The sequence below is a fragment of the Neolamprologus multifasciatus genome, chromosome 4 (assembly GCF_963576455.1).
Source record: "Neolamprologus multifasciatus chromosome 4, fNeoMul1.2, whole genome shotgun sequence".
Taxonomy (NCBI): domain Eukaryota; kingdom Metazoa; phylum Chordata; class Actinopteri; order Cichliformes; family Cichlidae; genus Neolamprologus; species Neolamprologus multifasciatus.
The window spans coordinates 5,411,611-5,531,045 of NC_140442.1; the positions used below are offsets into that span (position 1 = coordinate 5,411,611).

At 40.8% G+C, this 119,435-nt stretch overlaps 10 protein-coding genes across 16 annotated transcripts in view; 4 read left to right on the forward strand and 6 right to left on the reverse strand.

Annotated features, from left to right (window-relative positions):
* The window catches only part of slc1a9 (solute carrier family 1 member 9), a 26,919-nt gene extending 8,005 nt beyond the window's left edge, over positions 1 to 18,914 (forward strand). For both annotated transcript variants that reach the window (XM_085155770.1, XM_085155771.1), the window contains exons 3-11: positions 589 to 741; positions 3,232 to 3,488; positions 6,241 to 6,346; positions 6,457 to 6,583; positions 9,430 to 9,663; positions 10,423 to 10,617; positions 15,023 to 15,157; positions 15,296 to 15,740; positions 16,680 to 18,914. In XM_085155770.1, coding sequence (XP_085011896.1) covers positions 589 to 741; positions 3,232 to 3,488; positions 6,241 to 6,346; positions 6,457 to 6,583; positions 9,430 to 9,663; positions 10,423 to 10,617; positions 15,023 to 15,157; positions 15,296 to 15,740; positions 16,680 to 16,886 — 1,859 coding nt within the window. In that variant the 3' untranslated portion in view covers positions 16,887 to 18,914. The remainder of the gene's footprint in view (positions 1 to 588; positions 742 to 3,231; positions 3,489 to 6,240; positions 6,347 to 6,456; positions 6,584 to 9,429; positions 9,664 to 10,422; positions 10,618 to 15,022; positions 15,158 to 15,295; positions 15,741 to 16,679) is intronic.
* A 9,033-nt stretch (positions 18,915 to 27,947) lies between these two features.
* kcna7 (potassium voltage-gated channel, shaker-related subfamily, member 7) lies at positions 27,948 to 35,801 on the reverse strand. Its single transcript, XM_085155773.1, has 3 exons — positions 35,001 to 35,801; positions 33,844 to 34,594; positions 27,948 to 29,994 (listed from the first exon to the last, which is right to left on the reverse strand). The coding sequence occupies exons 2-3, from the start codon at positions 34,525 to 34,527 to the stop codon at positions 29,056 to 29,058; spliced, it is 1,623 nt and encodes a 540-aa protein (XP_085011899.1). The 5' UTR covers positions 34,528 to 34,594; positions 35,001 to 35,801; the 3' UTR covers positions 27,948 to 29,055.
* A 1,488-nt stretch (positions 35,802 to 37,289) lies between these two features.
* hsd17b14 (hydroxysteroid (17-beta) dehydrogenase 14) lies at positions 37,290 to 42,068 on the forward strand. Of its 2 annotated transcripts, none has more exons than XM_085157546.1 (9): positions 37,290 to 37,544; positions 37,646 to 37,684; positions 37,811 to 37,908; positions 38,059 to 38,146; positions 38,241 to 38,332; positions 38,734 to 38,838; positions 38,917 to 38,984; positions 40,000 to 40,096; positions 41,567 to 42,068. In XM_085157546.1, exons 1-9 carry the CDS (start codon positions 37,463 to 37,465, stop codon positions 41,711 to 41,713), a joined length of 816 nt encoding a protein of 271 aa, XP_085013672.1. In that variant the 5' UTR covers positions 37,290 to 37,462; the 3' UTR covers positions 41,714 to 42,068. The 2 variants fall into 2 exon arrangements, with proteins under 2 accessions (XP_085013672.1, XP_085013673.1); XM_085157547.1 differs by having other exon boundaries at positions 37,302 to 37,544; positions 38,059 to 38,125.
* Positions 42,069 to 42,205: 137 nt separating this feature from the next.
* bcat2 (branched chain amino-acid transaminase 2, mitochondrial) lies at positions 42,206 to 54,332 on the forward strand. 3 transcript variants are annotated; one of them, XM_085157545.1, is made up of 11 exons: positions 42,206 to 42,366; positions 44,306 to 44,377; positions 44,595 to 45,004; positions 45,312 to 45,422; positions 47,673 to 47,792; positions 47,922 to 48,085; positions 50,959 to 51,101; positions 51,206 to 51,291; positions 51,680 to 51,820; positions 52,059 to 52,133; positions 53,055 to 54,332. In XM_085157545.1, exons 3-11 carry the CDS (start codon positions 44,894 to 44,896, stop codon positions 53,094 to 53,096), a joined length of 993 nt encoding a protein of 330 aa, XP_085013671.1. In that variant the 5' UTR covers positions 42,206 to 42,366; positions 44,306 to 44,377; positions 44,595 to 44,893; the 3' UTR covers positions 53,097 to 54,332. The 3 variants fall into 3 exon arrangements, with proteins under 3 accessions (XP_085013671.1, XP_085013669.1, XP_085013670.1); XM_085157543.1 differs by having other exon boundaries at positions 44,804 to 45,004; XM_085157544.1 differs by lacking the exon at positions 42,206 to 42,366 and having other exon boundaries at positions 43,695 to 44,377.
* A 4,035-nt stretch (positions 54,333 to 58,367) lies between these two features.
* LOC146519584 (spindle and centriole-associated protein 1-like) lies at positions 58,368 to 64,970 on the reverse strand. Its single transcript, XM_085157558.1, has 4 exons — positions 64,869 to 64,970; positions 59,172 to 59,399; positions 58,601 to 58,732; positions 58,368 to 58,526 (listed from the first exon to the last, which is right to left on the reverse strand). The coding sequence occupies exons 1-4, from the start codon at positions 64,968 to 64,970 to the stop codon at positions 58,413 to 58,415; spliced, it is 576 nt and encodes a 191-aa protein (XP_085013684.1). The 3' UTR covers positions 58,368 to 58,412.
* Positions 64,971 to 70,179: 5,209 nt separating this feature from the next.
* On the reverse strand, positions 70,180 to 75,848 carry ifi35 (interferon-induced protein 35). Its single transcript, XM_085157189.1, has 10 exons — positions 75,597 to 75,848; positions 75,246 to 75,272; positions 74,989 to 75,063; positions 73,772 to 73,930; positions 73,179 to 73,295; positions 72,949 to 73,093; positions 71,602 to 71,711; positions 71,340 to 71,523; positions 71,053 to 71,159; positions 70,180 to 70,926 (listed from the first exon to the last, which is right to left on the reverse strand). The coding sequence occupies exons 2-10, from the start codon at positions 75,258 to 75,260 to the stop codon at positions 70,714 to 70,716; spliced, it is 1,125 nt and encodes a 374-aa protein (XP_085013315.1). The 5' UTR covers positions 75,261 to 75,272; positions 75,597 to 75,848; the 3' UTR covers positions 70,180 to 70,713.
* Positions 75,849 to 77,080: 1,232 nt separating this feature from the next.
* On the reverse strand, positions 77,081 to 80,701 carry rpl27 (ribosomal protein L27). Its single transcript, XM_085157190.1, has 5 exons — positions 80,602 to 80,701; positions 80,013 to 80,095; positions 78,984 to 79,153; positions 77,489 to 77,599; positions 77,081 to 77,166 (listed from the first exon to the last, which is right to left on the reverse strand). The coding sequence occupies exons 2-5, from the start codon at positions 80,091 to 80,093 to the stop codon at positions 77,118 to 77,120; spliced, it is 411 nt and encodes a 136-aa protein (XP_085013316.1). The 5' UTR covers positions 80,094 to 80,095; positions 80,602 to 80,701; the 3' UTR covers positions 77,081 to 77,117.
* Positions 80,702 to 83,153: 2,452 nt separating this feature from the next.
* Positions 83,154 to 90,464, reverse strand: rundc1 (RUN domain containing 1). The gene is made up of 5 exons (XM_085157188.1): positions 89,890 to 90,464; positions 88,840 to 88,998; positions 86,356 to 86,554; positions 86,173 to 86,265; positions 83,154 to 86,030 (listed from the first exon to the last, which is right to left on the reverse strand). The coding sequence occupies exons 1-5, from the start codon at positions 90,283 to 90,285 to the stop codon at positions 85,168 to 85,170; spliced, it is 1,710 nt and encodes a 569-aa protein (XP_085013314.1). The 5' UTR covers positions 90,286 to 90,464; the 3' UTR covers positions 83,154 to 85,167.
* Positions 90,465 to 91,440: 976 nt separating this feature from the next.
* Positions 91,441 to 108,127, reverse strand: grna (granulin a). The gene is made up of 19 exons (XM_085157191.1): positions 108,009 to 108,127; positions 107,234 to 107,374; positions 106,267 to 106,404; positions 106,036 to 106,164; positions 103,964 to 104,045; positions 103,765 to 103,871; positions 103,480 to 103,633; positions 103,287 to 103,370; positions 100,601 to 100,698; positions 100,111 to 100,347; positions 99,675 to 99,911; positions 98,261 to 98,497; positions 97,772 to 98,008; positions 97,348 to 97,584; positions 96,912 to 97,148; positions 95,821 to 96,126; positions 93,517 to 93,753; positions 93,156 to 93,413; positions 91,441 to 92,190 (listed from the first exon to the last, which is right to left on the reverse strand). The coding sequence occupies exons 2-19, from the start codon at positions 107,372 to 107,374 to the stop codon at positions 92,047 to 92,049; spliced, it is 3,300 nt and encodes a 1,099-aa protein (XP_085013317.1). The 5' UTR covers positions 108,009 to 108,127; the 3' UTR covers positions 91,441 to 92,046.
* Positions 108,128 to 109,484: 1,357 nt separating this feature from the next.
* On the forward strand, positions 109,485 to 119,061 carry slc25a39 (solute carrier family 25 member 39). Of its 3 annotated transcripts, XM_085155780.1 has the most exons (13): positions 109,487 to 109,711; positions 110,291 to 110,317; positions 112,029 to 112,134; positions 112,249 to 112,308; positions 112,438 to 112,488; positions 113,862 to 113,971; positions 114,069 to 114,136; positions 114,570 to 114,694; positions 114,791 to 114,964; positions 116,722 to 116,831; positions 117,512 to 117,593; positions 117,676 to 117,756; positions 117,837 to 119,061. In XM_085155780.1, the coding sequence occupies exons 3-13, from the start codon at positions 112,038 to 112,040 to the stop codon at positions 117,953 to 117,955; spliced, it is 1,077 nt and encodes a 358-aa protein (XP_085011906.1). In that variant the 5' UTR covers positions 109,487 to 109,711; positions 110,291 to 110,317; positions 112,029 to 112,037; the 3' UTR covers positions 117,956 to 119,061. The 3 variants fall into 3 exon arrangements, with proteins under 3 accessions (XP_085011908.1, XP_085011906.1, XP_085011907.1); XM_085155782.1 differs by lacking the exon at positions 112,438 to 112,488 and having other exon boundaries at positions 109,485 to 109,711; XM_085155781.1 differs by lacking the exons at positions 109,487 to 109,711; positions 110,291 to 110,317 and adding an exon at positions 110,324 to 110,882.
* Positions 119,062 to 119,435: the final 374 nt, after the last annotated feature.

Sequence of the window (119,435 nt, forward strand, 5' to 3'; positions counted from 1 at the left end):
TTTTCCCATGAGATGTCTTAGGCTTGTTGTTGTCTTTGCTCTGCCACTGTAAACACTTTGGTATGTTTCTCCACAGCTGTGTGTTTTGTCAAAAAAAAAGGCCTGCAGAGTCAAGGAGTGTGTTATTTTTGTCTGCAATTTGTCACTTAGATTTAAACCTTGATATGAACTTGTTTACATTACAGTAGATGGCTCTCATTAGTCAGCGATCTCTTGCATCTCCAACGTTAAACACAGCGTTAGGGGCCCTCACAAAAAAGGCTAATGAGTCCGCCGAAAGGTTATAAACTGAGGGTGATTTCTGACACGGTTAATATTACTACTGAGTTTTACATATTTGTGACATTTGGAACTCATTTTTTAAACCAATATTCATTATATTCTTAGCTAAATGTGCACATAAGGTAGTGTTTAGGCATGCGTTTCGACTTACAAACAATAGCCTGTGCTATTACGGGACTTTTTGAGGCATGGAAACATAGTACGCCTTTTTAATGGTTTGGGAAATGAATGCAGACATGATTGGCTAAACAACTGCTGCACAAAAACAAAACTCTGTAATTAGCTTGTTTTTTTTCCACTCCTCAGGCGTCGTCATGGGAGCCGTTTTTGGGATGATGCTGCGGTACATGCAGGTGACAGACAGCGCCGCCCTCACAATGGTTTCCTTTCCTGGAGAAATCCTTATGAGGATGCTGAAGATGCTCATCCTGCCTCTTATCATCTCCAGCCTTATCACAGGTGTGGCCGTTAGAGACAGCATCATGCTGGTTTTAATGAGTTAAAAAGTAACCAATACTGTGTTAACACTGTAACGGATGATTGTCCAGTGTGTGCATAATTTAGGGCACACTCATTGTCCCCAGTGATTACTAACCTAAACTACAACCTCATGCTCCTGAACTTTAACCATAATAAACTAAACTAAACATGTTAATATGTTAACTGTAGAAAAATTTTAATTCTGACATTAGTAGAACTAATGGACTATTGCATGTACATGTAGTCTACAGGACAGAAGTTACCATATTTGGACAAAAGGGTGGATTTCTGTTATAAGCTAACTCAAGCAAATTAACTCTACCAAGTTTGGTTAGGATGGTGCATCTAAGACTGTATGGGAGCGTCACACAGACATACACAATCTAAGTAAAAGTATTGAGCCACTCCTCTTATGGTGTGTTCCATCTGAAGCTGGAAATTGGACTTTCCTAGTTGGATTTTTCAACTGGAACATTCCCCTCAAGTCGCACTTCCAAATCAGAAAACAACCCCACCGACCTTGACTTAACCATCCAAGTTGGTGGCAGCCCATGTAAATATTAATGAAACTGTAAAACTCGTACTCTGCCACTGCACTGCCACTGTTGTGTTGATAAATAGGTCACAAATACACAGTTAATAAAAATCTGCGATCTACAATAAGAAGCGCCCAGTTCTGCTCAATATCAATTTTATCGCCTTAAAATCTCTCCAAATCAAATCACTTTTATTGTCACATCACATGTGCAGGTACGCTGGTACAGTACATGCGAGTGAAATTCTTGTGTGCGAGCTTCACAAGCAACAGAGTTGTGCAAAAATACAATAACATAAAACAAGCAAAATATAAGAATGGCTAAATCTGAGACTAATAAACATATGTACAATATATAATAGTATATGCATTACTGGATGTGTATACTAAATGTGTTTTTCTACGTGTGTGTGTATACATATTTTACAAATTAAATAGAGTAAGCAATCAAATAAAATATATAAAAATATACAGAGGTTGGCAGTTGGACTTGTGCAAAACAGTGGCATTAATGTACAGTATGGAGTGCATCCTTAAAAGAGTCACAGTTTTGAAGGTGGAGCCTTTGGAAATTAATCGCAATCTCTTCAGCTAGACTCTATTTGTGAATATGCTGCATGTTTATAAGCACAAAAAAATAAAGAACCATTCCACTGTATTGCTAGTGATATATGAATGACTCTACCTTGCTAAGAAGCAAAAATAAATCCAGTATTTAATGGATTGGATTTATATAGCGCTTTTCAAGGCACCCAAAGCGCTTTACAATGCCACTATTCATTCACTCACTCACTGGTGGAGGCAGCTACGGTTGTAGCCACAGCTGCCCTGGAGCAGACTGACAGAAGCGAGGCTGCCATATCGCGCCATCGGCCCTTCTGGCATCACCAGTAGGCGGTAGGGTGAAGTGTCTTGCCCAAGGACACAACGACCAGGACAGAGAGCCCGGGGATCGAACCGGCGACCTTCCGGTTACAGATACGCTTCCCAACCCCCTGAGCCACAGTCGCCCCATTTCATAGCTTTTCTGACTTTGCTTCTGGAACACAGTGAATTCAGGACTGATAGCTCCAGCCTCCAAAGCAAAAGCAATGCTGCATTCATTTTTGAATTCAAGTGTTTTCAGTCCCATCGTCACAGGTGTATAAAATCAAGTACCTGCCCATGCAGTCTGCCTTTGCAAACACTTGTGAAAAAATAGGTTTTTTCTAAAAAGCTCCCTGAATCTGCTTGTTGTCCTGTAACAGGATTCCACCTTTGCAACAAGTTGGTTTGTGAAATTTCTTGCATCGTAGATATTCCACAAGCATCTGTAAGTGGCATTATTGCAAAGTGAAAACATTCAGTAATCACAGCAGCTCAGTCATGAAGCCGCAGACCTGTAAAGTAACAGAAACAGGGTCAACAAGTGCAAAAGTCTTAATATCTGCAGAGTTCCAAACCTCCTCCAACATTAACATCAGCACAAAATCTGTATGCTGGGAGCTTCACGGTATGGGTTTCCATGGCTGAACAGCTCCTGCACGTGTTGAGTGTTAAGGATTTAAGTAAGTAACGTGCAATTTAAATGCTCGAATTAAGGAGGAAAACAGACGTGTGATATCAGTTATGTATGCTCTAATATTTCTCATGTAATTGGATAAAAATACTCCAGAAATCATCAAACTCACAACCAGTTTAGTGACTGAAATTAGAAAACCTAGCAGGTAGCTAGCCAGCTAGAGCCACCTGAGTTGATTCATGAATTAGCATGTGAAAAGCTAAAAACTAAAAAGCCAGCGGTTTATCCAAAAGACATGTATCAAACTTTAAACACTCTACAGGAAGTATTTGTAGTTTAAAGTACTAGGAAACTCGAGCTTCGAGGTAAAGACGCTGTTATTGACTCTGTGGACGTGGACACACGTTTTAAATCTGTTGTCTGTCTCTTGTAGGGCTTGCTGGTCTAGACGCGCGCTCCAGTGGAAGGATGGGTAGCCGAGCCATGGTGTACTACATGTCCACCACTGTAATCGCTGCCGTCCTCGGGGTCATCCTGGTGTTGGGGATCCACCCAGGGAACCCTAAACTGAGGGGAGACAACTCATCATCCACATCCACGAAAAACCAGGAAGTCAGCAGTCTGGACGCTTTCCTTGACCTGATTCGAAACCTCTTCCCAGAAAACCTGGTGCAAGCCTGCTTCCAGCAGGTACCCTCCACATTAACCATCTACTGCCTCATTATCTTGGCTCATCTTGAACCATACGCTTTCAAGCAAACTGAAAATGTTAATATAAACATAGCAAAGAAAGATTCTTGACTAATACGTTTCCTTTTAATAAAACGCGAGTGTTTCCCAGTATTGCTTTGCTGGGACTTTCAGCATCAAAGCTTTTGGTAAGGCTCTACATTCCTTATATGAAATTTTCATCATTCAGCTTTAAGGTGATGATAATCAAACTACACTGAATAGAGAAAAAAATTGGTAAATAAATAATATCTGTTTTTCAAGATAAATTTCCTCTTTAATTTGAATGAATGTTCACAGACATCGCTTCATGTGCTTCATGTTAATAGTTGCAAATAGGGATGCAACGATACCAATTTTTTCAAACCGATACGATACCGATACTTGGATCTGAGTACTTGCCGATACTGAGTACAAAAACCGATACTTCTACCACACACACACACAAATGCAATGAATTGGAAGACAGGTTTTATTTTATTCTCTGCCGATAAAAAATAAAATCTTAATAAAAATTTCAAGTGAAAAATAAGCACTTCTGTTAAATTATTGCAGAGTCTCCACATTGTAATTTAACAAAAAAAATACCAACTATTGGCACTGTCTCGAGCTTTCAGAATAATAAATAAACACTTCTGTTTGGAATAAAATAAATACAAATTAGGTTTGAGAATAAAATTAACTTTTAAATTATTGCAGAGTGTCCATGTTGTAAACAAACAAACAAAATAACAAAAGTATTTGGCATTGACGAACGAACTCCCCATCTGCCCGTGGATCATCAGTCCACTGTGCCGTTAAACTGAGGACTGACATCGCGCACACACTGCTTGTCTTTACCTCTTTAGAAAGTTTTGGCACCATTATCTCCCTGATGTGTGGGCAGTTGGGAATTTCGTATCGCGGCTCGAGTATGCTGAGAAGACGGTGCAATCCTATGTTTTCCACGACCGGCATTGGCTGGTCATCCAGAGAAATAAAATGAGTCAGAGCCTCTGTTATTTTAACTGCCTGTGGATTTTCTCTTGACATTTTTCATCGCTTTTCAAAAACCTGAGTTAAAGTTGGCTGTTCCAGTCCACACTGCTGACATTTTGTTTAGCCTAGCTACAGCAGCCTCCAGTTTCTCTTTTTTATCTGGAGCCGCCAGTCTCACTCGCCTAACCCTGTGCCTGTTTAGCGCGGGATGTCCCCCTAGTGGCCCCCTAAAAAACTACAACAGAAATAAGTTAGTATCGGTTCATGGTATCGGTTAACTTTTACGAGTATGAGTACACACACATTTTACAGTATCGGCCCTGATACCCGATACCAGTATCGGTATCGGTGCATCCCTAGTTGCAAACTACAGATTTAAGTTTCTAAAACAGCTACCACTTGGATCCTGAATTGTGATTGTTTTCTCAGCGATTGTCAACAATTATTATTGCTAATAATTATTATCCAAAGTGTATCATATTGGAAAGTCTTGCTTGTGCCCCAGGCCACATTTGGGGAGATGAGCTTTTCTGGATAAGGGATTACTGAGCAGTTTGAGAGAATGAAGGACTCGGACAGAGTTCTTAAAAACGTATGGTTCTCCAGAGACGTTAGCTGTTCTCCAAACTTCATACGTAACATTTTTTACATATGTTGTCTGGACTGATTCAAAGGCTTCATTTGGCTAGAAAGAGGCTAAGAGGCCACGCAACTCTTTGGACTGTTGGAGGAAGCCAGGGTACTCGCGAGAGACCTCACGCGGGTGTGGGGAGAGTATGCAAACTCCACACAGAAAGATCACAGGAGTCAAAGCCAAACCCATCCCCAGCAGGGGTGGGCAACTCATTTTCTAAAGGGGCAACATGAAAAACTGGGACTGGTGTGGATTGCTGCAGTAATAAACTTATAAAATTATAATTATAATTATATTAAGCAGAAATGAGTTCAGATCATTGGTGCAGATCTCCACAACAGTTCTGGGAGAGCTTGTTGCCCACCCAGGGCCCAGAGTGTAATAATCTAGTTTAAAACAAATACTAATATAAAACTTATCAAATGAACCACTGAAAACACATCTTACATACTAAAAGAAGATAAATCAGTGCCATTGTAATTCATCAAGTCATTTATAAAATAGATCTAGGGTTGCTTTTTTCCATTCTTTGTAATGTATTGTGAGTTAGTGCTAACGGTGCCGTCGAAGAGGGACAATTCAAGAAGCGGCTTGTGTTTTCGTGATGCTGCAGTTGCCTTCTTCTGTCCAATCCTGTTTTTTTCTGTCATGCGTGTTCGTCTGAATGATTAGAAGTAGTTATCTGTGTTTGACTGGGCGATGGTCAGCCGTCCTGCAGCTACCGCTAATCTCTTTACAGCTGCAAAGCCACATACTTATTTAGTGCAGTAAGGCATCTGCTGGTGAACCGAGAGCTTTATTTCTGTCCGCATCTTTATTTCAAACCGCGTCTTTGTTCATATTCATCAGGAATTCAGTAAATTCATATAAGTCACTGCTTTAGCAGCAGGGAATTGTCCTCCCCCTTTCAGCCTTTTCGTCTCCTTTTTCTTTCCCTTTATTGTATTTATGTTTCTCTTTTGCCTTTTCTTTAAACAGAAATCAGAGCACGTCATGCCGCTGCCAAAACCTTGTTTGTTCACACACAATGGGAGTTACAAAATCTAAGCACCCCAGCACAAACCACAAAATAATCTGAATGTCGCCCCGTGTTTCCTTCAGGTTCAGACGGTGCTGAAAAAGGTGCCGGTCGCACCACCGAACCAAACTGAGCCCATATTAGTGAACAGAAAAAAGCTGGAATACAAATGGGGCATGAACGTCCTCGGTGAGTTGATAACAGAGTTCGTATTGCGAGACGCTCGCGTTTTCCAGGTCTCTTTTTGGTTATTTGTTCACATTTTTCCACTTACTCGCTTGCTTTGTGTTTTCGTCAAGGTTTAATTGGCTTCTTCATCACCTTTGGGATCTGCATGGGCCGGATGGGCGAGCGTGGGAAGGTCATGTGTGACTTCTTCAACATCCTCAATGAAATTATCATGACGATGGTGTCCATGATCATGTGGTCGGTGTCTTGTATTCCTTCATTCGTATTTGTGTGTCTGTGTTTAAAAAGTGCGTGCCTCTGTTTTTCCTCTTGGTGGCCAACGTTTGACATTTTGGCGATGACGCATACAACGGTCGGAGACAGTGATGGATAAGGCAAAGACTGTGTGCTTGAGGCAAATTGTGGGAACAAGCAGCAAGGTCAGATAGGGGAAAAAAAACAAAGAGGAAGAGGGAGAAAGTGTGTCAGTGAAGGACACAGACAGATGGAAAGAGGGAGAGGGTTTCCCTGGGACATGCTGGAGTCTGTGGTATGCTGGGGAGTAGCAGGAGCCGGGGCCTGGAACGGCGTTGTGGGCTCCCAGGGGAGCCGCGGTGGAAGATCTCCAGAATGTAATGGATCCATCGATGACAGAGGAGCTACTTGGTGGCAGAGCAGAAAGCAGATGCGGGCAGGAGGGACGTAAAAAGATGCATTCCTTCAGAGAGCAGCGCACGTCTTGAGGCTTCACAGAGCCCAGGCAAGTGGCGCAGAGAAAGTGTAGCGGTACTCGGAGCGGGGATGGGAAAGGAAAGGAGGAGTAGAGTAGGCGGTTGGACGAGAAACAGCAGGATGCTTGTCTCGCAGCTCCTCTAAGCCTCCTCTACATGTGCAGCTGGACACCAAAGGAACTGTATCATTGTCTGTATCACTCACTCAGTGTAAACAGATTACTCACGGGCTTATGGTGCGAGCCAAACACAGAATCCAGTGTATACAAAAAGCACGCATCATACAAGGGGCATATCTATCAAATCATATACATGGCATACCGCACCAAACAACTGTCACTGGATGCCAGCTGACCTGGGAGAATGCACCGTCTCGCGATGGGACAAGGAGTCGCTTTAATTCAAGCGTCCCAATAACTGCAGTCTGTATTCATGAACAGGGACAACTGCTCTCCAGAGCTGGAAACCAGAGATCCAAGCATGTGTCCTGTCCCCTCGCAGAGAAACGTGCTTCTTTGACTGTGACTAAAGATTTATGAGGTGGCGAAAACGTTGGCCTGACATTAAAAAAAAGTAACAGGGTGGCTACAGCTCCTTAAATATTCTTAAAATATCTTAAATTCACATCAATTTATAAAAGGCCTTGTAAAATTAATAGTCATGTCACCACATGGATTACTAGAACGCAGTGCCACCATTTCTGCGGCATTGTTTATTGTTCTGCTATCCCTTTTAAATGTGTTTTATATGTGTAAATATAGTTAATGGCAACAGGACGCTTATAGGCTAATTATTGGCTTATTTAATGGTTGTTGTGTCAGAAAACATCTTAAAATACTGAAATGTGATCCTGGCAGTAACATGCAGACATGGTGAGCAGTGTTGGTCAAGTTACTTGAAAAAAGTAATCAGTTACTAATTACTGATTACTTCCCCAAAAAAGTAATCTCATTACTTTACTGATTACTTATTTTCAAAAGTAATTAATTACTTAGTTACTTAGTTACTTTTTAAAAACACGATTTACAACCTGAATAGGTGATAAAACAATCGATCTTTTAGCCCAATTCTACTTTTTCTGCATAATCCATCATACAAAATGTAATCAAATGGAAAAGTCTCTTTTTAAAACTTGTTTTATTAGTTTTAACCTTTTAACTTTATGCATCAAGCAAAAATTTAATTATATGCAACATTCTCTGACTGGAAGAAATTTGTTTAACATTTAAACCTATTTTCTGCACATTCCAGCACATAATTTTTTTTTTTGTGTGTGTGTTTACACTCAGTCTTTCAAATAGATGCAAGTAAAACACAGCAGAAAATAAATAAAATCAAAGACTAGCGGTCCTTTTGCTCTATTTTCACCTGTAAAGCAGGAGTAGCTTAGGCGGAGGTTTACCCTGGTGCAGGTGTGCCGCGGTCAGTGGAAGAATCCGCGAGTTTCTCTGTGAGTTTCCCATTACGTCGTTGCGCACTCGGTGCTTGCTTGGAAGTTTAGGGGGGGGGGGTTCGCTGTAAAAAGAAGTTTTCTTCCCACGCACAACGGACACTAATGTTTTTGTCACTTTTTATGGAATAAACTCAAAGTAAGGTCAGTACTTCCACGCTTTACACGCTGCACGCTCATACTCTCTCCCGCACTCGATGTATTATCCATTGTTGATCTGCACACGGCTGTTGTCACGAATGTCGCACTTGCTTACGTCACTGTCATGAGACATTCTCGCAAAAAAATCACGGTTTTAGTAACGCAGTAACGCAGCGTTCCTACGGGAAAGTAACGGTAATCTAATTACCGTTTTTGCAATAGTAATCCCTTACTTTACTCGTTACTTGAAAAAAGTAATCGGATCACTCACCATCTCTGATCACTGACAAACAGCTATGGTGGTAACCACCAATAACTCTTAGTGGTTGAAGCCAGTTCATAGAAATATTTAATAGAACAATAACACTGCATGTGAAACGTTTTTTTAAATGTTTGGGACGATGACAATGATTATGTTGTTTTCACATTAACACACACTTGTGTTCCTAAACAAAGACATTTTTTGTCTTTTTTTCCATTGCAGGTTTGTTCTTAAATATTATTTTAAAGGATAGTAAAGTAGAAAGAGTAGCCTTCAAAAGACCTGTGGACACCTTGTTGTCCTTTGTTGTAATTCATCCATAATTAATAAATTAAGTCAGTCGATCAAATCAAACAATTTCTGCCTTTAAATGGCTTTGCTGCTTATTGGACAGTTTAAAAAAGCAGAAAGAAATATTCATGTGCATACACATATATAGTGTATACTAAATGGAGTTTAATGGAACATAAACCACAATCAGTCCCAATCTAATAATTTCTGCTGTGATGTCTTTGTCCAGGTACTCTCCTGTCGGCATTGCCTCTCTGATTGCGGGAAAGATCGCAGCTATCGGGGACCTGGAGGTGGTAGCCAGGCAGCTGGGCATGTACATGGTGACTGTCATTGTGGGTCTGGTGATCCACGGGGGCTTGATCCTACCCGCTATATTCTTTGCAATCACCAGAAAAAGCCCCTTTGCTTTCTACTCTGGGATCTTCCAGGCGTGGATCACAGCCTTGGGCACTGCTAGCAGGTATGACAGCTTGCAGGAAGTGCATATGTATGTTTGGAAGTCATCTGTTTGGGCATGTGTTCACACATGTGTGTCACATATTTCTTTTACAACACGTATTGCTCGGACAGCTGTTGTAGTTGCCGTGATTGATCGGCGTAGCCTGCTACTCGCTTTCAGCTATTTGGGTTAAATCTGAAAGGCCTGAAGGCAAAAATCTGTATTTATGCAGCTACACTGACAAATCAGGACAGCAGAGCCAAAGCGCAGGCTATCATAGACGAGTCCATGTCGGACAGATTCTGTGTTGTAAGTATCTAAGCCTTTGGATTAGTTGCCACCAGCCAAACTGGCCCCGCTGTATCCTGCCCGGCTTGGCTTGGCCCAGCCTGCCTGGGATTCAGCATTGCTGCTGAAACCAACTGTTATTTTGGCACATTACTGAGGCTTTAGTGAATATGGGTAATCCTATCAACGTTTTCTCTAATTATATTATGACCCGACCTCAGCGGGGCCGGGAATCAAATTCCTTTAATTCACATGTTGGAGGATTGAAACAGTGGCCTACCCCAGCTGTTAGGACGAGGCTGTCGGCCGACTCAAATTTCTCCCGCCTTTTTTAATTGTTGTCTCTTCCCTTCGTCCTCACCTCTGCACTTATGCCTTTCACCACCTGTCTGCCTATTTTATATCCCTCAGCAGACACTTTGCGCCCGCTCCGAGTACATCTGCACCTTTTTCCCCTCTAACTCGCCGTCTTGTGTGGCCTTCTTCTTTCAGCGCGGGGACATTGCCGGTCACCTTTCGCTGCCTTGAGGAAAATCTGAAGATTGATAAGCGCGTGACTCGCTTCGTGCTTCCCATAGGTGCCACCATTAACATGGACGGCACTGCCTTGTACGAAGCCGTGGCCGCCATCTTTATTGCCCAAATGAATGACATCACCCTGGACTCTGGGCAGATCGTTACTGTCAGGTAAACCACACGGTGACTTGACTCTCATGACTCAGGTTTCATTATCAGAAAGCAGCACCGCTGAGGCGCCGCTGCTCTTTCTCCCACATCAACAATAAGCCTTTAATAGTTTCCTTACTTGGCTGCTTCTGAAGATGCCTTACAGCATCTTTGCCAGCCAGCTATTCGTTTCCAAAACCAAGAGCAAAAAACATTTATCTTCTACTTAACCTACTCAGATTCCAAGCACTGCTTTTTCTTCTATTTACATTTTTCATAAAAGAAACAGAACAAACCAAAGTGGTTTTAATATCTATACACTGGACCTTAACCAGTCCACACAGCGGTACAGTGGTTAGCAATGTAGTTGCACACAAGAAAGTTCTGGATCTGCACCTCGAGGTCAGCTGGGGCCTTCCCGTGTGGAGTTTGCATGTTTTCCCTGTGCCTGCGTGGGTTTTCTCCAAGTGCTCCAACTTCCTTCCACTGTGCAAAGGCTTGCATTTTAGGTTGATTGGTGTCTCAGAATGGGCTCAGGGTGTGGATATGAGCAAGAATGGTTGTCTTGTCTATCTGGTTCGCAGCGCTGTGATGAACCGATGACCTTTGCAGGAACCAACATCCCTCGCTCAGTGTCATCTGGGAGAAGCTTGAGCTACCCTGCAATGCTAGCTAGGCGTGCAGTTTATAAAGAGGATGGACTGACTTTTGTAGAAAGTGTCCAGTATACAAACATTTGCATTGATTATTTCAACACACAGAATGTTTTAGTTACCAACAAAATCAGAACTGACACAACGTGAGATGCAAATAAATAATAAAACTTTATGCATATATTCTGATTCTACATATACATTTAAATATGTGCTGATATTGACGTGAAACGCTTCATAATGCTTAAGCGTGGATGCTGGAGCACTTTTGAGGCCCTTGTGACAAGCTGTTTGTTGTCTTTTTGTTGTTGTTTACACCATCAGCTGAGTAAACTAGCTGATAGAAGGTCATGTGTTTAGCCAGAGCAAAAAGCACCGGCACAATTTACTCACATGCTGTGGCCAAAAGCAGGATGGGACAGGAAATTGTGGGGGTGTGAATGTAAACATAAACCGCTGTGCACATTAGTATAAGTAGCCTCCATCACAGTCTCTGTCACCTGATCGCACCAGAACAGGTTCCTTTTTTGTCCTGCTCTCTGTTATTTTTCCTAAGAAGGATATTAACAAACAATATTCCCTGAATGCCGTGTCAGCCCGCCCTGCTCTAAGGTTTTTGTGTCAAAGTTCATTCTGATTCAAATATTAGTAAAAAGGGAAAAATATCAATTATGTTCTGACTCATCCTGAAGTCTCTCGTCCTGCGTCAAACATAGATGAATGGAAAGTGACGTTTGACTTGACTGTAAATAAAAGATGGACATGTTTTGGAACCAGAAGTGACTGCAGCTGGACAAGAGGAGCGCTAAGTTTCCAGCTAACACCTAAAGCTTGTTTAGCAATCTGCATCTGTAGCTTTTATGGCTGCACAAATACCAGCTGATTAGTGTTTGGCAACATTCGGATAAATTACAAAGAATTTCACTCATCAAATGTCTCGGTGCATCTTTATCGAGAAACCAGCAACACAAACACACTGGAACTCATTCATTCATTTTCTTTTCTGCGTTTACAGAAGTGTACAGTCTGCACGCTTTAGTTCGTTTTCAAACAACTTGCATCAAGTATGTTACGAGGTATAGAAATAAATATGGAAGGAAGTAAAGAAATATTCATCTCCCATTTCTGAGGTTTGAGCAGGAGATTGGATCCAGTCTGCTTGGATCAGATTCTGCTTGTTGTGACCGCGGGTTACAAATGACGCTCAGCACTTTGAAGTTGTTTATTGTGTGTCTTTCATCAACGGCTGTTTACCACGAAATCGAATTTTAAGAAAATGCTGTATGGTTTTTGTGTGATGAAACTGAAATAAAATCCATATGTACTACATAAACCTGCCCCACTTTATTTCCCCGTCACAGCGTGGTGATAATTGGCACTGCAGTTTGTCAGACACAATTGAGATGTAACTAATAACAGATGAAGAGCTTCAGGCAGTAAATATCACAGTTTAGAGCTGTATCCAAACTGGCTGGCCTGCAGGCCCCTGTGGTTACTGATAATTCTCTAACTGCAGACATGCCATGACAAGCAACATTTTTCAGAGTCTTTAAAGTTTTACTTTAGGAAACATCTTTTGTTGTGGACAGAGGAAATGAGTCCTTTCTATCCTCGTGTACTTTATACAAGCATTGCATTGATGAAATACACGTAAATGAGCTCACATAAATCCGAGACTTGTTGGTGTGTGATGTTGAGAAACAGAATACTGGACCGCTCCATGTGTAAATCTTAGTGGGTGGAGACAGATTAGGGTTTTTGATTTTTTAACTTTTAACTTTTAACTTTTTTTAAGTCTTTAACTTTAAGCTAATTGTGCTTTTGGCTGCCACATGACTGACTAAACATGTTGAATCAGCAGTGAAAGCATGAATTGGTGAGTTCCAATATTAAATGTGGTTTCGGTTCAGCCTTTTCTGGTGCTTCAGCAGTTTTTGAGCACAATGGTCTGGTTTTACAGTTGGGTTTAATTATTTTTTCAGATATTTTTTCCGTCACACATCACCTTTTGCATGTGGAATTAATTCACTTTTGCATTTTTCAGTCTACCATTTTTGTAAGTAGGTAAGTAGGTAAGTAAGTAGGTAAGTAAGTAGGTAAGTAAGTAAGTAAAGTTTATTTATTAAGCGCTTTTCATAGACAGGTAGTCACAAAGCGCTGCACACAGAGATTAAAATAAACAGTACGATAAATAGCAAAATGCACAATATAGAGTTTAAATGTAAATTAAAATATAAAAATGTAAAAAGCATTGGTCAACAGAAAGCTTGTTTAAACAGTAAAGTTTTTAACTGTTTTTTAAAGGATTCCACAGAGTCAACCAAACGTAGTTGTAGAGGTAGACTGTTCCACAGACTGAAAGGCTCCGCCCCCTTTCGTCTTCAGACGTGTTCTCAGTGTTGCCAACTCCTCAGTAAGGAAAATCGCTATTGGTTGTCCTAAAAGTCGCTAGAAGTCGCTAAATGACGTCATCACCTAATTTGCATAATTGGTCATGCTAATGTAATTGTAACCTACGCTGCTGGAGAGAGAAATAACATCGTGGACGAGACATAAAGTGAGCAAAAAACGTCCTAAATGCATTTAGAATTTATTTAGAACTGCAAATTAAATTTCTTTTAGCAATTATTGTTTTTTGTAATGTCTTTCACGTCTTTTTTTAGCGACTTTTTTTTAGAAAAAAAGTCGCTAGGGGGTCTGAAAACTTGCTAAATATAGCGACAAAGTCGCTAAGTTGGCAACACTGCGTGTTCTGGGAGCAACCAACAAACTCTGAGTCTGTGAGCGGAGACGGCGAGCAGTAGTGTATTTTGTGAGAAGCTTGGATAAATAATCTGCGGCTTGGCCATTTAGTGCTCTGTACGTTAAAACAATGATTTTAAAACGAATTCTAAAATCTATTTGGAGCCAATGTAAAGAACATAAAATAGGAGTGATGTGAGCTCGCTTGCTAGAGCGAGTTAGTAGTCTGGCTGCTGCGTTTTGTATAGCTCGGAGGCGAGAAAGAGATGATTTATCCAAGCTGGTAAACAGGGAATTACAATAATTTTGGCGAGTGTTCAGAAATCTATGAAAAAAGTCATGTCTGCATGCTTTGACTCTGTTTCTTGAAGCGCCTAAATTCAAGCGCTTTCCCAATATGCCAGCATGCCATTAGTTCAGGCAGGCTCAGTTAGCCTCAATTTCAGATCAGTTCATCTGATCTCATTGCCAGCCCACGTCACTCAGCGGATACAACTGCTATGTAATCAAAGAAAGGATATCTATTGGAAAAACTGATGGAGGCCATGCTATTTAATTTGCTTTAGCTTAGACCTGCATTACTAATTACAAATGAGTTACAAATTATGATATCAAATATTTGAACAGTATTCCAAGCTTGTTTATTTGACATAATTAGCAATTAGTGTAACAAACAATACAATTTATTTAAGTTAAAAAAAAAACTTTTACAAGGGAGGTAGTACTAGACACAGAATTTAAAGACACCCAGCGTGTCCTTTGATTTATGCAGATAGGAAAAAAAGGCAAAAAGAGGCAGCGCAGTAGTTACAGGGATGTCTGACACTTGACTCAAGCTGAATTATTAGGAAGTGATGACAGGGTTGCACTTGATTGATTGACTGATTGGAAAAGGCCACATGAGCATAACTGTGAAAATGGGAAAAAGCCAGAATCGTCACTAAAATCACTATTTGATTATTTCTGCCTGCCTACAGCACATTACTGCAAGCATGATTTAAATATACCTTTTTCCCATCTCTTCTCTCCAGTATGACCGCCACACTGGCCAGTGTTGGAGCCGCCAGTATTCCTAGCGCTGGACTGGTAACCATGCTGCTGATCCTGACAGCTGTCGGCCTGCCTACCCAGGACATCAGCCTGCTGATCGCTGTCGACTGGCTGCTGTGAGTCAGGTGTCTGATGAGCAGGCAATAACAAATCACTGCTCTGCAATCCACGTTAGGGTGCTGACACTTAGCGTAATGTTGGTATCACTAAACCGTAATTTCACTCACTGACACTGATGCCATTTGTCCACTCAGTGACCGAATGCGTACCTCCATCAATGTCGTCGGCGACTCATTCGGTGCCGGGATTGTGGATCACTTGTCAAAGACGGAGCTCGCCGAACTTGATGCGGCCGAAATGCAAGCGCTCTCGCAAGAGGGGGAGCTCGATTTCGTCCCTCCGCCGCCGATCCTGACGGAGATGGACATGGTCGACCCTCTCAAACCGCCCGAGCTGCCTCCTCGTTCCCCTCGCCCACCCAAACAAAACCACCACAGTCACATACTCTCCCAATCCCACTCCATCACTTACTCGCCATCCCGTTCTGTCCGGTCTCCGTCACCACGCTCCATCAGTTCTCCCTCTCCGCGTTCCGTCTGTTCCCACTCTCCCAGGCCTTTCCGTACTCATTCCCCACGCCTCCTGCGCAGGACAGAGGACAGGACAGGATATTGTGTCCTGCCCAGCCATGACAATCAGGTACGTACTTTCTACCTTATACTTTAAAGACAGATGGCAGTTAGTACTATATTAGAAATGTAAATCTTCTTGTTATCCTTGTTATTTAGCATAGAGTTTGTTGAATATTACAAATATGTGTCTATAGTTTTTTTTCTGATAAAAGAGCAGCAGCTGGCTTACATTCTGTCACATCTTCTAAACTCTAGCAGGATCCTAATAACTTATAATTGACCAAATGTCTGATGTTTTAATGTTTTAATGAGGTCATTTTACCAGTTCAGTATAAGTATACTAAAAGCTTAGCCTTGACACTACTCTAAAGGCTTTTTTTTTCAATTCTTAGCTCTGTATGACATCACAGAGAGTGCTTATCACTTATATGATACACTGAAGCACAGAAACCCCACTCACCTGCTGTTAAAACCTTCGGATGCATTAAGGGTTGTTGAACTCCAGGCCTCGAGGGCCGGTGTCCTGCAAGTTTTAGATCTCACCCTGGGTCATCACACCTGAATCAAATGAGTTCATTCAGGCCTCTGGAGAACTGCAAGACATGTTGAGGAGGTCATTTAGCCGTTTAAATCAGCTGTGTTGGATCAAGGACACATCTAAAACCGCAGGACACCGGCCCTCGAGGCCTGGAGTTCGACACCTGTGCATTAAGATAACTAAGGAGTATTTTGAACTGCAAATCATGTAAAGCTACTCTAATAGATTTTAAAAAAACAAAAAAAAAAACCTACAGAGAAATTAATATAATATGCCCACTTTATCATGTATATTAATAATGCATCAAAGATTTCTGGATGCAGATAAACTCAAACTCTTGAACCTAATAATATGACTATGATGACATCATCCTGGGAAAGACCTTTAACATTTAGCGTGTTAAATTTAAGTATGTTGGTCAGTCAGCGCAGGCTGCATGATCTCATTTCGGTCTCTTCACACTCTCAGATTCCCACACTGCCGCGCTCCTACAGGGAGAGAGAGCGAGACCGAGAGAGAGAAAGAGACAGGGAGCGGGAGCGACTGAGGCGAGAGAGTGAAACCGAGGAGGAAGAGGAGAGGGAGAGGGTTCTGGGCGAAGTAAGCGACGGTGAGGAGAGCGATGACACTGCTTACGATCGAAGGCACACCATCCCGCCGTGCGACCTGCCGTGATCAGATTTCACCACCAGTGTGTTTCACAGTCGATTTGTTTCCACTTTTACGACAGGTTTTAACCACTTTCAGCTTCACTCTTCAGTGGAGGTACAGAGTGGGTTTCTAGCTGGTTGCATTGCTAATTTTTCAATGCACGGATCTTAAAATGTCATGATGGCAATGCATTGTAATATTCCCAAGAAGGGCCCTTAAAAACCAGGCCTGAGACTTTTGCTCTGTGATTGGATGCTGAAAGAGTTTCTTTTCCTCCTTATCTTATCTACTCCAGTCTTGATTTATAATTTTTCTTCTGAAATCCACCCAAACCTAAAATGTTCCCAAACACATACACGTCCACGAATTCAACTGATGCCAGAGAATGTGAGTCTGCTCTTGATGAAAAGAGTCTGCTGGTGCTCTTACCAGCCTTGTAACGCACAAACAGGAAATCATTTTGCTCAGATTCCCTTTGCTTCCCTGGAAGTTTTAAAAAATTTACTTTTAAAAGAAAAGTTTGACATTTTGAGGACATTTGCAGTGAGGAAAAATGTATTCACAGTTAAAGACTAATATCATTAACTGTAAATATATGTAGAACTTCAGGTAGCTTTCAGTGGAAAACGACCAGCCTGGTTCTCTTTCAAGGTCATAAAACATTTACTAGCACCGTTAAATCTCATTAATTAACAGCTGATGTCTTTTTCTAACAAGTTTAAAAGCTGAATTTAAAATGTGCACTTTTGCTGGATGTTAAATTTTTCACTAGAGTGACAGTTTGATCCTTTCAAAGCCTTGCATTGCAGGTGGTCACCAGTACTGGTGGATTTACTTCACTTTGGAGATAGCCAGGATAGCTGATTCTTACTAGTGTTTTGGCCGAGAAAACTAGCAGGTAAACTGTAGCGTTATATTTAGTATACTGATAGAAAGTACTCGTTTTAATTCTGCTTTATCGATATAGTTCCAAATCAGAACAGTAGTCAACTCAAGGTGCTTTGAGTTGACTACGTTTGAGACCCTATCGTATTTTGGAGCGAAAAACTCCAGAATCAGATGATCCCCTTTGAACAAGCAGCAGGTGACAGTGGGAAGGAAAAACTCTCTTCTGACAGGAAGAAACCTCCAGCAGAGCCAGACTCGGGGAGGAAAGCCATCTGCCGTGACTGGCTGGGAGGTTAGGGAAAAGGATACAAAGGAGTAAAACGAGATGATGATTGCAGTCTGAGCCTATTGCAACTTAACTAACGGATGTTCCAGGGTCACCTTGTCGGAAATGAAAGTAGAGTTTTTCACACGTGAACTGACTGCAGCTATGAAGCTTTTCTAGCTGTTACCAAATGTAAATGTGAAAATATAAAAATGCATCTCAGTCATTTCATTTATTAGTCTATAACTTGCCAGCATGACAATACAGAAGGTAAGTGGTTTCCTCCTGCATGCAAAGGCGCCACTCGAATTCAAACCAAAGTGAGAACCAGACTAAAGCAGATTTTTTTCCTGTTTTGTGCTACACGTGAAAACTCATCATGTGCGATGAGTTTGTGCGTGAAAGCCGCGACACGAATAGATCTTCCTATTTAAGACAGCAAATATCTTTCAAAATGTTGAACTAGTCCTTTAAAAATACCAACTGATACTTTACATCTGGCAGGCCGTATTTTTATACAGTTCTCTTTACATGTTTCTCCTCAGTGCTCTTTTACCTCATTCCCTCTGACATCAGTCACCGTTGATGTTAATATTGTCTATATTATCTAGGGTTTGTATTTTCTTTGTTGTGGTCTGGTGTGTGAAATGATGAATTTTAGGCCAGAAGCTGTTTCAATTTTGTTGTTTGTTTAAATTTACTTGTTATTTTACTCTTACTTATTATTGAAATTTGTTAATTGCTGTAAAATATCATCTTCTGTCCCACTGAACTGCCTTTCATTTCAAATTGAACTTCATGAACTGCCTCCCTACATCCTCGAGTCTCAATGCAGAGTCACAGGTCCAGATTGTGTGTATACTGTATGTAATAAAATCTTAGAGATTTATTTAAAGTAACTGCACTTCTCTCGTGTTTCCTCTGCTGCTCAAGGAACTTGTGCAATCTGTGGGAGGATTTGCAGTCAAAGGGGGACACGCGTCAGTGTTTGGTGACTAAAGACAGTGGAAAAATCCTGCAGACAAAGATATTACTGAGTGGAAAAATTGCAACACACACATAAGCAGAATGCACACATTACACACGAGGCTGTAATGAGACAAAGACAGAGATACCAACACACTTAATCCTCTCAGTGAAGAGTTAGAGATGGGCGAGGCAGGGGAGAGCGATGGATGGGAGAGGAATCGGTAGGCGGCAGATGGCCAGAAAGACGTCAATCCTTTTCATTCTTCCCAGACAGCATAAGAGCTTTGTGGGTGATTGCAAACAAGGCTGACGTTAGCTCAGGGATACGTCAGAGAGGAAAGCTGAGCAGAAAGGTGACCCCCCCTCCCCAAAGAGCTCGGCAAAAACTGAAAATCGAAACTCTCATTTAGGTTCGTTAAAATTCGAGTTTGTCTCGTTCGACATTTGCGGCTGATGGAGTCCAAAGAAGAAAGCGCTAATCTGCCCTGTGGCCTGTGCCCCTTCAGCGCATGACGTGGGGATATCGTGTCGCACCATCTGAAGGGAAACGAGGGTCAGGAATTTAATCACTGCAGCTATCACTGTTCAGAGGAGTTTGTGCGTGAGTGTTGGGGGTTTGGAGGGTCAGAAGGAGCATCATCTGCTCCTTTCTATTATCTTCACTCCAGCTCTGTTTCAACATAACATCAGGACAAAACATTTAAGACCCAGAAGCCATTTTCACAAACTAGACGAGAAAAACTCTTTTTGCATTTAAAGCAGTCTGCGATGACTAATCAGTATTTAAAATTACAGGTGCTAAGAGGTATTCCTTATAGTATAAACAGAAATACAAAGAATTATATGATTACATTCATCAAAGTATGAATCTCGCAACTATTTTCATGGCTGACTGCTCTGAGAAATAATGATCTGATATATCATGTGGCCTGGAAGTTTTCCAGAGCTCAAGTTGAAGCCCACAGCGTCAAAGCCAATTTCTAAAAAGCTGCGTGTGAAAAAATTACAACTTTTTCTTTTAAATAAATACATAACAGGATAGAGAGACAGATTTTGTCTTGAACTCTAAACTAATTCTATCTTTCCCTCTTCACATTCTAAATTGTGGGGTTTTTTTGTTAACGTAGTATAAAAATAAAAGATTATTTATGCTCTGAGTTCGAGATGGTTTACGAACGTGATGATTTCAAGGTGGAACACGTTAATCTGAAGTCTTTCTGGCATATTCTAAATCAGACCCACGAGACGCAGGAGTGAGCCTGGCAGCCTGGTTTGGTTTTAAAACTCAGCCTGACATCTAGAGGCTGGATCGCTCGGCACATCAGCCTGCAGCTCTGACTCAGAACATTTCTGAGATTTCACAATTTTGTCAAAGAACCTGACTCACACTTTGTCCAGTACCATCTCCTCCTGTGCACGTGCCTCGTGATGCTTCTGTAAACATGTTTAGACTTGAGCACTCGTCATTACATTTTCCCACAGTCGCTGCACACGGAGTCACGCAGAAGGAATTCAAAAACGTGTGAGTGATAAAATGTGACCTTTGTTGAGTAAGGAAAGACGTATACATGATCATCTGCACTCAGAATACAAACAGGTAACACTATGCCCACATGCTCAAGATAACTTACAAATAGGGATGCAACGATACCAATTTTTTCAAACCGATACGATACCGATACTTGGATCTGAGTACTTGCCGATACAGAGTACAAAAACCGATACTTCTACCACACACACACACAAATGCAATTAATTGGAAGACAGGTTTTATTATATTCCCTGCCGATAAAAAATAAAATCATTAATAAAAATGACTCACAAAAAAATTTCAAGTGAAAAATAAGCACTTCTGTTAAATTATTGCAGAGTCTCCACATTGTAATTTTACAAAATATCACTGAACTATTGGCACTGTCTCGAGCTTTCAGAATAATAAATAAACACTTCTGTTTGGAATAAAATAAATACAAATTAGGTTTGCGAATAAATTAAACTTTTAAATTATTGCAGAGTCCATATTGTAAACAAACAAAATAATTATTATAAAATAAATAATAAATAAAATAATAATTGGCCCCCTAGTGGCCAATCTAAAAACTACAACAGAAATGACAAGCCACCCTCTGATTAATGAAATAAGTTAGTATCGGTTCTTGGTATCGGTTAACTTTTACGAGTATGAGTACACACACATTTTACAGTATCGGCCCCGATACCCGATACCAGTATCAGTATCGGTGCATCCCTACTTACAAAACCAGCTTTTAAAGTCTGAAATGATTCATGTTCCTTACTTGTTCTATTCAGCTAATACTCATTACAAAATCAAGGACCCATATCTCTCTTCTCTCACTGTAATCTTGGCATCTTGATATTTAAGATTGATGTTTAAGACGAAATATTTCTGAATATATGTTTTCCACATCGTTTGGCCAGAAGATAGTCTGAAATCTGTACGACTGTATATCATCACACGAGCACATGCCACAATAGATTACACCAAAAATACTTCTGAAGGAATTTTCTTTGTCTTACGCAGGATCACAGGGAGTCATTCTGAAGAGGGCACCCTCAGAGGTCGCTCACTGGTGCCTTACTGTAAGAATGTAACGACTTGGCGTCTGGAGACTCCTCCAGAGCTCCTCTTTACTCATTTTAGAGGAAAGACCTTGCATAGTTCACATGCCATGTCTTTTGTTTGAGATCTGCCACTTACGTAATGTCTTCTGAGATTGACGTATAGAAAGGAATGCCTTTGTCTGTGTAAATACTGCCTGTTATCACAAAGGTTTTCAGATTCGACGCCTTAAGTGTGTAGCAGCTGACCTTTTATGTCCTCTTTAAACTCATACGGGAGTACCTTTTTAAATTTGCTACATCTAAAATGTTCTAATCAGATCCTTATACCATACTTGGTTTAGGGAGGAAGCATTTCCTGAAACTGCACCTGCCTCTGAAAGTTGCCAACTCTTCATCCACTCAGTACTAAGAGGACAATACATTGTACAGATGTGGACAACCAGCCTGTCTGGTGTGGTTACTCAGTTGTGAAACCACATATGCCTCAATATTTAGGTGATTCCTGGTTTAGGTGTGTTAACCATGGTTCACTGCACATCATTGCAATGCACCGATTTGATTTGTAAAATTACAATAAAAGTCTATAAATATAAAGTCTATAATTAAAAAAAAAAACAGACATTTTTATGACTTTCGTATTGTATTATCCATCTTCTTCTGCTTATCTGGGGCTGGGTCGCGGGGGCAGCAGCAGAAAAGCCCAGACCTCTAACCAGACACCTCCTCCAGCTTGTCCGGCAGGCCAGCCGAGAGATATAATCCCTCCAGCGTGTCCTGAGCCTGCCCCGGGGCCTCCTCCTGGTGGGACATGCCCGAACACCCTCAACTGGCTCCTTTCAGTGTGGAGGAGCAGTGGCTCTACTCTGAGCCCCTCCCAGATGCCGAACTTCTCACCCTATCTCTAAAGCTGAGCATAACCTGTGCGATTTTTGGGCCATTTTGGGCGATTTTTCAGTTGTGCGACTGTTTTGGGGATCGGCCCGAGTTTCGCCTTAATCATGTGTTGTGCATCGTGTAGTATACGTGGGGTTTGAAATCCTGTCGCCCCTCGTCAGGATATCAATGCAACGTCTCACACTACGCATGCGCAAACACGGAAACGGAAGTGAAAAAGATGGAGTAGCATGGCAGCGCAGTGTTAGCACTTTGGCAAGCTCATCCGAGCCTTTTCGATGTGGCCTAACAAAATCATCTCGACCGCAACAACTGCGAAAAGAGTTGGATGGACACTGCTGCTCAACTGCAGCTGCCTGGTCAGTGTTTTTCATTAGCAATTTAGCAAAGTTGATGGTGGTGTGTGTGAGTGAAAGACAGAGAGGGAGAGCAAGGTGCAGATTTTGTGTTAAGCTTCATGTTATGGACGCACAGTGTGAACACTCAGGTCGCATCAGAGCATCAGGCCGTATAGTGTGAGACCCTGCATCGTGACTAGGGCTGGGTATCGTCACTGATTTCTAGAATCGATTCAATTCCGATTCACAAGGTCCCGAATCGATTCAATTCGAATTGAATCCGGGAAATTTTGACAGTCAGAAATATTATAATTCAGATCAGTACATTTACATATTTTTGTATCAATAAAAAGGAAGCTGACACTTCCCAGACTTTATCAAAGGTGTGAGCATCACAGCAGATGCCTTTGTGTCAAAGTAGCTGAAGATAAAACACAGAAACACATGAAGGTGATTTTCCTGGCCTGGGATTTTATAAAAATATTCTGCAGTGCATCAAAAACGAAAGAAAACCATTAATCAACACATGAACGTTACCTCTGAAGTTACAGCGGTTTTATTAGAGACACAGTGTTTTGCATTTTGCATAATTTTAAAAAGTTGAAATTTGTTCAATATTGAACGGCAGAAATTAGGTTTTCTTTTCGGAAGTATGTAAAACGAAAAAAAAAAAAACAGCGGCCACAGCGCTGTAAACAACGGTAGACTTGTGCGTAACAAGCAAGCGAATAATGCAGAAAACAGACAGACAGGGAGAGACAGAGAGAGAGAGAGAGAGAGAGCTGTGCATGAAGTGTGATTTTATTGTGTGGTGGAAGCAAAACAGCAAAAGTAAGAGGGAATTCATGACGATGTTTATGTGAAGCGTAGTTTGGATCTTCTTTTGCTGCTGGTTCGGTCAGTATTGAGAGAGCTAAAGCTAACAGCTTTATGATCAGCGCAAAAAGGGCGTAAACACACAGCGCGGACCCGCGGATCAGAATCAGCGAACTGTCGGCTTTCAGCCCCGACCGTCAGCTGAGAAAGGCGACATCTCACTGATTCTGATCCGTCGGCAGGTCCGCGCTGTGTGTTTACATCTTTGTGCAGAATCCGTGTTCCTGCTCTCATTTACTGTCTCAGCTGTTTGGTGGTTGTTGAAAGATTCTGGCATATCGGGCAAAATAAATTTATATTAAATTCATATTAAAAAATTGATTCAGGATTTTAATGAATTGATTTTACGTTATCCAAGCCAGAATCGATTTTAATCTATAAATCGATTATAAAAACCCACCCCTAATCGTGACTCATGAACTTCTAACCCCTGAGATTCAGTCGTACAGTTTGAGCAGGGGCTGAATAACGCAACTGAAAAAATCCTAGTGTTTGCCCAGCTCAAGAGAGAGGCCAGGCAGCCTTCGGAGGAAGCTCATTTCTGCTGCTTGTATCCGCGATCTTGCTCTTTCAGTCACTACCCACAGCTTGTGACCATAGGTGAGGGTAGGACTGGCGGATTGGCGGTGATAGGATCGACCGGTAAATTGAGAGCTTCGCTTTTACACTCAGCTCTCTCTTCACCCATACCTCATTGTATTATTTTTATTTTTAGTTACTTTCTATTATTGCGATCCCAAGGTTATGTTAAAAGAATAAACTGAAAAATACAGACAAGGAAAAGAATCTAAAACCTAAAAATACCATATAAATGATCTGACTGAGAGGGATCTCTTGTGACCCGAGCCCACGTGTCACAAGTGCTATACAATGAGTTTGTCCTTAATAATGAGCTGAAGCCGAGCAGCTATGGAAGACATAACCGGCCAAAATCATAAATAAAACATTATCCAGCTTCTGTATTCATGTAACTGTCGTAGGAAAAGTAGTAAAAGTTTGGGGAAAATAAAAAGATGGAACAATGCAAAACATAAATAAATAATTAATCAATAACATTTTGATAAATAAAGATAATTCTGTGAATTAATAAAAAAGGAAAAATACTTGAGAAGCAAGTTGAGGCAGAAATATAAACTTTGTAACATTTTATGACCTGATTGATGTTTCCATTATATTTTTATGTTATTTTGATCTTCTTTTGGTTGCAGTTAACATCCCAATCATTGGATTAGATTCTCTGTAAACAGTCTATGAATGATCACTGATTATTAAACAGCTGCCTCTTTGTTGCTTTCTGTACCCACGTCGTGCTTTTAGCTTTATTCCAGCCACCCTTCAGTCCCGAAGAGTGTTTGAGACAAAGAACAGATTTTAGATTTACTATAAAGACAAACTGACGTTGCGCAGCGCAGTATATCAAAGAAAATCGGTGACACAAGGATTATGTTGTGGTAACAACTTCATCCAGAACACCCCGTGACAGAGCTGTTCTGCCCCCAGCAAATACCATTTCTGCCATCCACCCCCTCTGCCCTGTATCGGTTACACATAACGCATAAACTGGCTCCGGACCAACTACATGAACTCTGTCTGCACCGCTGCCAGCCGATGAGCAAGCTCTTTGTTATCCTCGTAAGCATAAGATTGCAGCGCCACATTTCTGCCATAACTCTGACAAATGCAGGGCATCGACACCTTAAACACTCCCGCCACTTTTAGCTGCTCTATAATAGTTTTATCTTCATGGGATATCCAATTTACTCAGACAAATGTGCAGCAAATGGACATGCAGCAAGTGCTGCTGTTGCATCTATTCCTCTATTAAAAAGACAAATTAGTCTAACCTATAAGCAATTTAGAATCGCCAACTGACCCACAGTAACCCCACTAACTGCATGTTAGTGGGAGTTTAGGAGTTTAGATTGTGGGAGGATGTCAGAGTACCTGGAGAGATCCCATCCAGATACAGGGAGAACATGTAACTCCACGCAGAAAGGCTGCGCAAGCAAAATATGTGAGAAGATTTTAAAAATAATTTGGTGAAAAATAAATATTGTTATAGCTAACTTCATTATCTATGGGGCGATCGTGGCTCAAGAGTTGGGAGTTCGCCTTGTAATCGGAAGGTTGCCGGTTTGAGCCCCGGCTCGGACAGTCTCGGTCGTTGTGTCCTTGGGCAAGACACTTCACCCGTTGCCTACTGGTGGTGGCGCCAGTGTCCGGCAGCCTCGCCTCTGTCAGTGCGCCCCAGGGTGGCTGTGGCTACAATGTAGCTGCCATCACCAGTGTGTGAATGGGTGGATGACTGGATATGTAAAGCGCTATATAAATACAGGCCATTTACCATTATCTGCACATTTACTCAGCTGGTTCTTCCTGCTCTTGTGCAACCACTCTGTCCTCGCCTCCTTTGCACTGACAATCATACACAAACACTTTATATTCAGCTATAAATAACAATATAATGTGGTGATAATTATTGTAAGAGCAGGCTGGGAATCCATATTTGATATGAGTATAGCACACTGCTTGGTTATGTGAAATCATCGTCATGAATATGGGTAAAACAGAAACTCCCTTTATAATATACATGTCCACTCCTACCTGTTTATTTGTCTCTCTCTCTCTCTCTTTGCTGTCTTCATCCTGCTCTCTCCCTTTCTCGCCCACACTGTCATCCTCTCCCAGTAAACAAGCAACAGAACAGGAATAGAAATGTTTTAACAAACTAAAATAATAAAGTACATCGGCTCATTTGCTGGTAATACCAGCAGACTAGTGGCTCAGAAAGCTAAAATTAGCTAATAATCTCTAATGATTTAGGCTACGACACCTGTGAGTGAGCGCACTGTAACATCATGACATCAGCAATACTGCACAGTTTTCATTCTCTCCTGACTCCAAGTTGGCAAAATATAACATTAGAAGAATGGCAATGTCAGAAAATAATACTAACATACATTATCATTACTACTATTACTATAATATTATACTAATATATATATAGTAAAGGTGAAGGTCTATACTAGACCCCAGACCCACCCCTTTCCTGATGAGTGCCCCAAGTGCCCTTTTCTTGAGGCATTTTTAATTTTTTAATTTTTTTATTTAAAAAAATATTTTTTATTTTTTATTTTTTATTTTTTTAATTTTTAAAATAAAAAAAATTATTTTTATATAAATAAAAAATAATTTTTTTATTTATTTTTTTTGTAATTTGTGTGTGCGTGTGGAGTCCTGCCTTTGCCCCTCAACAGTATCATTTAACTAATAATCATAATTTTGCTAAATAAAAGGACCTGGCTTGCATCAGTCACATAACCACCATTTACCAATGCTCACCCTTGACAGCAGAGTGCGCTGGTTACGTCCGGAAACAAACTCAGAAAGAGCACGTGCATTTTTTTGCCACCTGGGCGGTGTGGAGCTGTAGGGGAAACACTAACTAATTAAGAGACACAGGCTGATGCAAAGGAAACCAGTAAATAGGGTGTACAGCCTTTACACTGTAGTCTGTACGACATAGGAGTAGTAGGTTATTATGTACACGTTGGTAAGTTGTGTTGTGGCAACTGACGAATTGAAACAAATGAGCGTGCTGTGTGTGCAACAATCATTACCTGTCCTTTTATTAGCTTTACAAGTAGTCTGGTCATTAGCTGCCAGCTAACTGGGTAAAGGTGTCATGGGTCTGTAGCTCTGTCACCGTTTTAGTGAACATATTTACCTTTAATTAAGTTACAGGGCTTTCCCTGCATTTCTGGAGGGCTTACATTTCACTAAAACTGATCTAACATGCATATCCACATAATTATGGATTTATATTTATATATGTCTTTTTTATTCTCATCACTTTATTATTATAGACTAGGAATAAATAATAAGAGAAGGATTCTGAATCAGCACCATGATGAAAACTTGTGGCCATAGTACTGTAACACAGTATTCTGGAGAAGGTATAAAATGTCACTGCATGTGTCTGTCCCTCACCAGATGGATTAAAAAGGGCACAGGTAACAATGACACATGTACCAGCTGTTGCATTGCAGAGGTATTCAAGTACAACAACTATAATAAACACAATTGCAATGTTTTGGTTCTATAACATTTTTCTATCATTACTTTGTCATGGACTAGGTGCAAGACTTGTTAAGTGTGGACAATTAAATAATAGAATAATGCAATAGCAAATTATGCCTAGTTCTCAGATGGACAGCAAGTAGAGAGTGATAGATGAGATGAGGAGATGGAAGGAGGAAGAGAGGCGAAGAGTGAGTCAGAGTGAGTTTATTTCCCACAGTTTTTTTTCTTCTTGCCTTATGATTTCAAGCACTGTCACCAATCTTTGCATTTTAATATTATCTCATAGCACTTGTTTAATCAGCTACCATCTCTCCTATGGACTTTTTAACATCTACAGTCTCAAAGCAATAGAGCCCTGCCTTCCAGCACTATCAGCAGCAGGAGCAGCAGCAACCCCTCGACAGCAACATTGTACCCATCAGGTAAAACATAGACTAAAATAGTCATCGTTTGTTATATATGGTGCATCCTTTCAGTTCATCTTCTGTACAGAATACTTTATTCTGATTGGCTGATTGCTTAATGTGTAACGTGTATATAGACTATATAGACAAAAGTACTGGGCCACCCCTGTTTGCCCATGAAAGCCCATTCCATGAAACTCCCAGCACACAGGTTTTGTGCTGATGTTAATGCTCTGATTCGGTGAACTCTTTAAAGCAACTCTTCCTTCCACAAACGCTTGTAAAAAACAAACTGCATGGCTAGTTGCTTGATTTTATACACCTGTGTCAATGGGATTGAATTCAGACAGCTGTCGAATACTGTTTCCATATAATTTAAGACAAGATATTGTGATATTATACACATGACAGCGTACATATTGACTGAAAAGCTGTACAAATGAAAGCAGAATTTAGTGTTAAAGTGTTAAATTATCTGGTTAAAGGAAATTCTAGGTGCATTCATTACAGTCATCCTACATTCATTCTTCCTGTGACCAAAACATGCAAGTAACTGTCATCTGTGTTTGGTTAAAGAACCAGAGGGGGTGGTTGTAATTTCAATCATTTTGCAGCTGGTGGAATATTTCTCATGTGAGATGCACAGAAAATGCTTTGAGGCATCTGGAAACATTTAACCTTTTTCTGTTTATTTATTGAGGAAAACGGATGCTTCGTGAGTAGCTGTGAGTCGAGTATAATCATGCAAAAGCTTCACATATAAAACTATGTTCACATGTCACTGCACTTCTTGGTTTTCATGTCTCTCTCTGTGTGTCCTTTCAGCAGTATCTTTTTATATCTTGGCTCTGTTTTCTTGATGTGTTGCCATGAGTTTAGCACTCTGCAGTCTGTCAGACCTGAGTGACGCGAGATTCCTTAAAGAGGAAGCTCATGCCTCTCTGATCTCCATCTACCTGTCCTGCACAAAGGCCTGTCAAAAGAGGCCCATTGATCGGAGGGCAAATAGCCCTGTTCTGCCCATACAGTGGTGCGTAATCCCTCATATATTCAGGCCACTCATCCATTCCATCCTCGTCCTCCTCGTCTTCATCATCATCATCTCCTTCCTTTTCCCAGAGCGATGTGGAGACATGCTGGTACACCCTGGTGTCCTCGCACTCCATCCCTCTGTGGTAAAAGTAGCTGAAGTTGGACACAATGACAGGCACGGGCAAAGAGATGGTGAGCACGCCAGCAATGGCGCACATGGAGCCCACCAGCTTTCCCCCAACTGTCCCTGGGCACATATCGCCGTACCCGACTGTAGTCATGGTCACGACTGCCCACCAGAAAGCCTCGGGGATGCTTTTGAAGTTTGTTCCAGAACTGTCCACCTCAGCGAAGTAGACGGCGCTAGAAAAGAGTATGACGCCGATGAAGAGGAAGAAGATGAGCAGCGCAAGCTCTCTCAGGCTGGCCTTCAGCGTCTGGCCCAGGATCTGGAGGCCCTTGGAGTGACGAGAGAGCTTGAAGATCCTGAAGACTCTCACTAACCTGATGATTCTGATGAGAGCCAGAGACACGGAGGGCTGCGTATCTTTGTCCTTTGCTAGCTCCGTGCCCACCGTGACAAAATAAGGCAGGATGGCGAAGAAATCTATGATGTTCATGATGTCTTTAAAGAAGTGCATCTTGTTGGGAGCGCTAATGAAGCGCATGATGAGTTCAAATGAGAACCAGCAGATGCAGATTGTCTCTACTATGAAGAATGGGTCCTGGAAGGCAGTGAATCCAGGTGAGACCAAGATGGTCTTGTTTGATATGTTGGGGTGAGGAGCGATGGAGTATTGCTGCAAGATAAAAAAGGAAGTAGAAGAGATTAAACTCAAACATTAGATTAAAAGAAAAATCAAAACATATAACCTGCACTGCCCATAAGATTCAACTTATTTTCACACGCTCGTTGGTTTGGAAGAAGAAATAGGAGAATAGAGAGAGAGGAAAGGTAGGGCAGTAGTAAACAGCTCCACGGAGATGATGTTTGCATGAATGTAAATGGAGAGAAATCAAGAAGGACAGAGTAAACATAAGAAGGAAAGTGAGAAGTAGTGATTATTATCAAGGTTTGTCCTCAGCACATTTGAAGTATGACATCTGTCACCAGGATCTTGTGAGATCTCTGATACGGTGCTAAATCCTCTCTCCTCTCCATTTTCGCTCTCTTAGTTTTAATGCTTTTTTTTCTCTCACAGACTTTTATAAACCAGTTTCTCTATATTTAAACATAAAACACCAAGTTCATGTGACTCAGGATTGTATTACAGCCACACTGACACTTTATTTAACCCAGCTGCTTTTTTTTTTTCTGGGAACAAGGTGCGAGTTTGGAATAACTGGACAGTAGTGTCTTTTAATAACTTATTTAAAGTTACTCTAAGCATTTGATGGCTTTGCAGTACATACTGTGCTCAACTCTATTTCCTATTTCCTGTTAATTAGATACACCTGGCTGAAAATGTCTGGTATAACAAGCCTGCAGTAAATCCTGCTTCCGTCAAGGTCACAATGTTCAGGCTTGGTTTTGATTCAGCTCTACTTTGTGGTGGGTTTGAACTGTATTCTGTTAGATGTTTGGTTATCCGCTAAAATAACCATTCAGCTCAACCAATGTCTCCCTAATTCCACATCAACCCAAACCAAACACTGTAACCTTCGCGAAGGGAGGATTTACTGCAGTCTGCTCGTCTTAAATTACATTATCTTTAGCTAGGTTGACCTAATAAACTGGAAACAGCATGTGTTTCTTGTGTCCTCGTGTTTGCTGCTTTATATATACTTTGAACTGCCTGTGACATTTGCAAAGCAAATTCTAAACAGACACTGCTCAGATTAAGGTGAAATATACTAATGGCAGGTTGAATGATGTTAGTGTCCATCACTTTGTTCCAGGCTCAAATGTCACATAAAACCAATAACATGCATGGATCGAGATATTTTTGTTTGTAAGATTTTCTATCTGGTGAGTGACTGATAACGTGGAGATGGCTGTGTATGTATGTTTATGTTGGCTTGCATTGTATCCGAGAGTATTGCAGGCTCTGATCACTTTAGTATGGAAGACAAATCTGCTGGTCAGTTAACCCTTTAAGACCTACCATAGAAGCAAGTCCGCCAGAGCTTATATTATATATTATTATGCCATTTTTGGGAGCATTTCAAGTTGCTATACATCAATACAACCATTATAGCCCAAGTTTTAATAATATGTATGCATTAAGTGCATAGTAATTACATAAATTGCAAAAAAGTGCAATAAACTACAAAAAAAATAGAAAATTTTTTTTTAACATATATTTCTAGTTAGAGAAATTTAAGAGGCTTATCCCTCAAAACTGTAAATACAAAAAAGTTGCACAAAATAGTTTCCCACCACAGGAAATTAATTTTGAGTGTCTTCATAGTTTTATTTTTGAAATACACCAATTTTTATATACTGCAGGAAAAACGAAAATAAATATTATAATGCAAATTTGCAAAAAAAGCAGCATATGCATCAAAATAAACTATTTCCAGCAGTGCAATATGAGTCTTAAGCATCCCAGAAACGACACAGAAAGTCATAAAGTCAAAGATAACTTTTAAAAACACCAGTATAGGCTCATGAGGCCCTGATGGTAAAAAACTACATTTCCGCGAAAATGACGTCACTACCTGTTTCGGGCAGGTCATGGCGGACATGCGAAAGTTCGCGCTGATGTCTATTCCAACGTAGGAAGTGTTACGAACAGCTGATCGGATCGGCAAAGCGTGTTTCTGGAATATTATGTTTTTGTTGCTGCAAGCGCTTTTTATGCAGTTTTTGCAAAGCTGTATGTGGAAGGAAACTGTGACCTAGGACAAGCTGATGGCGTAAGATGTAAGTACAACTCCTCCGGTTTCATATGCAAAAAAAAATATTGCGTTAGCTCACGTGGTTGCAGTGCTACCGGGATTTAAAAATAGTTACGCAAAACAGAGCGTGCCCGCTCCGACCGGCTTTAAAGGGTTAAGTAGCAGAGCAGGTTGTTAATCAGTTTCAGCTGCTTTGGTGATAATGGGATGAACAACAGGTGCACTAGAGGGGCAACAATGAGAGAACCCCCAAAACAAGAATGGTTTGGGAGTTGTGGTGGAGGCTACTGACAACTTTTCCACCTCTAATCTTTTCTGTTTCTTTTCACTAGTTTTGCATTTGGCTGTCTCCCAGAACAGTCTGAAGATCATGAAGGAGATTCCAGGAGACATGCAGTTACTTTTGGAGAGCTGGACAGGGCAAAACCATAACCCATAACCCATCAGTGGGACCAGTGTCTGCTCCTTTGTGCAAGGAGGAACAGGAGGAATGCTGCCAGAGCCCTACAAAGTAATCTCCAACAGGCCACTGGTATAAATGTCTCTGACCAAACAATCAGTAACAGACTTTGTGAGGATGGCCTGAGGGCCTGACATCTTCAAATGGGCCCTGTGCTACTTCCCCACCAGTGGAGCCTGATTAGCATTTGCCATAGAATACCAGACATAACAGACCCACCACTGGAGTCTGGACATAATCTGGGTCTGCAAACAGAATGGCTGAAAATATAAGAAACAAAATGTTACAATGGACCAGTCGAAGTCCAGATGTCAACCTAATTAAAAATCTTGCGGCGAGACCTTCAAAGAGCTGTGCATAAATGAATTCTTACGACCCGCAATGAAGTGAAGCAACTCTGTAAAGAAAAGGGCCCCAAATTCTTCAGAACTTTCATGGAATATTCATTTATTTTTCTATTTGTTAATTGTTTTGGCAGTTTTTGTCCTCCATACATCAACATATCTATCTCTGTTTACTGGAGTAACGAGGGAGCGGTGGTGGTGTTATGGAAGCATGCACGTCTGCTACCTGAACCTCCACAATCCATCTCGTCTCCAGGCTGCCGGAGCACATGTGAGACAAATTTAATTTTGCCGCCGTCATCAGAAAAACCGATCTGTCTCCATCTTTTCCATGCCGTTTTCAGTGTGTAGCCTATGAGTCACTGTGTTTATTAATACGGGCTTTGGTTTATGTGTTGATGGGCTCTTTGGGGTGTCCTTCCTCTATATATAGCACCTTTAGATCTCTGAGGAGTAACCTGAGACAAGCTCATCTCCTTTCCTGCTTTTCATGCTGGCTTCTCTTCGTCTAAGTCCTTCCACTCTCTAGTGTTTCTTCCTACTTTTAAAGCATCCACAAATTAATCAACTAATAAGTAAAACTCTCAAGCCGCTTTATCTGCTCTTTTATCCCTCATATTTTTCCACTGGTGGTTTAACTGCTCTCCTCATCTCGCACTTCTTTCCTCTCGGTCTAACTGGATCAGATTAAGTGGCAACTCCAAAAAATTTCAGCAGAAAGTCTCCTTTACTTTCTCTCTTTCCTCAGCCTTTGCTTTCCTCTCCATTTCTCACTCAGTGTTGCTTCAGGAGATAACAACATTTTCAGCTTGTGCTGCAAAGTGACATCTGTCCGCACTTCTTGTGCTTATTTGTTCACCTCATCACTTTCCTGCAGTGTTACGCTGTGTTCTCTAAGCACCCTGTCATCAGCCTACTCCCTCACTCATGCTGTTATTGCAACTGACATAACTTTCCTTGTGCAGCCCTGTGAATACCGGTTTTGTAGATATGAGCATCCTCACCTCCCTACGCTCCTTTTCATTTCTGAACTCGGGCAGGGTCTCCAGGCAGAAGATGAGAATGGAGACCACAATGACCATGACACTGATGATGGCGATGATCCGGGCTCCGCTGGAAGATTCCGGATACTCAAACAGCATCCAGATTTGCTGCTGCCACTTTTTTTCAGGTAGAGGTCTTTCCTCCTCTTTGGCGAAGCCTTCATCCTCTTTGAAGTGGTCGATGATCTCCTCTCCGAGCTCGTAGAACCGCAGCTCCTCCAAGAACATGTCCAGGGGGATGTTGGCGGGCCTCCGCAGCCTCCCACCTGACTGGTAGAAGTAGAGGATGGCGTCAAAGCATATGCGGTTTCTGTCCAAGAAGACTTCATTCCGAAGAGGGTCGAAGTAGCGAATTCGACGCTGGGGGTCACCCAACAGGGAGTCTGGGAACTGAGCGAGGGTGCGCAGCTGGGTCTCATAACGCATCCCTGACACGTTGATGGCCAGACGCTCCGTCAGAGCCCACTGACACCGCCGGCGGTTCTCCCTTCTGGGATGCGCTCTCGGCTCCTTGCTGCTCTCTTTCTCCAACTTGTTCTGCTTGTTTTTGGCCTGCTTATCTTCATCACTGACCTCCTCAGCTTTTTGTTTATCTTTCGTCTCGCCTCCACCTCTGTCTGTACCTCCCCCCTTATGATTGTCCATGTCTCAGCCTGGAATAGTTCCTTTTTAAAATATATATATATTTTTTAATTTTTGCTGTTTCTTTGTTCTGCAAGAAGAAAAATGTAAGTTACCCTGACAAGTTCACGTCCAACAACCTTTACAGTTAGTTACAACATCTTAATAACTGTATAAAAAGTGTATAAAAAATAAATTGTACATGAGTAAAAATTTATGAGTTGATTCTTTTACCAAATGTCTTCATTTTTACATATTTTTCTACTGTTAGACTTTAATGTAACACCAGAAAATGTTTCACCTGTACACCCTTCCCTGAACTGACTTCTAGGTTAAATCAAAATGGATTTTAAGATGATTTCATCCGTCTATAATCCATAGACCGAGAAACTGCTGTCAGCTCCACTTTTCTTAAAACATGCTATACAGTGTGTTTGTTTAGATTGATTTCATACTGCATGCACAAATTCCAAGACATGCTGTTAGTGTAAACCCACCTTAGTTGAACTCCTCCTTTCACCTGCCCTACTGGCAGCTAATGCTTCAGGCTAATGCTTCAAACTCCAGGCGAGTGACCATGACTCTCCTGCTGTTCCTTCACCTCCATGTGCCTTCTGGGCCAACCCATCATCACATCATCCAGGCAACCCCTCCTGATTCTCCCTTGAGTCACATTTAGGAGGGGAGGGGAGGAGATAGAGGGAGCTTCTTCAGGGGCTGCTCTGGTGTTAATCTGCCACCCTGGGTGAAGTTAAAATTGTTAAGCTTGTTTTTAGGTCACTCACTGTCTGCGCTTGCACCCGTACACTGTCTCTCGCTCTCAGCATGGGAAATGCTGTTAGGCGGAAATTCAATCTTGGACTTGCTCCTTTTCCAAGAGCACGCTGCCTATTCGCCCACTTTTTCTGACTCCAACAAGCCTCCTCACTCAACCTCTTACGACCCTCAGTCTGTCTTACACATGCTGTGCATTCTTACATACACTTGTAACCTGATCTGTACCTGAACTAAGAAGTTTAAAAAGGAGAATGAAAAATAAAATAAGGGAGCAGTGTTTGCACTGATGAACATGATTTACACTCTAGAATCATACCACAAACATTTGGTTGGTATTTATTTTTTCCCTCTTTTGCTGTTACAGCTTAGCTATAAATTAAAACTCGCAGGTTTCTGTGGTTTGTGCAGAATTATCCACCAATTGGATCAGAGCAGAGATAAATCTGTCATGAAATGTGCCCACACCATTACTCACTTTATGTTAAATATAAAACTTGTTTCTGTGGTTATTTTAGACACATCTTAAATTATACACCAAAATATCTCCGAGTCTCTGGGTCTGTTTGCAGGAAGACTTTTCTGAAATGTACTGTTGCCTTCAAATACTTCAAGTAATTTACAGCTTTTAAGTGTCTATTTTCACAGAGGGTTTGTAAAGTTTGCTCTTTGCATTCCAAATCTCCAAATCAAATTTTTATACTATGAATAAGAGTCGCTGGTGCAGAGGATTGTAGGTCTGAATGTGTGGGAAAACCTGCTGGCTTGTTTACTGCAAGCTGCAGCTGAAGGCGCTTAGAGATCCTGGTATTTTTGGCTCACTTTATTAAACTGTGTGAGATGTGCTGAATCCTTTACTGGCATAGTGAGGGGTATGGTAGCATGCAAGCTATGCTCTGTATAAAAAAACATAGATGTAGCTTCCAGGTCTGAAAAGTGAAGCAAATGTGAAGCAGTGTGCCTTAAACTGTATTCTTTGTAATGGCCAGCAGGGGGCTGACGCCACAGGTCGCAGAAAGAAGCCCAATTTAAAAATAATTTGTGAGTTGGTGAGTTTATGGCCTCAAATGTTAGTTTAACTTTTAAGTTAATAAAGCACTATGTTCCTTAAAATTATTATTATTATTATTATTATTGTATAATAATAATAATAATAATAATAATAATAATAATAATAATAATAATAATACAAACTGATGTCCAAAAATCTGAATCCCTGAAAAAATCGGGAAGTTTAATGATTTCCAAATGGGTTTTTTTTTAAACACAAAACGTTTTGCCATGTAAAATGAGGAAATTAGATTAAAGTTCATTTCAGCTTCTACCTTATCCACATGTTTTAAGTCACATGCCCTTTCTGAGCCAACTTCAAAGGTTTAGTGTCTCTGATTTTTACCTCCAGTCGACCCAGCACCCTTTCACATGAATATACCGAAGCCCTGCTGTGAAATACCGAAGAAATTAAATAATTACGTTTAATATTAAGTATACAAAAATGAATACTTTTAACAAAAGCTCAGGTCTCCTTGATCTTTAAGTTGAAGCAGCATTGAGATATTTAATGGCATCTGAGCATTGCAGAGTAAATCAGCTTCAGTAATGATTCAAAATGTTATAAAGATGGGCGATCTGCTTTATAACCGTTAGAATAATAGCATCAGCAAGTTTAGTGGAAAGCAGGTTCATTATACTGTTAGGTAAAGACACTACAGTATTGGAGAGAGATCCCAAACAATCAGACGATCCCATTCCTGCAAGTGCTTGATAACAGGGAGCAGGAAGAGCTTCCTTTCACTGAACGAAAGTAATCGTGTCCAGACTGATGGTTTCTAAGGAAGCTGACATCAGCTTAGGGCGGCTAAGTTAGTGGCACCCAAGCACAGATGTCCAGACACAGTTGAAGTAAAAAGGAAATTATTATAAAAGTTCAAGAACCCTCTCTAGAGCTAGTTTTCTTGTGAATGTATAGATTTCCTACTATCCCTGTCCACCTGAATGCAGCAAAGCAAACCGCATGATTTTGTGGCACTTTGAACTTTGCAAACAAACATGCTGACAGCGGCTGATCGTTTCTGCTGGCGGCGACGACACAGAGGAGTCCTGCTGTAAGAACTAACCGTTATTAGTCCGCTGTTTGACAGCAGCGCCGCTTTGCGTCACATTTATCATCATAACCGCAGACAAAATGTCCCTGCGCTACTACAACAAAGTGGCTGTTGTCACAGGAGGATCCAAAGGGATTGGCAGAGGGATTGTCAGAGTGTTTGGTATGAAAATGTCTTTATTTATGCTGGCAGTTTGCGCATGCAGCGAGGAGTGGCGCACTGAACATTTTTGCGTCTTTTTTGTTGTTGTTGTTCTTTTATAGTGGAAAACGGAGCCAAAGTGGCGTTTTGTGGAAGAGAAAGTTAGTAAGGCTGTTTTTATTCTGCTACTTTGTAAAACAGTTACACGATTTCACTTTTGGCAGCATTTATGAAAAGAAAAATAATAGGATGCAGTGTTTTGCGGCATGATCAGACGTGTCTCGTAGGTGCAGCAGGTGAAGCTTTAGAGGCGGAGCTTAACAAGACCGGACCAGGCTCGTGCAAGTTTGTCAGAAGTGACATCTCCAAGGAAGAAGACATAGAGGTGAAGTGCAGCTTTGTGGGTGTGTGGTCTGAAATGGAAAGAGTCACATGATCACATGATGATCACGTGATGACCTCACTGAACTCAGAGAGCGACTCCTGCATTCACTGCGGATCCATTTGTCATTTATGGTTCCTCTTGTCTCTGCAGAGGCTGATTGCAGTCACAGTGGACCAGTTTGGTCACATCGACTGCCTGGTCAACAACGCAGGCTGGCGTGAGTCACGCATGCTTTTGTGTGTGTGTTGTTTTTTGTTTTACTTCCAATGAGACATGACAACAAGGCTGTGTTGCTTACTTTCTGTTTTTGTGTTTGAAATCTTCCTCTTCAGACCCTCCTCATAAACCCACTGACGACACCACAGCAGGGGAGTTCAGAGACTTGTTGAATCTGAACCTCGTCAGCTACTTTTTGGCGTCTAAAGTACGTTTTCACAGCTTTGGGTGCAAATAAATTCTGTCTTCTGTGGTAACAAAGACAGTCCTTAAGGATTAAAGTGATACATTTAAACACTGATGAATGAATGAAATAAAAAATAACTTTATTTTAAAACGACAGGCGGGAAAACAATATAGGAAAAAATGTTTTCAGTGGTCTTTAAAGTACACAAGAATACCCCTAACATGGAATCTACCCTTTCGTTGTGTCTACAGACCACCTGTGAGTTTCCAGGATTTTTGCATAGATTTTAGCCAAAGCCAGTCTGACTAACTAATAACACATAAACCTTTCACACTTTTCATTTCTGTTTGAGCTCTTGGAGTAATCGAAACATTACGTATAGAGGATCTTTGCACAACCTGAAAGTCTCGCTCTCTCTGCAGTATGTGTTACCTTACCTACGAGAGCGCCAAGGAAACATCATCAATATTTCCAGTCTTGTGGGAACTATTGGTCAGAAAGATGCTGCACCGTATGTTGCCACAAAGGTGAGCTTCTTTCCTCGTTTCCTAAATTTCAGCCCCATAGTACTTCATAGTATTGTAATGTGATGTTTTCTCCACAAGGGGGCGATCATTTCCTTGACAAAGGCAATGGCAGTGGATGAGAGTCGCTACAATGTGAGAGTCAACTGGTGAGGCAAACTGGCGCCTGAAAAAAAATCACCAGGGAGAACATATATTTTCAATCTCCAGATTAAATTAATTGGATTTCAATTTAATCACAAGGATAAGATATAAAAAAGTGTTATGCTATTAATGAATCGCAGGGGACAGCTTTGACTAATATATTAAAATACAGTTACTTCTGTGTGCTTTATATAGAGCTAACTAGTCTCATCCAATGGTTCCCAAACTAAGGGTTGGCCACTTTAAATGGTCCCAGTATCAGTCTCAGGGGTCGTGAGATATGAGCAGAAGTCAGAAAAACGTAATCTGTATTTCTTATTTGGACTTCTCTTCAGTCACTGCTGTCTGTGATAACTGCCACAAACCATAAAGCCCAACTTTCTTATATCAGCTCCCCCCCCCCCCCCCTTTTTTTTTAACTTAATTTCGTAGCCATCGTAGGCTTTTCTACAGTAGACAGTTCAAAATTACACATTCTGTTCTCATAAATCCACAAGACTAAGATACCAAACAACTATAATTACGCAGTGAAATAAAAAATGTGATTCTGATAAATAAAAAGAAGAATTCCGGTGTGATATAGAAACTGTAGAGATTCTACAAGTATTTAAGATAAGATAAGATAAGAGATAAGATAAGATAAGACTTTATTGATCCCACAACGGGGAAATTTTTCCGTCACCTCAGCTCAGGTACAGATATCAGAAGGAAATACAATAAGTAGAATCAATGAAAAAGGTAAGATAATACACTATATACAATGGTAGCATACACAGTATGTGATTATGGATATGGTTGGAAATATGGAAGACATAAACTATATAGCTTGATATAGCTATTGTACCACTACTATTCTTGTTTATAGACATGTACACACTAAATATACATATGTATAGTTATACATACATATATACCTGCACATGTCCATACACATGGAAGGTCCATAATGCATGAATTTCATTTCCTTTAATCTAATAATGCCTTTCTTTTTCTGATCGGAGTGTCTGGCTTTTGTTGCAGCATTTCACCAGGTAACGTGATGACACCTCTGTGGGAGCAACTAGCAGCACAGACACCAGACGCAGCTGCCACCATTAAAATGGGGGAAAATGCTCAGGTACGTTCAGGAAGGTGTTCAGAAGCCGTGCAGATTATGGGGGCTGGTTAGTAGTGAAGAGTTGAGTTATGCAAAGTCATTAATGAAAAGTTATTAAAATGTAATAAAAATGATCCGTGCCATCATCAAATCACAAAGAATCTCCACATTGGATCAGGGCAGCGAACGCCTCCGGTGCTGTTGGTCAGCAGGCTGCTGGTGGAAACTGTGCTACTGTTGCCTGAAAACAATGGAAGAGGAGAGGAGGAAGGTGTGTTAGGAGGCAGCGTGAGCGAGGGAAAGGCAGGAGTGTGGAGGTCAGAGATAGGGGCTTAATGTGAGGAGCTAGCTGATATGAAGGAGAGAAGGAAGGCGGATATTTTTCAGAGCAAGTGTCTGACAGAGATGAGAGTCTGCAAGGTGGTGTCATGGGAGATTGTAGCTAGGCAGCATGAGATAGAGACGAGGATCAAATGGTGGAAGTTGAAGAAGGAAAAATGTAAAGAATTCAGAGAGGAATGTCGACAGCTCTGGCTGGTAGGGAGGAGTTACCAGATGATGGGGAAAGCTGAAGTGATGAGGGAATGAAAACAAGGACACTTGGGAGAGGAATGAGAAAGTATTGGAAAGTGTTCAAAGAGTTTGGCAAAGAAAAAGCGGGATAGTCAAGAAGATGAAGACAGCTGATAGGAGTACTTGGAGGCTAGGTGTACAGCAAACACAGGTGGCAAAGGAGGAAAAGGCTTTTAGTGAGTTGTATGTGAGGCAGGACACTAAGGAAGGAGACTTTTATCGGTTCGCTAGGCAGAAAGATTGAGCTTGAAAGCCGAAAGTGCAACAGGACAGAGAGTGGAAATTGCTAAGATTTTTCACCGGGAATTACCAGGATGGACAATATTAGAAATGAATACATCAGAGGGACAACTCAAAGTTTGAGAGGCAAGGCTGAGATGGTTTGGACATGCCCATAAGAGGAATACTGGATATACTGGAAAAAGCAAAACTAAACTGCCACACACTGGAATCTCTCTGTCAGGCAGTCAGCATCGACGCCTTCAGTCTTGGATTGCAGCTAAACGAGTTTGTGTAACAGGCTGTTACTAGCTGTTGTTAAATTAGGATCTGTCATTTTCACACTTTTATTACGCCTGTTATCTAAATAATGGAGGATAGGAGACCCTCTGTTAAGCCTCTGTTAAGCCTCTGTCGCATTAGGAAGTTTGTAGTTTTCCCTGTTCATAAGTTGAGAAAGCTGAAATTATGAAATCTCCAGTTTTTGTTTTTTTTTTGGGGGGGGGGGGGGGGTTGCATGGGAAGTCCTACTGGAGTTTTTTGAAAAGTTTCTCCTTCTTGGCAAATACTTGTGAGCTAGGCAGCAACAGTTGGAACAGCTGCAGGCCTGTAGAAGCACAAAAACAAAAGGAATTTACCCAGTGCACCCAGAAATATGCAGTCTAGGAATGAGAAGTGACACACTTTCTTCTCCAACAGCTCATGGGTCGAATGGGGACTGAGGCTGAGTGTGGACTGGCTGCTTTATATCTGGCTGCTGAGGCCACTTTCTGCACCGGGATTGACCTGCTGCTCAGTGGAGGAGCTGAACTGAACTACGGCTTCAAAAGTCAGATCCAGTCCTAACAATCCTGAGTGTCCTTGTGGCGGAGATATGTGCAAATGTGCTGGTTACATGACTAAAATGAATACTAAATAATTTTGGATATAAGGAAAGCAATTATATTAATTGATTTCAACTAGTTTGGTGCTTGAAGTTGAACATTTAAAGCTTAAAATTTTGGCATCCTAACTTTGTAACTGGACCTGAACCACTCCCCTATGATTAGCCAATCAGCACTAGCCTCTCTAACCTATAATAACCTGCTTTCGCTTACCCCAATCAGAGGTTTTTCTTTTTTTCTTTTTTTCTCTCCCCTGATGCTTCCAAGGACTTCCTGAATGAGACTGCTGACCAATAAAACCGGTTACTACAACTGCAGAGCTAATTATTACCTTGATTTGGGTTTTTTTTAAAACACACTAACATCGTTGTGTCATTATTCTGAGACGTGTAATTTTTCTGAATTATTAAACTGGTAGAAAGGTTGAATAGAAGATCCTGAATATTTCAAAGTCGACACACGCTGCTCGTGTCCTGACGCTTCTGGGTTCAGGGACAGCAAGAAGGTCTCGTATTTCAAAGCGGAACGCTAGCTGACGTGGAGCGTTTGTTTCCACACGGACTAACAAAGTTGTTTATTATCACTGGCGTAGCGGCGATGGCAGCCCTCCGGACGGTGAGTCGATTGAGTGTCTGTGTGCTGTTTATTACCAGGTTGCTGTGATGTTGTGGGTAAATGATTAATCTTAATGGGTGATAAGGTGGCCGGTAATCATTAAAGAAGATAAGAGGCCAGTAAACCATCCTGGCCCACTGCTACTGGAGAATTCCGCGCGAGCGCGGAGCGTGGCAAAATTGTACAGCATGGAAAAGACCCAACTTAATGCAGAAATGTGGAGATTTTATGTCTTCTGCTTATGGTCAAAATAAAAACACACCAAAAACACTAAAAATATGCAATTGTTAATCTTAAAGGTGGTTAACAAATTCGGCTCACTTAGAGACAAAAAAATTGTATGTTTTTTGGGATCATTTGTTTCTGCTTAGGAAATTTGAGGTTTTCATGCGTGACGTTATGTTTTTGGTCAGTCTGTCTTGTGCGTCGACTTAAATATTAAAGGGCTTTTAGTTGATGCACATTTACAGAAAATGCAAAGTGTCTGTGTACATTGCTACCACGTTATTACTCTTGTGTTTTACATGTAGAATGAATAGAATAAGTTACTTTCCTGCTGTATTAAATGCCACAATTGAATGCAAGAAACTAAATGTTGCTTTGGGAAATAGGGACATATTTCATTCACCAGGTTTGTGTGTGGCAAAAATCAAAAAAATATAGCTAAGCTCTCATTGTACAATAAAGACCAAATCTTGCATCATCTTTCCGCCAAAATGCTTCCCTGGGCTCCATTGTGCAGAAATTATGGACACGAGGTGATAATTATATTGTCTGTCTGTAATGTCAGTGGTTTAGCTCTTTGACCTTCAAACATGCCAGAACTGGCCTGTCAGGTGAGCTGCCCTGTGGCCCTTTATCAATGCCAGCTGTCATTTACCAAATATTGGATTTTGATTTTAAACTACTTTAAATGTTGTTTCTATTGTATGCATACAATTAATTAGTTACAAACTTATTAGTTTGGTAAAGTTAAAACCATTTAGAAGCACAACCTGGATGTTTTAGCCCTGTATCCATTCTGCTTTTTTTAAATATTTAACAACTTTTCTAAATGTTTCTACTGTTTAACATTGTTTTTATTGTTAGAAAGAATCTAGTTGTGTATATTAATTATTTACCCAATATTTAACTGAGATTTAATCATTTCAACACACTTGTTAACTTTAAACGCAATAATTTACTAACTGGTCAACTTTTTCCTAGTCGTGTTGTAGCAGTCAAATTGTAATTTGTTTTCTTTCTTCCCTGAACTTGTCAGGCTAATTATTTCCATTTAGTCACATGTCACATAATAAGTCACATAATTTCACATAAAATGTGAAATTTCAAGAGATTAATTAGAAGATTCCATAGTTTAATACTTCCATAAGTATTAAACTGCCAGGACAGTTGATCTTAATACGGGTTAAATAAGTAAAAGTATAATATCCCATCCTGTCTTACCCCAGGGCTGAATTACCTTTAGATTTCTCATGTTACCTTGCCTGAACTCAAAGTATGAATGCCAAGATCTACGAAGCCAGTTAAGGAGTGACATTGATAATTTATGTACCTAAACTAATGATATGTTTTTATGAAATAAGCTTTTATGGTTGGCTGTTTCTATCTTCTTATTTTGAAGCCCTTATAATAATAATATAATAATATAATTCTGCAGAGAGCACCCTGCACATGTGATCTGATTCTATTTACAGCTCTTACGACTGTCTCATTCTGTAATGTGCAGACAATATGATTGGTGCTGAGTCACACACACACCCCTCAGAAAAAAACCAGTATTGCACAGTCTTCCTGTGTGTTCCCAGACGTGGCTCAATGATTGTCACCTGGAAATCAGAGCTTAAACTGTTATCTGTTAACATTTTGAAACTTTTTGATGGGTATTTAAAGAAAGCTGCCACATCTCGCAAAGAGTTTCATCATGCTTTCCTTGCAGGCACTCCATGGACGACTTCTTCAGACTTTCCCCTTTTCCTTTGGCTCGCTGCGGTTCGCCAGCTCCTTTAAGGTAATGAGGAAAACATTAACATTTTCTTTTTTCACCAGGTGAGACCTTGAATTACAGTCTGGCGAGCCTGTGAATGGCTGGTTTGGTATGGAGACCATGATGGTAACAGAAAGAATAGGATTTGTCTCTTTAGCTTGGTCGAGTTGCTTTTTATTTACAGTTTCTTTCCTTTTCTGTGTTCCCCTCACTCTGTGTCTGTTGTAATTAATTAATTCAGTTTAATTTAACCGGTTTAATTGTGTCCAAATGATCTGTTAACCCTTACCTGACTATGTTTAACCACCACCAATTGTCCTTTTGAGCATGCCGTGTCAATAACAGCAATTTAAAAAAAACAATCACTGTTTTCGTCGCCTGCTCTGCTCTTGTCCGTCTCCTTCTTTTTTCTCCACCCGTGTCCGGCTCGCCTGTCCATCTCCATCTCAGGCAGCAGGTCTCACCATTGAACGCAACACAGAATGCAAGCCGAAGCCCGAGCCCTCCACGCTGCTCTTCGGCAAACAATTCTCCGACCACATGTTGACTATCAACTGGTCGGAGAAGGGCGGCTGGGAATCTCCTCAGATCAAACCTTTCCAGAATCTGTCGCTGCATCCAGCTAGCTCTGCCCTGCACTACTCCATAGAGGTAAAGAACACTCTGCCAACGTGCAGTACATAAACATGCATGATATTTTCACTGGGTGCAGCACCCTCTGCTGTAGTGTAACATATAAGTGAGCCAGTAGACCAGGAACTTGTAATAACAGCCAATGGCTGACACATATCGCCCAATGAAATGGTTAGGTATTGTCCTCTCACCTGATAATTTGATGAATATCAGTGCCAGAATGGGCTTAAAGTCGCCATAACCATTCAGTAAAAGGGAAACACTGCCACATTCATCTATACCTACATAGTAACTAACAAAAGTTATTTGTTTCTACCTTCTCCAGCTGTTTGAAGGCATGAAGGCGTACCGTGGCGTCGACAACCACATCCGTCTGTTCAGACCCATGCTGAACATGGAGAGGATGCATCGCAGTGCAGACAGGAGCAGCCTTCCTGTGAGTTTGCACACCATCAGAAACCTTGACCCTAATATATCATAGACTGTATATAAAAGATGGATACCATCCAATGATTTTCAGGATACTCTTTCCAGATCAATAGATTATGAACATGCTAACTTTTGCTGTAAATGTGGGTATTTAAGGTGTCTGGTTGTTTTCTTGGTGGTTCTATTTTTTATCCCTGGAGGCTGCTCTTTGCAATATATATTGATATCAGTATTTTGTTTGTCCTTCACACAGTATATCATTTTAATCAGAGTGGAAACGCCTCAGAAAAGCGATTTTAGACCATCATGAGACACTGAGGCCTTATTCAGAGAGACTGTTGCACAGCATGACAAAGCGCTGCTCGTTCTTTGAAGCCAGTCAGCGCAGTGAGGCTGCTGAGCACATGGACGGCTCTGGCAAAAACACACAGCGTGGTCTGGCAGAAAAGTTGATCCAGACTTTTTTAATCCTTCATCTGGCAGCAAGTCAAGTGTCACGTTTGCTCAAAGCAAAGCCACATTTCTGCCCAAGATAAAAGATCAGGTTGCATCATGTGTTGTGGTCACGTCCCTGAGTTTTAATGCCTTAGATGTGTTGTTGCTCAACTCTTAAAACCCGTCGAATCTGGCACACTGGCGTGCATCGATGAGCATTTTCTCTTCATTCCCAAAATGTCAGTTACACTTGAGGAAGTGAAACTGGTAAAATACATATTACAACACTGCAAGCGGATTTGTGGGAGGGGTTGGATTAAACCTCATTAGGGAGGTGCTAAAAATTCCTCTTGCAGGAAGAATGCTGGTCATTCATTCTTTGGAGTGGAAAAACTCCATGATTCAAACTGGACTTGGGTCTCATCGCCTTTATGAGCTTTAACCTCACCCTGTGTTGCTTTATCTCAGTGCTGCTGTTGGTCTAAATGTGCTGTCGATGCTAATTCCTTAGCAAGGATCTAAAAAGCTCAAACTTGAGCTTTGGGCTCATGAGTTACATGTAACAGAGTATAGAGAAAACTACGTTTGGCTGCTCCCTTGCCTTACACTCACTACACTAGGGAGATGTGCATGTTTGATCTGGCAGGGTTTTAACCCGCCTGACGCAACGCCAAAGGGGATTTGCGTCTACGCTGGAAACGAACTAAAGCTTTCCACCACCACACAGGAATAGGTTATCTTTACAGTTTCATAAACGGGCTTTTTACACACCCTCCTGATGTCCTGGTACCAGAGTTCAAACCTCAATCAAACTATTATCCGGCGCCACACCAAAAAATGAAAACACCGAAATTAGATGTGCTTAAATGTCAAGAAAACATTATTGTGAAACTGTTTCACAGGGGAAACAAACTTTCGGTATAACTAAGATACTGTGAGTATGCAATATAGATGTATTTGGAAGAGTCTTGAAAGTGTCACGCAAGACTTCTGTTTGTCTTTCTGTTCTGCCTCCAAAAAGGCCTCAAGGAGAGCCTGGCTGCTGTTAGAAGTAAAGATAAACAGGGAGGATCGTAGATACTGAAGATGTGGGCTCGGCTGTTTTCCTATTTATGCTTTATTCTTTGTTTATAAATGTTTATGTTTATATGTTTATATCTAGAATCCATCACTGACACGTCATGAATAAATTAATCTAGAGAATTATAATGTTAATTTGTGACACTCGTTTAGTTTTTGTGTTGATTTTACCCCATGTATATTTCTCCAAAGATAGGATATTCTTGTGTTACTGCAGCCAAAAAATTAAGTACAGCTTATAATAAAGTAGAATACAGCAATAAAATATAAGAAAATTTGGGTAAAATATGCAAAAGAAGAAAGACTCTCAGTAAATAAAAATCGAAATAACATGCAGTCACATGCTTTGTAAAATGTTGACTACATAAAGGATAAATAATAAAGGATCATTACATTCATTCCAGCACCAGCAAATGTCAGCATTAAAGAAGCTCAGTGTGATAGAGTGCAGGGTGAAAATACACTGAATGATGACATGAGAGAACAGGTAATTGTCTACTATACAGATAAGATGGCTTATAAAGTTAGTGCGTGAGGTGATGACAGCGATCAGTATCTGTCCTCGTGGCTGCCAAGACAAAACAGTCTGCCGGAGAAAGTAAGTAGTGCAGAGAGCGCGGGAGTAGATGGATAAGAGTTTGTAAGCGACCTCCTCTCCACCACAGCCAGAGTCATTTGGATGATATTATATTAGCCAGATTAATGGTGAAAGCTTACTGTTGAATGTCTTTTCCCTGTGCAGCTGTTTGATAAAGGAGAACTGCTGGAGTGCATCAGGAAGCTGGTGGAGATCGACCAGGAGTGGGTCCCCTACTCCCAGGATGCCAGCCTCTATATCAGACCCACTTACATTGGAACAGAGGTGAGCTTTAGTTTCACTAAAAGGCCTTTGCAGGTTCCACGTCAGCCAGGTTAATTAAATCAGGATGTGCTTGAAATGTCCTTCTCCTCATTAACAGTCTCCTCTTGTCTTTTCTTACCTCACATCCAGCCGTCTCTTGGCGTGTCTCGTCCAGGAAAAGCTATGATCTTCGTCATCATCGGCCCAGTCGGGCCGTACTTTTCAACGGGGTCCTTCAACCCAGTGTCCCTGCTGGCAGACCCTGCGTTTGTGAGAGCTTGGAAAGGAGGTGTTGGGGCCTACAAGATGGGAGGGTAAGTTTTTACCCTTAAGTGTGCATTTGGTGTCTGTCTCGCTGTGGTTATCAGTCGATTTTGTGCATAAAAAGAACAATTCAACACAATTGAGTTTGAAGGACGTCTGAGAGAAACCGGTAAACAAAGTTGAAACTAATTTACTGACGATATGAAACCCAAACAAGCAGAAAGAAGTATAAAAAAACCAGTATAAAAGACATTTTTAAAAAGTATTTTAAAAAATCGGAGGTAGTTTACCAGCTTCACAGCTCTGTAATGTTCAGGTGGACTTTCTGCAGTGCTCCACACCACAGCTGTGTTTTCATTCAGCAGTGGGATCTGGTGGAGACGAGAAAGCCGGCCTGAGTGTCAAAAAGGAAAGAGCTCGTGTGATATTTTAGGTGGTGTATTTGCATTAAAATCAGCCTTAAAATATTCAGCATTAACCGTACAGCTGGTACATTAATGGTCTGGACCGTCACCTGTGCTTTTGAAAACATCTGCAGTTAGGTCAAAAATAATCACGAGACTGAGGAGACAAATCGGCGTTCCTATAATCTCCCCTGATTCCATGCAGCCTGTAATCACGGCCCTGCTTCCACATGACTCTGCTGTCCTACATCAGCACCTGCTCGGCTCCGGCGTGATTACGTAACACCGCTGAACGCCCACTCGATTCGCTAAGCCAACAAATCTGCTCTCCTCCATCAAAGTGGAGTAAACACTTCAGCTGTCGGGCCTGATTTAGCAGCAGTAGCCACACGACTCCAGTGGAGCTGAGAGTAATTCGGTGGGCTTACGTTGTTTGTTACCTCTGCTAAGGAGTTTATTTTACTGGTTACTTTTTAGTACAAGATATGGCAAAATTTAACTTATATCTTCACATATTCATATCAAACTGAAAAAGGAAACACTGTGAAATATCATCTCAGTGCTCTGAAGAAAATATCAGAAACTAATCCAGATCCAGGTTTCCTCTTAGATCCCAGGACTCACTTCATGCATGGTCTGAAGGGAATTTTCAGCCTGGCTGGAGGTTTCTAGTCTGTGTAGATTAAGAGCTTTGCAGTCTTGTTTAGCTGATTGTTTAAATGTTATTGTGCATTTACTGGTACAGAAAGTAGAGCCTGATTGATGCTGACGTTTTAGATATGATCACTAAAGCCAGAGCACATCAGTCGAGCAGTGTAGTTGGAACTGGACTGTGATTTTTATACTAGACAAGCAGATAAAATCCTTTATTAAAGCTATTTATTTTTTATCATTTGAGGCTTTTATCCAGAATCAAATCCATTTTATCTTTGAAAATTTGTGAATGTCTCATTCATGCTTTCATCACAACGCGTCTGCACTGCTGCTTGAAGGCGTTTCACCTCTCGTTCGAGACGTTTCCTCAGTTTTAAGACGAAAGGTGAAGAATTCAGGGAGTTTTCACTTAAAAGGGTTGTTGACCCACTATTGATTGTTTGCGGGTGTGTGGGTCATTATCAGCAGAGGTTATAGGTGAAACCGTTGTGAGACCTTGCCTCACCTTATCATGTGACCCACTGAGATAAAGAGGAGATAAGGATGGCAGACAGCCCTCCCCCTCTGTTCGAAGAAGGTCGTTCACAGTGGGCATAGATGGCTTCTTTCACTCTCCTTTCAAACTATCTGTGTTCTTGGTCCAAAATGTGAACGTTTGCATCCTCGAAAGCGTGACCTTTGACCTTTAGATGCATATGTACAGCTGAGTCTCGTCCCATCGAGGTGGCTCTTCTATGTTGTGCCATGCATTTATGGAGTGGCTGTTTAGTTTCTCCAGTCTAGATGTCTCAGGGACTCCTCGCTGCACTGCACACCATACACTGTGTTGAACTCATGGAGACATATTGAAAGCACAGAACTACAGCTCTGCTACGTCAGTCGAGCCGGTCTGCATTTCTGCATTCCTGACATTAAAGCAGAACATCACAGAGGGCTGTACGTCAGGGTCTCTGTATGCTCTGTATCGAAGCTAATGCAGCTTGAACTTAGTGACGCTCAGAAAGAGCTCAACTCAAGGCTGGCTTCTTAACACCATTGTTCATTGTTTATTCTTGTCAATCCAGAAATGATTGCAGTTCTGTGGTTCTCACGATGTTCCTTCTAACAGTCGTGATATTAACAGGATGCTTCCTCGTCAGCACAAACACCTTTTCTTTGGGTGCTGGTCTGGTGCCCGTGCACAACAACGGTTGCTAAGTCATCATTCTTTGGACTGAAAACCTTTGGACTGTGTCTTCCTCACTTCTTGAAATTAATTATTGTTGGATTGTGTGACTTTACTTTGGTTACAGGTTGTGATTTTGGCGGTCGTTACGACTCGGCTCGAGATGACCGTAACAAGAGCGGGGTTACGCTCTTGTTACACCAACACAGGTTACGGGGCCTGTGTTGGTGCGGGGGGTGGCACCCCCCGCACCAACACAGGCACATAACAGCGGTGTAAGGCTTTTAATTGATGACTAAATATGTTATTTAAATGAAAAACGAGGAGAGAAAATGTGCTAATACTCTTGTGTTCATTTCAGTCTCTGTGGAGGATGTTGTGGAGGTTTATTTGTAAATCACCGGTGCTACATGTTGGCACTGATGTCGACATCAGCAGTTTTCATTTATTATTTGCATGTTGTATCTTCTTACCTGCGCGCCTCCTGCCATGCAACACACCTGCACGAGTCATCCTCAGAATAGTCCCATTCATAGATGTATGGCCCCACTACCACTGACTGCCACCTGGTGTGCAAAACATGCATTACACCAAAACAAATACAAACAAGAAATGTGTCTTTATATTATGTTTTTCAGTCCAAGCCGCTCTGTTCATATGTAATAAATCAGGCCGTCTGTCTTATTTAACTTCTTTCCAGTAACTACGGCCCCACAATAGCGGTGCAGAACGAGGCAGTGAAGCGAGGCTGTCAGCAGGTCCTCTGGCTGTATGGACAAGATGAGGAGATCACCGAGGTCGGCACCATGAACCTCTTTATCTACTGGACCAATGAGAAAGGAGGTCAGAATCTTTTAGTTCATATTTGGTTGTTTTTTCCCCAGTCATCTTTTTATTGTTCACACAGTTTAAAACTGCTCTTGTGAATTTTTCCTCTGTGGATGCAGAGAAAGAGCTGGTGACCCCGCCGCTGGATGGCATTATTCTCCCAGGAGTGACCAGACAGTCACTGCTGGACCTGGGAAGATCCTGGGTAAGAGACCAAACACACGCTGTTAGGTCAACAAGACAGCTGCCTGAGCCCCGCCCACACTGAAAGTCCAGCACAGACGCAGGATAAGCAGAAATCGAACAACAGGAGTCTCATTTTTAGTCTGAGTCTTAGTTATTTTGTAGCATCCCAGTGCTTGCTAGCATTTCCCAGCATGATGTTCAGTGGTGTCATCTTTTGCAGACGAGCGTTTCCTAGTTTCAGAAATTGTCTTGAACAAATTATTTTGGTTGGTCGGGCTTCTCCGGGTTGCCAGGTGGGAATTTAATGAGGCATTCCAGCTGAAAGATTACGATTGGGATTTCCAACTTCTACCTTTGAATGGAGTGCAGCAATAAAATAAAATAATTTCTTTGTGTGTTTCTGTCAGGGAGAGTTTAAAGTCACGGAGCGGTCTATGGTCATGAAGGAGCTGCTTGGAGCTCTGGATGCCGGGCGAGTCCTGGAGGTGTTTGGTGCAGGGACGGCCTGCGTCGTCTGCCCCGTCGGCAGCCTCCTCTACAATGGAAAGGTGGGAGTTCATCTCCTGGTTCTGATGCTGCTTATTTTTCACGAGTAATAGTGACGTTGCTGGGTTTCCTGTGGCCCATTATCAAACATGAACATTTAATTTTTCTGCTTTGCTGAGTCATCAGGCAACATTTGTGGACAAATAATCACGTGTTCATTTTTAAATATTCATGTTTGACGGTGTGAGGAATCCATGGAAATCACCAATAACGTCAATATTTCCTTCTGTTTTCTCTCAGACGTACCAGATCCCCACCATGCAGAACGGTCCAGATCTGGCCAAAAGGTTCTACAAAGAGCTTACTGATATTCAGGTAAGAGCGTCACCACATTTATATCCCAAATCTAAATATTAGGCATCTTTAAAGTGATCAAGGGAACTTGAATGCTGCTGCTTCCAAGTGGCAGCAAGAGGGAACTGAAAAATACAGGGTCCAGATTCCTAAAGTGTATCGAAGGCAGAAATGTGTAGTATTTTCATTAGACCTCTTCTGCACACAGTTCTCTTTTAGCAAGATATGCGCACAGATGTGCAGAATTATTAGGCATCAGATTAAATTTAGTGTATGTAAACAGAACCAAAACTCCAAACGTGTGCATGCTGGGTCACAAGAAGCTATTGTCTATGCATACTCTCTCACCCACAGACAGAATAGAAGATGGATGTAGCCACTGTGGCATTTGAGCAGTGAGCATATTATAGATAACTCTCCTTTTAGTTGTAGAAGGGCCACTGTTTACAAAAGACTTCAGGTTCTATTAAATATTTAACTAGAACCCGAGCTTATGAAGTCACTGAGATCACCGAGCAAAGACGATCAAATTCCCATAAACATCAACTCTTTGCAGCCAGAGAAGTCGCCCCCTGCTGGCCATTAAAAAGAACTCTGGCTTAAAGCTCTTCTATACTGGCTACAATCTTTAGGCCTCAGAGCTGTGCCCATTTAGTCACAGAGACACAAAACACACCCATGCACGTTTTGTTTTTTCTTTAACACATCTGACCTTGATGTCGATCAGTCCGACAGATATTCTTCGTTCTCAGATCAATAATCAGTAAAACATGATATTGAAAAAGTATTTATTTATGACTTGTTTTATGACAGTCTGCTATTGGAATAACAGCACTTGTTGCAGGCCTAGCTTATCCTGTGACTTTCTATATGTGAATTCATTTCCTTCCTCTGTATTTATTTGTTTCCCTCTCTTCTTTTGCTTCCTTGTGTTTCCTGCAGTACGGACGCACACAGAGTGAATGGGCTCCACTGGTTGTTTAAACAGCTACTTTGCACATGCCGGTTGTATCAACATTTAATCCGCTAATTTTAGTTTGGAACAACCAACAGCGACCCATCCCCTCCCCCCGCCCCCACCGCACTCCTTTCATCTAATGAATGCACTCCTGCTTCGTCACTCGGGGACACAGACGCCTCTCTCTTCCTGTCTTTTTGGACGCCTTTCACGGATGTTACTGTCTCAGAAAACCAGTTGGTGGTTTGAATGCAGCAATACTAACGGCGACGTTTGCCGATATCAAGTCCGAAGAAAATTTTAATTGTTGGAGGGGAAAAAAATAGATTTTAAATATTAACATGATTCACAGCATTAATACAGGCTAAACTTCACTCAGATGCTCGTACTTTAATTTTAATCAGCCCTGCATTAACAAACAGGCACAAAGTTTGACATGTTTCAGGTGTCGTAGTCACAAGCTACAGGTTTGTATTTGGTGTTTAAGACTTTGGTAGTTACTGTTACTCATCAACAAATGAATTAAAGCGAATCTCACAACAGCAGTTGCTATTAGCTCGTGGTATTTAACCTAAAACCTTTAACTGCTACATGTGAGTAGCCAAAACTGGAATAGCCAACCTTGTAAGGATGTGTTATTTCTTATTGTCGTGTATTTGGCGAACTGATCTGTAATTTTTCATGGGGCCACGTCGCTTGGACACCAGCGTTTGCACTGAGCTTAGTTGTAACATCTGTGTGTGACTCGGCTTTTTAGAAAGTAATCATGAGTGGGTTTTAATGTTTGTTGGTTTTATTTGTAAAGACTTTGACAGCACAAAAAAAGATTTGAGCAAGCAGCAGCACGCACAAACAGAAGGACTGCTGAACGCCGACACGCTGCAGACGAGAGAGACTGTTAGATGCTGCACTCCTGAAAAATACTGTACGGTAGCAAATAGACTGTTGATATTTTAGAGTGTTTTAAATTATAATTTTTTTCCTCCTCGTTGTTATGTGAAATTCGGACGACTGTCTTCCAGAGTACTTGACTGTGTCACCATGTGTTTAGCTGTGACTTTCTCTGCTATATTTATATGTAAGTCTCCTCTGTCCAAGTGCCTGATCTGTCTGTCAGCTTCTTCATCTGTCATTTAAAGCTGCTGATTTTGTCTTTAGGGGATGTAGCTGGATATGTAAAGCAATATCTGTTTAGTTTTTTAAATGTGTTGTTAGCTTTATTTGGCTGTTTTTGTTTTTACATTAAAGCCAGGTTGAGTTCAGTGGGTCCTTTTGTTTGTTTGTTTTTTAAATCATCTGTATTTAAATTTAGCATTTGATTAAAAGTTCTTCTAGATGATATTAATAATAATCATTTAATCAGTGTTTTGGTGATGAATTTATGATTTAAGCTTTCTGGTGTGCAACAATAATTGCTAAAATAAATTTAATTTGTAGTTCTAAATAAATTCTAACTGCATTTAGTGCATTAATGAGGAAAAGGACAGAATTTCTTCTGAATTTCCACTTTCATTGATTTCCACCTGTGATATTTCATTTCCCAACATTTTCACATGGAACAGTTTAACAAACCCATAATACGATCATATAAACTGCAATATTGAAAAAAAACAAGGAGTCAAACAGAAAAACAAACAAACCAAAAATGGTTTTAAATCCTGATTTGTATCAGCTACCTGTTAACCTATATTAGTTCCTTTCAGATTAATCAAAGTTTCCTTTAGTTGTTGTTCTAACTCTCTGATCAATATAATCGATAGAACTCCACTCAGTTCTATCGATTTAATTTAGCCTGATTCAGTCCACCCAATGCTTTCACTCACTGTATGCGCAAACTGTCTAGTTATGATACCCAGTAACACTTCAACGAGTTACCAATACAACTCAGACACAATGAATTTGTCTTGAAAGGTGCTATATAAATAAAACTGTACTTTTATTTACTTTCTTTACTCACTTTTTATGTTATTGCAATAACACTTTTTTTAACACAAAAGAATTATCCTCATTCAAAAGTCATGTAAGAACCTCATTGGCTTACGGAATGTTGATGTTATTTAAAAAATTCATACAAAAACATGACCTCATTCAAAAATGTCATGTGACAACCTCATTGGCTTATGGAATTCTGATGTCACAGGCTTCTAAAGCTTTGATCCTTTGAAGCTTTGATCCTCATGAATCCTTAAATAGGGGTGAGGATGAACAACTTTTAGTCCGTTATTTGCAGCACTTGTGTTAGCAGCATTCAAACGTTCACCAGTAAAGCATTTCCAAACATTTGGATCCTTTTCGTACTCACGGTATACAGACTCCAACATGTCTCAGAAAGAGCAAGAAAGACAAGAAGCTGACCCCAGCTCGATTCCATGGTATGAGTCCCTAGACCCTTATATCAGCTCTCTTCCTTGGGATGAACAGGTAGAATTAGAGGAAAAGCGATTGGAAGAAATGGAGAATGAAAATCTCATGAACAGAGAAAAGATTAAGATCCTGACAGAAGAAAATGAGAGAAAGAGCGCTGAATTAGTAAAATTATCCTACCAGCTTCAGGAAAGGGAAGGTATTATTGGGGAGAAACAATGTGCTCTCCAAGATAAGAAGAATCACGAGCTCCAAGAAAAGCTTGATGAAGCTCTGGAAAAAATTAAAGATCTGCTCCAAAAGGAGAAAAAAGAGATCATTAAAGGGGATAAAATGCTCAAGAAGAATCAGGAGCTCCAAGAAAAGCTCGATGGAGCACTGGAAAAAAATAAAGATCTGCTCCAAAAGGAGAAAAAAGAGAGCATTAAAGGGGATAAAATTTTCAAGAAAAATCAGGAGCTCCAAGAAAAGCTTGATGGAGCGCTGGAAAAAATTAAAGATCTGCTCCAAAAGGAGAAAAAAGAGAGCATAAAAAAGGAAAACATAGTCAAGAAGAATCAGGAGCTCCAAGAGAAGCTTGACAATGCTCTCGAAAAACTGAAAGAAATCAACCAAGAAGAGAAGCAACAGTCCACACAGCAGAGAGACCTGCAGAGCAAACTCCAAGCCATGGAGAAAAAATACAAAGCGCTGCAGGTGAAACATGATAAAACTCTGCACAAAAGTCAACAGTTGCTTCAAGACAAGAAGCAAATGGAAATTAAACAGAAAGAAATGGACTCCAAGCTTGACGAGATGGAGGAAAAACACAGATTGCTCCAAATCAGGCTTGATAAAAAAGTGCACAGAAATAAAGAAATCATTCAAGAGAGAGAGCAACAAGAAATGCTCGAGAAAGAAAAAGAATCCAAGCTTGAAGTCTTGGAGGAAAAACTGAAAATGATGCAAATAACACTTGAGGAAACACTGCTCAAAAATAAAGAGTTGCTTCACGAGAAAGACCAACAGAAAATACAACAGGAAGAAATGGATTGCAAGCTGAGGAACGTCGAGAAACAAAATGAAGGCTTGCAAGTGATGCTTGATGAAGCTCTGGAGAGAAATAAGGAGATCCACCAAGACAAGAAACAAGAGCGCGTAGAGCAGAGAGACCTGCAGAGCAAACTCCAAGCCATGGAGGAAAAATACAAAGCTCTGCAGGTGAAGCATGACAAAACTCTGCACAAAAGTCAACAGTTGCTTCAAGACAAGAAGAAAATGGAAATGAAACAGAAGGAAATGGACTCCAAGCTTGACCAGATGGAGGAAAAACACAGATCGCTCCAAATCAGGCTCGATAAAAAAGCACACAGAAATAAAGAAATCATTCAAGAGAGAGAGCAACAAGAAATGCTCGAGAAAGAAAAAGAATCCAAGCTTGAAGTCTTGGAGGAAAAACTGAAAATGATGCAAATAACTCTTGAGGAAACACTGCTCAAAAATAAAGAGCTGCTTCAAGAAAAAGACCAACAGAAAATACAACAGGAAGAAGAAAAACTTAATCTTCAGAGGAAAAATCAAGCACTTCAAGAATTGTATAACGAAACAAAGTACAAAACAACTGTACTGGAAGGAGAAAAGAAGAAACTGGAAAATCAATGCTCAGCGATGCAGAGTAGCATCAATGAGATGCTGAGAAAAACCACCGAACTTGAGGAACTTTCTAAGACCTTGAAGCACAAAAACACTGAAATCCAGGCGCAAAAGCAAGAACAACAGAAAACACACAAAGACCTGCAGGGTAGACTTCAAAAAATCCAGAAGAGAAACCAGCAGCTGGAAGACATGCACACAGATGTGCACAATGCAAAGCGAATAGAGGAGGCAACAGTTAAAGAAGTGAAAGACAAGCTTAAAGAAAAACAAGAACAATTAGAAGACATGGTGAAAAGATGCAACAAACTTGAGAAAGAAAACGCAGAAACAATGGATGAGCTGAAAACCCTCATCATTGAGAAAAAAGTGCTCGTGGAAGAGTATCTGAAAATGAAGAAAAAACGCTTCTACTGGTTCTGGAGGAGGGGCACTGCTGCTTCTCACCTGATGTAACCTCGTCTTCCTCCACCTCTATTCCATCTTCATTTCCCCCCTTCCCCTTCCCCTCCCTCCTTTTTCCTTTTTCACCCCCCGACCAGTCCCGGCAGTTGACTGCCCCCTCCTGAGCCTGGTTCTGCCATAGGTTTCTCCTTTACGTTTCTTTCACTTTAAAAGGAGTTTTTCCTATCCACTGTCGCCTGGTGCTTGCTCAGAGGGGATTGTTGGGGTTTTCTCTCCTCTCTCTCTTTCCTTCTTTCTATCCCCCCTTTCCCCCCTTCTGCCTTTTCCTTTACCCAATAAACACAATTGCCCACATTTTACATGTGTTTGAAAAATGTCTTCATTCAACAATAATTCATCTTAGGTATAAAAACAAGAAATAGGTAATAGCTGCATGTGTGTTTGTGTGTGTGCATAATATACATACTTGTTTCCCAGAAAGAATGAATACTAGATGGATAGAGACAAGTTTTAAAGACTAGAAATGAAAACATGTGAGTCCTGTCTTTAAATAAAAATATATAATTCCCTATATTCCTATCTATTCCAAACAACGGTAATAAGTAACAAAGTTTCAAATTTGTCTTTCACTTTGACTCTTAATTTCCTAACCATGAACAAGAGTTCAGAGGTCAAATGTGGCACGATACCTTAAATCTTTCTATGATACTTTCTGTATGTGGACCAGAGATGGGCAACACCGCATAGTCTGATTTCTTTTTTCAAGTAACGAGTAAAGTAAGGGATTACTATTGCAAAAAAGGTCATTAGATTACTGTTACTTTCCCGTAAGCAGGCTACATTACTGCGTTACTAATCCTCGTCATTTTCTTCGTGAGAGCGTCTCATGACAGTGACGTACGAGCTCCTGGAGTGCAGGAGAGAGTACGACCATGCAGGGTTTAAAGCTTACTTTGAGTTTGATTCCGTAAAAAGTGACAAAAACATTGAAAACATACAGTAGTGAAGTTCTTAGCTCCCTGTTTTAGCTCTGCCGTCCGCTGCTGTAACCCTGCCTGAGAGGCACATCGTCACCAACTCATGATTTATCAGCATAGCTGGACTAACAATAACCTAAGCCCAGTCCCACCTGCAGGGCTGTAGCCTCCTCTCTCAGAGTCATGGTTTCAGCAGTGAGAGCATCAATGAGCCTCTGCTGCTCTTTCAGCTCCTCCTCCAGTTTTCTCCTCTCCTGTGCCTCCTTCTGAGCTTCATCTTCCCTCTAACACATTACAGGCAGACCGTGATTTAAACACATATAGCAGACTGCAAATATTTGCATCAAAGCAAACCTGCGCTAAAATTTAAAAACTGATTCTATTTATTTACAAATGTGAAGACCCCTGAAAAAGATAAGAACTGTGCTTCAGCATATTTACATGAGACTTTCAGCATTAGTGATGCTAAATCAGTAATAGTAACAAACATTTTACAGATCAAGCATTTCTAAAATGTGCTTTTGCTGCTATCTAAAGATTTCAAACCAACATTTAATAAGAAATGAGTGTATCCTATATCCTATAAGCTAAAAGATGCAGTGACAATGGTAACACAGTCTTATTTTTTGTTTATGTGAGTAAAGCCTGCATGGATTATCTTTAGTTTGAATAATAATTTCCAAAAGCTTGTGTGATAAAACCTTTTTTGATATCCGGCAGTACCTTTTTAAGGATGTGCACCAAACGTCCCAGTGTAGAGACCAAGGCCAAAGAAAATCCAGTGAGACTTTGTGTCCTGTGCTTTTTGGGACTCTGTGCAGATGTTGGTGCTGTAACAGGGCTCAGTGCAACCAAATCCAGCTCCACCTGACCCAACATGGCCTGCAGCAGGCCCAGACTGGACTGATCCCCACTGAGAGAGGCAACAGGGGAGCCGTCCAGCTCTGAACCCTGGGAAACACACTGCTGGTGTGATTACCGATCCAGTCTGTTCAGCATATAAAAGAAGAACAACAATAATTTTCTGACATGATCTCATCTTCAAACAGAGTATTTCATTTTGGAGAAAATCCATCCCTTGCAGATATTACCTGACTTGCTCTGAGGCGGATCAGGATTAAGAACCTGAGAAACCAGGACTGATGTTTCCTCTCTGAACAGCCACGGTGGCATTGAGAGTTGAAATGACATTAGATAAGTGTTTATGTTCACCTCTAATGCCAGATATATAATAAACGATTTCAAAGAAAGTTCATATCTTCTGTGTGTTTTAAGCCGTTTCTTCTGCAAACCACTTTGCAACCAACCTTCTTTTTCAATTTGCCAATTACTTCTATGTGGACGCTGGGTTCGGAACTACAGTGCTGGGAATCCTTGATTTGAACATTTTAAGGTTCAGGTATTTAATATGTAACTGTAGTTAGATTTGTTCTCATGAATTGAAGAAACAACAGAAAACAAAAAAGTACAGCAAAAAATACTGACAACAAAACTTAACTAATTTTGGCCATCATATAATCCACAAATGTGACTTTTTAAATCTTGTCGTTTTTACAGTTTGGGACCAGAAACCTTTGTCCGGGAGGAAGAAAACGATTCTCACTGTGTGAAGGATCATCAAGAAAAATTAAACCAGCTAACCGCTGTAACTGTCTGGTGTACAGAAAATTTCAGCTGTGGTTCTCCAATCAGCCTTTTAGACCACTTAACAATCTGAGAGAGTTTCTGCTCTTTTCAGATAACTATCCAAACCACAACACCAAGGAAAAGGACAAAACAGATTCATTAAAAGCACGGTGAAATAAAACCATCATGGTTTTATCAACGTGGAAACAAAAAAGCCTTCTTAAACACAGGAGCCGCTGGTGCCCCTTTCTGCACACAGCTTCAGTGTTTGCTTTGAAATTCAGCTTTGAATCAAAAGGGAGATATTTATAACACTGAACACCTTCCACATTTTGACTGCACACTCCTAAGTTAGAGGCAGGGTAACGATGCTGTAAAGCATGGCCCGCTTTACCTAAATAAATAAAGAGGGCCACAATTAGTAACTACGGTGGCCCTGAGAGGCCAAACGGACTGCAACTTCAGAAAACACTTGCAAAAAGAAAAATGCTGCAAAAAAGAAAAACGCTGCAAAAAGAAAAACACTTGTAAAAAAAAAAATGCTGCAAAAAGAAAAACGCTGCAAAAAGAAAAATGCTGCAAAAAGAAAAACGCTGCAAAAAGAAAAATGCTGCAAAAGCACACACAACACAACGGAAATGTTTCTGGGGAGACAATAACCAGATGGACCAGTTGCACGAACCAAAACATGCTAACAAGTGCACTGGGACTGGGTGACACTTCAAAGAAGTGGAAGCAGAGCGGCCAAAGAGTAAACTTTCAAAAGTAAGTTCTGAATATTATGTCACTTATTTATGTGCAAATGTTTAATAATGAAGAACATTAAAACATTACTGTTGGCCACATGTCGGCAAAGTTATGTGACATTAGCGATGTTTGTACTTTCAGCGTTTACTTTACTTTAAAATATATGCCGTTCGATAGTCGACCTTAATCTTACAGAGAATGTGATGATTTTGTGGATAATTAAAGTCAGTCATATATCCACAAACACAACAAGCTGAAAGTCAGTGATGCTGCTCGGTTTGCAGTCCTGAATATCACGGCACAAGCAGGATTCACTGCACTGTTAATGTTAGCTGTGTTATATTGCTGCCTCTGTTTGGTGAGGTCCAAACGTGCGTTTGAACGAGCTGACGGTTCACTCGTTAAGCTGAAAGAAAGATGCTGTAATCACAGGAGTCACACATGTGTCCACTGTACCATCTGGGAACTCTTCTTGTTTAGCACTCGTAATAACACAAACAAAATCATCCTCCTCTTGTGCTGTTTTGTAGCAGTGTATACACCTGAGACTGTCACCTGTCTGTCTGTCCTGCACTCTCTCTCTGTTTCTTTCTCTCTGATTGTGGAATAAAAGTATGAACATGTATTTATAAGTTACACTTGTGTTTGAATCCTGCAGCTTATCACACATTTGATTTCCATGTGTGACAACTGCAAGTGTCCAGAGTGAGGACAGACTGAGGGACTCACTGCTGCACATCATCTGTGAGGCTTTGCACCCCTGATGATCCACCAGGACTTTGGTCTCTACACTGGGACGTTTGGTGCACATCCTTAAAAAGGTACTGCCGGATATCAAAAAAGGTTTTATCACACAAGCTTTTGGAAATTATTATTCAAACTAAAGATAATCCATGCAGGCTTTACTCACATAAACAAAAAATAAGACTGTGTTACCATTGTCACTGCATCTTTTAGCTTATAGGATATAGGATACACTCATTTCTTATTAAATGTTGGTTTGAAATCTTTAGATAGCAGCAAAAGCACATTTTAGAAATGCTTGATCTGTAAAATGTTTGTTACTATTACTGATATAGCATCACTAATGCTGAAAGTCTCATGTAAATATGCTGAAGCACAGTTCTTATCTTTTTCAGGGGTCTTCACATTTGTAAATAAATAGAATCAGTTTTTAAATTTTAGCGCAGGTTTGCTTTGATGCAAATATTTGCAGTCTGCTATATGTGTTTAAATCACGGTCTGCCTGTAATGTGTTAAAGGGAAGATGAAGCTCAGAAGGAGGCACAGGAGAGGAGAAAACTGGAGGAGGAGCTGAAAGAGCAGCAGAGGCTCATTGATGCTCTCACTGCTGAAACCATGACTCTGAGAGAGGAGGCTACAGCCCTGCAGGTGGGACTGGGCTTAGGTTATTGTTAGTCCAGCTATGCTGATAAATCATGAGTTGGTGACGATGTGCCTCTCAGGCAGGGTTACAGCAGTGGACGGCAGAGCTAAAACAGGGAGCTAAGAACTTCACTACTGTATGTTTTCAATGTTTTTGTCACTTTTTACGGAATCAAACTCAAAGTAAAGCTTTAAACCCTGCATGGTCGTACTCTCTCCTGCACTCCATATTATCCTTTCTTGATCTACACACGTCTGTTGCTGCCACGGACGTGGCACGCTCGTACGTCATTGTCATGAGACACTCTCACGAAGAAAATGACGAGGATTAGTAACGCAGTAATGTAGCCTGCTTACGGGAAAGTAACAGTAATCTAATGACCTTTTTTGCAATAGTAATCCCTTACTTTACTCGTTACTTGAAAAAAGAAATCAGACTATGCGGTGTTGCCCATCTCTGGTCCACATACAGAAAGTATCATAGAAAGATTTAAGGTATCGTGCCACATTTGACCTCTGAACTCTTGTTCATGGTTAGGAAATTAAGAGTCAAAGTGAAAGACAAATTTGAAACTTTGTTACTTATTACCGTTGTTTGGAATAGATAGGAATATAGGGAATTATATATTTTTATTTAAAGACAGGACTCACATGTTTTCATTTCTAGTCTTTAAAACTTGTCTCTATCCATCTAGTATTCATTCTTTCTGGGAAACAAGTATGTATATTATGCACACACACAAACACACATGCAGCTATTACCTATTTCTTGTTTTTATACCTAAGATGAATTATTGTTGAATGAAGACATTTTTCAAACACATGTAAAATGTGGGCAATTGTGTTTATTGGGTAAAGGAAAAGGCAGAAGGGGGGGAAAGGGGGGATAGAAAGAAGGAAAGAGAGAGAGGAGAGAAAACCCCAACAATCCCCTCTGAGCAAGCACCAGGCGACAGTGGATAGGAAAAACTCCTTTTAAAGTGAAAGAAACGTAAAGGAGAAACCTATGGCAGAACCAGGCTCAGGAGGGGGCAGTCAACTGCCGGGACTGGTCGGGGGGTGAAAAAGGAAAAAGGAGGGAGGGGAAGGGGAAGGGGGGAAATGAAGATGGAATAGAGGTGGAGGAAGACGAGGTTACATCAGGTGAGAAGCAGCAGTGCCCCTCCTCCAGAACCAGTGGAAGCGTTTTTTCTTCATTTTCAGATACTCTTCCACGAGCACTTTTTTCTCAATGATGAGGGTTTTCAGCTCATCCATTGTTTCTGCGTTTTCTTTCTCAAGTTTGTTGCATCTTTTCACCGTGTCTTCTAATTGTTCTTGTTTTTCTTCAAGCTTGTCTTTCACTTCTTTAACTGTTGCCTCCTCTATTCGCTTTGCATTGTGCACATCTGTGTGCATGTCTTCCAGCTGCTGGTTTCTCTTCTGGATTTTTTGAAGTCTACCCTGCAGGTCTTTGTGTGTTTTCTGTTGTTCTTGCTTTTGCGCCTGGATTTCAGTGTTTTTGTGCTTCAAGGTCTTAGAAAGTTCCTCAAGTTCGGTGGTTTTTCTCAGCATCTCATTGATGCTACTCTGCATCGCTGAGCATTGATTTTCCAGTTTCTTCTTTTCTCCTTCCAGTACAGTTGTTTTGTACTTTGTTTCGTTATACAATTCTTGGAGTGCTTGATTTTTCCTCTGGAGATTAAGTTTTTCTTCTTCCTGTTGTATTTTCTGTTGGTCTTTCTCGTGAAGCAGCTCTTTATTTTTGAGCAGTGTTTCCTCAAGAGTTATTTGCATCATTTTCAGTTTTTCCTCCAAGACTTCAAGCTTGGATTCTTTTTCTTTCTCGAGCATTTCTTGTTGCTCTCTCTCTTGAATGATTTCTTTATTTCTGTGTGCTTTTTTATCGAGCCTGATTTGGAGCAATCTGTGTTTTTCCTCCATCTCGTCAAGCTTGGAGTCCATTTCTTTCTGTTTCATTTCCATTTTCTTCTTGTCTTGAAGCAACTGTTGACTTTTGTGCAGAGTTTTATCATGTTTCACCTGCAGCGCTTTGTATTTTTTCTCCATGGCTTGGAGTTTGCTCTGCATGTCTCTCTGCTGTGTGGACTGTTGCTTCTCTTCTTGGTTGATTTCTTTCAGTTTTTCAAGAGCATCGTCAAGCTTCTCTTGGAGCTCCTGATTCTTCTTGACTATGTTTTCCTGTTTTATGCTCTCTTTTTTCTCCTTTTGGAGCAGATCTTTATTTTTTTCCAACGCTCCATCAAGCTTTTCTTGGAGCTCCTGATTCTTCTTGATTATGTTTTCCTGTTTTATGCTCTCTTTTTTCTCCTTTTGGAGCAGATCTTTATTTTTTTCCAGCGCTCCATCAAGCTTTTCTTGGAGCTCCTGATTTTTCTTGAGCATTTTATCCCCTTTAATGCTCTCTTTTTTCTCCTTTTGGAGCAGATCTTTAATTTTTTCCAGAGCTTCATCAAGCTTTTCTTGGAGCTCGTGATTCTTCTTATCTTGGAGAGCACATTGTTTCTCCCCAAGAATACCTTCCCTTTCCTGAAGCTGGTAGGATAATTTTACTAATTCAGCGCTCTTTCTCTCATTTTCTTCTGTCAGGATCTTAATCTTTTCTCTGTTCATGAGATTTTCATTCTCCATTTCTTCCAATCGCTTTTCCTCTAATTCTACCTGTTCATCCCAAGGAAGAGAGCTGATATAAGGGTCTAGGGACTCATACCATGGAATCGAGCTGGGGTCAGCTTCTTGTCTTTCTTGCTCTTTCTGAGACATGTTGGAGTCTGTATACCGTGAGTACGAAAAGGATCCAAATGTTTGGAAATGCTTTACTGGTGAACGTTTGAATGCTGCTAACACAAGTGCTGCAAATAACGGACTAAAAGTTGTTCATCCTCACCCCTATTTAAGGATTCATGAGGATCAAAGCTTCAAAGGATCAAAGCTTTAGAAGCCTGTGACATCAGAATTCCATAAGCCAATGAGGTTGTCACATGACATTTTTGAATGAGGTCATGTTTTTGTATGAATTTTTTAAATAACATCAACATTCCGTAAGCCAATGAGGTTCTTACATGACTTTTGAATGAGGATAATTCTTTTGTGTTAAAAAAAGTGTAAAAAGTGTTATTGCAATAACATAAAAAGTGAGTAAAGAAAGTAAATAAAAGTACAGTTTTATTTATATAGCACCTTTCAAGACAAATTCATTGTGTCTGAGTTGTATTGGTAACTCGTTGAAGTGTTACTGGGTATCATAACTAGACAGTTTGCGCATACAGTGAGTGAAAGCATTGGGTGGACTGAATCAGGTTAAATTAAATCAATAGAACTGAGTGAAGTTCTATCGATTATATTGATCAGAGAGTTAGAACAACAACTAAAGTAAACTTTGATTAATCTGAAAGGAACTAATATAGGTTAACAGGTAGCTGATACAAATCAGGATTTAAAACCATTTTTGGTTTGTTTGTTTTTCTGTTTGACTCCTTGTTTTATTCAATATTGCAGTTTATATGATCGTATTATGGGTTTGTTAAACTGTTCCATGTGAAAATGTTGGGAAATGAAATATCACAGGTGGAAATCAATGAAAGTGGAAATTCAGAAGAAATTCTGTCCTTTTCCTCATTAATGCACATCATAGATAACTATGTAATGTGTCTGTTGCACACTTTGTATGTCAGGAATAACCATAAATGTGTTGTCTCACAAACGGCTGTATCAGGTCTTTGCATCCACAATAAACGAGGATAACAGAACTCCTGGAAAGCAAAAAAAATCTGGTTCTTGTTTTTAAGACAGTCACCTTTAGTTTCACGCTGAGTGATGCTGGATTGTTGCAGACAAACCTGATTATGTTTCCCACTGGGTTTTATACTTCAGAGGCAACACAGAGTAAAGAGAAGCATTGTTATTTCAGTGTAACTTTAGTCTCAGTTTAGTTTTATCCCCTTGTAGATTTGATAAGAGCCAAATTGAGGAAACAAACTCAGTGTGTGGCCAGAAAATGCCATGGTGGCTTACAAACACATGTCAGAACAAAATATGAAGGATAAGACATCACACGTATAACGGAAAGAGACGCAGAAGAATTCCTCTCGGAAATTTCTCACTTTATTGAACTGGCATTTGCCCGAGACCACCGGAATTGGTGGGATGGACACAAAGAAAATCAGAGGTAGACTAAAATCCGTCAGGAGGGATCAGGAGAGAACAACGGTCTGCCAAGCCGTTCCCTGCTTCAGAGTTTTGTAATTTTGCACCTGCTGTCGCTTTAATATTAAACTAACGAGGTTGAAATAGACTCACAGTGGTTTCTGCTTCTTAATTAGACAGATTTATATCCCTTCATGTGCTTCTGTCTTCTGTGCTTCACTGTCTGTGATCATGCTCGAGCTCATCTTCAGTCAGTTATCTTCTGTTTGTTTCCTGCTTCCAAGGATCCCACCTTGACCTTGCCACCTGCCTGCGTGCCATGGACGCCCAGGTTTACAAATACAATAACTTGAAAACGAAGCATTGTTGTATTTTCAAATTGATACCATAGATACATCTAGTACAAGTCTCGAAAAAGTTTGCATCTTCGTGACCTTGACCTCGAGGTCTGATGCCAAGTCTTGTCACTTGAGACTGAGGTGATGCAGGATTTTGGAATTTATTCTATATGTGCAGCTACTAAGAGGCTGAAGGATAACACTGATATATTTATATTTTCATGGAGCTGCTCTCAAAGCTTTGTCATCTCACCTCAGTTCCTATAATTCAGTCCTGGTCCTGCATCACAGTGTGTGGTGTGGAATAAAACTGTGACAGTGTCAGAAATTTACGGTAGCTTGATCATCTGAGCGTAGCTGCTGCTGCTACTAGCCAGCAAACCGAAATGCAGCATGTAGTGATGCACTGACGCTGGCCCCTCTGTGAAAAACCGGCACACAACCAAACAAATTTGGACAGCAGAAGCCGGTGATGTGTGCTCTAACTTCTGACTGAAGCAAGGAGAACACTGGATGGACAGACACAGCCAAAGATTTCGATTTCAGGTAGTAGGCATTTGGTACACTACATTCATAAAACCTGGTGTCCTTCCCATATTTATCAAATCCAGGTCTCACAGTGTGGTGATAATAAATTCTGTAGAAAGTGAGTAGGCATTTAGGAAACAAATATAATTAAACTATTTGTGATGTTTAATAGCCATAAGGTGAGAACAGTGGACACTGAAGAGAACGTTTTCTAATTTATTACCTTTAATTGGACCCCAGCAGAGGGCTGAAACATCAGGATAATTCAGGTGTGTTTAAATGAGCTGCGTGTTTGCTCAGCAGAACTCTCGTCGAGCAAATTATGTTTTAAAAAGTGGCAGCACATCCTGCTCTGCCTGAATATTCTCCAGCAGAGTAAATGTGTCTGTGTGAAGTGCGAAGGAGAAGCTCCATCACCGTTCCCAAATTAGCCCCTCCACCTGCACCTGCTGGCTTGCACACCTCATCGCAATGCAGTGCTCAGGTTTGTTTGGTAGGCACTGAAAATATGTCACATCGTTCATTTATTCTCAACCTGTGCTGTGTTTGCGCTGCAGGTAATTAAGTCCTGGGTGTTTTATCACTGAGCCAAATTATCATACTGTTACACTCCTGTATCTTCTCCTGAGTGCTGGAGGGGAAAGCAAAACCTGACCATTACCATCTTTTGGGGAAACCTGCAGTCAGCTGAGACGGATGAGTGACGAAACGTTTCTCGCACTGAAAACGCTACGTCCAGATGAACAGAATTAACTTTTGGAGATTGACCATTACCAGTTTATCATATAGGCAGGAGACCTTTGGTCAAAGAAAATTATTAATCCATCTGAACTCATTAATATTTGTAGGTACAGCTGTGTTCTGGGATATCCTACACTTCCATGTGCAAACATGGATAGCCTGAGGTTAAGAAAGGAGCAAGAAGGTGGTCCCATGATAGTGCAGTTTTTGTTATGGCCTGCAGGGGGAGACAATTTTCAGACAATTTCTTGAGGGCCGCATTTCGAGCAGCCTTTGAATTGGGACAGCCTGCGTCGCGTCGCTGTGACGTAATCGGCCTTAAAATGCGGCCTTTAAGGCTGCAGACCCTGAATTGGGGATACAGCCAGAGATGCAATCCCTCACACTTACAGCACCATCAGCAGCCTTAACACGCAGTTGAATGTGTGCACCTGATAAAGTGGCTGGTGAATGTCTGTCATGTTATTGTGCAAAACCTTTGCGTTCTGTAAGACAAAAACAGAGAGTTGGAACAATTCTAACAGGCTTGAAAGTCAATGTTTGCTGTGACCGTCTTTATTCCTCAACACATCCTGAACTGTCGTAGGTGCGCTTTCTTGTGATTTCTTTAAGTAGTCTTCAGAATTAATTCTTAAGGCTTGTGGAAGGACATTCAGACCTCTGCAAGTTGTTCCATCCTGTCAAGATGATCTCATACTTCTTCAATACTGTTGAGGTCCAGACTCTGAGGAGGTCAAACCCTGATGCTTTCCAGATGGATCAAAACGTGGAACTTTTCTGTGTTTGTAATTCCATCAATTTTGACAAAATCTCCAAGACCACAGGCTGAAACCACGACAGAGGCTCCATTGTGTTCACAGATGGCTGTAGACGCTGTCGTACGTCTATTGTGCCTCGTCTGTAAATACTGACAAAGATAAAACCAAATATTTAAAATTTGGATTCTTCACTCCATCAGATCTTTTGCCACAGATTTTCAGTCCAGTTCTTGTGTAATTTGGCATATCTCTGACTTTTCGCCCACTTTCCTTAAGAAGAGCCTCTTCACAGCTGCTCATCTACAAGAGCGTTTGTGTCGAGGCTTCAGTGAGCAGTAGATGGACCGGCTGAAGGTCCAGATCTCTCAGGTCTTCTGCCAAGTCTTTGCTGGATTGTCTTTTTCCCTTAAAACATGACATCTGCTGTCAGGTTTTTTTGTTTTGTTTTTTCCCCTCCACTTTTTTTAGTTTGTAATTTTAAGGACGGACTGCATGCACACCATGTTTTCAGCTAAAAACTCTGGGAAATCCTTGTTGGTGCAAAATTACAATTTCGTGCTTGTCAGTTATCTTTGGCATCTTTGGTGGTTGATCTGAAAAAATGGGAACAAATTACTGTTTATGTGACAGGCTGCTAGTAACAAAGGCTACGTTCACACTGCAGGTCTTAATGCTCAATTCCGATTTTTTTGTCTGCTCGTTCACACTACAAATAAAATGCGACAGCAAACGCGCTCTAGTGTGAACGCTCAAAGCGGCCCGCATGCGCAAAAGAAGACGTCACACACAACGCGCTCTGTTTAGACCCAGAGCAACAGTATTGTTTGACAGATGGCACTTAATGTAAAGACTTCGGACTTCACGTTTCCCAATTTTTTGCTTTAAGTTATTTTGTTATTTACATAATAATGTAAATAACCTAATAATGATCCTTATTGCTGTTTTAGAGGAGCGGTGCTTCAAAGGATTGTTGCAGATTTCTGTCAGAATCTGCAGATTATACAGTACAAATAAAATGTTCACGTTTCTCCAAAGTTGTCTTCCCAACAGTTTCACCTGATGGCCAGGAAGCGTTCGGATGTCTTCTCTGGAGCTGATGATTGGCGTCTGTCTTGTGTCAGTGACGTAAAAGACGGATTTAATGCGACATGACCGTTCAAACAGCAGTCGCTTTCTAAAACATCAGATATGTATGGATTCAGTACCACATACGAAAGTGACCCAGATCGGATTTGTGCCGTTCACACTGTCATACCATGATCGGATATGGGTCGCATAGGGTCAAAAAAATCTGATTTGATGCGCTTTCGCCTGCAGTGTGAACGTAGCCAAAGTGCCAAAAAGACACGGTGTGAAACTGGCTTTATAAGTTGCCTTTTTATCTTTGAATAATTTAATTGGTCAGGGTTATCTGTCCACTATCAAATACAAGTGTGTCAAAAAGCACCAAATGTCCAAAGATTTTCTCACAATTAACTTTTATTCCTTTATGAATACAATAAAATGGAGCCCACGACATCCAACAAGGCAATCTTGTTAAAAATAAGTAATTCAGTTGCTTTGCATACAGAAATCCAGAAGCTTCTCCAGTAACTAAAGATGGACGCCGCCACCTTTTTCACAGAAAGAAAAAAATGAGATATGGCACAACTACTAAACTTCTTTTTCTATTTTAGCAGGAAAAAAACTTCATTTCATACAGTTTAATATTTTACATTGGGTAATTATGTAAATGCAATATAATCAAGTATTGCATGACTATGATACCACAGTATTTACCCAGGTTAAATACTTTATAGATACACTTTCACTTGAATCTCTGCAATCATAGAAAAATTACCACCCACTTTTTCTGACGCCAAAAATCCCCTTTGAATAATAACTTTTATAAATTTATGCTGACTTCCCTCATGCAAGGGACAAAAACAAGTTCCGGTCTTCATTTCTGGTAGATGATATTAACCCTGAACCTTTGTCGAAGCAGCAGTGGTGGATCTACTGTTCCTCGTCCTCAGAGTCTGGTGTGACGCCTCCAAACACAGCAGAGGTGTGCTGACCCAGCGGGTTGTAGAGGAAAGCTTCGATTTCTCCCCCGCCGTTGGTGTTTTTCTGGAAGTGGATTTCTAGCAGGTCCTGCAGAGTTTCTCGCTCCATGATGTCGGGTATTCCTGTCAGCATTACCGCCCGAGGACACTGCGTCATCTTGGTCTGATGGACGATCCACCACACACACACGCAAAACACACAAAACCCTCAAAACACTCAAATTTATTAAAATATATTTTATTAGAATAGAATAAGAGCAGATACAGATAATCTGATAAATGCGCTTACCTTCAGGTTTGAAATTTTCCCGTTGATGAAAGGCGTCACTCTCACTGTGTGCTTCTTCTTTTGGAGATTCAAGTTATGGAACTCATTTTGTACCAAACGTTTGGCAACTAATATAAAAGAAAGAGTCCATCAGCTGGTGGTCAACAACAACAATCCTGATTACTCTTTATATGCACAGCTCAGAACATCATAATCCACCAAACACAGAGTTATTCTTGTCTCGATGATGAAGTTTTATTTAAACAAACTGTGCCCTGTGACATGAGGGTAAAATATTTGATGCTCACTGTTGTTCTCCACAAATGTGAGGACCACCGTCTCAGAGTCAGACAGGTATTCACATTTCGCCACCTCACCGCCTCCATTTTTAGTTTTGGAGAAATGGATCTCCAGCTTGTCCAGCAGAGTGTCGGTCTCCATTCTGGGCAGGTTGGAGATTAAAATACGCTGAGAAGAAACCTCAGAGTCGATCTGCGGGAACAGATGGGACACGTGAGCAGATCAGCTAAACCTGGGCCGACGCTGATTCGCTGTGGTCGTTTGTTTTACCTCCACCAGCTTGGGCAGCATCAGATGAACCGGCCTGGCCTCCACTGTGATGCTGCACTCTCCTCCCAGATCCACCTGATGCTTCTTCAGTTCCAGAATCTTCCTTGCCACTGGAAAATGAAACAGAGAGATCCGGAATTTTAAATTTTAAATTTAATTTATATTTTTGAAAATAGCCGAAAGACATTATTTTCTGTTCCTGCAGCTGCCAGAAGTTTGGAATCTGCTCCAAATACATGCAGCCAAAATGATGAGAGCCTGAAGATTCATCTTGCAGATTATTTATTTCATTTTGGAGCCTTAATAATCTAATAATAAAGAACTAATAATTTTATTTGGCTCCAGTTTAAAGCCAAATAAGATGCAAGAAGCATCTTCCTGCTTGCAGCTCAGTAGCTGTTTGAAAGCTGGATTTGAAAAGCGACATTAGGCCCCCTAGTGGCTCAGTTTTGCCCTGCAGCTGAAGGTAGATACATTTCTGTTGAATGTGGCACGAAAACATGTCTTTTAAAGCGGCATTTACTTATTAGTCATCTGTCCATCTTCTTCCTCTTATCCATTCATCTATTTATTATTTACTTGTTTTTATTTTGTGAAATCAGAATTTATTTGACCTGACTTTGTCTTAAATAAGAAATTCCTTTTTTTGCAGAAAGGTAAAACTAAATTCAATTCACAGTCTTCCAATTACATATTATGAATATTCTGATTGCTATCGTTAAGCCAAAACCTCTTCAGATATGTTATTTTGTTTCACTGCGCTAGTTAAGATCCAAAGAACAGCATTATACTTTGAATGTTTTAGGCCACAAACTTTGTTTTTATTTCCTACGTTTGACCTAAAATTCTTAGTCATATGACTAATAAAATAAAATACGGTCCTTCTATTATATTTATACTACTACAATAATTTATGCCTATGTTCAACAAATAATGAGGTCAGTGTATGGACTGCTCTGAGCAATCGTTTTTTCTCTTCTTGGTTCTGTTTGATCCCAGAATGAGCAGATATTCCTAATACCTCAGATATGCAGCTCACAGGGTGAGTGCGATCCATCTACCTGTTGTTTAAGCCACCTACAGAAGGTTAAAGGGGGAGGAGCTAAAGCAGCTTGTTTAATTTAGAAGTCCTGCACCAAGCCCCAAAGTAAGAAAAATAAAGTTTATTTTGAACAGCAAATCACGCAAAGCTCCTCCGGTACAGTGCATGAATAAAAATATGGAAATTAGAATTTTAATACTTTATGCGCACTTTTTAATGTTTCTGTTAAAAATAAGATATAATCACCTGCTTCCTTTAACAAACGCAGATAAAACTAAACAACGCCAGTGCTGGCAAAAACTCACCGACTTCCTCCTCGAAGGTAATCAGCGCCGTCCCGCCATCCATCGGGTAAACGATATGTGGCGTCATCTCAAACTCTTGCTTGTTGTTTGCATTTCCAGTCGCTCCCTTGAAGACCACGTCCCTCTCTGGTACAGAGGTGAACACCTGAAATCAGCAGGTACAGGTTAACGGGGTGAGGTCACAGCGTGTCGGGCTGCAGAGGGGGGTGTGTCCCGTCAGGTTAACGTACGTCGGCCTGTTGCATCAGGTGCTTCTTGTTGGCCTCTTCACCCTTAATAGCAGCATTCGTTTCCTTGATCTCCGCCACCAGTTTGAGCTCCTCCTGCTTTAGCAGATCCAGCTTCGACTAGAAGACACAGAAATCAAAAAGCATTTGAAGTTTTGTGGGATTTTAATGTGCTGTTTTCTAGTGATTCAGTTTTTTAATTTACACTAATTTACAAGTATTTACATTCATTCAATATTAACAATAACATGTACTATTTTGTTAATTGTTGTTTAATGCCATTGTGTTGCTTGTCCTATTGTTAATATATATTTTTATGAGTTATTGTCACTTAAAATTTTCCGTTTCATATTTAACTCCCACCTTGTTTTCAAAGGCGCTACCTTAAAATTCATGGAATAACTATCATCTGTCCTCCTTGTTTCCTTCCTGTTATTGAACATCTGTCATCTGACCAACATTTTTCCCTTGAGGGGAAGTGCAGTGAGAAAATTCCTTGAGCTTGACTCTATACTTATTCGCAGTGCTTTAAATGGTGGTGGAAAAGCTCAGAGTAACACTGAGAAATAAGCATGTTTATGTCACACATGCTTTACCTTTTCATTGACTAGCTGGTCTCCGTAGGAGCGTTTGTCATCTTCCAGATCCTGGGTCAGTTTGTCAGTGCGGTGTTTGAACTGCTGCTTCAGATCTCGCCGGTCTTGTATAGTTTTAGTCAGCTCCTTTGTCTCCTCCATCAGCTGGTCATACTTTTTCTGTGGACACAGAGGGAGAGCTGAGTCAGGCTGTTGTTATTATTGGTGTCTAATCAGCACAACATGTAATATCTCTTTAAACACGAACGTTTGTGGTCGTATTTTGTGCAGAACAACAGAACAACTTTTCTCGGAGTTTAATAAATATTAAAACAGTTATTTTAATAACACATAATCGCTTCTGCTCCTAATAAATACAGCATGCTTATACAGTGTATATGTATTTCAGCCTGTATTTAACCAAAACAGAATCTGTGTGTGAGCATTCAGCTAAGATAGACAGCAGCTCACTCTGCAGTGTTTACAGAACAACACACACCTTTAGTGGGAGTGTTTCTGATTTTAAAGCTGAACCTGTGGTCAAAGGCAGGACCTGGACAGAGACATGCAGTGGACCTCACACACCTGCACACTCACTTTTCTTTTCACCCGAGCGCCTGCTGGTTATTGTAAACATTTCTCCTGTTTTGTGTTAAAACACCAGAAACACAATTGCTGCTCATCTCGTCGGGGACATTACTACACTGTAGTGCAACATACGTTAAAGTCTCCTTTACATTATGTCGACATTATTATACTCTTCCATTTTTGACCCATTAAGCCATGAAAGTTTAATTAAATTGTATGACTTTGTGATAAAAGCGTGTTCCCTCCTCAGCGTGGATGAACGAGAACTTGGATTCAGAATGCTAACTTGCAGTTTTTTGAGAAGTTTGATATACGTTTGTGATTATATGATGCAAAATGTGCACTCCTGATCTTTCCCGTAAATCATAATAATATTCCCAAAATGTCCAGGATGCAGATCGGGATTGACTCCAGAAATTTAACCACTTCTACGTTTGGCGACACCACCCCTGTGGTAAAATGTTCCTCTTGGGTAATAGTGCTTCGAGTCTGTTTTTTGAATATACACACAAAGCACCCTCAGCATACTTGGATCTCATTTTAGGACTGGGTTGTATTCAGAGACATATGAATAGTTTTGGAGCCCTGCGTGTAACTGGAGGTAAACTGTCTAAGTGTAATGAAGCCGCACTCATAAATTCTCATTGCACCTTGTAGTTTTTGATTGCAGCCTTAATCCCCTCCAAGGTGTCCTCGGATTGTGGATCCGGAACCAGAGAGAAGTCCTGAAACACAACATGGAGACACGGAATGCCGGAGGGTAAGTAAACGCCTTACACTCAGGCTGTGTAACACAGAGTGGGTTAAATAGATATCTTTAACACACTTAATAAATGTACGCGTGTGGTTTAAAAACGCTTTAATAATAACGACAACAACAACAGGAAGAAGCAAAACGAGCTCTCACCTCGTCTGACGACATAGTGAAAGTAACCTGGAAAATAAAAGTTTACAAAATATTACAGATGTGACACACTGTCACTCGCTTGAACAGCCAAATGAGGTTTTTAACAGAGGATCGACACAGACTGAGAGTCAAACAGCTAAAACACAGCTCAAGTAAACTTCACAACAAAATGTACCGCAGGCCTGCTTTAAACCACACACAGATTACATCTCAGTAAGTTAAATTACTCTGACGCTGGAAATAAATCACCTAAGTCAAGCCTCTGATGAAAACTCCCACATTAGATATGAATTTCCGTGTTTTTATTAAGGTTTATTTCTTATTTTAAAAAAGCAGCCGCAGTGAACCTACCTCCTCCCGACGATCACTGCTCTGAACTCACACTCATTCTTTCAGTTTCTCTTTCCCCGCAGGAGGAGCCCCTGCGTCTTTACGTATAATTAATGCCGCTTCCCACCAGCAGGGGGAGCTGCATCCAAAATAAACAAAATGCTGCATTTATTTCCTGTGGGAAATACGGAACCTTACATCACATCAGCTGCGAAGCACTTCATGAAAGGAAAAAGTAATTCAGATTCTGTTTTTGGAACATCTTCAAGTTTCAGATTCATTTAACTTCTGATATAAATACATATAAATTACGTCATATTTCCTTTTCTTTTATGTTTTAGCGGTGATGATCAGTCCGCACATGTATGCCAGCGTGTTTTTTTTTTAATTAATTATTAATTTTTTTTTTTTTTTTTTTAATTTTACAAACCAAAGAGACAAATATATTTTTAAATATAATAATGTGGATGGTATTTGTTAGGGGCAAATCTAGGAACTTGAGAACAGGTATTGCAGTGCAGACACATTATGTCAGGGTCAAAGAACACACCAGTCTGATCTGATGATTGCTGACAAATCCGGATATTTCCTGTATATTTTTATTTTATCTTTGTAAGAATATTGTTTCAGCCATTTTCATGTTTTTCAAAAACTTAAAATATTGTTTTTCACCTGTTTAAAGTTCATCAAACATCAATCATGTTTACACCTGTAACCAGAAATCAATTACTTCAATATTAAAATGTTGAACAAATATTCAATATTTAAGATTTCTCATGTGCAGTTAAGTTTCTTAAAATTAAAATTAGATTTTCCTGAAACTGCTAAACACAACACAAATTGTCTGATGAGCTCTGATCACAATACAACGTACCAACAGCTAAGCGAAGATTTTCTATCATTAGTCTGCCTTTAATTTAGATACTTAAAAAATAAAATAAAAAACCACATCTCACTGCCACATTCATAACACCTTCATTGAATGTTCAAGTATTCGAGCCATACTCCTCTGAAAGTTCCCGAGAATCTCTCCTGCTAAAAATGTTCATTGAATAATTAGTCAGGTTTACATTTTGTTCAACCTTTAAATTTGTATTTAGCTGTTCCAGCTGCTCAAATTCACACAGAAGCAGCAACGAATGATTTTTCAGCAGAAAATGTGAACTCGTGTCTTTTTCCAGTATCAGTCTTATTATTGGTGCTGTTTAGTTCCAACCACTGTTAAAAGCAGGCAGTAAGATATCATACAACCTGTTTCAAAGATTAAAAAAAGGTGAGTGATGATTTTGTGCCAAGGTCAGACATCTGCACTACGTTACAGGGTAATTTGGTGCGACTACATCCTCGTAACCAAGAATAACTCAGATTACTTTTTCAGCAGCTGGTGAATATTACAAGTCTATTTCCACAGTTTTCCAGATGGAATCCTTAAGAATATTTCATGAATTTTCAGTATGAGAAAACACACCCCATCCCACACAAACACGATGAGTCAAGAGTGAAAATCAGTTTTTAAACATTTATTTGTGAAACCGAGTGAATTTAGAATCTGAGCTTCTGGAAGAACCACTTGTTCTTGCCCGTCTTGTACCTGAAACAACAAACAGGAGGTGAAGTCATTTTCTCTGATTAAACAGTCAAACAGAGCAAACATCACTGATCAATCTGGACGTGCACACACCAACTGCTTGCTAAGAGGAAATTACAAAATGTATCAAAGAACGGGTTTATTTTGATCATAACGGGATCTTTTTTTGCATGATTGTGCTGCCGCCGGACTTTTTGTCCACTTAACTCTACTTTAGAACACTTACTCATTTTGAAATCATAAAAAATGTAACCCTGATGTACTTTATTAAAATCCAAACATAAATCCTCTGATGTTAAATCAAAAGGAAATCAGGGAGACTCACCTCTCCTCAAACTTGACCTTGGCCTCCCGCCTGGCTTTGCGTTTGAGAGCTGGATCCCTGAAGACGTCCTTGTTCACAACAGTTTTGTCCAGAGGAATATCCACAGAGTATCTGAAGGAGTAAAAACATGTTAAAGACTTTTTTTATTGACACCAATGGCTGACTGCAGCTGGCTCTGCTGAGCACCTTCATACCTGTAAGATATGAACAATCAGTATCGCTTTACTAGCTTCCAGATTCATAAATTACAAATGGATCATAAACCTGCTCAATGTTCAAGTCGACATTCTCCCTCAGCGTTGCATCAAGTTTGTTCAACGTTACATGAATCAGACACATCAAGCACTTAAGGCAGCCTGTGTGGGTGAAAAGCCACTGATGTCAACCAGCAACTAACTGCTGTTTGATAAAAATGACTCCTCTTGTTCAACATTGTTCTACAAATTACAATTTGATCACATCTTCGATCAACAGCTGAACATCACATATTCCTGCATCAGAGCAGCAGCAGGATGACTGTCAGACCTCTTTATACCTCAGTCTAAAAATGACAGTCACTGGAACAAAACTATAACTGGCCCACATTCTGAAAAACAGGCCCCAGTTAAGAAATAAATAAATAAATAATTAAGCAAAATCTCTTTTCGTCATCAAGATAAAGTTCTATAGTTTTTATAGGTTTTGGGCACCAAAGATGTCTGAAGAGCATCTGTTCAGATAAAGTGACAGCAGCGTTTAACAGACCTATTTATGTACTTAAAGGGATCAGTCATTTTACAGAACAAAACAGCTGTCCTAAAAAATAAACTGACTACTTTTTGCTTAAGTGGCTCGTTCACCCTGAAGTAGTAACAATTATTCAGATCAAACACATAAGGCAAGTCATGTTGGTCGTTTAAAACAAGTGGATCCAAAAAAAGAAGAAGCAAAGAACAGCTGTTAACAGCTGGAAAGGACAAAAAGCAACAAAAACATCTCCAGTAATAAAACTTTGATCTGAAGACACCACACATCCCAGCTCTCTGCTTAAATAACTGCAAGCAATATAATATTTAAACTTCTAATGAATGCACAGTTCAGATTCAGACACGCACTGTATTTATTTGCACCTCACCAAGTTTGATGGGTGGATTTATGAATATGAGACTCAGAAACTGTCATTACACAAGTTTCACAACATTGATTATCTGTAAATGTCTTCACAAACACATAAATAACAATGGGAAGAACACCGTGTCAGATTTCAGCCCATAGATTTGATTGGATTTTTGAAAGAAGAATAACCAGCCTCCTCAATTAAACTCAAAACGTTTAATCAACCAGATGTTTTTAAAAATGACAGCCTTTCTTGATTTAGCATTAATAATATGGTATCCAATCATGTTACAGCTGTGGGACACTTTTTATAAGACATTCCAAAAGACTTCATCGGTCACCACCACTTTATTTTCTTTACAGGAAAACTTAATTATGTCAATGTAGATTAGACACTGACCTGGTGGGCATGAGGTGGTTGTAGTTGAACACCTTAACGAAGGCCTTGATCTTGGACCTTTTGGCGATCTTCTTCTTGCCCATGGATGTGGTCACCTTACGGGGATAGCGGTCGATGCCGGCGACCAGAGCGTGGCTGTAGGGACGGTCAGCGGTGCCATCATCAATGTTCTGCAGGCGGACATTAGCAGGAGGATGTGACATCAGAGACACGAAACACTTACAAGACAAAAAGCTGAATTACCACTGCAGTATGTATTTGAAGGCAAAGAAATGTATCAGTGTTTCCCCACGTATCAGTGAGTTACCCAGCCTTTTATTTTATTTTTCTTTCCACCTGAGGGAATGACACCATCTGGTATTGTTATCAGAGTCACTATACTTTTTTAATCCCAAAAGAAATTATGTAAACTCAGTTTCTTCCCATCTCATGTTTTCCCTTCCAGCTGGTCATGTATGTCGTAGCATTCCAATTATCATTCAGCTACTTAAACTATGGACTTACGCCAACTTGACCATCTTAGAATATCTTCTGAAAAAGAGATGCCTCCTTTCATACAGCACACACCTGTGTGCACAATTCCAAACACTACTAAAGCAAAGTTAGTTTAAGCAAGGAGCTTGAGCTGTGCTCAACAGGCAACATGCTCCCCAGCATCCACCTGTAGGCTCCACAGAGATATTTACTCACCACTTTCTAGTTTTACATCCAATATATATACATGAAGTGATGAGCTCTGAGCACAAAGCCCAACTGTAGTTATAACAAAACGTTTGTAGGCTGTCTTACTGAAACACATGGGAAACACTGAATACACGGACTGTAATAGGACTTACTTTCTATCCCTCATCACATGGCCTGAAAACTACATTCTTGGAAATTCAACATGCAGACAAATGGCAATTTGGCTTTCAGATGGACAACTCTGGTAAGAGCTTGGTGTGTACATATTCAGGCACATGTGCCATACAATCAGCAAACTCTTTTAACCGCCTTACAAAAAAACTCCCAGAAGCTCTTCGGTCTTACCTTGACGATGACAGCTTTGCGCCCAGCGTAGCGTCCAGCTAGGACCATCACCACCTTCCCAGGCTTCATGAACTTGCCCATTTCTGCCAGAAAGAGAAGGCACATTTGAACTCACTGTCAATATCAAATCAAACCCGTCAATCCGCCAACACGTCTCCAAGTCGGCCTCTCGTTTATGCTACATTAGCATTAGCTTTCAGCTAGGCTAACAGCTTTCAAGGCGTTTTCATTTTAATTATTTTGCTCGGACACCTTATTAAGTGCACCGCATAAGCCCCTTTACTTATAGCAAAACTAACACAGCTCAATAAGATGCCTACACACGTAAACAGTCTTATTTCACAAGTGGTTCAATGGGACTCTGAGCAGCTACACATCAAGGAAGCTGCCATGTTGAAAAGAGCACAGCTGGGGACGAAGCGCTGCGATAAATCTGCTCATTTTCTTTCTTTAGCAAACAAAATCTACAAACTAACGGCCACATCTGAACTAACAGAGTCGGTGCCGTCTATGTATCATGAAAAAAATGATAAAATTAGGCGCATTTGGAGCGATGGATGAAGATTGTTTGAAGGGAAATCGCACTCACTGATGCTGTTCTACGGCCACCGCTAACAGGAAAGGAAGTCCACAAGGTTTAGCTGAACTTTGACCCATCGGTCTGCCTACGTCACATCCGTAAGTAGCAGCAAGCGAATGTTTTTTTTTTGTTTATTAATTTTTATTAAACAAAAAATTCACCAGAACTCGGTCATTAAATAAAAGTTATTATTTTAGCTCTTCTTTTTAAAAATAGGAACCTAAAGAAAAAAGACACCAGAGGCGGATTATTACCTTTCTTTAGATTTTCACGGTATTGAACAAAGTTATTTCAGAGTAAAAAAAAAAGACGTGGGACACAGAAATGTTTCAGTCGGTGGCATAGAGACTCAGTTATGAAATCTAAATAAAAGAAATTAGTGTAATTAGGGTAACAAGAAAAATCAGGTAGATTTATTATTATTTTATTATTTGCACCATCTGCAGTAGCATTCAGTCCCCCGACAGTCATCCACATGCTTTGCTCCATTAAACCTTTTGTGGTGTTCAAATGTTTGTTACTCAGATAATGTTGGCGGGTCTGGTGGACTCAAGACATTGCTGAGCTATTAAATCAATCCACCCATAGCAATTTATGTACAAATACCTAACAGATTTGTACTTATTCCAATTCCAAGCAATACAGATCACATGCATGGTTATTATTTGGTGTTTACTTCTCTCCTTTTATGAAGAGAACTATTTTGTTTTCTTTCTTATCTGTCTTATCTAATAAAGATGAAAGCAACCATGTTCTAAAAACTTCATCATACTGCCTTGTAAAGTCACTGAAGCTCTCTGAGCAGGCAATCTTAGGTTGTGCATCACCCTTGATTTGCAGCTGGGACCGAGTATGAGAAACTATAGATCCTTCCCATAAGACAGAGGGGTAAAATGTGCATTACAATTATTGTTGTTATCCATGAAATTTACTGCTTTACAAAAAAGAAGAAAATAGCAAGAATTTTGACTTTTTTCTCAGAATTCTGGAAAAAATGGGCCCACTTTTTTTCCCACTGGACCTAATCCTCTTCCATTCATACTTGGTTCAAATTTGTGTATAAAAACATAAAATTAGTCTATTTTCCTCATAAACAAGAACATCGGGGGGACACTCCCACTAGGGTTATATCTGGGACTCTCCACCATTTGACCTTAGAACTGAAGAAGCCTCTCGGATGAGAGGTGAAACGTCTTCAAGTAACTTAAAGAAGTCCAGACGCTTTTCTTTGCAAGCTCCTTTGACTACGATGACCTGGATGACTGAGAACCTTCACAGACAAACAAGAACATCAGTTTTAAAGTTTTTGATAGTTTTTTTTTCCTAAGACAGGTGCTTGAAATGTCACATTGTTTGAGGGAAAAAAAACAGGAGCAGAGAGGCAAAGCACGCACACACTGAAACAGGAAGCCACATATGAGGAGGACAGGGGGAAGGGGCATAACACCTCCACACTCACTGTATATGATCCCCAAGTCGAGTGGATCCAAACACTGTGTGTGATATAAACATGTAGGGGGGAAGGGCTACAATGTGAAGTCATTGAAAATGTGTTATTTGATATTTTCTTCACAGAAAATGATGCAAAACAGAGTCTGAGGTGGAAATATTCAGCTGCATAATCTCTCTTTGGGCAAACATTGAACACCGGTCCAACAAACCTGAACACCACACAAGGGTTAAAACAAGCAAACAAACCAAATAAACCCAACCAACCCTGCTGTTATAAGACAGCAACTTCTGACCTTCGCCATCATTAAACATCCAGAAATAACAGCAGATTTTAGCCAATAGGTTCAGCATTGAATATTATTTTTTTTACTGATAAATATCAAAGAAAGGGGCTGTTAGTCCCTTAGTATTAGACACATGAGGTGTGATCAAGACCCAAACCATATTCAGCCTCAGTTTGGGTGAGACTGCGTTCAGTTTGGATGCAGTTTGACTTGCTGGTGAAGAAATCATCAATCAGTAGGCAGAACTGAATGCATCCATACACATGAAGCTGTAGATCTGATTTAATTTATCTCAAAATTCCTAAAGTAATTTCAGTAAAATCTGTTAATTCAGTGAATCAGAAACCTAACCCAACTGTTCAACCAATCCACTGCTCTGCATTGCTGATGGGTACCTGTGTGAGTGCAGTCATTTGGCTTAAAGTTATCCTGCTATCACAGTGTCCACTAGAGTGACTGCTCCCTCCTGTCTTTGAATGCCTTTCATTCATATTAACGCATTCACGATTACATTTTTAAGTCTTAAATGTACGCACTCTGGTGGCTTGAAACTGAATCTGTTTTTATTCGGCTTACTTTTTCCTCTTCTTCAGTCACTCTCATTTGGATGAGCTGTTTTCAGACAGCTGCAACCCACAGTCTGCCCGATCTGTTGTGCACAGCAGGACATAAAGATTGGATGCATTCTCATAGCCAGTCTCTCTTCAAAACATTGGCATTAGAGTCTAATCTATAGACTGTAGCTATAAATAAATAACCCAGATTAAGCCATCTCCCAACAGGCATTACCATTAGGCTTTTAGTAACAGAAGAGATAAAGTCTCGTGAGAAGCTCAGCAGTTCATTTATTACATTTAATTCATTTACAGACAAGGTTCCATTAAATAAGATTAAAAACTAAAAGATAAACATCGTTCATATCCCAATATATAATAAAACATAAACAGATGACCCAGTGTTTCTACTGTTACCAGACTGAACTGCTACAGTTACAGTACAGCTGCTACTTTAACCCTTCAACTGTTGATCTAAGCTATTGAATAAATAAATGTCTCAATACATAAATAACACAACAGCCGAACAAAAAGCAAAAACAGGGGAAAGAATGAGAAAAACATAACAAACCTATCCCAAACACACTTTGCTAATCACATAACACATGGTGCAAACATGGTCTCGTGCAGGAAACAAACTCAGAGCTTTGATACATACTTGTGGTCACAGGAACACTGAAGCTTTAGTCCTGGAGACAAGACTTAAACTACACTCAGTTTGCAGGTGCAGTTCACCCCAAAATCAAATTTACACAACAGCTCTCTGGTGTTTAGTGCGATTTGTCCTTCTAAATGGTTTTGGTTTGCAGCGGTTTAACAGAGATCCCTGCTCAGCTGTAGAAATATCTGCTTATGTTGAATAGAAACTAAATGACACAGTTGGTCCCATAAATGGATTTTTACAATATATATGAATTACTATTCAAATGTTTGACGATCATGACCATCCCTACTATTTATCCTTTGTGTAGGAACCTTTTACCTTCCACTAAACTAGTTCTTGCCAATAATTCTTGGTAAAATATCTTTAATCAGCAAAATGCCAGAAGGTGGCGGTAATGCATTTAACCTGTGATTGACAGTCAATTCCCAGTTCCAAAAGACGGAGATGAAGATGGTGCTCGAGGCTTTATGACAACACTGCACAAACCAACGGGTCACCGTGGCTACGTCCATCTTTTGTACCGTCTGTGCTAACTACCAGGCAGGAGGTGGGTGCAGGAACTGTGCAGTCTGGCCCTCGTCCTGAAGCTAGCATGTCACAGGGTGGGGGAATTCCCAATGAATCTCACGATGTTTGGCTTCAAATAATAACAAGCAGCACTAACAGCCAAACAATAGCATATAGAAACTCAATTTTGGGGTGAACTCTGACTTAATAGCATCTACGGTTTATACATTCAGTTATATAGGACGTGCAACTGAGCTGGTCTCAGGATGATGGAAAAAAACAAAAAAGTTTACATCCTACAATTATGTCAGTTTTGGGATATTCTCATCTATATGAGCTGGATTGAACTACACCTGAAAGGAGGAGGAAAGCAGCAGTTTATACAGGGTCAAAATGCTTTTTCAAACCTGAAACACCAGAAGTGACACCAGCTTCATCTGCTACAGCTGCATATTTCTTACATAACACCACCCACATCTGGGTTTTCCTCAGCGGAGGAAACCGTAACGCACGTTTTCCTTTACGGGCTGACCTAAGTGCTGCCGTTTAGCCAGTTTGCTACACATGATTTACCAGCTGAATTATTCATTCGCAAACAGAAGCCACTGCACTTTTCACTGAGAACAAGCACCCGTGACAGCTCTTGTTTACCATGGAGAGGCCACGGTAGAGCAAACTTCCCGCTCATTCATTTACTTCCTGGATTGTCAGACTGGAAATTACAGTAGTGATTACTGTAAAACTCTCACACAATGTTTGCTGCATAGCTCAGGCCACTAACAGGTACGACAGGGGAATGATACAGTATGATGAGCAGCACAGGTCGCTAAGGTCAGGAAGGCTAAAGATGAGGTAATCTCCATCTCCACAATAAGGCATTTTTACAGTACAAGCAGCTGAGTCTTTGATATTTTAATATAGCAGGAATGCAGACTAACACGACATTATCACCCATGCATGTAGTGTAGACATCACATACTTGCACTTAACTTTAGAAGGGTTGCTGCTTAGATAACCTTTAAAAGGCTACATACTTAAAGCAAAGTCATGCTTTTGGTCCTGAATGTTTGGTAAGAGCAGTTTAGTTCAGCTGATAAAACAAACACTCTCATCCTCAGAAAGCATCTTTAATGTTCTTCAGCTGCCGAACAGCCAGATCCACAGGGAGGTTGAACCTAAGGTGGCTGATGCGACCCAGGATGCGCAGGGCTCCTTCGAAGCCGGTCTGCGCCATGTAACTCCAGGAGTGATAGTGCGGGTGTATCAGAGTGCCCGACTTGCACAGCAGGTTGAGCCACGATACGAGCCGCTGCTCGTTCAGAGCCATGCACACCAGAGCTTTGAACTCCGAGTCCGGTCCTCGCTTGTAACGTCCATGCTCCTTCAGCACAGTGTGAATGGCCCACAGCAGAGACTGCTTAGGCGTGACGGTTACCGGGCCGCTCCCAACGTGCAGGCCGAAGGACTGAGAGAGCTGGCGGGCCGGTGACTCTACGAAGGCCTTCCCGTTTTTGGAGTGGTAGTACTTCACAAAGAGTTCCCATGGGTGCATGGTTTGTGCGACTGGTCTGTGAGGCAGAAGGCAGGAGATGGGTGCCAGCACTACGCTCATGGTCTGAGAGGGTGAAAAGAGGCCGTGAGCCAACAAGTCTTTCAGAGCAATGGCCAGCTCCTTCCTCACAGACGTCGTCAGCTCGTCTCGGGCCCCCAGTGTGGAGCTGCTGGTGTAATTGACCACGTGTTCGACAGATGGGTGCCTATGCGAACCCAGAACTCGCACCTTCTCCACAGCTGCCTCCAGACGCTGCAGCAGGGGTCCGTAGTCCCCCCCGCACAGATCCTGAGGCCACATGCTCTGGGGGACGTGTCCGGTCGCGCAGCCAAATTGACTGGCAGCGAAGATTTGCAGCACGGCCAGGGCCTTCTGGATCAGCTGCAGGCCGGTCTCTCGCATCTTCTGGGCCTGCTCTGGGTCCACTGCAGCAGGAAGAACCATATTAGGAACGCACACATTTTAAAGACTTTATTTTACAAACGCTACAAAGCAAAAAAAACTGTACCCTGTGTTATCAAAGCTACAGTTAAGAAATCTCTGTATACAACAAACAGAGTGTCCGACCTTTCTTCTTTGCTCCTGGAGATCTGGCATTGGTCCCTGCTGCGCGTGGCTGCTGGCTGCGTCCATCTGACAAAAGAGGGTTCCCCACCTCATCTTGTGGAAGAAAATGTCAAAGTTATCATGTGAATGAAATTAAAAATGAATCTTATTGCTAGTAAAACCACGGCTCAGAAGGCTGTGTACCCTGGATGAAGTTGATGAACATCTCCAGATCCCTGATTTGCGTTTTGAGCTGCTCCACCAGCTGCTCTTTGACTCTGGCTGGGTTCACTATCTGAGCGATGGCAGCGTCCACTCTCTGCCTCAGCTCCTCAGGTGACAAGTTCCCGATGTCCTCGTTCAGGTTTACATCCAACTTTTTGATCAACTCGTCAATGATGACCTGGAAAGCACAAGACGGGCTGAAGGTTAAACACTGTTTGCGTATTGTCACTGCCTCCAGGTGGGAGAAGGAGCTTTTGAATGTTAAGGGCATTCTTAAATTTAAACTTGATGGCTGTGTAAATATGTTGCTGTTGAAAGTTGCTTATTTGCACACCCAACAGATAAATGGCCTATATTTGTATAGAGCTTTACTAGTCCCTAAGGACCCCAAAGCGCTTTACACATTCAGTCATCCACCCATTCACACACTGGTGATGGCAGCTACATTGTAGCCACAGCCACCCTGGGGCGCACTGACAGAGGCGAGGCTGCCGGACACTGGCGCCACCGGGCCCTCTGACCACCACCAGTAGGCAACAGGTGAAGTGTCTTGCCCAAGGACACAACGACTGAGACTGTCCAAGCCGGGGCTCGAACCGGCAACCTTCCAGTGAACTCCCAACTCTTAAGCCACGATCGCTCCAAATTTGGCCGATGACATCATGGAGATCACTTCGACTTTCTCATGTTTGCATGGCTTCATTCAGTGGCATCACTAACACGCAGTTCAAAAGTCTAATGAATAATGGATTGGCTCAGCTGAGAAACTCTTTTGCTCTTAGAGCTTATAGTCGCGAATGAATCTGTGGAAATGTTGTACTTAAAAAAATTTAAAAAAAACCCTTGTGAACATAACGTGATCTTGAGCAGGTTATCTAACAGTGATCTCCCCTAGATAAAAGAGCCATCTTCCTGACAGCGAAATCTTTCGCTTTAGTCTCAAGTTCCTCACCCTTCCAGATCAAACCAACTTTGATTTCCTGTTATATAACCTTCAGATATGCTAACAAAGAAATGGCACAAAAATAACTCAAATATAAATATAACTACCATTACAGCTTTGTGATTACAGGGTAGGGCTGGGCGATATGACCCAAAATTCATATCTCGATATTTTTTACCTGGACGGCGATATAAGATATATATCTCGATTTTTTTTTTTAAGCCATAAAGTAAGAACAAAAAGAGAGTTCTTAGTCAAAGCTGTGTCCCAGATGTCACACAGGCACTTTTATTAACATAGAGCATAGATGTACATAAAATTTACTCAAAAATAAATTATGAGCATTTATTAAATAATAATGCTCCATAAATAAAAGAAAACAATGTTGTTTTTGTGCATAACAAAAAGCTCACAATTGTGCAGTCAAAATGTAAACTAAAAGATGCAGAGCATAGTAACAAAGACAGATTTCACAGCTGCTCTGTTCCCAACTTCTACTGTGTGACTGACAGCATTGAGTTTGAAATCCTCTTCGTAACCACGTCTCTTAACAGGTGCCATTTATGGTCCTTATACACAGTAGGGTAATATTACGTTGAAGCACAGTACGTATCACTCCGCGAGGCTCCTCGGTAGCCGTAATGCTCTGACAATCCATCATCCGGTGCAGCACCGTAGCTTACCAAAGTCGTACTAAAACATTTTTGACAGATTGCTGAGCGCTGTGTACCACATAAAATCGCTTCGCGGCCATCAAGCACAACCAGAATTCATACATAAGACGCGCTGTCAACTTTTGAGAAAATGAAAGGATTTTAGGCTGTGCAGCGCCTCTGGGCTGCATGGCGTTAGCGTGGTTAGCTCGTTAGCGTGGTTAGCTAACTAACACGTTGACGGCGTCCAGCCCCACGCACGGGGCGATGCGCAGTAACTCGTTAACGGAGATTTGCCGTGTCCATCTTGTCACTTCCTGCAGGTGAAGCGATGGGGGAGGAGGGGGATTTGTGTTCAGTGAAGGAGGGGCGAGGCCGAGTAATGTTGCGTAAAGACAAAAGTGGACGAAAGAGAGGCAAACTTGCGGCTCCACAAGTATAGTTATAACTCAACATAGACTATATCGATATAAAGGATATTGTCACATCTTATATCTCGTATAAAAATATATCGATATTTTTTAAAAAACTCGATATATCGCCCAGCTCTATTACAGGGTAACCTCTGTACTTTTTAAAAGACATAAGTATTAATAGGTATGAGAGAGAAACGCTATATCCTTACAAAATCCGGGCACGCTGAGGTCAGATATTTGATTTGTTCCACCTGAGCTGAAACACGCAAACATCACATTATATTGCTCAGCATAATGTAATGTTTATGAAAGTACCTGAGGACACTTCAGACAGTTTTTATTTGCACTTTGGTGGTTGTAAAGATTAAAAGAGAAACAGGGATTGAAGGCTGTCAGGAAAACCTGTAAACAGCATTTAAGTGCTGTGATGTTTGCATTGACACAAACCCACCTTCTGTCTCTCCATGACGACGGACTGCGGCAGCGAGTCGTAGCTTCCCTCCTGGTAGGCGAAGCGCTCAAGATCATCCAGCTGCGTCTTCAGCTGAAAAATGAGATCCTTCTGTTTTTCCCTCTGCGCTTCCAGACGTTCCCTCTTCTCCCTCTCACTCTGACAGGAGAAACACACAAACAGTCACTCTAGATTTTACAGACAGGAGGAGCTGACAGTGTGAGCATCACAACACTGAAACAGCATGTAACAAACAGACAGCAGTGTGGACGCTTTGCCAGCGTCAATAAACGGAAATTTTGCTCCCAGCATTTTCCAGTTAAGATGAAAACACACACAAAAAAACTGAATATTTGGGCCACTTCAAGGTCTGACAAACACTGAACAGGACTTTTACACAAACCAAACTCTCAACGAGACATCAGGTATCGCTTCATACTCACCAGATCGCCCTGCAAGCAAAGCATGCAACAGGGGAGACAAAGAAAAAGGGCTTTTAGGTCAAACACATGAGGAAAATCTATAGTCACACATACAGCAGCTAATGAGGACACAAGGCTGTGGCCGAAGAGGGGTTAAAAAGAAGAAGAAAAGGAACAAAGCAGGTGGCTTCAATTTCCCTGTGCAAACACAAGCCTTTATTAAACAGATTGAGATCTGCTCGAGGCATTTTTATTGAGCCTGCGCCGCTGTGACTCACACGCCTGTGACAAAAGACAAAAGGAGACATTTTTTTCCATGAGAGATAAGAGTTCTGCAGGAACAACACAGGTGGGCGCAGCAGCCAATCCTGTGACGCAATAAAGACACTTTAATCAGAATAACTGGCTGCTAGAGAGTAAATGTGTGCATGTTTAATGCTGACATAGACACAGCTTTTCAGCCGTTTGGTACAGAATACCAATAATATACAGCAATCCTAATATATGGAGTGAATGTGAGTAATAATAGGAATCAATTACAGAGCAACACAAGGAAATGTTTATTTTAAAATTATGACACTTCTCGTCTGCGCACTGTCTGGAGGAAGTATAAAATCAGAGTCCTCACCGAGTTCTCCAGCTGCTTGGTGTCCTGAGCCCTGCAGCCCACCACATGCGGGCATCCCCTGAAGGCGAACTCCTCCAGGTCTGCCAGCATCCTCTCCTTCTCCTCGCTCTGTGCGTGAACGATCTGCTTCAGTCTGAACTGGACCTGAGCGAAGTGAGAGGTGAGTGCGAGGAGAGAGGAGTTTAGTAAGTCCTGCTCCTCCTCGAGCCTCCTCAGCCGGGAGGTCATTTCCTCCTCGCTGGCCGACGTCGAGCATCTCTGCTTCGAATGAGCGCCGCTGCCGCAGCTCCCGCTCTCATCCTCGGGGCTAGCCACAGCGCCCACCGGAGCCCACCGCTCCCCTGCTCCGGCTAGCACAGCCTCGCTATCCGAGGCTGACAGCTCGTCTGTGGACATCTTTAAACAGCCGACCTCGCTTCGGAACCGTGTCCGCTTTAATGTCGACGCTTGGAAGATCGTTTATTTTCTAATGCTGAGCCGAAAACAAGTAGAATCAACACAGACGGAACAGGTGCAACGCCATCTTAGGAGGAAGGATGATTCATACGTCAAAGCGCAGGCACGTCAAGTAAACGGAGTCAATTGCCGGAAACTGGGCTCGCATGTCTTCAAAATAAAAGCTTAAATAAACGTTTAACTTAATATCGGAAATACATAAATGCGTAAAAGGATGAGCTAAATGAGCTAAAGGGACCCCGTTGGAAATGAAACATTTAATTATATCTTGAATTTAATTGCACTGAGTACCGGAGGAGCAGATCAGCGGATCACATTCTGCACTCAAAGGAAAATCTACTGGACCTCACAAACGAAATAATTCTGTGACTTACTTTTCATTAATTACCCCACCGGCCAAATCCCATTTTAACGTCCCTCTATATGTTTATACAATGCATAAAACACACCATTATTGCCAACATGTAACTTTTAGCTTTCGATTAATGTAATAAATAATTTCACAGTTCATTTGAAGTGTCGTATTTTATCATTTGTTTTTAAATATTTTATTTTTATTTGTTGTTTTAGCTCTTTTAAAAAAAATCGGTTTTTATATTTAATCAAGAAACTTACTTCTCCGGGTTAGACTATTATTTTGAAACGTAGAATCGGATGTTTGGATTTCCACTTAAGCTGTAATTTTTACTGCTGGTCGATCGGAGGCAGCACGAGCCCACATAAAACCTGAAATCACGGTTTCAAAAATAAAAGTAAAATCTCCAGCAGTACGACGTCAGCCTAAAAAGTGAAATTTTGTGCCGGAAGTAAGGATAAGGGAAAACAGGCCAGGTAATCTTTTACGTGAAATTGTAGTGGACTTCCTTATTGTAACACCTGTTTTCTTTTTATCATTTGCATGGCCTTTTTGAAATGTGACAAAGGAGAACAATTATTTCTACTTATACCAAAGAACAAAAATATATATTATAATGTTATTTATAGCAGACATTGGCACTGTAAAATAAATATAAAACTAAATATAACAGCATTGATAAACTGCATTTTCTTTTGTCACAGCCCTTTCTAATAAACCACAATAAGTGACTGGACAACTTTTAATAATGTCACTTCTTTTTTATTGATTTAATGGATAATGTGACACTTTGACAGGGTAAGATGACCCAAGCATGAATTTCTTCACCTTTGCCTCATTAACACAGATTACTAATCCAATGCACAAAATTATGAACCCAAGATTTAATGAGTAATTACACCACAAAATCATTAAATGATCAGACTGAATGTTCAGAATGATGAAAGATATTGAATCAGGTTTTGACTGATTGACTATTATTGATAAAGAAATAACCTTTTCAACAGAAGGCAGCTGCAGCAAGTCTTAAAGAAACAGATGACTGACAAGTGGAGTGTTTCGATTGTCTTCTATTGTGGATGGAGTTTCAAGTGACAAACTGAGTGTGTTTGGAATAACAAAAATAACTCCTTAAATACATTAGTCACACGGTCATCTATATAATTAGGTGCATTCAGATAATAAATGTTCAACTTCAAGATTGCAAACATCTTAGCAACTGAGGTTCAAATCGTTTTCAAAGTGTCATTTAAAAACAAAGCATTTTGAAATTAACGTAGAATTCTTTCTCCATTAGTGCGTTATATGCAAAAACTAAAACTAGTAACAGTTTAGAGGTGGTGTTTTCACACAATTAGGGCTCTTTTTTTGTTGGCGAGGAACACGTGCCAGTTGGGCCAGTAAAGCTTGGAGTTCTGGATGCAGGAGCCTTCTTCCGTACAGGTGTACCCGGTCGGGCAGCAGTGCTTCATGTTGCTGCAGCACACCGCCTAGAGGGAGGACAGAGGGAGGAAAGTCTGTAAAAAAACTGAATGGTTAACTTAACTCATACACGCTCCCTTTTTATTGGCACAAAACCTCAAAATTCAGCCGTTGTGATGCTTTATAAGGCATTTTAATTTAAAAAGATGCTGCAATGTAAGTACAGATTTGCCTTTTAGTATTACATGAAAACACAACAGTAACAACACTATTTTTTTAAGTAGCAAAGTTCTCCTTATGGCTGTTTAGAGGCCTACATATTTATACAACATATTAGTTTAAAACCTATTCATGTCAACAGTGGTTTAACCTACTAATCTGTTTACAATGGAGCTCATGTTGAATCTCGAGCAGTGGAATATATGTTTACAAACTAATTAGAGGGTAAAAGGGTCGAGTTTGCAGTCTGGTAAAAGTTAACCTAACTGTGTAAAGGGTTATAATTTCACTGAAGGATGGAACTGAAATCTAGGGAATTACTGTATATCAGGGGTAGGCAACTCCAGGCCTCGAGTGCCGGTGTCCTGGAGGTTTTAGATGTGTCCATGATCCATCCCAGCTGATTTAAAGGGCTAAATGACTCCTCAGCATTTCTTGAAGTTCTCCAGAGGCCTGGTAATGAACTAATCATTTGATTCAGGTGTGTTAAGCCAGGGTGCGATCTAAAACCTGCAGGACACCGGCACTCGAGGTCTGGAGTTGCCTACCCCTGCTGTATATAGTACAAAATGAGGAAATACTACTGTGGCTGTAAAATAAAATTACTTTCATCTGCTGACCTAAAACTGGACTTTCCAGGAGTGATCTCAAAATAGCACTGAGCCTGAAGGCAGTCAAGAGGCGCAGCCTCCCTTTTCTGAGGTAAGCATATGAAAAATTTTGGAGCCCTTGGCTTACTGACAGTTCTCAGCTCTCCCTGACAGTTAACATAAAGCAGGAGGAAGGAAGCAGGACTAATTTCTGTAAATCATACGTTAGAAGATGGACAGCAGCCCCAGGAAGTGGCAGAAGTCCTGCAGCAAGTTTCATCATGCCCACAATTGGTCTGTTCATCGCACTTGATGTCTTTGTGCTTTGTTGGGCTGAGCTGGGGTTGAGGCTCAAGTAGATACACCGGTGTCAGTGGGACTCTCTCCAGCTGCATCATGATGAGCTTCTGGCAGGATCTGGATAAGATGTCACAGGTGTAACCTTGCGGGCAACAGTGCTCCTTATCCGGACAGCAAACAGCCTGCAGATACATAGTTGGTGCAAATTATACTCCCCAGTTTGCATAGGCAAAGCCTGACCTGATGAGATGGCTACCTGAGTATATGATATTTTCATGCACTCACATTTTTGAGTGGACAGCAGCCCCACTCGCCTGTGAACAGCTTGCAGCAGCTGGTTTGTTCAGGACACTGGCTTGCACCTTCGCACTGGACAGAGTATAGCTCGGCCTCGTCGCTGGTAATGGCTGGAATCTTGGTGTACCATGGAATCACCACTTCCCCTTTTATGCAGGACGTGTGGCTATTGTCACATTTATACTGGTTAGGACAGCAGTGACTCCCATCCTCACAGCACACCGCCTGGGGAGAAGTGAAAGCATGAGCGGTGGCTTTCACATCATCAATTCTGCTGTTTCACTTCTTTTTTTATTGGTGTATATAAAGGTTATAGAGAGTCTGAAGAAGATGCTGAAATTCTATTCTAGAAACTTAAAGACACTTCAGTTTATAAATGACTATTATAAATTCAGAGTGGCAACCAAAAGAAAGTTCATTCGAGTTCATTGGAGTGACTGTGGCCTGTAAGCTGGTAAAGTCGGCAGTTCTCAACAGGAATATGAGAAAAGATGTGAAACAGAAAAACAGGATATCACCATGCAAATTAGGGCTAAAGATGATGTCTAGTTATGCTTTTTTTGGGGCTTGATGAACAGGTGACATTCAGTCACAGTTAACATCTCCCGTGACTGCAGTGTGGGCGGCAGGTTTTTCTTTCATAAGCTTCAAAGGAAGTTTTAGAAATGAGAAATTGCAGCCGGCCTAAAAAGTGCTTGGTGATCTGTGTGGTTCCCCCGCCCCCTCCACACACACACTCACACACATATCTCACACCACATGGTCTAAAATAAACTATCTAATCCTCTTTTAAGATCTCTTGCGACTTCTTCAGTATGTTTTGAATCTTGCCAGGTCCTAAAAGAGGTTGGCTTTTAAAATGATCTAAACTTATTGTCACGATCCTGGGTCTTATGACCAAGCGTTTTGAGTTTTAGTTCATTTTGATGTTTATAGTGTATGTTTAAGCTCATTAGATTTCTATGTTCATTTGCTTATTCTATTCCCCTTGTGTTTTCAACCCTTGTGTTAAGTCTCCCTTATCCTTCATATGTTTCATGTCTGTTTCTTATGTTGTCAAGTTCATGTAGTCGTGTCAGTCTTTCATTGTTTCCTATTTTATTTTGAAAGAGGTCCTGTGTTTCGGTGCGCTGTTTTGCTCTTTCCCTGTGGGCGTCGTTATGTTCATGTTGTGTCTACCTTGCCTTTCTGTCCCATGTTTCAGCTCCCTATGTTCTGTCTCAGTTGCTGTTAAGTTTACATGTTTTGAGTTCAGTCAGTGTATTTCCTGTTTTACTTTGAAGGTCCACGTCTCATGTGAGTGTTTCTAGTTTTGCTTCCCTTGTCTCATCCAGCCTGATTACTCCCAGCTGTGCTCTCCTTCTGTGTCTCATTCCCTCGTTATCCCTCTGTGTATTTAAGCCCTGTGTTTCTCTTTGTCAGTGTGGTAGTCTCCCTCATGGCTGTGGGTCCCTGTGCGTCAGTTATCCATGTCCCAGTTTAGTTTAGTTATATTTTTTGTGCCCTTCTGCAATAAAGCAGCTTTTTGAGTTTAATTCCGGTGTGGTGAGTTTTGCGTTTGGGTCCTTTTCCTGCCTGGACACAGCCAAAACATGACACTTATCTTATTTTCTTGTACTGGATTTTTCTCTTTCTTGTATTGTAGAAGGACAAATAAATAAATTAAATAAATCAGCTACACAAAAGACAAAACCACTGTGGTGTAAAAATAAGCTTTTTTTCAAAACATGGGAAATGTTACTGACAGCCCAGGTGTGTAATAACTGACAGTGTGTTAGTGTAGAGTTAGTGAAGATCAGCATTTCTTTACATATTGGAGGATTAAATGACAACAGCTTTGCAAATGAAACTGTGCTGTACTGCACAACTTATTCAAGCAATATGTTTGACTGGTGTTTGTGGACTGGCTGGTAATCATAGTAAACATCAACTGCCTCAATTGTGTTGTGTGAAAAAAATTACAAATTTGCATTCTCTTCCAAAACCGCCGTTTATATCAGGAGTGGGAGTATGACTCATCGATGTGACACATACGTGTAAGGGTTGTTAGGATGCAAAGTAATAGTAATAGTGACGTTAATGTTGACTTTTCCAATGGCTGCCAATAGAAGCAACCATTTTAGAAAAGATGGACGAGAACAAGACCTTATTAAGATAAGATTTCTATATGTCCTCCTGTCATTATGAAATTAAACTGTGACAAATATGCGCTGGGCTGCTGCATATTGATGTTTAATAACAGATGGAGGAGACACTGGAGGTCAGTGATGCATGTGAAAAAGCAGAGCTCACCTCAGGCAGCGGACAGCAGCCCCACTTTTCAAAATTCTTCATGTAGCAGCAGGTGGTCGACTGAGGGCAGCTGGTGTGGGCATCACAGTTGATCATGCCTTCTTCTTTTTTGTCCTCCTCCTCCGCTTTAGAGCTTGTTGTTGGACTCTCAGTTGTAGGCTGCACAGTAGTAGGTGCTTCAGTAGTGCACGCAGGTACCTTCTGTAGCATGGGAGTTGAGCCTGATGGGCCACTGCAAGACACGGAGGTCGTGTCACAGGTGGTGCCGCTCGGGCAGCAGTGTTCGTGATCGTCGCAGCAGACCGCCTTTTATGCAAAAAGACAAAAGTGCAGTCAGTTACAGATAGTCAAGTTCAAATACAAACAGAAGCCTGACAATGCTTGGCAAAGCAATGTTGACAAAAATAAAACAGGTTAAATGCAATGTAGATTAAAGATACTATTTGATATTTCTGCTTTTATTTTTTGTCAGGCACTGCACAAACAAACTGACTGTGTCTGTGCAGAGGCTAGCAAAGACAAGGGTTAGTGCAGTCACAGAACTTTCTTTTGTTTTTAAGTAAAGTGGGTGCAGCAGTAAATCATGTAACACACGCACCGTTACAACGCACTTGTCCAGTCTTACTGACCTCAGAGTAATTTTACACTCTTAACAAGTCACATTTTTAACCACAGACTCTTTATTTTCTGTACGCTTTATCTACATCACTTCTTGCTGTGAGACAAAAATGTTAACCACGAAACCACCGTGTCACCGTGGTGGTGTAAAGAATACTCGCTTTACTAGCTGTAACTTAGCCAGCAACATGCTTAGGCATGTATTGGTAGCTTTGTCACTGTAAGTCAACTTTTACCTCATCAATATGATACTTAAGTGGTCTCCAGTTTTTGTAAAAGATGCAGGACATACAGCACGAAGTTTAAGCTCCTTTAACTAACAGGTTCCTGGTGATAGCTGCATGCAGCCATCCAGAGTGAGGGAACTAGGTTACCAACAGTTTTCTGTTTGGTGTAAATTTGACATTCTGTGTGTGTTAATAAAGTACTTTTGAGAAATGTGGTCTAAAAACTGATTTCAGTCCAATGCTAACCTCTGGCATTGGACAGCAGGCCCAGCGACCTTCTTTGGTTTTACAGCAGGTGGTGTTATCAGGACAGGCTGCTGTGTGATCACAAGGAACTTTCTTCTCCTCTGCCTTTTGCTTTATGATTGCAGGAACCTTCTTGGCCCAGGGCACAGACGTCAGTCCGTCTTCACAGGTTTGAGCCTCCAAGTTACATTTCTTCCCTTTGGGACAACAGTGTATGAAGTCTTCACAGCAAACAGCCTGGAAATAGGGCAAACAGAACACCATAAATATACTAAAATGACCTTAAACTGCAAGTAATTATACATTTAAACAGAAATGTCTAAATAAATGGCAGACAAGCTGTGTAATATGTGTTCATCCTGCCCTCCCCTCTCCCCGCCAACCCTGAAATTGACAAGCATTTAAGAAAATGGACAGATAGATGGTAATACTGTACCTCTGGCAATGGACAGCAGGCCCAGCCACCTTCTTTGGTTTTACAGCAGGTGGTGCCATCAGGACAGGCTGATGTATCGTCACATGGAACATCCTTCACCTCTACCTTCTGCTTTATGATTGCAGGAACCTTCTTGGCCCAGGGCACAGACGTCAGGCCGTCTTCACAGGTTTGAGCCTCCAAGTTACATTTCTTCCCCTTTGGACAACAGTGTATGAAGTCTTCACAACAAACAGCCTGGAATTAGGGCAAACAAATATACTAAAATTACCTTAAACTGCAAGTAATTATACATTTAAACAGTAATGTCTAAATAAATGGCAGACAAGCTGTGTAATATGTGTTCATCCTGCCTACCTTTTCCCGCCAACCCTGAAATTGACAAGCATTTAAGAAAATGGACAGATAGATGGTAATACTGTACCTCTGGCATTGGACAGCAGGCCCAGCCACCTTCTTGGGTTTTACAGCAGGTGGTGCCATCAGGACAGGCTGATGTATCGTCACATGGAACATCCTTCACCTCTACCTTCTGCTTTATGATTGCAGGAACCTTCTTGGCCCAGGGCACAGAGATCAGGCCGTCTTCACAGGTTTGAGCCTCCAAGTTACATTTCTTCCCTTTGGGACAACAGTGTATGAAGTCTTCACAACAAACAGCCTGGAAATGAAATTACAAGATAAAAAAACAGCTTAAACTACAAGTAGTTACATATATAAATAGGAACTTTGAAATACACGTGAGACGAGGCTGTGTGGTATGTGTTAGCCCTGCAATAGACAGGAGACCTATCCAAGGTGTAATCTGCCCCTTATCCCATCCCATGAGAGCCAGGATAGGTTCAAGCCATTCCCTCATCCATGAAGTGGACAAGTGTTTACGAATATGGACGGATAGATGGTAATACTGTACCTCTGGCATTGGACAGCAGGCCCAGCCACCTTCCTGGGTTTTACAGCAGGTGGTGCCATCAGGACAGGCTGATGTATCGTCACATGGAACATCCTTCACCTCTACCTTCTGCTTTATGATTGCAGGAACCTTCTTGGCCCAGGGCACAGAGATCAGGCCGTCTTCACAGGTTTGAGCCTCCAAGTTACATTTCTTCCCTTTGGGACAACAGTGTATGAAGTCTTCACAACAAACAGCCTGGAAACAAAATGACAGCACAGAAAGGTGTCAATATACTAAAAACACCTGAAATGTTAAACAGAAACTGTTAAATAAATATCAGACGAGGCTGTGGTGTATGCTTATGCCCTGTCCTCGCCTCTGCCTTTTCCCCTTCAAGCCTGACAAAGTAAAGCAGTTAGGCAAATGAATTAATAGCTGCCCCAAAAGTTTGATTCTGCTCATCTGGACGTAGTGTTTTCAGTGGGAGAAACATTTCATCACTCATCCAAGTGACTTCTTCGGTCTCAGCTGACTGCAGGTTTCCCCAACCTTATAAACAGTACATTTGCACAATGTCTGAAACTAGCCCACTGAATGAACAATGGGCTCTGAGGTCAGTTCCTTGATCGTTTCTATGCAAATTGTCATGACTATTGATTAACAACCACTCCAGTCACAGAGAGTTGGGGAAGGCTGTAATCACAGCATTGTACGATGGTGAAAGATGTACCCTTAGACCTCCCCCTCGATTCAGAGATGGTCTTTCCCTTTTCACCCTAATAGCCTCCTTGAATCTCTGCTTAAACGAGTGTCCCTCACTGTCCAGGATGTGTACATTCTCATCATTGAAAGAGTGTCCATTGACCTATAGGTGTAAATAGACTGCGGAGTCCTGGCCTGACGAGTTAGCACTTCTGTGTTGTGCCATCGGTTTCGCCATAGGTTGTTTGGGTTCCCCCATGGTATAAATCATGACAATCCCCCTGTCACCTAACAGCATACACTAAATTATTCTGTTTGTGTCGGGGGACCTGATCCTTGGGGTGGGCCAATTTTGGTCCACTGTGTTTTGGGGTTTTAAAGCCACAGAGTCGGGCGTTTAGAAAAAATTTGTTTCAACAGTTACGATCCTCCTGACATGTAAGGGATCACTAAGGATTTTGCTTAGGCAACCAGTTGTCCTTCTCTCCTGGATTGGCTGGAGCTTTCCTTAGCCACCTTCCCATTACGAGGGTGATAGATTGTCTGAAGCAGTTACAACAAGGCAATACTATTGACCGGACCTCATGCCACAGGCTATGCCCGGGGAATCTACACCAAGTCTGTATAGTGTACCGAAGATACATCAACAGGGTGTACCTTTAAGACCACTTGACGGTACCTGCATGATTAGGCATGCATCAAGACAAATAAATAGATGGGAATACTGTACCTCTGGCATTGGACAGCAGGCCCAGCCACCTTCTTTGGTTTTACAGCAGGTGGTGCCATCAGGACAGGCTGATGTATCGTCACATGGAACATCCTTCACCTCTACCTTCTGCTTTATGATTGCAGGAACCTTCTTGGCCCAGGGCACAGAGATCAGGCCGTCTTCACAGGTTTGAGCCTCCAAGTTACATTTCTTCCCTTTGGGACAACAGTGTATGAAGTCTTCACAACAAACAGCCTGGAATTAGGGCAAACAGAACACCATAAATATACTAAAATGACCTTAAACTGCAAGTAATTATACATTTAAACAGAAATGTCTAAATAAATGGCAGACAAGCTGTGTAATATGTGTTCATCCTGCCCTCCGGTCTCCCCGCCAACCCTGAAATTGACAAGCATTTAAGAAAATGGACAGATAGATGGTAATACTGTACCTCTGGCATTGGACAGCAGGCCCAGCCACCTTCTTTGGTTTTACAGCAGGTGGTGCCATCAGGACAGGCTGATGTATCGTCACATGGAACATCCTTCACCTCTACCTTCTGCTTTATGATTGCAGGAACCTTCTTGGCCCAGGGCACAGACGTCAGGCCGTCCTCACAGGTTTGAGCCTCCAAGTTACATTTCTTCCCTTTGGGACAACAGTGTATGAAGTCTTCACAACAAACAGCCTGGAAATGAAATTACAGGATAAAAAAAACAGCTTAAACTACAAGTAGTTACATATATAAATAGGAACTTTGAAATACATGTGAGACGAGGCTGTGTGGTATGTGTTAGCCCTGCAATAGACAGGAGACCTATCCAAGGTGTAATCTGCCCCTTATCCCATCCCATGAGAGCCAGGATAGGTTCAAGCCATTCCCTCATCCATGAAGTGGACAAGTGTTTAAGACTATGGATGTATAGATGGTAATACTGTACCTCTGGCATTGGACAGCAGGCCCAGCCACCTTCTTTGGTTTTACAGCAGGTGGTGCCATCAGGACAGGCTGATGTATCGTCACATGGAACATCGTTTGCTGGAGAAAAGACATTGAGAAAAAAATAAATCCACTAATGTTTCATGACTGCCATCGTTGTGAGCCCTCATTTCCACTGACTGAATGTAATAATCATCCTCATGAACCATTTGATAAGTGATAAGAACAACCAGTGAGATAATCATGAGATTTTGTCAAATTTGGAATTGACGACAATAACAATAACACGAACAAAATTAAAGAAAATGAAGACGTCCCAATCAATTAAATATTATTTCTGAGTTGCGACAGTAAAAAATGAATATAACATAAAAACTAGTATAATTTACCACAGACCAGGGACACGTCTTTAAATATTTTTGTTTTACTTAAATACCTGTCAGTAAAGACATCCATTCTGTGACTAAGAATTCATAAACTCAAAACTGCAAACACTTTAATTTTATTTAAATAAAAGACTAAAACAATTACACGACTGCAAATTAAATATAAAATGTTCCTCCTGAAATACTGAAGTCTTGAATGATCAGGGCCTGTCATATGTTATCCACACCTCATAAAACCATATTATCCCAATAGTGCATTTCACTTTCGGGCTGCAGGTTTACTTGTGGTTCGTAGGGTTTTTCGAAGTAGACTGGGAGCCAGCAAATTCTGGCTCCCAGTTTGGATTGAGGGGGCAGACACCGTGTTTACTGTTAAAACATTTCTTTTAATAAAGCTTATAGTTCGAGCTGGTTCAGGTGGCTCTTCTGCTCCTCACAGGGGATTGTCTGATAACTGGAGTTTTCTCACTAACAGTGAGGCGACTTTTGTTTTGAATCGGTGCTATATAAATAAAACTGTACTAAAACTTTAACTTAATTGAATAACTGCCTTGGTCTAAAGAAGCCTGCTTTAAGTCACAAGGGGCAACTGTCCAAATGACTCCAATACGGTCATTTGTGTTGTACCATGATAGAGATGTAATGATGACATTGAATTCAGACCAAATAGTGGAAATATGAGAATGAAGAAGATGCACCAAAGTTAAAGCTAATCAGAGATGTGTGTCCTGCCATGCTCGCTGCACAAAACACATTTGATTGGCTCATGGAGGAAAGATAAATAATTCCTGTCTAAATAAAGATATAACTCATTTATAGTTGGCAGGAATTGAGGAGGAACAGAGCTGTTTTGGGCAGACGTAATGCAGGCAAAAGCACTGTTGTATTAAGACAGCTGCATTCACCACTATTCCTTTCTCTTGTAGCCAAATCAGAGTCAGTTTGGAGCAGTCTGTGTTATATGAGGAAGTATTTACCAATACAGTCACAGTTACTGGAACAATTTAGATGTCACGCTACAAAAGCCATTCTTTAAAAACAAAACTTCTTCTTTTTCCAAGTACTTTAAAAGGTTGACTGTCAAGTTTGTTCTGTCAAACAAACCATGTGGTGCATCAGGTTTCTGCCCCTCAGCCTCGGTGTTTTTTTGTTCCATGACATTGCAACAAAAATCATCACATTAAAAATATATATTTGAATTGAAAATGCATATTGGACTAACGGCAGAACCAATGATGTATATTGCCAAAAGTATTCACTCATCTCTCTTCACACGCATATGAACCTTCAGTGACATCCTGACATCCTGTTGTAATATGATGTCGGCCCACCATCTGCAGCTATAACAGCTTCAGCTCAAGAGTTTAGATTATTTATTGTTTATTGAAACTTAAAGTTAGGCTGTGGCTGATTTGAGTGACTGGTGAATGCAGACAGGACTGCTAAACTGTTGATTCACAGAACTGGACCTCTTGACCGTACTTGCCATACAAAGTTGTTTTTCTTCTTTTAATACGCACAATAATTGACACATAAAAATAAAAAAATGTGGCTTTCTGTGTGGTTATTTGTAGTAACAGCACATCCAAAAAGTGTAAAATTCTATTCGCACGCTACTTAGCAGGTATCTGTGCGTTATTTGTTCTTAACATTCCGGCTTGTCCCACCAAAATGCTTCCACTGATTTCAGAGTGGGTCTGAAGTTGCAGCGGCTCCCCCTTTTACCTTTAATATCATATTAAAAGTTAAAACTGGGCTGCCTGCATTGTAATATTTTGACATGTTTTTCATGAGTTACAGTGATGTTTCTGAACAAGCATTATAAATATGTTGTAATAGGTAGCAGGCTTGGTAAGGGAAAAACTGCCACCGATCAAAAACATTCTTTGAAGACGGGGTGTTGCAACATTTAATTATAGCTGGATAGACCTGCCTATCAGCACCAGATTTGTCTTGTCATTACCAGGAAATAATAAAACTGGTAAGAGAATTTTTTTTTTATCTGAACCATTAGTCATGCACGCACTGGCACACCTAAAAACCGACAATGCCAAAAAAATGGCCCGAAAGTGATTCAGTGGACCAACTTTTAAAAAATAATATCTTGTAAAGCATTTGACATACGAAGCTTAAAATTCTCAGCAGTCATTTCAGATGTTGAAACTTGAGATGGAATCACCTTTATGTGTCTTGTGATAAATCATGTGCTTTTTCATTTCTCATTGTTCTACATTATTTGTTACATGGGGATAGTCTCACCTGCAGCTGCCTTAGCAACTGATGACACATTTACTGTCTTACCAGATGGAGGAAGCAGATTGGCTGTGGTGACTTTGGGGGAGTTTTCTGTTCCTGTGTTATTCATTGCTTCAACTGGCACTTCTTCTGGGAACAGAAAAACACAAAGATCAAGATAAACACACACACTTTCAAATACTTAGTGAGAACAAGGAACTAAGCTTAACAGAAAAACAGTCAATGAAAAATTTCTGACCTTTCTGGTTTTCCCAAGCTGCTCTCACTCTGGCAGGGAGCTTTGCCCACATTGGCATCTCTTTCTTAGTAGAAGAGTCAATGCATTTTGAATGCTCGACATCACATGTGGTCCCTTCAGAGCAGCAGTGTATCTTGTCAGCGCAGCACACGGCCTGTTCACATGGAAAATAATAAAACACCATTAAGTCACGATAACTGGACGTCATTGCAGGACATGCAAAACCATAATTTGACTTTTTTGTCATTCATGATCTCACTCATGGTATGGAGTAGCATTTTGTACCTTTGATAGTGGACAGCATGCCCATTTCCCTTCATTTGTTTCACAGCAGGTGGTACCATCTGGGCACTCTGAAATGCCATCGCTGCATAGAACTGTAACCACCAGCTCTGCAACAATATCACATGAACATCAAAATTCAAAACAGGGGAAAGGAATAGTGATACGACTGAATTATGATACTTTGGCGGGGAAGTTGAACCTTTTTTGATGCAGGCGCGGCTGTCTGAGCTGCAGTCGTGGCCCTCGGGGCAGCAGTGTTTGCCATCGGGGCAGGAGATTCCCTGATAGCAGTGAGGAAATCAAGAATTATGAATTAAACAAAAGCACTGGAACTGTTTATCTTTTCATGCAGTAAATGAAAGATTTCAAAGAGGAAAAAAGGTTCAGTGTTAAATAAAGAGTAACAAACAACCAGCTGCCATCCTACTAATATATTAATGGTTCAAGCTGGTGGTGGTGTGATGTTTGGAGGAGGTTTTCGTGGTGCATTTAATACTGACTGAATATCTTTTAAATTCCACAGCCTGTGTGCTGACCGTGTCCATCCTTGTATGGCTGCAGTATACCTAACTTCTGATGGCTGCCTCCAGCCGGTTAATGCACCACACCACAAAGCTCAGACCAGCTCAACGTAGTTTCTTGACATGACAATGAGGTCAATGCACTCAAAAGATCTCCACAGTCATAAATCTGGGTCCAACAGAACACTTTTTGAATATGGTGCAACAGGAGGTTCACATCGTGGATCGGAATATGATGTTATCATGTCAATGTACCAGAATCTCTGCGAAACATCTCTTTGCAAAGTTCAAGATGCAAAAAAAATATTTAGTTAGTAACTAAAGGTGCTTGTTATATGAGGAGACTGCAATTATACAACAAGCACGTTATGCGCCATGGAGGTTTCGCTTTTTGAAATGAGGGGCTTGACCAAGCTAGAAGGTGTAGCTAATTAAGTGGCAGGTAAGTTTACATTAAACTTGTAACAAGAGCAAAAATCTATTCCAACACACTGAATGTCCTCGGTAAAGTGTAGAAGCTTAGTGGGTCAACCAGCTATGCAAACAAAGCATCAAAGAAAGATCCTCATGTGAGAGGAAGTAAGTTCTATCACTGTGCAAGTGTCTTTTTAACGGCATCGATTACATGGTTAGGGACTTTGCTGTTTATCACTTGAAAGACTGTTAGCTATAAATCTGGAAATTCAAAAAGATAAAGGCCTAAATTGAAATTAAAATTAAGTACAAGCAGAAAAAAACAGTGAGACGAGACATAAATAATTGTTGTGTTGGTGCTGGTGAAAGATACTGAAGTATTGGTCATACATAACAAAAGGATTTGTAGATCTGAGCCAATTTCTGTTAGAGCTTTCCCTTTAAACAGAAGACTCAAGGTGATAAACAAAAGTCTTCTAAAGTGCATGTTGTTTAAATAGATTCGACTTCCTACTGTAACCCAGTGACATGAAGACATCTTTTTACTTTTTCCCACGAGAGCCTGTGGGGTGGGTAAGGGAAATATCCATAGCTTTCCTAATGGATGTTCTGTAACAGCAGGTGGAGTTGTTAACAGCTTAAATGCAGTTTGTAAAGTGTAGGAAAAAAAAAGTAAGATTTATTTAGAGTGACTCTTTAGAAAAGCAAAGAGAAGGGAGGTGTAGTTTTACCAAACTGTACTATGTTGTTCAGCACCGACCTTTGTTATAGTGGTGTGATTCAAGATGCAAAACAGAAGTGAAAGATGTTTAAACATGCCGTACCCAAAGTACAGTAACAACCAGGGAGCTTTAAAGGAAGTGAGATGATGCTGGACATAAATATGCTACCGAATATGACAATAACTAAATATGACAAGGGGACAAAATACGTGAACCTGTTATCCAAAACATCAAAGCTACTGACAGGTGAAGTGAATAGACAACTATCTTGTTGCGATGTACTTGGTAATCATATGCAAATTAATCTGATATGTACCAGTCACCCAAAAATTTGCAGACTAACTCTGCCACCAATGTCCTGGTAGTGAAAACTTTCAGAGACCCCCGAGTGAGTACCCCTTCTGATCAGAGCTCTTTTGGCTGCACAATATTAGAATAACGAGTTTTGATCATGTGGTTGATCAGTGTGTATGTATGGAAATCCCCTCCTAGATTCAAGATTCCTTCACAGGAATGAACCACAAATAAAAGATTAGTGTGATCACTCACTTTGTTTTTCCACTCAGTGCTACTTAAGTATGTGAAGCGCGTCTTATTTGCGGTGGTTAGCTTACCTGAGTTAGAGGACAGCAGCCAAACTTCGTCAAACCCTTCAGACAGCAATACTCAGCAGGGCATCGTGACAGGTCGGGGCAGATGTTGTCGTCTTCCTGACTCTCGTATGTCTTGATCATCCTGAAGGACTGAGTGGTCAGAAGGTGGGAAAAAGGACAGTATTACTTCTTTTAATCCACCACGATTATTTAATCTGACTTTGTGACAGAAAACAATGTGATGACGCTTACTTTAGAGACTTTGGGCTGATCAGCAGGGGTTCTTTTCACCCAGGGGATGGTCAGGGTGGTATTAATACAGCCAGATAAGGCTTTATTACAGACTGTGCCCGCTGGACAGCAGTGGATGTGATCATCACAGCACTCAGCCTGAGGAGACAGCAGTAGTAGAAACACTTTGACTACCAAAGTTTGAAACAGCTATCACATTGAGGGAAAGCGGCACGTTCTTCTATCTGGATTTCAAAGTAGTAAAACACAGCTGAGGGTGAATAGTATCGCTGCATAATTATATTTACTTTAAAGTATAAGTGAAGGGTTATCTCACATGTACATTTAACTATAGACAAAGGGACAATTTACCTACACTGAAGGTGACGTACTGCAGCTTTGCTCAATAGGTTAGGATGGAATTCCTCCCTTTTGCACTTTTGGAGTTATTTTAAAACAGAAATCTATAGAAAATTTTGTCCAGTTACCATGAAGACATGAAAGCTACACATTTTACTCTTTAATATTTACATACTTGATGGCTAATAAGCTGAGCTGTTTTTAGTCTATAGGAATGCATTTAGTTGGTGTGAATGAAACGGTTCATACTAATATATAAAGCTAATAGATTTTTATTGATTTAAACAAATGTCGTATAGCAAAATAATTTACAACAGGTCTGATTCTGGTTTTAAGTAAACCAACTCATCAATAACAGCAATCATTTCTTCTGATTATAATTGTAGATGTCTGGCGTCTCTCAGAAACGTTTCTATACATTTGTTTTCTTTTGTTTTGTTTTTAGAGATTGTGAGATTTCTATAGATCAAAACTTGGTTTAAATGAGTTACTAGCAGAACATAAACCCAAATGGATATCTGTTGGGTTCCCACCACTCTTACTGCAAAAAGGAAGCCAATTAAAACAAGTACAATAAATGTAATTACATTGTCAAGTTGCATGATGGTATAATAACACCTGGCCTTACGTTTTCATATCGGCAACACCCGTAACCGTTTGCTGGGCTGTTGCAGCAGGTTTCCCCTTCTTTACATAGCCCTCCATCTGGACACACATCAGCACCAACCACAGCCAGGACGGCCCAGCAGATCACAACCCACTTCTGCATCTGGAGGGGGAAAGCAAAAGGCACACAAATGGAAAGTGAAACTGGCGGAAGGGGGGCTTTCTCTTTCACTGACCACCACGATAAATTATATTTGTACATTAAAATTCTGCACACATTCTTGCTTATATCAGGTCACAAAGAGTTTGATAACCATGCTCGGACAGTCATGCAAGTGGTGTCTCGTTATATTCCTTATGTCTGTCTCCAAAAAAAAAACGAATCTCGGCGATCTGGTCAGCTCGGTTCGAGTTTTAAAGGGAAAATGTCAAATAAAACTGATGAACCGGGTCTAAACACTGAGCTCAAATGCTGTCTCTGACAAAACAGTGGTTTTCTTCTTCCTCCAGATGTTCAACTTTATTGAAGATGTTTCTTTTATCGTCATATGAATAAGCAAAACAAATGCACAGTCTAAAATGAAATAAATCCACTTTCACTTTCGTCTGGTTTATATTCCTTAATTATCCTAAAAATCGAGCCTCTCAGGGAAAATTCTGAGCGACACAGTTAAACTCTTTATATTGCACTAAGATAAATACACAGACTGTGAAACTTAAAACAGCTTTTAAAAAGGTCCGCACCGATACATGCATAAATGCAATGATAGACGAAATAAACTTTTTGATGCTCTTACCTTTATTGAAAAAAAATGAACAGAAGGGCTGTTGAGAGCAGGTGTTTCACAAGAGTCTCGCCACAAAATGACACAAGTGATAGCCTGCAGTCTTGAACACACCCCGAAAGAGGAGGGAGAGGAGGTGCCTTAATGTTGCTGTACACCTTTTAACGCCAGCCCTGTCTCTTCAATGAATCCGTTTTTTAATATTTATAAAACAACGTAGTACAGGCACAGTTGAGAATTTCAAAGAAGCATATTTATTTACTAAGGATTTGCAGCCATTAATAGGAGCCTGTGACTAATAAGAAAATACGGATCGCTAACGATATCACGCTGTTTGTGTGGTACAGTGTTTGGCTGCCAAAAAGTTTCCGGTATTTGCCCGAAAGATAGACTAGTCACTTTTTGCAAAAGTGACTAGTCTATCTATCTATCTATCTATCTATCTATCTATCTATCTATCTATCTATCTATCTATCTATCTATCTACTTTTCAAGAGACATTTGGCCAAGAGGGCAGCTAACACACAATATAACTTATAACATAACACTTCTATCAAAATATTGTAACTAAAGAAAAAGTAGCGGGTTAATTAGAATGGAGACACAATAAAGCAAAGTCATGCTAAATAGATCATGTCTTTATTTTGTAACCCTTTCATAAATCATGTTGACTACAGTTTATTTATCAATGTAAACGTCTGGGAGGATTTAAACGCGGCACTTTAATTACAGTGTAATGAATGGATGTCCCTGTTTTTTCTTGTGTAAAGTGTGATGCTTCGTTGTTCAGGATACGCCTGACTAACGGAAAAACTGGTTTCCATGTGTCAGCGAAGTGCAATGGGTCCTCCAGGTGGCGCCAGTGTTGCCAACTCCTCAGTAAGGAAAATCGCTATTGGCTGTCCTAAAAGTCGCTAGAAGTCGCTAAATGACGTCATCACCTAATTTGCATAATTGGTCATGCTAATGTAATTGTAACCTACGTTGTTGGAGAGAGAAATAACATCGTGGAAGAGACATAAAGTGAGTAAAAAACGTCCTAAATGCATTTAGAGTTTATTTAGAACTACAAATTAAATTTCTTTTAGCAATTATTGTTTTTTTTAATGTCACAATTCCAACCCTGCTCCTTTACCCGGGCTTGGACCGACAAAAGTGACTCGAAATAGGCACTCTGGTGGAGTTACTTTGTGTGTGTGAGTTTATAAGTAGTTTTAAACCTTGTGATCCACAAAACAGCATAAGAGTAAAAGAGTAAAAGAAGAACTGACTGCGTTACAGCACCCGCTGCTGGATGAGAGTAAAAGCAATATGGGCTTTCACGACTTTTTTAGCGACTTTTTTTTTTAGAAAAAAAGTCGCTAGGGGGTCTGAAAACTCGCTAAATATAGCGACAAAGTCGCTAAGTTGGCAACACTGGGTGGCGCCAAAGCAACGGTAGCGACAGCGGGGGGCGGGCCCAAGCGAGTCCATTCCTGATCAGTCCGGATCTACAAATCATGCGCACAAGCCTGCGGTTATGATACGCCCATGACTGCGCGTTCATGATTATGAAGTCGACGTGCACAGCTTGTAACCTGCACTGTAAAGCGAGCTAAGCTGCCTCCAATAAGATGTTTACGGGTTATCCACGGTGGAGCACCCGAACAATCAGACGAAGCACGGCAGAATGGTGTAGCTCTTAACTGATATGGGTGAAGACACCTGTGTGTTTCCCGGTGTTGTGCCAAAGTAGGTATCCCCGACAGAATTTGTTTCCCCTGTGCTGGGAGCACGCAAGAAGTACTGATGTTTTCATTTTGTGAAAAATTTGTATCGTTACATTACCATTCAGTTTGAGGGTTACAACAGAAAATTATATATTTATTGCTCACGGGTGTCAGGTGGGATTATTTTAATAAACCATTAACATTTTGGCTGATAACTATTTTTATTCTCCTGTAACTTTACTATATAAAGAGCTAAATCCTCCAAAGTTTCAGGAGTAATGCGTCATAATAAGAAGTGTTTGTGAACAAAAAATCAGCAATGTGGGATACTGTTTGTCCGTGATTTACACAGGGGGAACATATTGTGGCAGGGTCAGCCTGATATTATTTGTATCCCACTATAACTTCGTTGTATAAAGAGCTAACATCTCAAAAATGTCAGGAGTAGTTAGTCATTATAAGAAGTGTTTGTAAACTAAAAATCAACAATGTGGGATACTATTTGTCCGTGATTTGGACAGTCCAGCGTGTGCTTCCGACGCAGGGGAAACAAATTCTGTCGGGGATACCTAGTTTGGCACGACACCGGCAACGCTCATAGCTAAAGCAGAGGTGAGAAACGTCGCTTGTAAACAGCTAGCTAGCTAGTGACTCAGATAATGTGCAGTGAAACGCAGGTGGCTGACAGCACATTTCAGATAGGTTTGCTTCAGTGATTGTGATCACATTTAATCATCATGAAAGGCAGCTGTTCCTCCTCTTATCTATCTGGACTTCAGATGTTTTAATTTGATTACAACCAAAGTCAGCTAACTTAAGTGAGGAAAAGAACACAATGTCCCAGCACGCGATGTCTTCGTGCATCCGCTGTGTTGTGCAGCAGTTTTTTTTGTTTTGTTTTGTTTGCAGAGAAGCATGTAATCTGCAGTTTCTCATGTTCTGTCAGCACATGTGAAATGTTTATCTGGCGTCAGACGTGACAATTATCCATGCAGCATTGTGTAAGAGAGATTAAAGAGGGAGAAGGAGCTGTTGAGCTGCATGTGTGTTGTGGACACTTGGTGGAAGGAGACTTGGCCAGACAAAGAAGCTTATTGGGAAGACCAAGACTGAGGGCTATTCTTGTCACTCTAAACTATAATAAAGTTCAGCCAAGGAAGCAGAGGTCAACTACACAGTAAGGAAGTTTTCACAGTGAAGTGCATGTTTTCTTTAACTTTATTTTGTTTAAACAAAGTTGTCTGGGTTTTTTTTTTTTCTGCAACATGCTCCATCATTTAGGAGTGGGCAAGAAGGCGAGGCATGCGTGTTATAGATAAGTTATCATAATGCTTTAACAACTCCACCTACTGTAGACTCACCCTTCCTACTCACATACTTGCTTTTTTTGCACTTAAATGTGTGTCAAATAGAAATGATGAACGGGGTCTTAACAATGAACTGAAATACTGTCAATAACAGTGCTTTTCCTCCTCCAGATGTTCCACTTCCTTTAAGTTGTTTCTTTTTATCATCATATAAATAAGCCAAAAAAAAACCTGGCTTCCAGTTTTGTCTGGTTTATATTTCTTAATTTCCTTAAATTCAAGCTTCTCAGAGTGAATTCTGAGCATTATATGACAGTTTAACTCTTCGTAATGCATGGAGATGAATACAAAGTCTGTGAAACTTGAAAAGACTTTTAAAAAGGGTTTTAGTGACAGTAATTTGAAGGCTCTCAGGAGCAGGAGTCACACACTAGGAATTGTGATCTAAGCGGATACTGATCCAACTGCAAACTCAGTGTGTGGTTACTGATCCTTTGAGTCACTGACACTCCTTCCTTACAGTTTTACATAATAGGGAGATAGTGTTGTGTAAAATGGTAAGGCAGCTCTGTCAAGTTTAGTTAATATACACCTCGTGTTATCTCAGTTTACATTCTCACACATGTGTAATTATACTTTTAAATTTCACATTTAGATTTGCTTTTTTAGCTTTTTGACCCAAGTTTTTATTGTCTGAAAACTTTTAGTTGTAGTTTATTTTTCAAGATGGGTATTACAACATAACTACACTATTCTTGACTCCAGAACTGCAAGGATTAGACAGGTTAATGAATAACAACTATTAAATTAATCTCAAACTGCTGCTGATAATTGATCAATTAGTTTGAGTATATTTTTAAAATTTCAGCATTTATAGAGTGAGTGTAGAGCAAGACCATGTTTGAACCACTACAATTTTTTTAAGGGTGGAGAGCATTTTTTTTTAAAGCTATGGTTTTAAATATTAATGTGATTGAAACCTTGTTGTGACACGCTGTTTCTCTTGGTCTTGACAGGTTGGCAGGATGGGCGAGCGAGGCGTCAGTGGCCCCGTGGCTGCGATCTCTCCAGTGCAGCAGATGCTGGCCTCTGGCACTGGAGCCCTCATCACATCTCTGTTTGGTGAGAAAGAAACAAAGGCTGGAGTTGTTCTCTGTGTCTTAGCATTGGCACTCAGTTAATTGTTTATCAGCTCATGTGTGGTTGTGATAACTAAATTCATTCTTGTGTTTGCAGTCACGCCACTAGACGTTGTGAAGATCAGGCTGCAGGCTCAGCAGACACCATTCCACCAAGGTAGGACCTCTTGTTCTTTTGTGGTTTACTGAGTTTGCTTTTAACATGTTTTACTGTGATGCTTTGCTCTTAACATTAACCCCACTAAACCTGACCTCCTGTGTGTGTGCTCTGTCCTTCGTTTCATAGCTTCAGCGTCTTTTTCTGCTCCGTGGGATGGTGTCTCACGTCATTCCAAGTGTAAGTATTTGCCCCGCCGTTGCTAACACTCGATCGGATGTAGCTTAGCATACCTGGTTTTGTGCTTTAAAAACAAATGTCTTCTGGTAGTGAAAACAGAAAGTTCCCCTTAAGTAAATACATTCATGTTTTTCTTTTAGACTTTATTTGAAAGGTTTCTCGGTCATCGGCATTAAATAAACAGGCAGAGGCAAGGACAGGACTATGTTATTTACAGAGCAGCTGTGCAGCCATTGCTCTTGCCTATATTATTAATGACATATCTCTCCTGTGTGAAGGCTGGTGTGACTCAGTTTAGGAAACGCTTGTAGCTTCACATTGCTATTGTGAGATGTGCTAATTTTGTTTTTTAATCATAGTTGTTTTTTGTTTGTTTGTCTTTTTAACCCTTTAAAACCGGTCGGAGCGGGCACGCTCTGTTTTGCGTAACTATTTTTAAATCCCGGTAGCTCTGCAACCACGTAAGCTAGCGCAATAATTTTTTTTGCATATGAAACCGGAGGAGTTGTACTTACATCTTATGCCATCAGCTTGTCCTCGGTCACAGTTTCCTTCCACATATAGCTTTGCAAAAACTGCATAAAAAGCGCTTGCAGCAACAAAAACATAATATTCCAGAAACACGCTTTGCCGATCCGATCAGCTGTTCATAACACTTCCTACGGTGGAATAGACGTCAGCGCGAACTTTTGCATGTCCGCCATTACCTGCCCGAAACCGGAAGTGACGTCATTTTCGCGGAAATGTAGTTATTTTTTTTACCATATAGCCTCATGAGCCTATACTGGTGTTTTTAAAACTTATCTCTGACTTTATGACTTTCTGTGTCGTTTCTGGGATGCTTAGGACTCATATTGCACTGCTGGAAATAGTTTATTTTGATGCATATGCTGCTTTTTTGCAAATTTGCACTATAATATTTATTTTCGTTTTTCCTGCAGTGTATAAAAATTGGTGTATTTCAAAAATAAAACTATGAAGACACTCAAAATAAATTTCCTGTGGTAGGAAACTATTTTGTGCAACTTTTTTGTATTTACAGTTTTGAGGGATAAGCCTCTTAAATTTCTCTAACTAGAAATATATGTTAAAAAAACAAAAACGATTTAAAAAATTTTTTGTAGTTTATTGCACTTTTTTGCAATTTATGTAATTACTATGCACTTAATGCAGACATATTATTAAAATTTAGGTTGTAATGGTTGTATTGATGTATAGCAACTTGAAATGCTCCCAAAAATGTCTCCACAGCATGTAAAAATATAATATAAGCTCTGGCGGACTTGGTTCTATGGTAGGTCTTAAAGGGTTAATAGCTAATAATCTGAGTGTGGTTTTCTCTTCCTCTGACCACCTCATGTTCCTCCTCACAGGGAAGTGTTTCCTGTATTGTAATGGGCTGATGGATCACATCTACGTCTGTCAGAATAGAACCAGTTGCACCAGCTGGTACAAAAAGCCGACTCAGTTCAGCGGGACTCTTGTGAGTAGTCATGCATTAGTGGCTTTGTTTTTCCTACAATTGGTTTACAATTAACATCATATAAGCTCTCTTTTTTTGTTTTTTGTTTGTGCGACAGGATGCATTTGTGAAAATCACTCGCCATGAAGGTCTTCGGTCTCTGTGGAGCGGGCTACCACCAACTTTGTGAGTAACATCTGGTAAAGTTTCAGTACTCGTAGAATAGACACAGAACTGAAGTGTAAGGAGACCTAAATTCAGAATTAAATTTCTTAAACTTTAAGTATGTACAGTTTTATTTTGAAAGAGTGTAGTATTTGGAGCATTGCACTGAATGTGCATAGCTTCAACTGAATTAAATATCACTGAGTTTTAGAGAAAAGGAAACCGGGAGTGTCTTGGAGAAAAGAGAATAAATTAAAAAAACAAAAATAAATAGCAGAACTTGGTCTAATAAAGTACTTCCTTGCGCTAAAGCTGCATTTTAGTACATCTGACAGCTCAGTCTCATTCTAGTAAAAAATTTGCATATTATTATAATATTATGAGAACTTTCCATTGATATGGCACAAAGTGTACAGTTCCTCTGTTTGAAACCTTTGTTTGTTTATGTTAACAGGGTGATGGCAGTACCTGCCACTGTCATTTACTTCACCTGCTACGACCAGTTGCGGGACTTCCTGAGATTCGGTGTGGGTCTTCAGGGCAGTCATGTCCCTCTTGTTGCTGGGGGTCTTGCCAGATGTAAGTGCATGGAATAAAACAAAAGCTCCCCACACAGAAATCACAGCAAAGTACTGACAGTGCTCTTTAAGTGAAACCTTTGTGTCTGTTTTGCAGTGGGAGCCGTGACAGTGATTTGCCCACTGGAACTGGTCAGGACCAAGATGCAGTCCCGTCAGCTGTCCTACAGCGAGCTGCGGACATGTATCCGCTCTGCTGTGGCCCAGAATGGACTTCTGTCCCTGTGGAGGGGCTGGGGACCCACCGTTCTCAGAGATGTACCCTTTTCAGGTGAGACACATCATGTTGATTACGCTTATCATGCCAGTGCGTAGGGATGGGTATTGATAAGATTTTCACGATTCCGATTCTTTATCGATTCTCTTATTGATTTTTAAAAACGAGAACACTAAGGTCGATTAGCTTAGAACTTTGTTTTATATCTTCTCTTTGAACAAGATAGAAATTTAGGAGTAACATGGCCTTACAAACCCAACAGTGAGATCTTAAGAGATCCACAGCCTACGGCTCTTCAATGGGGTGTCACAGGGTCCCCAGGAAAAAAAATTGTAAATGTAAAATAAATATTCTTCTGTAGCAATAACAAAGTATAACATAAATTATTCTGTAGCAATTACACAAGAATATCCAGTAATGTCCCTGCCTACAATTAAACACATTCACTTACCGAAAATCGGGGCATCTGCTGTGGCAAATGGGTGCAAACCTTTTACCACAAACTGAGTCACTGCTCGGTGACATTCGTCTATCCTGGCCTGAAAGGAGACGCTACCGGTAGACTGTAGCGACAACTGCCAGCATCTGAGCCAGACTTTGTCTGTCTCTCTCATCATGGTCACCTAAATGCACAGTAATGGCAGGTTTTGTAAGAAGGCAGATCACGCTAACATAATATGCACTGTTAGTTGATTATTTACCTGCCGCATTAACGGGAGAGGACGTGCAAACGTTACCGCTGCTGCTGGGTTGAGATTCACGAGTCCGGAGCAGAATTACAAACACGACATTCATTTAAGGTCATCGTGTGTTTTGTGAGCAAATGCTTTTGCATATTCGTAGTGTTTCCTCCCTTAAACAAAATATCTACTTTGCAAGTATTGCAAGTTGCCCTGTTGTCATCCGTTCTCGTAAAGTATAACCAAACTTTTGAGCGTTTGAGCTGCTTAGGTACCATGTTTCCTGCCAGGTAAATGACGCTCCGCACGTGGTAACGTCATTCGGGGCGACTGGAATCGATAAGGGAATCGTTTGCAAAAATGGCAAACAATTCCAAATGGCAAACAGTGGGAACCGGTTCTTAACAAGAACTGGTTTTGGATACCCATCCCTACCAGTGCGCCACAGAAACTTGTCTAACCACACCTGCAGCATTGTTATTTGATACCTTCCGTCTGTTCTAAACAGACATCTTTTTGTTAAAATAGGACTCTTTCCTTGTTGTCAACCATGAAACTCTTCCAGAAGCCTCATAACCATAAGCTTATGAAGCTCACTGCCATAAATCATAAATTAGCTCCACGGATTTGACAAGGAGAACATTTATCCTAGACCCTCGATTTAGTTAATCTCCCATAATAACCTCGAACCCTTTTCGCCTTGAAAATCTTATAGAGGGCCCTTGGTAACAAAATAGGTGTAGCATTGTGCTTAATTTTTACTGCACCGCATTTGAGCTGCAGAATAGATTTTATCTTTACCAGTATTTATTGACTGTAAGGTTTCAATTTCCACTTCATTTAACTATTTTGATAAGGAGGAAGTAAAAACGTCAATTTATGCTGCTCTTTGTCCTGGTAATTGGGACACGGAGAGCGATTGTCTTCCATAAATTCTCTAGCGTGCTGCTGATGTTTGGAGTTCTTTCTTTTGAGTTTGCAGCCAAGAGGAGCTCGTACTGGTCAAAGTTAAGTGTTGGTTAATTTCAGAGAATTTCTAAATGTATAAATCCACAGAAGAGCAGCTGAAAAGACAGTAGTTTGACTCTAATGTGGACCAAAGTAACAAATTACCAATCTCTGTGTTTGCAGCTTTGTACTGGTTTAACTATGAAATGGTGAAGGCCCGGCTTTGTGAACAGTCTGAAGTTCCTCAGGCCAACTTCTCTATCAGCTTTACTGCAGGAGCTGTTTCTGGAGCAGTGAGTACTCTGCACACCTGCCCTTTGTTACAGTTGTTAAGCATGTTAAATGTTAGGATATCTGACACCTGTACTGATATCACTGAAGCAGAGTTAGTTTCTGCTTGAACCCAAATGATAATAAACTTTAAAAAATGTGCCGCTATGGAAAACAGTGCTTTCTTTTGCTCACCTACTGCGATTACTGTGCTCATAAATGTATGTGAATGACTTTATAACACTAAAGCACCTGATACCAAAGCCTGAGAGACTGCATTGGATAACTTGGGGGAATCAGACTTGTGAATAATAGTTTCCTTTCAAGTGCAGCTAACATCTACTGCAATTCATGAAAAAAGAACTTTTAATCATGGTGGAAATCCATGTAACATGCACTAATGTCTGCAATACTGCACTATTGTTTTTTCTTTATGGACTGATCTTTGTGCAGAAACATTAAGAGTCTGAAACTCTACAGATCCATTGTTTAAGGGAATAAAAATAAAAGTTGAACTTTGCTGCCTGTAAAACATTCATGCAGATGTGTATCTAACTTCAATAACTCCTTTTGTGATGGCTCTTACTGCCCAGTAAACCAATCATTGCTGAGTAAATGTTTCCTGTGTAGCCCTGAACTAAACTGGCACTTAGTCATATTGCATATAGCACAGTTTATGACTCTTTCCATCTGCTGTGTTTAGATCGCTGCAATCCTGACGCTGCCCTTCGATGTTGTGAAGACTCGCAGACAGATCCAGCTGGGAGAGATGGACACTTTGGGAGGTCTGCACATGACATACATTCATGATGTAGGCACTTATGTTGTGTGAAATTTACATACTGATGTTCTTCTTATGCCCTCTAGTTTCTGTGAAGAGAACGTCATCCACCTGGCACATCATGAAGGAAATACGGGCCAAGTTGGGCTACAGGGGCCTTTTTGCAGGTACACATTTATCCGATTGTATGCCAATTGAAACGTATAATGTGTGCTTTGCTTAAAAATAACATGTTTATTTTCCCCAGGTTTCATGCCCAGGGTGATCAAAGTGGCCCCAGCCTGCGCTATTATGATAAGCAGCTATGAGTTTGGAAAGGCCTTCTTCCAAAAGATGAACCTTGATCGAGAGCAGCTGGCATTGTGAAGGCTGTCACTGTGCCGCTGGTTGTTTGTCACAGCAAAACATGCAGAGACTAATTCAGGACAGGTCTGAAGAGTCAGCCCATTTGTGGAGATCTCTTTTTTTGCAGATCCACCCACCTCACCACTTACCCCGCATCCCTGGACACAATAAGGAGCCTGAATCCCAGGCAGAGATTTTCTGGGACCACAAACTTTGTGTGATTAATGGAGTAAAGTTTAAAGATAGAAACGTTGTTTAGTGGTTATGTAAAGGAACATGTACCAAATCATTGTAGTCTTATTGTGCTCTCATTTTTCCAATGAAACGGAGGAAATGGGGAGTAAATCTCAGTGAAGACCCTGAACCTGCTCACCTGCTATCCAGGACAGTGGGGGAGGGAAACCTTAATGACTGCATCCTTATCGGGTGAAAGGAAAATGTTCCTTTTCCTGCACTTTGGATTGTGTGACAGACTGCATGGTGTCTACAGGCCTGAAGACTTCCTGTCAATGTAAAGCATGACAATTTTGACATTTATCTGCTGTGTAGATGAGTAAATGATATGGTTCGTATGCTGGATAGATTCGGAGCACTCTTACGTTTGCAAAATAAGTGCTGTGAAATGAAATCATAAAAAAGCAACTTAAGCTTCTTTTTAAAAAAATGTTTGTAAATGAAGAAAGCCATACTGTGAGTTCTCAAGGATAACCTTACATTAGTTTGGCTAAATTGAAGCAAGCCTTATTGGAATAAATAATACAATTATTCCAATTACGTGACATAATCTTCTGTGAAAACCACTGCAGCAAACTTCAAAAAAGTCACAGATGTCACCAAGAAATGTTGGGAGACTTGTTACAAAAAGCAATAACAAAAAGGAGAAAATCTCCTCTGGTCATAAAAGTTTTGGACTTCTTATCTGCAACGAGCAAAAACACTGGGTCATGAAACAAAATATTTCTGCCTTAAATTGCAAGCTAAATGTGATTGTGTGTCCTTTGTGTGTTTTCTTTTTTGTATGTGCGAAATCTGAAGGTGGCTTCATCTTTATGCAATGAGTGACTTATTTCCTATGACTAGTGGTAAATGACCACTATTTAATAAAATTTCACTTATGCGTTAAGTTATGTTGGCTCACTATTTATTAGATTACCCAATGGGCACACACATTGATTTGGGATAAAAGTAATTTTCCTTTTAAATCACCAAACAGAAAGTTTGAAATCTTTGGCTGATTATCTGGATGCTCTTGTCCTGTCCCTAGCATCTGTTACACCAGTCCTCTGCATGTCCTCATATTCCCATGAACCTCCAAGGTTTTATTCTTTTCCTGGCAGCTCCATTTTCAGGATCCTTTGTCTAGTATCTACTATCCCTCCTCTGTAAATGTCCAAAGCACCTCAAACCATTTGACTTGAGCTCCCCCTCTGATGTACTCATTTATAATCTTCATTCTGGTCACTGCTGATGAAAATCATAAAGTCTTCTGCTCTGCTGCCTG

Coding starts and splice junctions, on each gene's coding strand:
- kcna7 (XM_085155773.1), bottom strand. CDS start 34,527: ATGGACAATCATAAGGGGGGAGGTACAGACAGAGGTGGAGGCGAGACG. Junction 29,995..33,843: donor ATGAAAAGGAGCGTAGGGAG/GTGAGGATGCTC, acceptor TTTATCTTGCAG/CAATACTCCATCGCTCCTCA.
- hsd17b14 (XM_085157546.1), top strand. CDS start 37,463: ATGTCCCTGCGCTACTACAACAAAGTGGCTGTTGTCACAGGAGGATCC. Junction 37,545..37,645: donor AGGGATTGTCAGAGTGTTTG/GTATGAAAATGT, acceptor GTTCTTTTATAG/TGGAAAACGGAGCCAAAGTG. Junction 38,839..38,916: donor CACCGTATGTTGCCACAAAG/GTGAGCTTCTTT, acceptor TTTCTCCACAAG/GGGGCGATCATTTCCTTGAC.
- bcat2 (XM_085157543.1), top strand. Junction 44,378..44,803: donor GGTTCGCCAGCTCCTTTAAG/GTAATGAGGAAA, acceptor TCTCCATCTCAG/GCAGCAGGTCTCACCATTGA. Junction 47,793..47,921: donor CCACTTACATTGGAACAGAG/GTGAGCTTTAGT, acceptor CCTCACATCCAG/CCGTCTCTTGGCGTGTCTCG.
- LOC146519584 (XM_085157558.1), bottom strand. CDS start 64,970: ATGTCTCAGAAAGAGCAAGAAAGACAAGAAGCTGACCCCAGCTCGATT. Junction 59,400..64,868: donor CTCTTCCTTGGGATGAACAG/GTAGAATTAGAG, acceptor TGTGTTTCCCAG/GGTTCAGAGCTGGACGGCTC. Junction 58,527..58,600: donor AGGAGGCTACAGCCCTGCAG/GTGGGACTGGGC, acceptor TGTGCCTCTCAG/GCAGGGTTACAGCAGCGGAC.
- ifi35 (XM_085157189.1), bottom strand. Junction 71,712..72,948: donor TACCTTCGAGGAGGAAGTCG/GTGAGTTTTTGC, acceptor TTCATTTTCCAG/TGGCAAGGAAGATTCTGGAA. Junction 71,160..71,339: donor CACATTTGTGGAGAACAACA/GTGAGCATCAAA, acceptor CTTTTATATTAG/TTGCCAAACGTTTGGTACAA.
- rpl27 (XM_085157190.1), bottom strand. CDS start 80,093: ATGGGCAAGTTCATGAAGCCTGGGAAGGTGGTGATGGTCCTAGCTGGA. Junction 77,600..78,983: donor AACCACCTCATGCCCACCAG/GTCAGTGTCTAA, acceptor TTACTCCTTCAG/ATACTCTGTGGATATTCCTC. Junction 77,167..77,488: donor AAGGTCAAGTTTGAGGAGAG/GTGAGTCTCCCT, acceptor TTGTTGTTTCAG/GTACAAGACGGGCAAGAACA.
- rundc1 (XM_085157188.1), bottom strand. CDS start 90,285: ATGTCCACAGACGAGCTGTCAGCCTCGGATAGCGAGGCTGTGCTAGCC. Junction 88,999..89,889: donor CCAAGCAGCTGGAGAACTCG/GTGAGGACTCTG, acceptor TTCTCCTGTCAG/AGTGAGAGGGAGAAGAGGGA. Junction 86,555..88,839: donor TCGTCATGGAGAGACAGAAG/GTGGGTTTGTGT, acceptor TGTGCTTTCCAG/GTCATCATTGACGAGTTGAT.
- grna (XM_085157191.1), bottom strand. CDS start 107,374: ATGCAGAAGTGGGTTGTGATCTGCTGGGCCGTCCTGGCTGTGGTTGGT. Junction 106,405..107,233: donor GGTGTTGCCGATATGAAAAC/GTAAGGCCAGGT, acceptor CTGTCTCCTCAG/GCTGAGTGCTGTGATGATCA. Junction 92,191..93,155: donor GCTGCTGTCCATCTTCTAAC/GTATGATTTACA, acceptor TCCTCCCTCTAG/GCGGTGTGCTGCAGCAACAT.
- slc25a39 (XM_085155780.1), top strand. CDS start 112,038: ATGGGCGAGCGAGGCGTCAGTGGCCCCGTGGCTGCGATCTCTCCAGTG. Junction 112,309..112,437: donor GCAGACACCATTCCACCAAG/GTAGGACCTCTT, acceptor TTCGTTTCATAG/CTTCAGCGTCTTTTTCTGCT. Junction 114,695..114,790: donor TGCTGGGGGTCTTGCCAGAT/GTAAGTGCATGG, acceptor TCTGTTTTGCAG/TGGGAGCCGTGACAGTGATT.